General features: G+C 47.5%; 8 protein-coding genes across 13 annotated transcripts; 7 read left to right on the plus strand and 1 right to left on the minus strand.

The window, feature by feature from the left end:
• Positions 1–3900: 3900 nt before the first annotated feature.
• Nemp1 (nuclear envelope integral membrane protein 1) lies at positions 3901–28689 on the plus strand. 4 transcript variants are annotated; one of them, XR_004389143.1, is made up of 10 exons: positions 3901–4055; positions 13549–13670; positions 14550–14769; positions 15916–15988; positions 19395–19488; positions 19919–20033; positions 22111–22336; positions 23044–23217; positions 23863–24700; positions 27454–28689. XR_004389143.1 is itself a non-coding variant. In XM_032914091.1 (9 exons), the coding sequence occupies exons 1-9, from the start codon at positions 3929–3931 to the stop codon at positions 24026–24028; spliced, it is 1317 nt and encodes a 438-aa protein (XP_032769982.1). In that variant the 5' UTR covers positions 3901–3928; the 3' UTR covers positions 24029–26790. The 4 variants fall into 4 exon arrangements, 3 of the variants coding, with proteins under 3 accessions (XP_032769982.1, XP_032769995.1, XP_032770001.1); XM_032914091.1 differs by lacking the exon at positions 27454–28689 and having other exon boundaries at positions 23863–26790; XM_032914104.1 differs by lacking the exons at positions 3901–4055; positions 27454–28689 and adding an exon at positions 8843–8995 and having other exon boundaries at positions 23863–26790.
• Positions 28690–31402: 2713 nt separating this feature from the next.
• Positions 31403–48045, plus strand: Myo1a (myosin IA). Its single transcript, XM_032914122.1, has 28 exons — positions 31403–31583; positions 33138–33270; positions 33361–33476; positions 33692–33786; positions 34336–34440; positions 34661–34707; positions 34882–34945; positions 35116–35214; positions 37286–37389; positions 37506–37653; positions 38006–38124; positions 38204–38290; positions 39945–40010; positions 40117–40221; positions 41014–41076; positions 41271–41471; positions 41626–41852; positions 42156–42356; positions 42496–42589; positions 42872–43021; positions 43134–43202; positions 43649–43723; positions 45674–45808; positions 46364–46470; positions 46723–46855; positions 46954–47106; positions 47272–47399; positions 47710–48045. The coding sequence occupies exons 2-28, from the start codon at positions 33157–33159 to the stop codon at positions 47834–47836; spliced, it is 3132 nt and encodes a 1043-aa protein (XP_032770013.1). The 5' UTR covers positions 31403–31583; positions 33138–33156; the 3' UTR covers positions 47837–48045.
• Positions 48046–52432: 4387 nt separating this feature from the next.
• Tac3 (tachykinin precursor 3) lies at positions 52433–58877 on the plus strand. The gene is made up of 7 exons (XM_032890817.1): positions 52433–52570; positions 53139–53248; positions 55271–55376; positions 55560–55589; positions 56170–56223; positions 56547–56620; positions 58633–58877. The coding sequence occupies exons 2-6, from the start codon at positions 53144–53146 to the stop codon at positions 56600–56602; spliced, it is 351 nt and encodes a 116-aa protein (XP_032746708.1). The 5' UTR covers positions 52433–52570; positions 53139–53143; the 3' UTR covers positions 56603–56620; positions 58633–58877.
• Positions 58878–66786: 7909 nt separating this feature from the next.
• On the plus strand, positions 66787–74408 carry Zbtb39 (zinc finger and BTB domain containing 39). Of its 2 annotated transcripts, none has more exons than XM_032914130.1 (2): positions 66787–66828; positions 68629–74408. In XM_032914130.1, the coding sequence occupies exon 2, from the start codon at positions 68673–68675 to the stop codon at positions 70812–70814; it is 2142 nt and encodes a 713-aa protein (XP_032770021.1). In that variant the 5' UTR covers positions 66787–66828; positions 68629–68672; the 3' UTR covers positions 70815–74408. The 2 variants fall into 2 exon arrangements, with proteins under 2 accessions (XP_032770021.1, XP_032770029.1); XM_032914138.1 differs by lacking the exon at positions 66787–66828 and adding an exon at positions 68077–68128.
• Positions 74409–75879: 1471 nt separating this feature from the next.
• Positions 75880–78730, minus strand: Gpr182 (G protein-coupled receptor 182). 2 transcript variants are annotated; one of them, XM_032914143.1, is made up of 3 exons: positions 78592–78730; positions 76874–78087; positions 75880–76423 (listed from the first exon to the last, which is right to left on the minus strand). In XM_032914143.1, the coding sequence occupies exon 2, from the start codon at positions 78069–78071 to the stop codon at positions 76875–76877; it is 1197 nt and encodes a 398-aa protein (XP_032770034.1). In that variant the 5' UTR covers positions 78072–78087; positions 78592–78730; the 3' UTR covers positions 75880–76423; position 76874. The 2 variants fall into 2 exon arrangements, with proteins under 2 accessions (XP_032770034.1, XP_032770040.1); XM_032914149.1 differs by lacking the exon at positions 75880–76423 and having other exon boundaries at positions 76609–78090; positions 78592–78728.
• Positions 78731–87100: 8370 nt separating this feature from the next.
• LOC116910272 (retinol dehydrogenase 7-like) lies at positions 87101–90038 on the plus strand. The gene is made up of 3 exons (XM_032914153.1): positions 87101–87527; positions 87701–87707; positions 89705–90038. Exons 1-3 carry the CDS (start codon positions 87215–87217, stop codon positions 89967–89969), a joined length of 585 nt encoding a protein of 194 aa, XP_032770044.1. The 5' UTR covers positions 87101–87214; the 3' UTR covers positions 89970–90038.
• Positions 90039–94427: 4389 nt separating this feature from the next.
• On the plus strand, positions 94428–101753 carry LOC116910283 (retinol dehydrogenase 16). Its single transcript, XM_032914158.1, has 4 exons — positions 94428–94740; positions 98580–98838; positions 100362–100525; positions 100987–101753. Exons 1-4 carry the CDS (start codon positions 94428–94430, stop codon positions 101202–101204), a joined length of 954 nt encoding a protein of 317 aa, XP_032770049.1. The 3' UTR covers positions 101205–101753.
• A 4534-nt stretch (positions 101754–106287) lies between these two features.
• LOC116910293 (retinol dehydrogenase 16-like) lies at positions 106288–117803 on the plus strand. Its single transcript, XM_032914166.1, is given in 5 exon segments — positions 106288–106646; positions 114629–114887; positions 116427–116590; positions 117052–117110; positions 117112–117803. Coding segments are annotated over 5 exon segments (954 nt in total). The 5' UTR covers positions 106288–106333; the 3' UTR covers positions 117271–117803.
• The last annotated feature ends 22310 nt before the right edge of the window (positions 117804–140113 follow it).

Below are 140113 nucleotides of genomic sequence, written 5' to 3' on the forward strand. Positions count from 1 at the left end.
AAACAAAAGAAACAAAATCCACCAAACCAGGCCCATCTAATCTGACCAGAGTCATCATCTTCCATTCATCCCCTCTCGGGCTTGCCAACACCTATTACAGGAATACTTCTTTTTTTTTTTTTTTTTTTTTTCTTTTTTTTTTCCGAGCTGGGGACCGAACCCAGGGCCTTGCACTTCCTAGGCAAGCGCTCTACCACTGAGCTAAATCCCCAACCCCTACAGGAATACTTCTTTTGTAATTCCGTGCCACCTTAGATGGCCATGTGGTTGCTCTCCCTTTTCTTTGGAATTTTTTCAAGACCCGGTTTTCCTGTGTGGCCCTGACTGTCCTGGAACTTATTATGTAGGCCAGACTGGTCTTGAACTCAGAGATCTGCCTGCCTCTGCCCCCTGAGTGCTGGGATGAGAGCTGTGTGCTGCCACTGCCTCGGGTTGCTCTTTTATATAGTGAATGTGTGACATGTTATCCTAAATTAAAAAAAAAAAAATCCTGGAACATATTCACCACCACACTTCTCACGAGTTACTCACCAGCCGTGGCCTGAGTTCTTTTGATTATTTGCATAAATCAGATCCACCTGCAGATAATGAATATTCACTGTGGCCTGTGCTGTACAAAACACTGAAGGTTTCTTGAGATGTTTTGAACAGTATCCTCAGTCTTAAAAGAGAGACATGGACTTCTTTACTTGCTCTCCTGAGATGACAGCACTCTTCGGGATGATGAAAGTGTGCTGTGTTTAGAGATACCTAGTCTCATCATAGCAGTGGCGAGTGGTCAGTGATCTGCTGTAGTTAGTTCCCAAGCCCAAAATAGTTCACCTGTTTTTGACTTTGGTGAGAACAAAAGAGAAAGCCTAGCTGGTGGTGAGAATGGAAAGGCCTGGCCTAGTATGGTGGCCTGCAATACCAGGACATATAAAATAAAACAGCAGAATCAGGATGAAGAGATGGCAGGGTTGGGAATTTGGCTCAGTGGTAGAGCGCTTGCCTAGCAAGCGCAAGGTTCTGGGTTCGGTCCCCAGCTCCGAAAAAAAGAATAGGAAAAAAAAAAAAAAAAAGAAAAAAAGAAAAGAAAGAAAGAGATGGCTTGGTGGTTGGGAGGATTTGTTGCTATTGCAAAGAGCCTAGGTTTGGTTTTGTGTGCCATACGGCAGTTAATGTCTCTGACTTCAGTTCCAGCATATCCACAGACCTTTTCTGACCTTTATAGGCATCACACGCATGTGGTACACAAACATACATGCAGGCAGAACATCCAAACATGTTAAATAGAAATAAATCTAAAAACCAACCAACCAACCAACCAACAAACAACCACGGCAAAAACAGAGAGAAACAGGAAGAATGGGAGGGAGGGAGGGCCTGAAAGGAATGTGAGGTGTGCCACGGTGGCCACACATGCCTGCCTTCCCAGCATTTGTCAGGCAGAGTCAGAAGGGTCACGGAAACTCTGATGCCAGCTATGTCTGTTCAAGCTCCAGGATAGCCAGGGTGATATAGCCAGACCCTATCTAAAAGCATGCACATCTATGTATATCACATGCATTTACACATATTTATGAACACAAGAGCATCGCTAGAATTTAGTTTCTTTTAAAAAAGACTTATTTAATGTATATGAGTACACTATAGCTGTCTTCAGACACACCAGAAGAGGGCATCAGATCCCATTACTGATGGTTGTGAACCACCATGTGGTTGCTGGGAATTGAACTGGAAGAGCAGTCAGTGCTCTTAACCACTGAGCCATCTCTCCAGCCCTAGAATTTAGCTTTGACTTCCTGGAACACTGAAAAGATGGTAGGACTTTCCATATATCTGCATCATCTCCTATTCTCTTCTACTGATATGTAGGGCTCACTTGCCAACCTTCGCATGTATTACTCATACGTTAGGAAGAAAAGCTTACGGTTTTATTCTACTTTATTTTTTTAATTTTCAGTTGTGTCCTGACACGTGTGCCTATGAATGTAATACTCTTGGAGGCTACAGGATGTTGGAATCCCTGGAGTTACAGCAGGTAGTGAGCCACCAGAAGTGGGTGCTGGGAAGAAACTCTGTCCTGTGCTAGAGCAGCACCCACTCTTCTCTGGGGCCAGCTCTGCAGCCTGTATTTACAGTTTCTGTCCAGTTAGTGAGCTCAGATCTAAAGTTTTCCAGTGCAAGAGGCTCCTCTCCACTATATGACTTGACATTTGCAGGTCAGGCAGAGAATGTGCACAGTACTTGTAGAGACGGAAGCAGGATCCGAAGATGGGCAGGGGGGAAGTGACTCATGCTTGTAATCTCAGTTGTTCTTTCGGGCTTTCCTTTTTCTTCCTGTTCCAAGATCCATAATGTTGTATTACATGTGGTTCATGTCTACATATGCTCTCTCGTCTGGGGTAGTCTGTCAGTCCTCCCTTGTTTCACATTAACACGAGGTTTTGTTTTGAGGTCAGCTCTCCATGTGTAGTGCAAGTTAATCTTGTGATCCTCTGACCTGAGCGTTCTGAATGCTGGGGTGAACAGATATGGACCACCATGCCTCCTGTTAACTTTGACATTAAGGTTTTTACATTAATTGATCCATTGTTTCTGGGGTACTGTGTGCCACAGAATCAGTTTGGAGGTCCTGTGGGAGCCAAAGATTTTTTCCTACCCTGTAGGTTCTCGAGAATGGAGCTCAAGGCTCGAGTGATAAGCTTCTTTACACACTGAGTCATCTCAGTAGGTCATCTATATGTGTGTTGTGTATGTATAAATGAGTATATATATGTACACATGTGTCTACACACAAGTGTGTGTGTATGTGAACACACACAGGTTCTCAGGATTCAAACTCTGTAATCCTGGCTACACTTCAATTCTCAGGAAGCTTTCAGCCTCAACTTCCCAAGTGATGGGATTATAAGCACAGTCACCTCTTCCCTGCCCACTTTCAGATCCTCTTTTTCGAGGTGCTTCAATTTCTGCAAGTGCTATACACACAGGGCCTGGACCGCAAATGTTATGTCACATACTGGGAAGCACCTAAGCCTCATAAAGAACTTAGATTTGAGCTCAGAACCCCTTCTGCGTTTCCTTTGTCTCTTTTAGCCTGGGCTTCTTTTCAAATGAGAGGATAAACTGTCTTATCACTTGTTTCGTTTTAAAATCAAAAGTCCCCGTGACTTGTGCTTTATTCCTGTGGTGTTGGGGATTGAAACCAGGGACTTGTGTTTACTTCAGCTAAAAACCCAAACAAAAAAAAAAAAAAAAAAAAAAAAAAAAAAAGGGGAAACTAAAACCAAATATATATATTGGTGTCTTGTTTTCTGTTTGTTTTGCTTTGTAGTGCCGGGAATCGAAGTCGGAGCCTCACACATGCTTAACGTGTTCTACTACTGAGGTACAATCTGAGCTCTACATTTTCAAACGTTGTTTATGTCTACAAAACCTTGACAACGTTCAATATTCCTGTACTTACGCTGAAACCTTTCAGAACTTTGGAGACAGGCTGTCAATCATTTTACCTTTAAAAACGGTCCCGAGAGAACCTTATTCGTGAAGAAAGAGTTGCCACTGGCTTGCATGTAATAAAAAAACCGAGGGAGAAAGGAAAGAAAAAACTAGAAGAAACTCGACGATGGATGGAAACACGCAGTCCAGGAGGCCTCGCCCATTCTGATTTCCTATTGGGTAAGCGTTCCATCAATCTCACTTGTAAATAAACCGCGGACGGAAGCAGGTTGGGTAAAGGGCGGGCTCTTCCTGTCCTCACTGTCAGGGTTGCGGTTGTTAGGAGGTGTGGCTCCTGGGGGCGCGGGAGGGCGGAGCGCGCGAGGCCCCGCCTGCTCCACTGGGGTGTGGGGGCGGGTCTCGCAGCTGATTGGCTGCTGACCCTGCCTGTTCGGAGACAGTTGCTGAGGAGGGGCACGCGAGGAGGAGGCGGTGTGAGGCAACCATGGCGGGAGGAATCAAAGTGGCGGTGTGGTCGGCGGTTGGTCCGGGGCCCCGGTGCTGCGGGGCCGGGGGCGGCGGAGCCGCGTGGCTGCTCTTGTTCGTCGCCGGCTGCGTGGTCGGCTGCTCAGGTACCACTGGGGCAGCGGCTGCCCAGGGGCCGGGCGCGAGGGCGTTAAATTTGGAAAAGTGGGTTCATCCCGAGGGTGCGGTCCGTTACTCGGAGCATCGCGGGACGCTGAGGGAGACGCTCCAGGGGAGTGACGGTCCATACTAACGGGTCCGGGGCTGCGCTCTGGAGAGCCCAGGTCCGGCGGAGGCCTGAACCTTCCCAGGAAGGGAGGCCTGGACTCGGGGGAAAACCATTTCGGGACTGCGTGGTGCTGCTAGGGCACTTAAATTTCTGGGTTAAAACGGATTACTGGGTTTCACCCTGAAACATGACATGAGAAAGTAAACGCCCCACTCATTCAGTTTACTAAAAACACCTCACGAATAGATCTGTCTTGATACAGTGGAGTAGAGTTCATCTGAATGTTTTCCAAGACAGGGTTTTCTCTGTGTAGCCTTGGCTATTCTGGGGCTCACACTGTAGACCAGGCCGGCCTCGAATTAAGAGATCCGCCTGCCCCTGCCTCCTGAGTGCTGGGATTAAAGGAGTGTGCCACCACCGGCCTCTTGTTAAGACCCTTCTCCCAATGAGCTCTGGAGAACACACCGGGAATCATTCTAGTAGAGAGACCATCAGCTTTGAGCAGGACATCCTTCCTAAGTTTATTCATTCTTCCAAGCACATTCATGTTGTACCTCCTGCTGGACAAACAACTCCCGACTGGGTACAAAACTTACTTTGTGTTCCCGTCCAGGAAAAATAAAAAGTTTATAAGAAATATGTTTTTTCCCCCTTGTTAAATTAGTGGACAGGAAAATAAGTGATATTTGCAAACTTCCACTGGAGGGAGTAGCAACTCCAGAGAATAAAGACAGCCAGGGTTTAGATTCGAAGACATCCACAATCACACTGCCCCCTTCTGTTCTTGCCGGCCTGTCACTTGCTCTCACTGTGGCTTTAAGAAAGCCTAACACTCATAGATATATTGTTCAAAAGGGACTGAAAACTTCCTTTTGGGAAGAGAGTGTACGTTCAGGAAAGATTTCTTTTCCAGATCCAGGGCCTAGCATCCTGGAACAGGATTTGGAATTAATCCTATTACCTGAACAAACTTTTAAAATGGAGCCTTGGGTTGGGAAGAAATAAACTATTAAGCACAATCAGCAGTTTCTTTCTTTGAGATTTCTTTTACGGGCTACTGGGGATTGAAATGTAAAGCAAAAAGCCAGGCATAGTGGCACAGGACTCTACTCCCAGCACTTGGGAGACCAAGGGAGATGGATCTCTCTAGTTTGAGGACAGCCTGGTCTACATAGTGAGTTCCAGGGCAACTGGAGCTTCATGGTTCCAGAAACAAACAAATAATAAGTAAAAAAGCAACCTGAGGCACACTTTTCTGCTTCCCTCCCTCCTCTTATTGAGACAGGGTCTTGCCATGTTGTTCAGGCTGCTATGAAATTCACTGTGTAACTCTGGCCCACCTGTAACTCAAGAGCCTCCTGCCTCGTCCTCCAGACTGCTGGGACAAGCATCACCAAAGGTTCCAAAGTTCCTTTTAGGAGGAGAGGCTCAGGGTCTTCCTAATTTGAAGACGAGTCATCTCCAGGGACAAGTTAGAATGCTGACCTGGTTACATGTGTCAGCTGTGAAGAGCGATCTTGTAGCACTCTAAAAGCCAGGTTCTCAGGTAGTGGGATTTTATTCAAAGGTTGCTTACTTGTCACTGGAAGTTTTAGAAACATTAATTCTAAAAATAATGTGTGTTTTAGACTATTTAGCAATTATTAATAGTTAAGTATAACTAATTAAGTATTAATAGTTAAGTAGGTGAGCTGGTGAGATGAGTCAGTGGTTAAGAGCACACTGAGTCTCTTTCAGAGGTCCTGAGTTCAATTCCCAGCAACCATGTGGTGGCTCACAATCATCTGTAATGGGATCTGATGCCCTCTTCTGGTGTGTCTGAAGACAGTGACAGTGTACTCATATATAATAAGTAAATAAGTCTTTAGGAAAAAAGTAGGCAAAACCCTTGCAGTTTGTGTGTGTGTGTGTGTGTGTACATTTAGGAGGGGTTATGTGCACATGTGTGCAAATAAAGGCCAAAGATTGATATCTGATGTCTGTTTCAGTCCCTATCTACCCTATTTTTGAGACAGGCTCCTCTAGTGGACCTAGAACTTAAGAGATTTGACTAGATTGCTGGCCAGCAGTCTCCTTGACTCCTGTCTCTTCCCCCAGGGTTGGGGTTGTAGGTCAGCGACACTCTGCCTCAGTTTTATGTGAGTGCTAGGCTTCTGAACTCAGGCCCTTTTGTTTGCAAAGCAGATACTTGACATACTAGAGGCATCGTTCCAGCCCCAACTTTAAATTTCGAGAGTGTGTGTGTCATTTGTTCATGGCTTACTGTATTATTTAATTTATTGAGCTGCTGGGCTTTTTTTTTTTTTTTTTTTTTTTTTTTTCCGGGCTGGGGACCAACCCAGGGGCCTTGCGCTTGCTAGGGCAAGCGCTCTACCACTGAGCTAAATCCCAACCCTGGCGAGCTGCTGGGCTTTTATAGCCCATGTTAGCCCTTTGTATCGGAGAATGTCTTAATTCTTGATCCTCTTGTCTGTACCTCCCATGTGCTGGGATTATAAGCATTTACATCCATATGCCACCATCTAGGACTTGACACACATGAGCTCCACCAAGCTACATCCACAGCACTATAATTGTTATGAGGGTGTTTATATAATTTTGAAATAAAATTTTGAGCTTATTTTCCCCCCTTTAATTTTTTATTGGCTTTATTTTGTGTGTGTTTTGCCTGTGTATAGGTACTTGTGCCACATGCGTGCTTTGGTGTCAGATCCCTGGAACCGGAGTTACAGGTGGACAGATGGTGCTGGGAATGAACCTGATTCTTTTAGCAAGAGCTGCAAGTGCTCTTAACCACTGAGCCATGTCTCTAGCCCCTGCTCCCTTTTATATTTTATATGTGGTCATTTGGTTTCATTATTTGGATTTATACTTAAGAGATTTCCAGGCCAGTGAGATGGTTCTGTGGGTAAAGAAGACTTGCCACGGGGTTGGGGATTTAGCTCAGCCGGTGGTAGAGCGCTTGCCTAGGAAGCGCAAGGCCCTGGGTTGGTCCCAACTCCAAAAAAAAAAAAAAAAAAAAAAAAAAAAAAAAAAAAGACTTGCCACACAAATCTGATGACCTGAGTTGGATCCATGAAACTATAATTGGAGATTGGCTCCCCAGAGTTGCCAGGGTGGGCAGACAGACACATGAACACATAACACACATACATACATACACATATATGTACACATATGTACATATATACACACATATATAATAAAGTAAATAAGACAAAGAGATCTGTAAGAATTGATTTTTTTATTTTGTAGGATAAGTTTTAAATATATTTTTTATTTTACTAATTATTATTATTAGCTGAGCTGAGAATTGAACTTAGGGCCTCAAACACTCAGTGTAATCTTTAAGTTTAGAGGCTTCTTGAGTAACTGGATTGCTCTTGACAGAAATGAGTTGAGGGTATTTAAGAGTTAGAAGGGCTGGGGTTGGGGTCCTGGGTTCGGTCCCCAGCTCCGGAAAAATAAATAAATAAATAAAAAAGAGTTAGAAGGGCCTGGAGAGTGTGGGTCTGAGCATGCATTGCTCCTGGAGAGGACCTGAGTTTTGATTCCCAGCACCCACATCAGGTGGCTCACAGACACACAGTCCACCTCCTCTGAAGGCTAGAGTATCCACACACTGATGGACAGACACATAGATACACAATCAAAAGCAAATCTTTCCACAGATCACCCTCCCTAGGCTGAACCAGCAGTGTGTTTGGCATCAGTGCATTGCCAGCCATGTGGCTGGCCAAGGTGCTGATTTCAGTTGGAGGTTACTACCTGAAAAAGTTTGAAATTCTTTTCCATGAATGGTATAGAATTAAGGAAAAGAAAACTAGGTTGGTTGCTTTGTTTTTTGTTTTTTTGAGACCTTTTTTTTTTTTTGTCTCATTCTGGCTGCCCTAGAACTAGCTTTGTAGACCAGGCTGCCCTCGAATTTAAAGATCTGCCTGCCTCTGCCTCCACCTCCTTAGTGCTAAGATTAAAGGCACGTGCCAACACTGCCTGACTCAGAAAACTAGACTTTAAATAATGTTAATAGTGGAGCTATTTCTTTAAAAACGTATATTTTAAAAAATTAATTTTGAACTTCCACTTTATTGGGAGTAAGAATACAGCTTTTCAGTGGTTCCCGCCGCTGCTTCCTGAGTGAATGTCAGTTACCATGCCATCCATCCTCAGTGAATCACACAGTGTTTTCAAGTTTCGCATAAACTTAATTCCATCTGTTTTTATCTTGTAAGGTAGGATTTGCTGTATAACTCAAGCTGGTTTCACATTCATTGTGCAAGCCTTGGGACTTACTTTGATGATTTTTCTTAGTTTCTCAAGAACTAGGATGACAACCATGCACCACCTTGCTCAACATAATGGTGTGTGTGTGTGTGTGTGTGTGTGTGTGTGTGTGTGTGTGTGTGTGTGTGTGTGTGTGTGGGTGTCCTTAGAGGATGGTGGATCCCCTGGGGCTGGGTTAAAAGTAACTGAGCTGCTCCACATGGATGCTAGGAATTGAACTCAAATCCTCTGGAGGAGCAGTGAGCAGTCTTAACCACTGTCATCTCTTTAGCTGCTCAACAGGAATTCAAAAAAAAAGATTCTTTTTTTCTTTTAGAAGGAATCTTTTAGAGGAAATTCTGATTGCTGTAGGGTTGAACCCTGCAGTGAGAAACAGGCACCCTAATCTGACCTAACGCTGTTTTTATTAGCCCACAGGGTTAGGTCTCACTGTGGCATTCACTCCAGTGAGAGGAGTTGTTCGTTCTCCTCTTCCACCTGCCCCTGCTCTTTGCACTGTGTGTGGACCTTAGCCTCTCCATTTTGATGGCATATGTAAGACCTGCTTTTTTAAAATTGAGATTTACTGTGCAAATGCTATTTGGTGGATTTTAGTATTTTCACAGTACTGGGCCAGTATTGTGACTGCTAGTCTTCTGTTCCTGCCTTCTCTCCATCCCGTCCCTGGCACTCGCTCCATCCATTTCTTGTCATGGCATTCACTCCTTCCAGACATTGTATGTAAATTGATCTGTCATTTTCTTCTTGTGGCCTTTTTTCTTTTGTGTGGCTTCTTTCACACAATGTAACATTTTTAAGGTTCATCCATTTTTATAGCAGGTGTCAATATTTCATTTTTTTAATTTAAAAACTTTTATTATATTTTATTCGTATGAATATTCTGTTACTGTGTATTGTGCACCCTGTGCATGCCAAGTGCCTGTAGATGCCAGAAGAGGGTCTTTGATTCCCTGGGACTGGAGTTAGATGATACTTAGAGAATTGAACCTGGGTCCTCTAACAGCAGCCAATGCTTGTAACTGCTGAGCCATCTCTCCCGCTCTACTGCTGCTGTTCCTTTCGAGCTGCGTAGTCCATTGTGGGAATGTAGCACATTTTGTTTACCTGCTCATTAGTTGAGCAGCACTGGGTCTTTTCATTCTTTGGTGGTTATGCAGGAAACTGTATGACAGGTTTTTATACACATTCATGTGCATATTTTTGTGTGAACACATTCTCAATTGTCTGGAACCGTACAAGGAACTATTAAACTATAATATTTTCCAGAAAACAGTTCTATCATTTTACGTACCTGCCAACAGTGCATGGAATGGGTGGGGGTGGTTCCTAATTTCTCCATATTCCCAACCAACATTTGTTACTGAGTTTCTTTCTTTTTCTTTTTCTTTTTTTAAAGATTTATGTATTTATTTTATGTGAGTACACTGTTGCTCTTTTCAGACACACCAGAAGAGGGCATCAGATCCCATTACAGATGGTTGTGAGCCACCATGTGGTTGCTGGAATTAAACTCAGGACCTCTGGAAGAGCAGTCAGTGCTTTTTGATCGCTGAGCCATCTCTCCAGTCCCATTACTGAATTTCTTAAAAAGAATCTAAAATTTATTTATATTGTGTATGTGTTGTGTGTATACACCAAAGATGTATGGAGAGGACAGTTTGCGGTTGGCTTTCATCTTCCATCACATGGGTCCTGAAGATCAAGTGCAGCTCGTCCCATACTCTTGTCTGCTGACCCACCTCTGGCCCTAAGCTTTTTTATTTATTTTTTAGACAGGGACTCACTCTGCAGTCCTGGCTAGCCTGAAACTGACTGTGTAGTACAGTCTAGCCTCCAACTCACAGGGATCTACTTTCTCCCTTCTGTGTGCTGTGATTAACTGCGTCAGCCACTATGCCCAGCTGCAAGCATTTGTTTGACAGTAGCCATTCTAGTAGGTGTGAAGTAGTATTTTATTTGTGGCTTTGATTTCTATTTCTTTAGTGATTTGAGCCCCCCATTGTCATGAACATTTATTTATGTTTGTATTTTTCTTTTTTTTTTTTTAAAGATTTATTCATTTATTATATATAAGTACACTGTAACTGTCTTCAGACACACCAGAAGAGGGCATCGGATCTCTTTACAGATGGTTGTGAGCCACCATGTGGTTGCTGGGAATTGAACTCAGGACCTCTGGAAGAGCAGTCGGTGCTCTTAACCACTGAGCCATCTCTCCAGCCCATGTTTGTATTTTCTTTGGAGAAATATTTATTCACATCTTTTGTTTGTTTGAAAGAACTGGGTTAGGCCTGGGTATGGTGGCATATAATTTTAATCCATGGGACACAGAGGCAGGAGATTCTGGGATTCAAGGTCATCTTCAGCTGTATAGGCAGTTTGAGGCCAGTGTGATGAGACTGGATCGAAGGGGGGTGAGGAGAAGGAAGAATTATTGTTGTCATAGTTGTGTACCTGTACCAGCCACTGGAAAACATTTCCTCCTGTCTCCTGAGGTAGTCTTTTTATGTTCTTTGTGTTATTTGCATTATTGGTCTCTCTGTAAGTTTTATGTATGTGTGGGCACAAATACATGTGTGGGCACATGTATGTGTGTGAGTCTGTGGAGAATAGAGGGCAACCTCAAGTGTCATCCTTAGGAACATTGTCCCTCTCCTTGAGTCAGGGTCTCTCATTGGCCTGAACTCATCAGCTAGGCTAAAGTGACTGGCTAGGGAGCCTCTTCCTAAGTACCAAAGGGTACTTCCTGTTGTCTCTCTCCCCTGAGCTGAGATTATGATGCACAACACTAATATTTTTCCATGGGTTCTAGGATCTAATTCAGATCCGTGAGCTTGCAAGGCAAGAAGTGCTTGCTTTACTGACTCAGCCTTGTCTCCCATGCCATCTCCTTCCTTTCCTCTGTTCTGACGCTGGTAGCAATGGTTTCACATTTCCTGAAGTCTGCTTTAGGGATTTCTTCTTGACTTCTGTATATTTTAGGATCCAACCTAAGAAACCATTGTCTAACCCAAGGCCATGGAGAGTTATACCCATGTGTTTTATATTTTGCTCAGACTTATGCTTACGGTTAAATATAAATTTATAAAGTTAGTCTTAGTCTGATGATGGGGATGTCTCTCAGTGATAGAGTGCTTGCCTGGCATGTACAAAGAAAGCCCTGAGTTGGATCCTTACCACAAAAACCAACCAACCAAACAATACCAAACAGCAACAACAAAAAGGTCTTAGTTTCACTTTAAAATCATTTTAGCTGGCAAGGTGGCTCAGTGGTTCGAGTGCTTGCTCATCCAGTCTCACAACCTGAATTGAATACCTGAGACTCATGTGGTGGAAGAAAAGAACGGACTCCTGGAAGTTGTCCTCAGGCCTCCACAGTCATACTGTGCAGGCTCCCCACCAAAGTAAATTAAAAGTAAGATGGGCATTGATGCTTTCAGGTTTGGTTTGGTTTTGGTTTTTTTGAGATAGGGTTTCTCTGTGTAGCCTTGGCTGACCTGAAACTCACTCTGTAGACCAGACTGGCCTCAAGCTTACAGAAATGGGCCTGCTTCTCCCTCGTGAGTGCTGGGATTAAAGGTGTGTACCACTGTGCCCAGCTCAGTAATGTTTTTTGTGTGGATAACTTTGACTTGGATTTAGTTGAGGATGTTTTTCCTTTCTATTTTTTTGGGGAGGGAAGGGGGAGGAGACAGGATTTCTTTGTGTAACAGCCCTGGCTGTCCTGGGACTCGAACTCAATCTGTAGATCAGGCTAGCTCAGACAGATCTGCCTGTCTTTGCCTCCCAATTGTTGAGATTAAAGGTGTGTGCCACCACGCCTGCCCGAGGACTAAGGATTTCTTATTTAAATCTATCTCCCTTACACTAAAAACCACACTGATAATTAAATTTGTGCTTACTATTATTCAGAAGTTCTGCATGGGGTTTTGAAGATGGCTTAGACGGTAAGGGTGCCTGCTGTCAAGTCTGATGGTCAGAGGTAGACAACGGAAGGAGAGTCAAGGTGCCTCTGATCTGCACATGTGCACACCCACACCTCACTCGTCCCAACAAAAAATAGATGTAAAAATCTCTGCCTAATATAGAAATTCAATGAAGAAATAGAAGTTTTGGGTTTAATCTCTCTCTTTTTTTTTTAAGGATTTATTTATTTAACGTATATGACACTGTCACTATCTTCGGACAACCAGAAGAGAGGATCAGATCTTATTACAGATGGCTATGAGCCACCATGTGGTTGCTGGGAATTGAACTCAGGACCTCTGGAAGAGCAGTCAGTGCTCTTAACCACTGAGCCATTTCTCCAGCCCCGGGTTTAATCTCTTAATACCACAAAGAAAAACATTATTCAAATGTTTGTGTCAAAGAAAGTAGGTTGGGTGGGAAGATATAGGGAGTGATTTCTTGTAAAACCTTTTTTTTTTTTTAAAGATTTATTTATTTATTTATTTATTTATTTTTTTGTTCTTTTTTTCCGGAGCTAGGGACCGAACCCAGGGCCTTGCGCTTCCTAGGCAAGCGCTCTACCACTGAGCTAAATCCCCAACCCCAAGATTTATTTATTTTATGTATTTGAGTACACTGTTGCTGTCTTCAAACACACCAGAAGGGGGCATCAGATCTCATTACAGATGGTTGTGAGCCACCATGTGGTTGCTGAGGTTTGAACTCAGAACCTCTGGAAGAGCAGTCAGTGCTCTTAACCACTGAGCCATTTCACCAGCCCCTAAGAAGTAGCTTTTACTACTTATTTTGTGTTAATGTAATGTTAACTATTTGTAATAGTTAAATAATTAAAGGTTGAGACTGTAACCCAGTGACAAAGTGTATGTTTAGCATGTTTGATATCCTGTAGTCCTAAGCAAGCACACATGTGAGCAAGTGTGTGCACACATGCAAATTAGAGATAAAACTGCCACCTTCTCTCATTTCAGTTTTTCTGTTTGTTTTGTTTTTTGTTTGGTTCATATTTTTAAGCATAAGTTTAGCAAAGTAGTCAGTTTAATTCTTTTAATAAAATGAGTTCTACTTATGACTTGTTCTGTTCTGTTATACTTAATTCTTGTTTCCCTTTTTGCCTAAAGCTGGAATTGATGTAAATGTGGTCATGCTTCAGGAATCCCAAGTTGATATGAATTCCAGTCAACAGTTCTGTTATAAAAATGTGCTTATCCCAAAGTGGCATGATATATGGACGCGGATACAGGTAATTAGAAGCCCCACCCCGGGCACCTCAGCTCCCTTTACCAGCTTAGAGTACTATGATCCTGAGGTAAACGTTCTTCCTTCTTGCTTGTGTTTGCTTCCTCCCCTGTGGAGTCTGCACACTCATGCCTCTTCTGAAATGTCTTGTCCTACTTTGGCTGGAATCTGGGGTGCCTGTCTGAACTCTTGTCCTGCGGTTCCCATTCTATTCTGATTGTGTGAGAGAAGTTTCCTCTGGGTAGAATGACTTTGGGCTCTTTTATTTCATAACACAGTTCAGTTGCCCAGCAAGCACGAGACTCTGGCTGTGACAGTGATTGAACAGAATAAGCCTTTGAAGATGGTGCTGTAAATACAGACACTGATGAGGGTGTGTGCTGTTCACACTAACAACACGGGAGCTGGGCTTCTAGGGTTTTGTAAAGTCTTTTATTTTCTGATACAAAATACTGTATCTGGGGCACATGATAACTAACATTTATCCATAATCAGTGTTGCGACAGTGCGTTGAACTCTCAGCCTGTCATTATGGGAAACATCTCCAGTTTTCTGGGGCTGTTTATGACTGGCAATTTTCTTAATATTCTTGATCCTTTGTATGGTCTCAGAAATAGCTGTATTGATAACTATTTCTGCTCGGGGGCTTCCCCTCCCTCTCTTTCTGGCTTATTAGTAGATTCGGACCATGGTAACAAGAAATTGTAGCAGCTGCCTCTATCAGAGCAGCATCATTTACCAAATTATGTTTCTGGTACTGCATCTGTACATTGCTGCTAAGCTTTGTGTGAAGTAGCACATTGCTCATTAGGTGTTAAAGGAATTTCTAAATTATGTTTATGAAAATTCCCTCCTTTTCATCCCAATGTCTCTTATGTTACAGGTTCGGGTAAATAGCTCCAAATTGGTCCGTGTTACCCAGGTGGACAGTGAGGAGAGACTGAAGGAGCTGGAACAGTTTAGTGTCTGGAACTCTCTCTCTTCTTTTTTAAAAGAGAAACTGAATGATACCTATGTTAATGTGGGTCTGTACAGCACAAAAACCTGCCTCAAAGTTGAGATTATAGAGAAGGACACCAAATACAGTGTCATTGTGACACGGAGTAAGTCTCACCTCTGTTTTTCTGTGGATTCTGTAGTGAGAGGGGACAGCTTTGAAGGGTATAATAAATAGACACAGTCTGTTGGGACAGTTCCCTTTTGTTTGTGATTATAATCTTGACTGTATCATGACCTTTAACAGCTTATGGAGACTGCACTCTACATAAGAGCCTTTAGGCCTAGTCTTAAAGCGTCTCCTTTAGTAACCAGGCAGGTCCTGAGTTGATATGGCGAGTACCTGGAGTCAATCTGAAAGTCCTACTCATGCTTTCTGGAGACTTCTTGACAAAGGCAGTTGTACTACTCTATGCAGGCAGGAAAGCTAAACAGTATAAAATTCATAACTCATAAAATAGTGCTTGTAGAATCATAAAGATTAAGGCCACCATAAGGCTTAGTTACTGGATCTGGGGAAGTTTTTTCTCCTCTGAGGGCATCTGAGAAAGTTTATAGGAGGTGGATTCCATCAAATCCTTACTCAGTTTCCCCTCAGGGCTCATGCTCGTAGGTCTTGCTACAGAAAGAGTATGTACACTCTTCCAGTAAGTTGTGCCACACTGGTTCTGTGGTTACGGAAGGTCGGCCTGTCTTTGGGTGTTCCTTCTTTATCTAATAATCCTGCTACCTCCTGTCCGTTTCTAGGCCTGCCTTGCACTCAGATTTTGAATGCGAAAGCCCTGGGATCCTGAGTGGGTTATGTTCAGCAGGTAGACTTTTTCAGTACAGTGCTATATAGTGAAGCAAAGTAGGAGGTATGGTTGAGCTAGTAAAAGGCTAGGTAGAGGACACAAGGCCCATCTCTCAGATTCCCTGCTTGTAAGTGACATAAGGCTTTGAAACGAGTGGCAGGGACCCTTTGGAGCAACAGTATGAAGTGATGATGGCGTAGTATGTTGTTCTGTTCAGCTCTCTTTTAAAGATCCTTAGTAGAGGAAGCCAAAGTAGGGATAAGATCTCCAGGGAAGTATAGATTAGACAGAAACCTAACTATGCTTTTTTCTGTGGAAGGGAACCAGGGTTTGTATGGTATATCTGCACTGCCGTGTAGTTGAGCTATTTGCTTTACTTTAGTTGACCAGTAATAACAGTGTCACTTTTTATAATACCTTAACGATTCTCCTATCAAGCAAATGTTTTATGTGTTTCAGGATTTGACCCCAAGCTCTTCCTTGTTTTCCTCCTTGGACTGACACTGTTTTTTTGTGGAGACTTGTTGAGCAGGTAGGTGTGGACTGGACAAACTCTTCTGACAGGAATTATGAGTGTTGCTATTCCCTCACTCAGGGTCCATGTGGCTTACATGTCGCCTTCTTGGGTATTTCTAAGATCTTTGTTTATTTTGGCAATATAAATACTTGCCATTTATTTTGTTTGTTTGTTTGTTTGAGACAGGCTCTCACTATACTGTATATAGGCCAGGCTAGCTACAAACTCCATCTGCCTCTCAAGTGATGGCATTAAAGGTGTGTGTCATCATATCCAGCTATTTTTTTAAATGTATGTTCATCTGTGTGTTTCGGTCCATGTTCATGTGCTGCCTGCAGAGGCCAGAAGAGGACATTGGATCCCCTGGGCTGGGAGTTATAGGCTATTGTGAATTGTCCAACATGGGTGCTTGGGATAGAACTCAGGTCCTCTGGAAGGGCAACAAGCACTCAAAACAGCTCAGCCATCTCTCTGACTCTGCCTGGGTATTTTTAAAATAGAATGGTTTTTCCCCTCTGATTTGAATATGATTGTTGGTTAATGCACTTTCTCATTAGATAGCTCCACCATTGTGTTAACGAGTTACCGAGGATTATTCAGGTGAATATCAAGTTAGAAGTAATATCATTGTAGAGATTTATGAAATGGAATTGCTGCCAAACTGCACTTGATGAGTTTCATGCTGTTCAGAAGGAGTCTGACAAGGAGTCAAACATCAATTCTTGGCCATTTCCTCCTTCTAGAGGTTTGCTAGCAATGATCTGTAAAACTGACATGCACTGACATAAAGACCACTCCTGAGAGGAGACACTGACACTGCTGTGGCAGTCAAGAACCTGAGACTAGTGAGGTCATAGGTCCTATGGGGAAACCTACTTCAACTCTGCTAAAAAAACATAGCAGTAAAATGACTCCTAATGAGAGTCAACAACAACAACCACCAACACCCCCCACCCCAACACACACGAGTCCGTTTTGTATTGGCCAGCTATTCCTGGGCATGAGCCTGCCCTGGAGTGTGGTTCATTTGTCCAACAGAGAAGCACATGGTAGTTCACACAGAGACTTCAGAGCACTCATTCCTGGTTGGCTGTCTGTATCTAGGCTCTCCCTCCCCTCCTGCAAGGCTCAGGGATCTGTGTAGAGAAGGAGGTAAGAGCCACAGGTGGTGGATGGCTTTGAGCTACTCCAAGGGCAATGATACACGTGTGGACTGGAGACTGTAGCAGTATAACATCCCGAGCAAGTCCAAACCAGTCAAAATCCCAGCATCGAGATAGGGAAGACACTGCCCTAACCAAGAAGCTGTTTGCAGTTGATGCCTGCTGGGGAAGGGAAATCCATTTTCTCCAGTTGAGAGTCACTGCATCATCCCAGCACATTCCAGGGTGCACTCATACCCAGCAGTAGCTGGCCGACATAAAATTGTCTCTGGGGGATTTTTATTATTGTTTGTTGTTTTTTTTGGGGGTTGGGGGCAGTGTGCATGCACACGCAGAGGTACTTTTTGTTTTGGTATTTTTTGTATTAAAAAATTTTTAGGGCTGGAGAAATGGCTTAGCAGTTAAGAGCACTGGTTGCTCTTCTGGAGGTCCTGAGTTCAATTCCCAGCAACCACATGGTGGCTCCCAACCATCTATAATGAGATCTGATGCCCTTTTCTGGTGTGTCTGAAGATGGCTTCAGGGTGTTTATATAGAATAAATAAGTAAATCTTTAAAAAATTTTTTAAAAATACACAAATATTGGGTAAAGGTAAAAATGAAATTAAGGCCATGAGTGGAAGGTGAGCAGCTGGACTGTGAGGTCAAGCTTGGTTGGACTTGAGAAGTTCTTATCTATTTGGGGCTCCTGAGAGAGGCTCACAGTCAGGGAAAAGTGCTAAAGGCTGGAATGGGACTAGGATCTGTCTGTCTGTCCTGGGAATCAGTCCCATTCACTTTTTAGTCTCTACTTGGACTTGCTGCTATCACTTCTCTCCCCAGACAAGCTGTGTTTCTTCTTTAAAGTGTTTTTATTAGCATATATTAATTATATGTAGGGATAGATTACATTATTGATATGCTCATGCATTTACATAATTAATTTTTATCATATTTACCCTAGTACCCAACTTGTGCATGTATGTGGGTGTGCGTGCATTCGTGCGTGTGTACGTGCATGATATGTATTGAGTTTCCTTAGGGTTTTTTCACAAGCACAGGTGAAGATTTATTTACAGCTGCAGCTGCACTACTGAAAACCATGTGTCCCATCTCCCAGTAACTGTTCAAGTTGTTGGTGGGGTGTGGTGCATGGTGGCTTATAAGAGACAGGGTAATCTCTGAAGTTTGAGACCATCCAGGTGTATGTGAACCGAAGTATAAAAAATAAGTGCAACATGTATGCCATGCCTGGCTTGGGTTCACACCATGCTTCCCATGTATGCCATGCCTGGCTTGGGTTCACACCATGCTTCCCATGTATGCCATGCCTGGCTTGGGTTCACACCATGCTTCCATGTATGCCATACCTGGCTTGGGTTCACACCATGCTTCCTTTCTCCTTTCAGTTCTTCATTCTTTGAGCCCCTTCTTCCATGGTATTCTCTGAGCCTTGGAGGGGATGATACATATACCCCATTCAGAAGACATTCAAAAGTCATTTATTCTTGGTACTTTGACCAGCTGTGGATCTCTGCAGTTGTCACTGCACAAGAATCCCAGAGAAGGTGATTTGATGGTACATTGTATCCATTTAGCAAAAGAGCAGCATAGCTCTCCTACTTAGGTCCAGAAACTCCCAGCCATGGGCTTTTGACAGTCTTTTTTTTTTTTTTTTTTTTTTTTTTTTTTTTTGGGGCGGGGGACCGAACCCCGGGCCTTGCAATTCCTAGGCAAGCGCTCTACCACTGAGCTAAATCCCCAACCTGGCTTTTGACAGTCTTACAGCTGCAGATTTGAATTCAGATTTGAATGGGCATCAGATCCAGCCCTAAAGTGGCTGTCTACTCCTAAAACAGCCTTTAGTGCACTACCACAGTGTGCTTGGCTGTGGCCGGTCAGTGTTCCTGCACACGGGGTCCATGGCCGAGTGAGCGAGATGTGCTAAGAGCTCTCATTTGGTATCCTGCAGAACCCATTCTGGCTCTGGGAAGGCTGCCCAGCAAAAAGGAAGTCCAGTCCAGTTTCAACTTGATTTTTCTGTGCCCCGTGTCTATAGCATACAGTGGATTTGCACAGAGGGATATAGGAGTGAAATTTAAGAGGACCCCATTAACACTAACCTTCATAATCTATCAACTGTGATATCGGTCTACATTTCTATATTACCAGGCAGCATCTCCTCTAATCTTGAAATTTTAGCTAGGGCACTTGTGATTTCACCAGTGTGTTGTGTAGCCTATGGCATTACATGGTCAAGTAAAATATTTTCTCTGCAGGAGTCAAATTTTCTACTATTCCACTGGGATGAGCGTGGGAATCGTGGCTTCTCTCTTAATCGTCATTTTTATGATCTCTAAATTGATGCCCAAGGTAAGTAGTCAGTTCCCTCCTAAGTGTTTGGGATGACCTTGCATAGCTGGAGGGTTGAATTGTCTTCTGGGGGAGTCTTGGAGCCCTGGACATTTGCCTTGATGGCTGATGAGTCAGGGACCATCCTGTCCTTGGATTCGGAAAAGCACTTGCATGGTGGACCTGAGGCCTGATCACGTACAAACGATGGAGTCACCGCTCAGTGGGAACTGAGCCACTTCCTGTTCCTAATGCAGCGCCAGGCTTTTCATTGTTTAGTGTCTCATTATCCTGGCGTTCTTGCAGACTGTACCTTTTTAGGTATAAAACACATCTTTTTAAAAGATAAGTTTTTATGCATTTTGAGTAGGTTGAGTTGTAAGAAAAAATTGTCCCATTTGCTTCTTATATAAAAGCCTGGTAACTTTTGCTTTCATTTCACTTTGTCTAGAGAAGTCCCATTTACGTCATCCTGGTAGGAGGCTGGTCCTTTTCTCTGTACCTCATTCAGCTAGTTTTTAAGAATTTGCAAGAGATATGGAGGTGTTATTGGCATTATCTTCTAAGTAAGTATTGCTGGCGTACCTTTCCTTTGTGTGTGTTTATAGGTTGTTTGGTTAATTTGATTGTGAGAAGATGCTGCCTTCTAACAAGGAGTCAGTAGCTAAGAGCATTTGATTAACTTGTAGAAATTATCATTTTCTAGTTTTTTTCTTTCTCTCTCTCTCTCTCTTTTTTTTTTTTTTTTTTTTTTTTTTTTTTTTTTTTTTTTTGAGAACTCCTCTATGTAGGGTTTCTCTGCATAGAGCTAGCTGTCCTGGAACTCTGTAGACCAGGCTGGCCTCAAACTCACAGCAATCCACCTGTCTCGGCCTCCAGAGTGCTGGGACTAAAGGCAAGTGCCACCACTGGCCGATTTTCTACTTATTCCTAATAGCACTGCCATCCTAACTTGAGCTGAACTCACTGTTGATAAGGTCAAAATGTGAATTTGCTGCTGTTTATTTTGTATAAGCAAAATTTAAAAACCTTTAAATTGGCTTTATTAATATTAATTTTTTTCTTTTCTTTTCTTTTTTTTCCCGGAGCTGAGGACCGAACCCAGGGCCTTGTGCTTGCTAGGCAAGCGCTCTACCACTGAGCTAAATCCCCAACCCCTATTAATATTAATTTGAATATGCTTGAGAACTTTAAGAAGTAAAAGTGCACGGTGGCTCACAACCATCTGTAAAGAGATCTGATGCCCTCTTCTGGGTGTGTCTGAAGACAGCTACAATGTAGTCATATACATAAACTAATGAAATAAATATTTAAAAAAAAAAAAAAAAAAAAAGGGGGTGGGGGATTGAGCCCAGGGGTAGAGCACTTGCCTAGCAAGCTCAAGGCCTTGGGTTCGGTCCCCAGCTCCGGAAAAAAAAGAAGAAAAAAAAGGGTCTTAAGAAGTAAAAGTGCAGGGCTGGAGAGATGGCTCAGCAGTTAAGAGCACTGACTGCTCTTCCAGAGGTTCTGAGTTCAATTCCCAGCAACCACATGGTGGCTCACAACCATCTGTAATGAGATCTGATGCCCTCTTCTGGTGTGTCTGTAGACAGCTACAGTGTACTCATATAAATAAATAATTAATAAAAAAATAATAAAAGGAAGTAAAAGTGCAGTGAGTCTTGTATACAGTAAAAATCCTTTGGTCACACGGATAAACCTTTTTCTCTTGATAGGAATTTTATTATTTGAGGACATTAATATATATATATTTCTATTTGGGGATTAAAATAGACGATTTTACAAATGTTCAACATGTAGACTTTTAGAAAGATTTAGTTTTGACAGGCAGTGGTGGTGCATACTGTTAATTCCAGCACTTGGGAGACAAGGACAGGTGAATCTGAGAGTTTGAGGCCAGCCTGATCTACAGAGAGAGTTCAAGGATAGCCATGGCTACGCAAAGAAACACTGTCTTAAAAAATGAAAAATGCCAACCACCCACTACCACCTACAACAAGGATTTAGTTTAATTATATGTGTGGGGGGTGTGCACTTGAGTGCTGGTGCCTGTAGAGTCATCCACTGGAGCTGGAGTTACAGGTAGTCATGAGCTGCCTAGTGCATGCTGGGAACCGAACATGGGTCCTCTCAAGAGCATTGAGCACTCTTAACCTATGAGCCATCTCTTCCACCACTTTGTTATTTAGTAAATAAATTTGTGACAAAAAGGATAAGAGTGATACATGTATGTACGTGAAGAACAGTGAGTGATACATGTATGTATGTGAAGAACAGTGAGTGATACATGTATGTATGTGAAGAACAGTGAGTGATACATGTAGGTACATGAAGAACAGTGAGTGATACATATATGTATATGAAGAACAGTGAGTGATACATGTATGTATGTGAAAAACAGTGAGTGATACATGTATGTACATGAACAGTGAGTGATACATGTAGGTATGTGAAGAACAATGAGTAATATATGTATGTATGTGAAGAATTGTGAGGAAAATGTATCTTCTGACAGTTCTAAACAGGTGACTGATAAGGGCAGATGCATCGAATTTCCTGGTTTAGTGATGTATCGAGTGAACTTAACCACTGCTCTCCACCCAGTGGTTGAAAAGCACTGTCTTGTGATGCCTCTTCTCCTAGGCTACATCCTCACAGTTGGATTCATGAGTTTTGCAGTGTGCTATAAGTATGGGCCTCTGGAGAATGAACGCAGCATCAACCTACTGACCTGGACGCTGCAGCTGCTGGGCCTGGGTTTCATGTATTCCGGCATTCAGATCCCGCACGTTGCCTTTGCTCTCATCGTCATTGCACTGTGTACTAAGAACCTGGAGTACCCTATCTACTGGCTGTACAGCACCTACAGGTGACTAGCAGGCAGGGTGACTGTTGACATGGGAGGTGTGGGTGTACTTTGCAGCGAGCGGATGTCGAGCTTTTCCTTGGGAACCTCTAAGTGGGACGTCATCATGCTTCCACCCTCGTCCCTTTCTCTGTTGAGACATTACTTTTTTTTTTATAAAATAAAAGCATCCAGTAAAGTGTCATGTGTTGCTGTTGCCACTAGGTGGTGCAAATTATATTGGTGTTTTGTTTATCCGTAGGCCTCAGGTTCAGGTTTCAGATCATATCATACTGACTGTCAGGCTGCTCTAAAAACCTCAATCTTATTTAAGATGTAATCCATAGTATGTTATTCTTGCAAAAGTAAATATGGAATGGTTCTGGATTCTGGAATGATTAGAGGTTATTACATTGCAGATAATTAAAATGGTACCTTCAGTTTGGGGAGCTGTGGTCATGAACTACAACATTATAACATCATTTTGTTGCTTTTCCACTTATTGGAAAATAAATTGTCATTTATTTGAAAATAAGTGAGTTTGAGTACTCTGGCTTTTCACTCATGTTTGGCATGATAGGAGTGCACTCTAATGAAAGATGTGTGGAAGAAAGGCGGGGTGATGGCTGTCACTGCTGAGTCTGTCTATGTGCTTGTCTCCTGAGACAAGTGGACGGAAGGATAGTGTGGATACTGATTAATGACTCATGGTGTTATTTTGGTGAGCACAGAAGGATGTGTAAGGCATCAGAAAAGCCTGTCCCCCCTCGCCTCCTGACAGAAGAAGAGTATCGGATACAAGGAGAGGTGGAGACCCAAAAGGCTTTACAGGAACTCCGAGAATTCTGTAACAGTCCGGAGTGCTCTGCCTGGAAGACAATATCTCGAATTCAGTCTCCAAAAAGGTAAACTCTGATAAGCCAAGTATTTATGGGTAGTTAATGAACTTGAGTCTGACAGATCATACTTCTAGATAACCGTGTTATATTTTGCCCTTTGATTATTGCTCACCCAGGAGTAGTCAAGAGAAAGTAGTAGTCTGTTTCCTGTTTCCCCAAGGTAACTACCTCATTGTTCTGATTATAGCATTAACTTGTGAAGACTTGAGTACCACATCTAAATGTGGCCTTTGTAAGTTTGACATGAATGTCTAAGTCCCCACTTCCTTTGGTTGGGAGTAGTTGTACCAAAGAGTATGTGAAGTTTCAATTTGGAATCATAATAGCATCAAGTTTATAGGGCCATAAGTGCAAAGAGCTGTAATGCTCAATCTTATCAGGAATATGTCGACTCAAGGAACCTTAGTACTTCGTAACTACAAAGGACAGTGTAGTGAGTGTCAGCAGGATGAGAGTTGACTTGTGATTCCAGCCTTGTCTCCTGCCTGTTTCTTGCTTCCATCTAGGTATCTGCCAAAGCAAGGGCAGGGATTTGTTAACTTAGTATACTCTGAGCTACAGGCATGCTGAGCCTTTCAGTCTGTACTTACTTGCAAGCCACTCAGGAAAGAGGGACATGCACTTCCTAATAAACATCCCTCTCTTTTGCAGATTCGCCGACTTTGTAGAAGGTTCTTTTCACCTTACGCCAAATGAAGTTTCTGTTCATGAGCAGGAGTATGGACTAGGGAGCATCCTTGCCCAGGATGAGGAGCTGTCCTCAGAGGAGGAGGGCTCAGAGGACCTTCCTCTGACACAGAACAGTTTCCTGACTTAAATGGCAGTCATTTGTTTTCATGTAGACTGGCACGATGCCTTGATGACCCATGTTGAAAGCGCTGTGCGATTCTCCCAGGCTTTGATGACAGCCTGGAGCAGGTGCAGGAGGTCTCGTACTGAAATGAAGGGGCTTCGTGGGTTGCCCTCTGGCAGTACTTTTGGTGTGTACCTCAGGATGGTCCTCTTCGAGGAGAGATTGACAGAGGCAGTGAGGGCTGTGACCACTTGCTTCTGACAATTGAGCGCTTGACCCACTTTGCTGTTCTTGAAGTAATTGTTTGCCCACAGCCAGCAGGACATCCTAGCTCCTGTTTGAAAGTTTACTGAATTCTGGCAACTCTGTCACTGTGACAAACCCTTAGAAATGAGTATTAAGTGCAGTAATGCATTCAAATGGAGGCTGCATCTTTTAAAGAGAATCTATGAGTGAGAGCCATTTTTTTTTACTTCTGTCTGCTTTTATTTCAGTGGATCCTTATAATAATCCTTGATTTAAATATTGAAGAAGAAATAGATTATTACCTATCTTGTTTTTTAAACAAATGTATTTTTTTAAGTGCAACAAATTCATGTTCCAGAACCAATAAGTGCTCCAGAGTACAAACCCTACTGATCCCAGATATTTATTGGTATGGGTACTCCGTGGAAACCCCTGGAGCTGCTGCTGCTGGTGAGCTTGAACTCTCACGAGTCTGATTTTAGTTTGCTTGCATTTAGGAGAACGTCTGCTGCCCTTCTGTAGGTTCGGTTTCCTAAGCTTTTTATTTAACACTGGCATTTTTCTCTTGCCGTTTCTCACCACTGACTTTTCCCACTCAGGAACTCCCTTTCCTGTGGAGTGTGCACAGTTGAGAATCTGTCTCATTTTCCGATTTGCCTCCACCTCCTTTCTAACGTATCTCCTGCTGTGTACCTCAGGCTGGTCGAGGTTCCCTCTGCATCCAGCAGTTCTGTTTTGACTTTCCTTCCCTGTCAGGAGCTGCTATGTACCTGAGGCTGGTCCTTTCACCTTAGCTTTTAGCTGCTGGAATTTTAAGCCTGTGCTGCTGTACCAAGTTTCTTTTTTTTCTTCTTTTTTGGTTTTCGAGACACAGTTTCTCTGCAGTTGCTCTATAGACCAGACAGGCCTGGAACTTACAGAGATCCACCTGCCTCCGCCTCCCAAGTGTGCTACCACCGGCTGGCATGTCAAACTTCTAGTCTTGTTTCTTACATATAAATACTCCTTTACCTTGGTTCCTTATTTGTACTCCTCTTCCCCCCAGTCAGATCACAGATTTTCTGAGTTGCTACACAATCAGGAAACTGTCCCAGGTCTGGGGATGTAGCTCAGTGGTAGAGTGCTTACTGGTTCAGCATGCAAGGCCCTGATTGGATCACTCCCACCACAACAACAAAATGAGCCTTTTCTCCTTGTCCTTGTCTCTCTTTTATGTATCCATTCTACCCATTCAGCCTTCCTTCCCACCAGCATGCTCCCAGGTCTTGGAATTTGTAAGTCCTGAGCAGCCATCTACTGAGTGTCTTTCCATACAGTTTTAGTTTTGTAGCTGGCAGAGAGCAGACCTTCAGGTGTGCTTCCTGCCTCTGCTGCCCATTCAGCTGTTAGATCTGACACATTCCTGAGTGTACTACACTTATAGGTCCATTTCGGTAGAGATGCTGCCCCTTCAGCATGAGTGATGTCAGCTTCAGAACCTCTTGCCTTTGCAGAACCCTTAGAAGCTAGCAGGATTGTTTATGAGGGACAGACCCTCAAGTTTCTGCCGTTTGCTTGGTTCTTTCATTGTGATCTTCACCATACACTGGAGGAAGTGTGTAATGTTTGTAATTCCTTCAGCCAGGGAGGTCGGTGCTCACTCAGGAATACAGCATCAGACTCATTGTCTTAGGATCATCAAGGAGGAAGATGGTATTTTCAGGAAGCTCTTAGGGCTTCTTCAGATCCGCTTTCAACATGTAATTTTGGAAGACCCTGGGCTCTACTGCTAGCATCCAAAATGTCAGCTGAGACACCTCTCCAGGTGGCCAGTTAGTTATTTCAACCAATGTTCCCCATAGCCTTAAATTGTCCTAAAGTGACAACTACCTCACTTGGTAGAAGGTGACAGGAGAAATGAAAAGGAGCATATCTGAGCAGACGCTGTGGTTAGAGCTGAGGGTACGAGAAACTTTGTGATGGAGCCTTTTTGTCTCTGTGAATTATGAACGTGGTAAAAATTTGTCCCCTTTCAAAGAACTTAAAGCTCCTGAAGGGGCGGGAATGAACTTCAGAGGCAGTGAGTGCTTGTCCCGCAGGTACAGGCTGTGGTTCAGTTTCTGGCATCCCAAAAACAGAGCCCACCACTAACGAGAGCCTCCAGAATACACTGTTTTGGAGGCTTCTCTACAGAAATTTATACCTAGTGTATTTTAGTGTAAACTCAGTTGTACACCTGGTGTAGGTCTTGGCAGACCTTAGTGCCTCCCCCCTCACTCCTTATGGATGGTAGCTTGCTAAGGCTTTGGACTTCTATTAATTTTAATGAGAAGTCACTGTAAGTGACTTTGATCTTCTGTGGGTTGACTCCCTGTGAAATACAGATTTCTTTTCAAGGCCATTTTTAATTTAACTGTATTTGAATTTGGGGCCAGCAAACCAAGCTCATTTTCTTACCCCTGCTTGGTAGTTGAAGAACAGAGTGCTGTGAGAGCTGCTCTCAGACAGTGAAGGACAGATGGCGCCTACTCTGTATGCTGTGTATCCTTGCCCCGCCCGCCCGCCCCTTCTGCTGTGCTGGGTATAGAGCCCAGCCTCTGCCTGTCCAGACACTGCCTGAGTGAGCTCAGTCTCATCCCTCAGAATGATCTGATCAAGGACTGAAGGGAGAACTGGAGTGAGCTGGAGCCATGTGTGCTGCCATGTCAGCAATCAGCAACCCAGAAATTGGTTCCAGGACTCAGGATCTTGATGGTATTGGAAATCTATTGCTTCTAATGGGTCTGACCTAACTGAATTCATAGAACATGACTCCCATTAATGGGAACACAAGAGGCAGCCGGCATAAAACTTTACAGTTTTCCTTTCCTCATGAGAACATAGTGATCAAAGCCAGGAAAAGTTTAGCGACTTTGATAACTTGGTTACCTTGAAATAAGAAAGAACTTAGTTCCCCACCCACATTCTTGTTCTGTCAGCAGTGGTGGCTTTGCCTGGGATGGCTCTTTAGGTCCCACTGTTCCATTTTGCCGTATTATCTCCCAGTCAAGGGCATAGCCCTCAGCTCATCATTTATGTTCTCTTTAGCCTACCCTACTTGTCATGGGTGATTCAGGTTTGGTGAATGAAAGGACACACATAGGCCAGAGAATCCCCCTAGGCCTTGATACCCATGAAGGGTTTGGGAATGGGTTACGTAATTGTTCTCAACCTTTTTGTTCCAGAAAGAAACGTGTGCTGAAATGGATACCAGAGTTAAAATGGTCCTTAGCTGTGCCCACAACTCTTCTGAACTGAGTGGTACAAGTCGAAGTATGCACACAGAAAATTATTTCTTCTAGTATTCCTTTGAACTCGGGTTCAAGATGATTGCCTGTATTTGAATGCTGAGAGTTTGTCTGAACACAGGATAGGACAGGGGCAGGTTTGCTGAGCTCTTACCTTAGGTAGACACTGAAACTAAGGGATAAGCGCACAAAGTAGCCATTGCACTTTAAAGTATGTCCAAACCTTTTTGCTTGTATTCTTGTAGCAGACATTATTTCTTTGGGGGAACTTAAGCAGTTGTGGTAACCCAGTGGCATCTTTGTGACTTGATTACGGATTCTGTTGCTGTTGGAGACCAGATGGTAACTACCTTGAAAAGGAGGTTTGGAAGTCAGACATGGTAGTTAGTGTTTGGCTGAACGTGGAAGGCTGAGATGAGGGAATCACTTGAGTTGGACATTAGCAACGATGGGGACCCCATTTAAAAATAGGAAGGAAAAGAAACAAGAAGAGAGTGGAGTGCCTTACATGGCAGGACCTGGAACCCACTGGGAATAAGCAAAGCATGTGGATACCCTCTAACCCCAGCAGGGAAAGAAGTGGTCATATAGACTCAGATGCAGGGCTTTGGGCCACATGTGTCTTCCCTGTGTCATTTTTCTTTGACACCCTCTTATCACTCCCCACCCCCACCCCCACCCCCACCCCAGGCAGGTATTGTTTAGACAGGACACCCCTCTAGCCCAGGGGCCTGGAATAATTCAGTATGTTTATTATCCAGTCTTGCCTACAACTCTTGGTAGCCCTGCCTCCTGAGTGCTGGGATTACAGGCTTGAGCACCAAGCCCAGCTTCCTCCACACTCTTGGTGTTACCTTGAAAATGGTGAATTCATTTGCTTTGCACTTGTAGGCAGCATGAGCCTCACGGTCATGACAGATGGTCCCTGACATGAACCTTGAAGCCTGCTACAACCTGCTGTGGCCATAGTTTCCATGTCTACAGAACTATTTCTGAAATAACAGGGCTAAGAAACTACTAGACAAGTGGTAGCTTGTGGGTAATGCCTTAGTGCTATTTAGATAAAATATTTGTCATTTATACTTAATACATGTTAAGGAATGTTTAGGAAGAACAACGTTTTCAGGGATGGCTGTTTGCTGTGAGTCTTCCACATTTATGTAAGAAAAACTGGTGCCAGGGGTTGGGGATTTAGCTCAGTGGTAGAGCTTGCCTAGTGCGCAAAGGCCCTGGGTTGGGTCCCCAGCTCGAAAAAAAAAAAAAAAAAAAAAAAAAAAAAAAAAGAAAACTGGTGCCATGTTTTTTATTTCTATTGTGACTTGTAAATAATCCCGACTTTAATAAAGTATTTTAATATCTTTCTCTCTCTCTGTCTCTCCTCTCTCTCTCTCTCTCTCTCTCTCTCTCTCTGTGTGTGTGTGTGTGTGTGTGTGTGTGTGTGTGTGTGTGTGTACATGCGTAAGTGTATTCATGGTGTGGACAACTTGCGTGAGTCTGTTCTCACCATATGGATTCTATGGATCAAACTCAGGTCATCAGGCTTGGCAACAAATGTTCTTACCCACTGAGTAACTCCCTGTCCCAAATATATTTTGGTTTAGTATTCTGGAGCCTGGGATGTTGAGAGTCATGTAGCCCAGGTTGGCTTGGTCTTATTTTCCTATCCCAGCTCTGGTTCTGGGATCACAGGCATGAATCACCACACCCAGCATATTGAAGAATAACATCTTTTTTAAGTTGCTGTGTCTGGGAGGCTTGTTGAGTGAATTGGTGGGATCAGGTGGCTGCCCTCAACTATTGGAAGTCAGTACCAAAGAACAGGAATTGTCTGTCTTTCTGTCTTCTGCTTCAGAGTGTAAGTTACATAAACAATGAAGTTCCTATGTTTAAGTGTATAGGTGCTGGGCTGGGTTTTGGCAGAATCACTTCCAATAAACCCACCACCACTGCCACCTTGTCATGATGAGTCATGCCTGCATCTCATCAAGTTGTTTTTTATGTCCATTGTAAGCATCCATTGAGTTAAGGTGTGGGGATCATATTCAGGGACTCTGTGCTAACAGCATGCTACCAACTGAGCCATACCTCCTATCCCTGAAGTAGGTCCAAGACAAAGGAAGGTGATTTTAGGTCACCTAGTAGAGGAGTAAACCAGAAGCTGGATTTCCACCTTAGTTTGGAAAGTAGTTCACAGTGCTGTACCTGCCTGTAGCGCCCCAGTGTGGCTGGCTTTGAAATCCTAGGGGACTAGGATGTGTGTTTGATACATTGTAAACCCAGATCTACCCACTTTTTAGGTTTTTTGGCAGGTCATCTAGTTTTTGTTTTGTAGGATGAGGGGCAGAGTTTTACTTTGGCAGCACTGGCTGGCCTGGAGCTCCCTATGCAAAACAGACCGATTTCAAACTCAGAGGGATCCACCTGTCTCTCTGCCTCTCCAGTACCAAGATTAAAAGTGCACCACCACACTCCTAGATTCACACCTCCAGGTATATAGGAGCCCATCGTGGGTCCCAGGCAGATCAGCACAGTTGGTAGCTGGAGATGTGATATACATTGTTTTAAACCTAATTTAAAGCATGCAGTAGGCACTCAACATGAGTCAATGGGCAGAGAAAGACAAACTCCAAGTGGCTGCAGACTCCTAGCCATGAGAGCATAAGACCCAGGTTCTAGTGCCAGTTGTGGAGGTTTCTGTGGGTGTGGTCCTGGGAAAGTATTTCTTACTCTGGGCCTGTTTCTTCCACAGGACAGTGGAATCAGTAGTCACCCTGGCTCTGCCACCATTACACTGCCCCACCCATGCAATAGGGGATTATTATATTTTGATACCACTTCATTTAGCTTTCTCTCTTCCTTCAAATAGATACAGTAAATCAATAAATTATGTAAGGGCAGGTTGAAAATGGAACTGCTGATGGGCCAGGCTTATGCAGAGTGCTTCTGCAAGAGCAATAGAGCCCCGGACCTTGAACCAAGCAGCAGAAGCTGAAAGTCGGACTATCAAGTCTCCATGTTAGTTAAGTGATACAATATCTAATTTTCTCTTTGTGCATGCTTCAGAGGCAGAGGGGCATGCTGTTTAGAAATTTTCCTGGGTGGATGAAGGTATGTTTGGGAGATTGGGTTTTTGTAAGCTTTTATCTGGCAGAGCCATTTTTTGCTAGTCTAAACTCAGGAAACGTCTCAGGGTCTTCATTTGGTGTCCTATTGCTGAGAAATTATTAAGATTATAAACCTCAGAATTTAGGCTGCAATCTAAGGCGATCGGGAAGTGTGTCTTGTTCATGGTCCCCGGAGTCCAGCTGTGGAAGTAGAGAACAGTTGTCACAGGAGCATGGTATTTGCTTCTGTCCTCCCACTGAATAGAGCTTCTGTGTGGCCTAACTCACAGGGTGGGGCTACTAATTTGGGGTGGGGGGGCAGTGAAACGGATGTCACAGCTCTGACTTCAGTCTGTGGGTCTGTATGGTGATGTGTCACTCAAGGGTGGGAAGTGGACAGGATTTGTCAGCCCTCCAGGTGATCTGAGTACACACACACACACACACACACACACACACACACACCTGCATAAACCTGTATTCCATCCATGGCAATATTTCCAACTCTTCTTGGAAAAATATTTTCCTTGGATACAAATTCTGTTCCTTCTGCTCTTATTTCCAAATTCTTGGGACAGTGGGGCATGGGTTCTTCTCTATTGGAGCCCTAAGTAAAAGCCAGGCAGGTAGGCTTTCCCTAAATGTAGGGAGTCTATGCCTCACGAGCTTGTGAAGGGTTAAGGGAGCCACACCCTCAGCAGGAACAGCCCTGGACTTTGTGCTGAGCAGCCATCTCTCTGGCCTCTTCTGAGTGGCACTGGGAGCTGGGGTGAGAGGGGCCAGCACAGAAGAAGGTCGGACAGAGGACGCCTGGCTTCTGACACCATGGACAGCTCCTGTTAACTCAGACACTGCTTCTTCCTTGGTATCAGTGGCTCAGACCCTTCCCATCAGACTGGGACTTGGTCCCCTGCCCCCCATTCACCAAGGGGCACCGAAGTACTCCCTCATTTCTACTGTTGGGTAAGTCCTGCTCTGACCTGTCAACTTTGGGGTTCCTCTTCTGGGATCTGTTTCTTTTTTCCCTTTCTTACCTCTAAATAATCGTATTTTCACTCTTCTCAATTCGAACTCAAAGATGTGTCCTCATGCCCTACCTTTGCTTCACACCATTCCCTGCTTCAAAGACTCTGTGTGTGTGTGTGTGTGTGTGTGTGTGTGTGTGTGTGTGTGTGTATTTGCATGCTCGTGGGTGTGTACGCATGAGCAGGTGGGAGAGAGAGAGACACAGACAGAGACTGGATCTTACTTTGAACTTCAGGCTGGTCTGCGGTTAATTGTGCAGCTCAGGTTGGCCTCAGACTCAAGGTAATCCTCCTGTCTTGGCGTCCTGGACACTGTGACTACAGGCACAAGCCAGCATGCATGGCTACTTACCCTTGATCTGAGAAATCTGAGAAACATGGGGTAATAGTCTCTACTTCACAGGCTATTCTAACCGTCAGGTTGCAGTGTTGAGAACTCTGCCTGGCTTGTGATGGGTGTTTCCTAGAGACTACCACCATCAGTATCCATGCAATGTTCCAGGTATTTAGGAAGTGACTGGAGCTTGGGGCAAGCAGAGTGAAGGAGAGAGAAGGCTGGGTGGCATCCTTGCCCTCTACGCTACTCCTGTTCTTCCCTTAGGTTCAGAGAAGCTGGAGAGTGAGGGAATGTGTCGTACTCCTGCTTGGGAGTGGCATTGACCATTGAACTAATTCTGCCACCCCGCCCACTCGGTCTGCTTGAGGAGGGCTTTTTATTTCCTGCAGAAACACCTGCCGCATGCCTGCTGCATGCAGCCCAGCCCAGCCCTCCCCTGCCCCCAGAGTCCTCCCTGGAGCACTCCTCCTTGCACACTCCCACTGGCTACTAAAAAATGGGGTGTGTCTCTTGGGCAAAGTCCATGCCAGAAGATGATAGGTACGGGTATAAAATGTGAAGATTTCACAATTAAAGACAGAAGTGGAAGGGGCAACCAGAGACCCAACCATTGAGAAAGTATACCTACTCCCTCTTCTATGGGCAGTTTCAATCTTTTGTTTATATCTCTGAACTTGTCACCCTATCCAACGCCACCTAAAACTGAAGTCACTGTGGTAACAAGTGACAAGAAAGAGAGACCTCTGGAGGCAGTCATCATAGGGGGATTAGGTGACTGAAATGGAGGTTGGGATTGAATACAGGCTCTGACTTGGGCAAGGAGCCAGAGAGCACCCCCTCAGGAGGGAGGAGGGAGAGCAGAACAAAGCTTGGTTCACGCTTCCTTCAGCCTTCTCCTTTAAGCACAAATGTGCTCCCCTTTCCCCAGGTGGGCAGACAAAGGTAGTCCTATCTAATTCCCATCCCACCCTCTGCCCAGAGTTCCTCCACCTCCTGGTCAGCCCCCAGGTTGGTCCAGAGACCCTTCTGGCTAGAGGGCTCTCTTGTAGAGAGGGAGAGAAGGACTCTTGTGGGCCCTTATGCCTTCTTCCCCTCCCACCATGACTTAACTCTTAAGCTGAACGGTCAGCAGCAATTTACCATACTTACTCCTAGGACCCTCTAGCCTCTTGACATGCCTCTCCTGGAAGGTTCCGTGGGGGTGGAGGATCTCATCCTCCTGGAGCCTCTGGATGAGGAGTCTCTGATCAAGAACCTCCAACTTCGTTATGAGAAAAAAGAGATTTATGTGAGTTTGCCATGGGAGCCAGGGTTGGGGGCACCGAGGGGGTTTCAGCATTCTTCCTGCCAGGCTCATCTGTCTCACCTTCCTCCCCAGACGTACATTGGGAATGTGGTGATCTCCATGAACCCCTACCAGCAGCTTCCTATCTATGGCCCAGAGTTTATTGCCAAATATCGGGACTATACCTTCTATGAGCTGAAGCCCCACATGTGAGTAAAGGGACCAGAGGAAGGCTGACCTCCCCCAGCCTTTCCCCAAAGGAGGTTCTCCAGCATCCCTCTTCCCCTGAGAATCCTTCCTTAGACTGTCAGTCCTGGTCTAATCTGGTTCACCTGAGGAGGGTGGATGAACCCAGTGGTAAGGATTGGAGGATGCTGTCCTGGGCTAGCCTCCCATCAGTCACTGTCCACTTCCTTCCCACAAGCTATGCTTTGGCAAACGTGGCCTACCAGTCGCTGAAGGATCGGGACCGGGACCAGTGTATACTGATCACTGGCGAGAGTGGAGCTGGCAAGACTGGTGAGGAGACTCCAGGCTTGGGGGAAACCAGGAATCATGTCTGGAATCATCTCCTTGTCTCTCCAAGCAGGCCTGTCCCTGTCCCTCAATCCCCATTACTTCCTCTCTAGGTTTTCTGTTCTTTTTTTTTTTTTTTTTCCCTTTTTTAGGGCTTTTACTTTTTTGTGTCTATATGAATGTGCCTGAATGTGTGCATAGAGTTGCACCACAGACATGCAGGTGCCTGTAGAAGCCAGAAGAGGCTATCAGATCCTCTGAGCCACCTAATGTGGGTGCTGGGAACCAAACTAGGTCTTCTACAAGGGTAGCAAGTGACGCAGGGTGGTGGTGGTGCAAGCCTTAGCACTCAGGAGGCAGAGGCAGGTGGATCTCTGAGTTTCTACCCAGAAAAACTTTGCCTCCAAAAACCAAAATCCAAGCACACATCTGCGTGGATCTAAGTGGGATGGGAGCCCTGGCTAGGGGCTCTGATAGTTAAGGGGGTGGAAGCAGTTGTGTCCTGTGGGGGAGTGGGCGTGTCCTGACTCACTCAGAGCTTCTCTTGCACAGAGGCGAGTAAGCTAGTGATGTCCTATGTGGCTGCTGTCTGTGGGAAAGGGGAGCAGGTGAACTCCGTGAAGGAGCAGCTGCTTCAGTCAAACCCAGTGCTGGAAGGTGAGCCACCAGTCTCAACTCTCCTCATCCCTACAGTCCCTCAGCCTTAGTTAGACACTCTTCCAAAATCATGGTTTCCCTTCAGTATAAAAGCCACGATTGGTCAGCAGACCAGAAGGAGCTGCAGACCGGAAGGAGCTGTCCTCACCAGGCTTCCCTCCTCTAGGCTCTAACTCTTGGGAACTTTGGCCTCTCACTTTCTCTTTCTTTGTTTCCACAGCATTTGGCAATGCCAAGACCATCCGCAATGACAACTCCTCTCGATTTGTGAGTGACCACATCTGCCCAGGAGCTGTGTGTGTGTGTGTGTGTGTGTGTGTGTGTGTGTGTGTGTGTTGGGGGGGTTGGGGGGCTGAAAGCAAGGAGGGCAGCACAGAGCCCTCCCACAGGTGTGGTGGGGAGAAAAAGACAGCCAAGGCTTTCTCTGGTCTCTCCATTCAGGGAAAATACATGGACATCGAGTTTGACTTCAAAGGGTCCCCCCTTGGAGGTGTCATTACCAACTGTATGTGTCCCCCTCCCATAAGCCTCACCAACACTCCCCACCCCTGTCCCTTTATGCCCATCTGCTTCTGCAGACAAGAGGTTGTTAGGTTCTTAGGAACACTGGGACTCAGAGCAGAATGGGAGGGGCCTGCTGGACCCTCAGATGGATGTGTCCTCCCTCCCTCCCAGATCTGCTTGAGAAGTCCAGAGTGGTGAAGCAACTCAAAGGGGAGAGGAACTTCCATATCTTCTATCAGCTGCTCGCTGGAGCAGACACACAGCTGCTAAGTATGTGATCTTCCCGGCACTCCTAACCCTGTCCTGTCGCCAGAGCCCCAGGTCCTTCTTTCTCCCTTCTCTCAAGCCCCATCACGATGTCTCCTCCCTGCATTCCCCACTCCCTGCATTCCCCACCCACTGCCTTATGGCTTAGGATTGAGAACATGTCCCCTGGTGGCTCTGCTCTCTTCTTTGCTGGCACAAGGCCAGAGATCGCCTTCCTGTGTCCTTGTTGCCCTTGTCCCTATGCCCTGCCTGCTTCTTCTCTCCCCACACTGATGTCAGGCCTGGGACACTCATTCTCAGCTACCTTCCTTCCTCCTTCAACCCTAGAGGTTCTGTTGACAGTTACAGAGTAGCAGGCAGGAGAGGTGAGCTTTCGAGAACTTCTAAGATCTTCAGTGACTGTGCCTGGGCTTTTGTATGCTTACCTCACCTACGATCTTCTCTGGTTTTCTTCTTTTCTCTTTATTCTTTTGTTTGCTGTTTTCTCTATGTATCCCTGGATGTCCTGGAACTAGCTCTGTAGACCAGGCTAGCCTCGAACTCACAGAGGTCTGACTGCCTCTGCCTCTAGAGTGCTGGAATTAAAGGCACATGCTACCACTGCCCAGCAGTATTCCTGGTTTTCTTTCCTTAGATAGCTCTATTGAGGTTTTATCCATCCATCCATCCATCCATCCATCCATCCATCCATCCATCCATCCAGCCAGCCAGCCAGCCAGCATCTCCTGATCATACATTACATTAGGGCTGAATGAGAGAGCTGAGTATGACATGGATTAAAGAACTCAGCTCTGTAGTGATGGCAGGCGTGAGAGCATACGTTACAGGGCCTTGTGGCTGGTTTGGATAAGCTTGTGCAGACAGCCATGGGAGCGGATAGCAGGAATCTTGACTGTTCTGGGGAAGAGTTCCCAGCAGCCTGAGAACTGGACTGGCCAGAGTGGCTCTGGGTGAGCATTACTGATGGGGGCGGGGGGAGGGAGGGAGGCTTGACTCTTGACAGAGTTTGCCTCTCAAAATCCTCCCTTCTAGCTGGGGGAACTGTGTGGATTTCCTAAGGAGCTGTCTCTTTGATTCCTTGTTATTCTGTGCTTGACTTTGCACAATCCCCACCCCCCCATCCCACCCCATCCTGCCGCTCCGTGAAATCTTTATGGTTCAGGAGACTGCTGCATAGGTCTTATTCTCCCTTCTTGGCATAATGGGCTTAATGCTGTTCAATTTGTCTGACTCACAGGCACTAGGGTTTTATTCTGGCTGGGTCCATACCTGTTAGTTTAAGTTGTGTCTGGGTGAAGCTCCCCGGTTTCATTATACCTGAGTTTTCTGACTCATCCTCTCTCCAGCTCCCCTTCCTTAGTAAGTACTGATTTCAGAATGTGTGCTGGAGGGGGCTGCCATTGAAATCGAGACTGAGGTTCTCAGATCATTTGTACAGAATATAATTGACATGGATCTATGATCAGCCCAACTCTTCCTATCTTAGGAAGCAGCTTGGGACATTTCCTTGGTTCATTTATTAAAATGAAAATAAAAATCCTGTTTGCCAGCCAGGGAACATGTAAGTGAGAAGCAATTTGGACACACAAAACATTCATTTTGGGGGAAGAAAGAAAAAAATATCAAAACCCAGCTCTTCCGAGGTGGGCTGGGAGAATCTCGTTTGCCACGGGGGACACAAGAAAGCCATTTAGCTCATCAGCCAGCATGGGTGAAAACCTTCCCAGGGAGGGGGGCAGCGTTACGGTTGGGGAGCAGATGCTGCTGTGTTGCAGGGGTTACTGAGGCTGGGGCACATGTATGTTTCTTTCCTTCCCTCACCTTCTTGCCAGAGCAGGAGAGAGGATCTGCTTGGAGGTAAAAATCAGTGAGACGCTTGTGGAATTCTCTAACAGATACAAATACCCAACCCTAACAAACACTTTAAAAATTCATTTATCATCATTTATCCCCAACCAGAGGAGGCAAGGGATGAACCTAAATCATGACCCAGTGCAAGGGTCCTGAGGTGTCAGGCTGGTGTACTCTAGAGAGCAGGTGATAACATTTCCCACCACTCTCTCTGTACACTCAGAGGCCCTAAAGCTTGAGGAGGATGCACGTGGCTATGCCTACCTTAATGGGGACGTGTCCAGGGTGAACGGTATGGACGATGCCTCCAACTTCAGGGCTGTGCAGGTGAGTGCCCAGTGTGGGCAGGCTTGCCCTCAGGCCATCCTCTGAGACCAGGACTTGTGAATGGAGGCACCGGGCTGGCCCCATTAGCTCAGCTTGATTTCTGCTTCCTTCCCAAGAATGCAATGGCAGTGATTGGATTCTCAGAGGAGGAGATTAGACAAGTGCTGGAGGTGACAGCCCTGGTACTGAAGCTGGGCAATGTGAAGCTGGCAGATGAATTCCAGGCCAACGGGCTTCCAGCCAGCGGTGTCTGTGATGGGAAAGGTGGGTACCACCTTCCTGGAGCCTGCCAGGAGCCTCCTACCCTCAGTCTGCCCACTCCTGCGGTCTCCTCCCATGAGACTCACTGATCACTCTACTGAAGCACTTCAGAATGAGCTTCTGAAAACAAAGTAGGCTCTGGTCTGAGACATTCAGGACCTCAGTCAAATCTCCTGAGATATGGGGGCAATCTGACCTGCAATGTGTCCCTCTCCTCCTGGGTCAGCTGCAGTGACTTCCCCAGCCATCGCTGGTCATTAATTATCCAGGCAGCTTTGATGGTCAGCCCCCTAACCCTCCCCCCAGAGAGATGGGGCCCCGTCTCCAGCCACATTGTACTTCTCTATTCCTCTAGGTATTCAGGAGATTGGGGAGATGATGGGTTTGAACTCTGCAGAACTAGAGAAAGCTTTGTGCTCAAGAACCATGGAGACAGGCAAAGAGAAGGTGGTCACGGTGCTGAATGTCATCCAGGTAAGAGCCTTCCTGAAGGAGCTGACTTTGAGACTGTTCTGTGGCTGTCACAGTAATGAGGCTGTGTCCCCCGCCCCAGGCTCAGTATGCTCGGGATGCCCTGGCCAAGAATATTTACAGCCGCCTCTTCGACTGGATAGTGAATCGCATCAACGAGAGCATCAAGGTGAGGTTGCTCTTTTCTAAAGCCTGCCTCACCTTCTCCCCCTTTCCCAAAGCCTCTCTCTCTCTCCCTTTCCCAAAGCCTGCCTCTCCTCTCCCTTTCCCAAAGCCTGCCTCACCTTCTCCCCCTTTCCCAACGCCTGCCTCTCCTTCTCCCCCTTTCCCAAAGCCTGCCTCTCCTCTCCCTTTCCCAAAGCCTGCCTCTCCTCTCCCTTTCCCAAAGCCTGCCTCACCTTCTCCCCCCCCCTTTCCCAAAGCCTGCCTCACCTTCTCCCCCCTTTCCCAAAGCCTGCCTCACCTTCTCCCCCTTTCCCAAAGCCTGCCTCTCCTCTCCCTTTCTCAAAGCCTGCCTCACCTTCTCGCTCTTTCCCAAAGCCTGCCTCACCTTCTCGCTCTGGCTGCTAACTCGTTCTTGTTTTCTGGGATGCACAGTAGGACAGCCGTGAGGAAGGCACAGCTCCTTCTAGGAGTCTGAGTCCCTCCGTCGGATCCATTTATTTGCTGCTCTTTCACCGCCTCAGAGACGCTGGGCCTCAGCTTCCTGATTTGGCACAGCTGCTCACACCTGTGGATGTCTGTCTGCTTCACAGCGTTTGTCTGTGGACCAGAATGTACGCGGTTGCTATATGATTCAGCAGTTCCATACCTTGGCATATATCTGAGAGAATGTTGCATACAAACATTTGTAGAAATATTATACATGATAAACCAAAAAAAAAAAATAGTGATTCTAAGGCCGTCCTGGGCTATGTGAGATCCTGTCTCTACAAACTAATCCATAAGTGAGTGAATACATAACTAAATTATTAATAGTCAAAAAATGGAAGCAACCCATGTCCACCAGATTACGACCAGATAAACAGTGTGTTTTATCCTTGTAGCTGTATTATTCAGCCATCCAAAGGAATGGAAGGGCTGGAGGGGTGGCTCAGGCAGTTAATAAGTGACTATTTGTTTATGACTTTGGTGTGGGGGTACAACACAGGGTCTCACCCATGCTAAGTGTGGCTTCACTACTGAGCTACAGTAAAGCTGTTGGTGCTCAGCCATTTACAGGACAGTGCCATCTGCAGGAAGGCACATCGAAAGGCCCCAGGGTTAGCTGAGATTTGCATCTTGGCTGGGGCAAATGTTTTTTCTCTTAAGATTTGATTTTTTTTCCCCCTCTCCAAACTGGAGCTAATCAGATCAGGTAATAAATGGCATGGAATAGTCTTTTATAAAAAAAATGTAAGGGATGGTTGAATCCCTGGTGGAGGCAACAACCCATTCACAGGGGTCTCCTAAGACCATCAGAAAACACAGATTTTTACATTAGAATCTGTAACAGTTGCAAAATTACACTTAGGAAGTAGCAATGAACGTAACTGTGTGATTGGAGGCCAACACAGCACAAGGAGCCATGTTAAAGAGTCACAGTGTTAGGAAGGTGGAGAAGTGCTGCCCCAAGAGCATCTTGATGTGGACCATGATGGGATCTGTATCTTCCCTCCTCTCCTTGGCTTGTCCTGCTATGAGCGCAGGGGAAGGAGGCAGACACCACAGCTCCTCTCCAGCTTGGTCGAGCATGCTATAATGTTGTTTGTTCCCACTCTACTCCTAGCTACCTGGTTCATGCAGGGAGCCATTCCTCAGACTTAACCCTCCCTCTTCTTCAGGTGGGCACTGGGGAGAAGAGGAAGGTTATGGGAGTCCTGGATATCTACGGCTTTGAGATACTGGAGGTGAGAGAGCGTCAGGCAACCTCAGTGTCCTGCATTGCATCCCTGGGGGGGGCTCACGGTGGGTGAGGGAGGAGGACCTGAAGTGAGCCACTCTCCTTACATGCAGGATAACAGCTTTGAGCAGTTCGTGATCAACTACTGCAATGAAAAACTACAGCAGGTGTTTATAGAACTGACCTTGAAGGAAGAACAGGAGGAATATAAGAGAGAAGTGAGTGGAGCTCCTGCTTGCCCTGCTGATGACTTCCAGATGCATGCCTTTCTCCTTGATCACAATTTCCCTCTAATTGTCCCCAGATGGGAACACAAGGACAGAATGTCCCCTGTCACAGCTGAGCACTCAGCAGCACTAAGTCGCCCCAGCACTCTGCTTCCCTCCAATCTCCCGTGTCCCCGGTCTTGCGCTCTAGGCTAGCCCAGACGGGACAGAGAGACGGGAAGGGCGTTTGTGCCCTGACAAGAGCCAAGTGACAGACAGAGACAGGTTGAAAAGGGACATTTCTCCTTGGCTTGGCGCCCTAGACAGTTCCCGTCTCTAACACGTCAGAATCTGTTGCCGCTCCCGGCGCTGGGTGACGCTGTTGTCCTCAGTTAGAGCAGCGGCATCCAGACTTGCTCATCAGCAGTGCCCTGGGCTCCCGATCTTCACACCCCTTGTCTGACTCAGTGTAAACCCCTGCATCCCATGGGTAGGTGTTAGAAAAGCTGTCCGTAAGTGTGAGCAGCCGAGCCGCTCGCAAACCTGGGGACAGTCCCTGTGAGTTCGAGAGCTTAACCTCTGCAGCAGGGCTCCCGGCAACTCTGCTGCAAACGCAGGGGAGGGTTTTAAAAAGTTCTGTCCTGTTGTTTTTTGCCCCCTTTACCAACCTGGGAGGGATGAGTTGAACTGAATGACTCCAAGACCTCTCTGAGTGATAAGCCTTTCTAAGGTTCCTCTGTAGGCTGGGCTAAAGGGAGTCTGGATCTGGGATTTGCTTCTGTAACTGATGTCTCTCTTGGCCAGGGCATACCGTGGACAAAGGTGGAGTACTTTGACAATGGCATCATCTGTGACCTCATTGAACATGTGAGCAGCTGTCCTCTCACTCCGGGGACCTCCCTTTCCAGTCTGCCTGAGAATCCCACCTCCCCCCCAATTCTCAATCTCCTTTCTTACCTTTCAAGAGGGAAAGGGACTCGGGTGGGTTGGGGGGGGGCATCAGTGATACTGTGGACATCTTGAAAGACCTTGGTTACACTAACTCTGTTCCCTTGGCCTAGAGTCAGCGAGGCATCCTGGCCATGCTGGATGAGGAGTGCCTGAGACCTGGGGTGGTCAGTGACTCCACTTTCCTAGCAAAGCTGAACCAGCTCTTCTCCAAGCACAGTCACTACGAGAGTAAAGTCACCCAGAATGCTCAGCGCCAATACGACCGCACCATGGGCCTCAGCTGCTTCCGCATCTGCCACTATGCGGGCAAGGTGATGTAGCAGGGCTGCATGAGAGCCCGGGGCAGAGGCCAGTAAGGAAATGAGAACTGAGGGTACTTCTCAGTGAAACTGGGGGTGGGGTGGGGGTCCAAGTGCCTGAAGGAAGGTAGCCATGGGGGCTGAACCCACATCCACTCTTCTGCAGGTGACATACAACGTGACCAGTTTCATCGACAAGAATAACGACCTACTCTTCCGAGACCTATCCCAGACAATGTGGAAGGCCCAGCATCCCCTCCTCCATTCCTTGTTCCCAGAGGGGAATCCCAAGGAAGCGTCTCTCAAACGGCCCCCGACTGCTGGGACCCAGTTTAAGAATTCGGTGGCCATACTCATGAAGAACCTGTATTCTAAGAACCCCAACTACATCAGGTGAAAATCCATATGGGATTGGGTCCATGCACGGTGGAGCGTGTCCGTGTCTGGGAGTCTTTGGAACAGGGTTTTAGAGGCTCTGTCCTACGGGAAGACAGGACCAGTTAAGGAACTGAGTATCCAGGGGCCAACAGAGTGGCATCAGAGAGTGGGACCGGAGGGCTAGAGGGTCTCCTTTCACTTCTGTAGAGATTTCCACCTCTGGAAGTTGTAGGAAGTAGGCACGTGGAGACCAGAGCCATTTCACTGGCAAGGTGCCTGCCCTCTCCTGAGCCCGTGTCTTCCCGACTTCCTGAGCAGGTGCATAAAGCCCAATGACCAGCAGCAGCAAGGCAGGTTCACCTCAGAACTGGTTATGGTCCAGGCTCGATACCTGGGGCTGCTGGAGAATGTTCGGGTGCGCAGGGCTGGCTACGCCTTCCGCCAGGCCTATAAGCCTTTCCTGGAGAGGTACCGATTGCTGAGCCGGAGCACGTGGCCACGCTGGAATGGGGAAGACCGGTAAGACCCAGCAGGGAAAAGGGGCTGAGCTGAAGCAGGTGACATTTCTCTTCAGCAGGGCTGCAGAGGGATAAGGGATGTACGGAGGGGACTATGCCCTGCCCCACCTCTCTGCAGCTCTCCCCATCCGCCCCTGCAGGGAAGGTGTGGAGAAAGTCCTGGGGTCTCTGATTTTGTCATCAGAGGAGCTGGCCTATGGGAGGACAAAGATCTTCATCAGAAGCCCCAAGACTGTGAGTCAGGAAGTGCTGCCCCATTTGGTGGCGGTGGAATGTGGAGCTCTGAGAAAGAGGAAGGCAGCATTCAGTACAGGACTGGATGGTGCCTGAGGAAGGCGCCACCCTGGGAACTGAGTGCTGGACATTCTGCCCTAAGCTAGGTGCTCATTGTGGGGCCTGACTGGCTGTAGTGGACGCTGAAAGACAGGATGGTGTAAGGCGCTAGGCCATAGTATAGTGCAGTCAGTGTAGTGCAAAGGAGAACAAGCCCCTCTTTGCCCTCCATCCCCGCCCCAGCTTTTCTACCTGGAAGAACAAAGGCGTCTGAGGCTTCAGCAGCTGGCCACCCTCATCCAGAAGGTTTACCGGGGCTGGCGCTGTCGGACCCACTACCAGCAGATGCGGAAGAGTCAGATCCTCATCTCGGCTTGGTTTCGAGGCAACAAGGTGCTGTCACTTCCTAAGCACCACATCACCACTCCTGCTGCTGGGGTTAGGGGGTGGGGAACTGTGGGGGGGTATGTGTGGCTTTTCCTAACCATGCCCACATTTCCTACAGCAAAAGAAGCACTATGGGAAGATCCGGTCATCAGTACTGCTGATCCAGGCTTTCGTGAGGGGGTGGAAGGTAAGGATGGCAGAGGGGTCCCTGCCCACACGTGGTTTCTGCTGGGTTATCCCCGATGCCGTGAGAAAGGCCTCCTAGGGCCACTCTGTAACACTGGGACCCTCCTCCTGCTCTGGCCAGGGGGTGTGCATCCAGGAGACCAGGGTGTAGGTCTGGGGGTGTTTCTGCCCTTAGCTCTAGTGACTTCATATCATTTTCCAGTTATAATCTCAGCCCTCCACTTGTTATTTAGTTTTCTGACTCTGTCCTTTGGTTGAAAACAAAACAGGGTTGGGGATTTAGCTCAGTGGTAGAGCGCTTGCCTAGCAAGCACAAGGCCCTGGGTTCGGTCCCCAGCTCTGGAAAAAAGAAAAAAAGAAAAAAAAAAAAGAAAGAAAACAAAACAGCAGACCCTCTGCTAGACTGTCTTCACATTGACTTCTTCCTCACACATCTGTCCCCACCAGGCCCGCAAGAACTATCGAAAATACTTCCGGTCAGGCGCCGCCATCACCTTGGCAAATTTTATCTACCAGAGCATAGTAAGTGGCGCTGAGGTGGGAATGGGGTGAGGAGTTGGGGCAGTCTTGGGGGAGCATGGGAGAGTGGTTCTGAGCTTCCCCTTAGAGCTTCTTCCCTCCACGGAATGGGGCAGTCATACACTGGGGGCAAGTTCTGGTGTCTGTGGCTGGACTCACATCAGACAGCGCTTAGCTCAGGTAGAAGTCCTCTGCCTCCTGTGCTGAGGGGTACAACCTGGGCCACAGTCACAGGCTTGGGGTGAGACTGGCCGGACCTAGCCTTCTGATGAAGTGGACCGAGGACACTCAAGATTAACTAGCCTGGCCTCTAAGATCCACTTGGAGGTGGAAGGAATCACACCTTCCCCCTCTCTCCTCTGAAGCCCATGCTCGTGAGGAGAGGCAACTGACCAAAGGAGGCCTCCAGCTGTGGGTGGCTTCCCACAGGACATGTGCCAGGTAGTGGTGGTGAAGCTCTGGGAAAGGCCAGACAGGGGACATGGGGGCATTAGCCCTGAGGGCTTCAGGAAGACGTAACTGACCTCGGGCGACTGGATTTGTTAGTTCTTGGGTTTGCTGCATGGTCAGCGAGGAGTGGAAGCTCTGACGCTGAGGCCTTGTGGCTCCCTCTGCCTCTGCTTCCCCTTTTCCCTGGCCCCATGCCACCCTGGCCTGTTGAGCTGGCTCCACTGCATCATCCTGTTTCTCCCCACAGTACGTGCGCTCTCACTAGGCACCTGAGGCCTGCATCTGGCTTTGCTCTTCTCTCCCTTTCAACATTCCTTTTACCTGCACTTTGTCAGACAGCTGCTGAGCGGCACCCCAGAAGCTGTGTGGTTCCATAAGTCACACTCCGAGAATCCCGGTCCCGGATCCTGCCAGCGCTTCTGATGTGTTGCTATGGCCTTAGCCTAGCGGTGTTCCCTCTGAACACTGACAACCTGCCATGCTCTTTCTACGCTTTTACCTCCAAGGCTTCCAACAACCCTGTTCTGTAGGCTCTCTGCTTTCTGCAGTCTGACAGACTAAAAACCAAGACTAGCTTGGTCTACATGGCAAGTGCCAGAGATGTATAGTGAGAGCCTATCTCAGCAAACAAACAGAGACCTAGGGAGGCTGAGTAATTTGTCCCAGGCCCTAGTGCTTGCTGGTAAATGGTCGGGCTGGGATGTAAAGCACTTGATTTCTGAGTTTCTAGACTCTGCCCAAGTCGTCCTAACAGAAGTTTGGACAGCCCGTGGCTCTAGGCAGGCTCGAACACTGACGATCAGAAAAGGCAAGCACTCAGCAGCTCCACACTGGCTGGAAGGATATCATCTGAACATCTGGGTTCAGGCTAGGGCTCACAGGTTGGACAGAATCTCCATGGGCAGAACTGAGCTATCAGATAGGCAAGGGGTAGGCCCAGGGCCATTATCCTTGAGGGTGCAAAGAAGTGGGCACTGTGGCAAGGAATTCCAACCTTTCTGGTCGGAAATGCTGGGAGTCCAGGGGGTTCTGGCACATGACCCTGGGCTCCAAGTAAAGGGCTTTGAACGGTAGGCTGAGGTACCAGGCACCACTGATTAGAGGACAGATTTTGTCTATTCAATAACCAACACACACACACACACACACACACACACACACACACACACACACACACACACACACAGTGGCCCCAACTGTAGGTCACTGTGACCTCAGAGAAGAGAAAGCCAGAAGAGAAGACAATATATAGAGACTGGCTTTGGCATTGGAGCGCCCACCTCACTCCCTAGGCGTCAGCCCTCCTACCATCCCACTGCTTCCCGTGTTCCTAACTCCCATCTGCGGAGCACAGTGCACACCGACAGAGACCGATGAGGCAAGCCTGTCCCACCTCCTCTGCCCGGCTCCCACCTCTTACAAGGGGCCCACCGGGTGTGAGTCTGCCTGCCCGAGAGCAGATCTTCTCAGGTTTCCATCCCTAACGCTTTGCTTTCAACCCAGACCCAGAAATTCCTCTTGAATCTGAAGAAGAATTTGCCATCCACCAAAGTGTTGGACAACACGTGGCCAGCCGCCCCTTACAGGTGCTTCAACACAGCCAATCAGGAACTGCAGCACCTCTTCTACCAGTGGAAGGTGGAGTTTTTGAGGCCCCGCCCTTCTCTCCCATGACCCCTCCCTCCCTTATTTTCTTCCTGATTGCTTTTTTCCTCACTGTGGTAAAATATACATAAACTATGTTCCTGTTGCTAAGTGTCGAAACGTTGGCAACAAGCGTATCCGGGTTGATGCAAGGTCACTCCACCACCCAGACCTTTGCTCTTTGGTCCTTGGTCCTGGCCTCCTCCTCCATAACCTATAATCTACTTTCTGTTTCAATGACTCTCACCACTGTGAGAAACTCCTGCAGGTGGGAACCACACAACATTGTGACTAAGTTCACTTCACATCTTAATTCAGGAAATATGTGGGATGCCCACCTAGGCTAAGCCTGGTCCTGTGCGCTGGCCATGTGCTTTAGTGGCGCTTTTATTCGCTGGTGTCTATTCTCTTTTCAACACTGACCCTTCCTGTGCCCCTGTCACTTCCCCTCCAGCTCTCTCCTCCCCTCCTGTCCTTGAGTCTCCTTTCCTCACTCTCTTCCTACAGAGTAAGATCACCACCGTGATCTGAGGTTTCTCCTCCTCACAGTGCAAGAAGTACCGAGATCAGCTGTCCCCGAAGCAGGTGCAGACACTGAGGGAAAAGCTCTGTGCCAGCGAACTGTTTAAGGGCAAGAAGGCTTCCTACCCCCAGAGGTGAGGGCCTCCAAATGCCAAAGCCGTTCCTGCCGCATGGCACCTCTTAAGCTTGAACCCATAGCAGAGTTGCCTGGGTGGACTGGAGACACTGAGCTGTGTGGTCCTTGAAGTCTCTGTGTGCGTGCGTGCTGTACTGATGATGGTGTTGATGCTGGACCATGTCTCTGGATCTCTCACACAAGATGTGGTAGCAGGGCAGGTCCCTCAGGAAGGCTTTGTTCACATGGCGCATCTCTCACGTGTCCTCAGCGTGCCTGTCCCTTTCCGTGGTGATTACGTCGGCCTGCAGGGGAACCCCAAGCTGCAGAGACTGAAGGGCAGGGAGGAAGGGCCTGTCCTGGTGGCAGACGCCGTGAAGAAGGTCAACCGTGGCAATGGCAAGGTGAAGAGCTACAGCCGCCCACGGAGGGCCTTCTGCCTCTGCTGTGCCCGGGGGTGGGCTGGGCGACACGCCTGTCCTCACTCTCTGTCTCCCTCTAGACGTCTTCACGGATTCTCCTCCTGACCAAGGGGCATGTGATTCTCACAGATGCCAAGAAGTCCCAGGCCCAAATTGTCATTAAGCTGGAGGATGTGGCTGGGGTGTCAGTCACCAGCCTCGAGGACGGGCTCTTTAGCTTGCATCTGAGTGAGGTATTTGAGCCTCATAGGTGGGCTCTCTGGAGTCGATGTGCTGGGGCTGAGGTGGGCTGGATGTGCCAGAACTAAATTTCTCACTATGGGTTTTTGATGTCCCTCATGCGCTCAGGGGCGAGGTGGGGGGATTAATCTCTACTAAATTTTTTCCCTTTTCCTAAGATGTCGTCGGCAGCCTCCAAGGGGGACATCCTGCTAATCAGCGACCACCTGGTTGAACTGCTGACAAAAATGTACCAAGCAGTGCTGGATGCCACACAGAGGCAGCTTCCTGTCACTGTGACTGAGAAGTAAGGCCACGGGCTAGCAATGAGAGACAGCTCAGGACAGGCGACCGGAATACTGGTCATTGTGACCGGGAAATTCATGCACTCAGAAAGCTAGGCAGACCGTGTCAGGGCAGGGCTCGTGGGTTTGTCTCAGTGTTTTCCGGGCCTCCCTCCCCTGACAGCTGGACTCGATGCACCCAGTTCTCTCAGGTCTTGAGTCCTCAGATCGCTGGGGGTATAGTGTATGTTTGCACCAGGGAGAGGAGGCAGGAGTCAGGCAGAGAGGACGCAGGTACTAGCTTGGATTTCTCTGTCTCTTCTCCCTCTCCAGGTTCTCAGTGAGGTTCAAGGAGGGCAGTGTGGCTGTCAAGGTTACCCAGGGCCCCCAGGGGAGTGGGAACAGAAAGCTGACTTGCAAGAAGAAGGGGAGTAGTTCTATGGAGGTGACTGTGCGGTGAGGAGATTGGGACCTCCTGGAGACACAGCTTCTTCCTCTGGAGCAAAACTTGGAGTCTTGCTCTTCTGACCATGAGGTGTGGGGCTTAGAGATGAAGAACCCTCGAAGATGCCCCTCTGTTCCCGGGACCTTTCTAGAATTCTTACCCAAATGTAGCATCCTCCCAGCTTCAGCCCATTAATAAATGAAGTGGTTCACGAGGTCTGGGTAGGGCTGGTGGCCCCCGTTTCCTTCTTTCTCTGCTCAGATGCAGATGCTCATTTATTTCCTTCATTTCTTGATTTTTACCCAGTTATGCTCGGATCCTCCACCCCCATTCCCCATGCCACACGTTCCTTGTGCTCCGGGAGCCAGATAGTACAGACAATAAGGGAAGAAGGAGAATTGTCTCTGGCCTCCTTGACCGGCTGAGCTCTGGCGGAGTTTAGAGACACTGGGGTTGGGGGTGTAGAAGGCTGGGATAGGCTCAGGTCGCAGGTGGCCAACAAGCTGATTCATTAAATGTGTCCCTGGAGGGGAGACCTGAGGATGCCTTTCTTGGAGACTAGGCTTCTTAGAGCTAGGGCTTGAAAAGAAGCCTAAAGCTGCAGGGTTCATACAAGCTGAGGCAAGCTGGGGTACATGGGGATGCTGCTTCCAGGATCTCCATCAGCCTCTGCCCCAGAGATGGGCTGCAGCACCCCCAGAAACCCTCTTCTTCTCTGTGCCTCTGAAGACTAGGTGGCCCCACAGCTGGGACCCACAGCTGGCAGCTCCTGACTCAGACGTGCTCATCTCTAGGACAGACTCCTTCCCCTCTTGTCTTTCCGTTAGCACTCTCAGACAGTGTCACGCCAGCCACCTCACCGTCTCTGCTTGTGTGGCTTTGACAATGTTAGTAGGCAATATTTTGTAGAAGGCTATTGCTTTATATGTTTTCCCACTGTCCTTTATTCCTCCTTCCTGATAGACTGTCTTGTCTCACCACCCTGTTCTGTCTTGGGGGAACACGCTGCACACCGCAGTAAAATGTAGATGTGCACCCAGGGAGAGGCAGGAAGGGCTGCTGCTCCTCTCCCCGCCTCCCCCTTGCCTCCTCCATTGAGCACTGAGCTCACTGAGTGCTGAGGCCGGGGTCCCTTGCAGCCTCTATCAGCAGGCAGCTCATGGGCCCAAGTAATCCTGCTGGCGGGGAGACCTGATTAACTATCCTTCTGGCCTGCAGATTAATCTCTCCATCCCTGAGCCCAGCACTGAGCTTTGGCATACCCTGCTCTGAGCTGCAAAGGGCTCTGGGCAGCACGAGGGAGGCCAGAGCCTGTCCTGAGGGGCCGGGTTGGAGGAGGGGTAGCTCAGGCTCTGTCTGTCTAGCCTCCCACTCCCCAGATGACAACGCCAACCTTGACTTCTCAGAATCAGAAGATCTTGTCTGGCTGGGAGCGGGTGGTGACCCACGCCCGATCGCCCCCGCTCTCCGCCTCGGCTCCGGCTCCCAGGGCCCAAATTGTCGTCACTCTCCCAGTGAAGTGTCTGGTCATTTTCAGAAGCAATTTCAGGAGAAAATGCAGCTGCTGCTCCCCATCCTGCTTTTCTTTTCCCAGAGCTGACGGAGCTGCCAGCTCCCTGGGCGGGGGCAGGGATGGGGAGGGCTAAGTAGGTTTTGAGCCTCCATTCTTCCTCCATGTTGATGGATGATGCTAGTTCAAGAATGGGGAGGGCTCAGCACCCTGTCCTGTCTCCCCTGTCTCCCCTGCCTCCCTCTCTTTTTTCCTGGAGCCCAGGGTCCATTTTTCCCTATGGAAAGGGCTGGAGTTGACGTTTCCGCTGTGTGGATCAGGATTCACAACTCGCCCCACCTCTGCACACCTGTCCATCCTGCCCTCTCGAAGTGTAGGTTGCTTCAACCTCAGAGGGCCACAAGCATCCTAGACCACCCTGACTGAGGAGCCATTCAAGGGCCTTGCAGCTCCGACACAGTCCAGACTCAGTTTCCTCTTCCGGTCCCCAGGGCCTTTTCCTAGTTCTTGATGGAGGTGCTCGTTGGTCAGAGAACTGTTGCCTTTCTCTGTCACACATAGCTCAGCACCACTCTCAACTCAGTCTCTCCAGATACAAGGGAGTCCACAGCAGAGCACATGGCAGACAGGCACAGGTCAGCCTGTACACACGAGCTTGTGCCTAGCCTGCCTCAGCTCTGGACAACTGGACACACCCACAGCATGGTCAGGGATGGGGGCGCCAGCTGCTGCGGACCCCAACTTTATGCCAGCATCTGAGATGTTCAGAGAAAGAACTCCTTGGTGCTCTGTAGCTGCCACAGGCACTTGTGTCGTTTGCATCTGAGTCGTGGGCAAAGCGAAGCTGCCTGCTGCAGCTCTCTGCAGTCTTTCTCCTCCACCACTGCCGGCTCGGGTGGCATCATCCACTCTTTCAAGTCCTCACTAATCCCAGAGATCAAGGGGTGATCAGCTACCCCCTAGCCTCGACTCCTGCCTTCCTCCGTGAGCTCCAGTATCATCAAAGGACATTATTCATGGCGGACCTTTGCTGAAGTCCTGCTTCCCTGATGTCGGGGCTCAGGGATAGGGATGGCCGTGTTGCGGGGTGTGTGTGTGTGTGTGTGTGTGTGTGTGTGTGTGTGTGTGTGTGTAACATGAGGTTCAATTAGAAACAGTTCTCTGAGGAACGTGTTCTGCAATTGAAATGTAAACAGTCCCCCATTTTTATTCTCCTCAGCAAATATTCACAACTCTGGGTGCTGGCCCCTGTTCTTTGCCCACACAGTCCTGCAATTAACTGGGTAATGAGAAACTTTTAATGAGGCCCCATTAGTCTTTCATATCATAAAGAGACCTTGGTACCCAGCTGCTGCCCACATTCTGGGGTGAACATGGGGCCCTGTGTAGCCAGCGTGACTTTATCACTATGACCCAAGTCCCAGGGTGTGGAGTGGAGAAAGGACTTCAGGACTCAATAAGCAATTTAGATGCTCATGTTTGGGGTGGAAATTAGAAAAAAGTCAAAGCCAAAAACAAAATCCAAATACCTTGGCTCTGGCTTCTTTTTTCATAAGTTTTTATCGAGCATCTGTGATAATGCCGAACACTACCGAGAAGGGGTATACTCACAGACAAGATTCTTGTTCTTGCAATGCTTGGTAGAGTTGATGCGTTTGACAGAGACAATGAGTAAAATATCAGTAGGGGAATATGGGGTAGTAGCAATTTTAAATGGGGTGATTAGAGGAGCCTAGAGCACACACTACATTCTCCTCATCCCGATGTAAAAGTGTGACTTTTCCAAATCTCCGAGACTCAGAAAGATGGCCCTCTGTGCTCTCTGAAAGAGCAGATACATGGCTCCCTCAAAGGTCAACATGTCATGCTGTAAAAACAGTGACGGATTTAGAGTAAGAAGAGCCCAGATCATGACTCTTTACTAGCTAATAGCTCTGTATACTGGAGTGTGTCACTGAAACTCCTGGCCTCAGTTTCCTAATCAGAAAAATGGGTATTTTTTTTAAAAAAAATCTGGGGTTGGGGATTTAGCTCAGTGGTAGAGCGCTTGCCTAGCAAGTGCAAGGCCCTGGGTTCGGTCCCCAGCTCCGAAAAAAAAAAAGAAAAGAAAAAAAGAAAAAAATCTCTATCATGGAAGTGAGGGGAGTCAAATGCCCGCTGCATATCTAAGCTCCTGGTGAGTATCTAAACCCTGTGGCCAGGTCCTAGTTGCAGGTTTTCAAGAACACGGCTGACCCTGAGTTCTCCGGGTGTCTCTCCTGGGCTAAGAAACCTACAGAAAAATGCTTTCATCTGAGTGGGATTTAAAGGAGGGCTGGAAGGGTCAGAAAAGATGTCTGGGCTTTGAGGCAGTTAAAGAGATGAGGTTGGAAAATGGAGCCAGGTGGGTGTTTGGGGGACAGGATGGGCAGGGTTTGTTCCTTCTCTCAGACGACTGCAGGAGGGGTGGCAGGCAGAACTGTAGCCCAAGGCAGCTGAGGCAGCTCAGTCAGGAAGGAGAGGGGTGGGGGAGAGGGCAGGCCGCAGCACTGGGGGGTGGGGGGAGGTAGGGTGGTCTCAGTGCAAGAAGACTGCACCTCCCTCAGGGTGAGGAGCAGGAGACAGAGGAGCTCCCACTGGGAGGAGAGAGAGGGAGCGATCTTCACCCTCATCTTCAAGTGGGCTTGTCTTGGTGGTGGCAGGAATGGAGACACGCGTCTGAGCTATTCCAGGCGGACAGTCACCCCTGGAGGCGTACAGGGCAAGAGGCCGATGAGTTCTTGGAAAGGGGTCCAGGAGGCACAGCTACTGAGCTAGACTGACCTGGCGTGTGACTTTTTGAGAAACCACACACTACGGCATTCCTTAGAGCGTCTGCCTTGGCTGCCTCTGGGAAGTGGGCTGCTGGACAACTGTAGCACACTGCTGGGCCTGGTGTGTGTGTGTGTGTGTGTGTGTGTGTGTGTGTGTGTGTGTGTGTGTGTGTGTGTGTGTGTGTGTGTGTACATGCACGTTCGTGTCTGGGTATGTGACTGCAGCCTGCATTTTCTCCCCTACCAGCCTTCCTCCTCCCCTCCAGCCACCCTGGGATTGGTGACTCTCAGCCCCTCCCCTCGACTCCCCCAAACCCTCCCAGAACCTTTATCAGGGAGCTGGGACTGGTTCCTGCCACCTCCCCGAGCCCCTGCACTCTTGCCTCTCTCTGTCTCCACAGCAGCGTCACCCGGCTCCCGGATCCTGCCAGCCGTCCAGCTCTACAGGTAGGTCCAGGGAAGACAGTGTGGCAGACTGAAGCTGGCACCAAGGACGAGGGGTGCCAGTCAGGAGGGGACAAAGGAGAGGAGATGGCAGAGGATGGTAGCCTCTGATGGGTAAACAAGGGCACCGGGAAGGAGACGAGAAAGTGCCCACCAGGATGGAGAGCTGTTAAGGCTTAGCATCTGGGGCCGGAATCAGGACAGGTCAGAAAGTTTCTAAGTCTCGGGTTGTGTAGTGCTGTAGAACAGTATCCAGGGCTCTTCCAAAGCTAACTAAAGGAACAGACAGCGTAGACCCTGTAAGCCTACCATCCTCGGGACCCGGAGAGTCCAGCACCGCACCATCGCTCATTGTTGGGGCAGATCCTAGGGAGATGTTTGGGGACCTGGGAAGGGGAGCCAAAATGATGTAGCCCCTTCTCAGAGAGGCAGCCAAGGCTCTTCAGATCAGGGCTTGGATAGAGGAGCCAGGGGCTAGAATAACATGGTGGAAGCCAGCTGCTGGTCAGTCGGGAAGGCCTCCTGTGTCTCCACCAAGCTGTCTTCCCTTCATCTTAGCTTTGTCCTTCAGGCACCATGAGGAGCGCCATGCTGTTCGCGGCTGTCCTCGCCCTCAGCTTGGCTTGGACCTTCGGGGCTGCGTGTGAGGGGCCTCAGGAGCAGGGTGGGAGGCTCAGTAAGGTAAGATGTCCCCTGACAGAGTCAAGGACCTCAGGGGGACTCGGGGTTCTGTCTGTCTGCATAGCTGGAGGGAAGAAGGTGGGCTGGTGGGGTTGGGCATTTTGTCTGTAGCTTTCTCTGTATCTCTGGTCCTCTCCTGTGTCCATTGTCTCTATGGTACCCCTCTGCGTCTTGGGTATCTGGTAGATGAAGTGTACCCTAAAGAATGTTCAGCATTGTATGGACTGAGCAGTTCACATGTATGTATATGTATGTTTACATATATGTATATACACACATAATATATATGCATGTATATATATAATCTATCAGTTACACATGTTAATTTTCAAGATGCAGACCCCCGCCCCACCCACCTCTTGCAGACTCAGGTATCCAAGGTCCCAACCCTTCTCCTTCTCCCCTCCCGCCTGCCTAATTCTAAGCCTCTGCTTAGTCAGCCTGTGAAACAGAAAGCCAGGGTGAGCTTGGATTTCTAAAGTTCCTCTAAGAAAAAGAATAGACCTTGTCAGGTCGGCGGCGTAGGGGAGTGCAGGGAGGAAGTCTTCTCGGGGTTTTGAGTCGACAGCAGTTACATCGGTACAAACGCTTTTAAGATGATTACAGGTGGGACTTATTACACATTCAGTGTGTGAAGCCGCACTGCCTCTCCAGCTCCGATCTGTTTAGCATCTCATTACAGGAGGTGGGCTGAGTATTTGAACAATTTGGAAAAAAGTGGCTTCTGGGAAGCTGTGTGCTGGGCAGAGAGAGAGGGGGGGAGGGAGAGAACACACACACACACACACACACACACACACACACACACACACACACACACACACACACAGGTGGCAATCAGATGCAAATAAAACCCAGTGCTCGGGAAGTATCAGATACAGGCTGGACCCTGTGCAGTCAGGGTGGGGTAGGACTGCCTGGGTTCTTCAGAAACAAGCTTGCTTCAGTGCCTCAGGCAACAAGAACACCCCTCTGCCTCTCTTGGTCAGCACAAGAGACTCTCACTCCCCCCAAGGTCTGTGAGGATGAGGCTACTGGGTGGCATACATGTGTATGTGAGTACCTGCGAGGCTTGTCTGGGGTGTACTCTGGTGTACACAGCAGCCCGAGGATGCTAGGACTCCAGAGAGGGGCACAGCTGAGGTCCAGACAACATCCCCTAATACAGTCCGCAGCAGCACTTCTCTGGGCTCTAGCTAATGGTGCACATGTCATGTATTCATCGACCCTGCTGTGCCCGAGTTCTTAGAAAAAAAAATCACGAGGAAAATGCAGTTTTCTTATGGGGCAGCAGCTCTGGAATCTGAAATTCTAGGTCCAGGGTGGAAAGGGGAGAGAAAACAAGCAAGAAGCAGAAAGCTGTGGTGAAGAGCAAGGGAGACAGTGAGAAGCCAGGGAGAGCACTGTTCACAGACACTGCGCACAGTAGGGAGTCTTGTGTCTGCACATGTGCCCTGGCTGTCCGCCACCACCTGACCAAGTCACAGAGCACAGGTTAGAGGACACACGCTCAGTGGGATTTCTTGGGTGAGGCGAGTTCATGGCTCACTCAGTGGACTAACTGTGTCTGTGAGCAAGCTGTTTTTGAACTTGTGACTTTGTCACGGAGAGGTGGCAGAGCTGAGCAGGGATTTCAGGAGACAGTCACCCTTGACCTTGGGAGACAGCGTGATCAGCATCCCAGGAAGTCAGTTCTTAGGCAATCAGGTCAACAGGCCAGCCACCCGGAAACCTCCACATGGCTCCAAACTTCACCATGCACATCGGCACCATGGGGTCACATTCAGATTCAGGTCCTGTCCAAGAGGTCTCAGGTAAGACTGGGTTCTAACATGGTCCCGCTGCTGCTGCTGCTGCTGCCACTGCTGCTGCTGCTGTGCCGCCCCACACGCCACACTTTATGCACCCATTTCTCTTCCAGGGAGGAAGAGGGTTTGGGGTAAGGCTATTTTGTGCAGGAAGAGAGCAAGTGGGTGGGGTGTGGACCCCATCCCTCAGCTCTCTGCTTCTCTCCCTTGCAAGGACTCTGATCTCTCTCAGCTACCTCCATCCCTGCTTCGGAGACTCTACGACAGCCGCCCCATCTCTCTGGAAGGATTGCTGAAAGTGCTGAGCAAGGCTAGCGTGGGTAGGAGGAGGCTCTGGAGAGGGAAGGCTGGGGGGAGGGGCAAGGGGCCAGCGTTCTGAAGATTACACTGGCCTGGGAAACCCGTTCCTGGGGAGGGAGAAGGGGGTGTCCTACTTAGTTAATGAGGACAGTGATTTGAATTCCTCTCTGTTTCCATCTACACACGTGTGCCTGCCTTCACAGGACCGAAGGAGACATCACTTCCACAGAAACGTGAGTAGCTTCTTCCCCATCTGTGCTGACCATTTGTCCAAAGTCCCATGGGCATGGGTGGGGCCGATGGGCCGTTTTGGCCAGCTTCATCTCAGCTGGTGCAGACAATATGCCAGCCACAGTTGCTTAGCCAGCCTTTCTGAGTGGGAGACAGCGGGGGGAACAAGGAAAAAACAGGTGTGGGGGCATGGGAGCTCGTTCCTCACTGGCTGGTCACTGGGCACTCAGAGGCTCTCCTGGTGGTAAAGATGCTAAGCCAGCACCTGCTGTGGTAGGGAAGGAACACAGTATGTGTGTGTTGAGTGCATGTGTGGAGGGAGGGGTAGAAAGAGAAGATGGGCAGAGAGAAGAGACCTGCTAGCTGTGGAGTTCAGGTTCCAATGAAATAAAGACTAGTCAGATATCTTGGCCCGTTTGTAATTCTGGAAGTCAGGGGGTTAGGGAGGAATGGAGAATGCAAGGCTAGCCTGGGCTACATGGCAAGTTCTAGGGCAGCCTAGCCTACATAGACCTGGTTTGGATTGGGGGCAGGCTTAGAAGTCTTGACATGTATGTTGACAACACTGGCCTTTTCTTTTAGGTGACATGCACGACTTCTTTGTGGGACTTATGGGCAAGAGGAACAGCCAACCAGGTAGGGTACACCCAGGGGAGGGTCTGGGTACTGCTAAGGATAGGTCAGAAGTGCCTTCCAGTTTGTCACCAGAGAGGAAGATGAGTTTTCTCAGTTGCCCTGAATGTCTATGGCCCTTTCTTTCTCAGTCAGCTCAGATCTACAGTCATCAGGATCAGCCCTTTCCCTGAGCACAGAGTAGGACAGCCTGGCTTGGCTGAGAGAGAGGGACAGAAGGCTCTGTCTCCCCTGCATTCTCCCAGCTCTGTCTCTCAGAGCTGTCTGTCATAGCCAGCCCTGATTCAGAAGAATCCTTCCTAACCACACTGCTTACTTCACCCCAGACACTCCCGCTGATGTGGTTGAAGAGAACACCCCCAGCTTTGGCGTCCTCAAATAGGCCAGCAGTGCAGAAAAGGCAAGTACTATTGGCTGGAGTGGGAGGGGGCAGGGGAGGGAGCTGCCCAATGTGGTTCTCAGAGATGCTACCGATGCACACACCTTTGCCCTAAAACACAAATAACATGGACAGTGCCCAGCACACCAAGCGTCAGGCACAATGACTCTTAGACATAGCGTGCCGTCTCCAGTGTGCTCTTTTATCTCTTTCTCTGGTGTCAGGGACTCCGATGATCACTGAGCAGACAGAGTGAGATGTAGGAAGCAGGGTAAAGAATCCCGTGGGGCTTCTCCAGTGCTCAACTGCTGTGCTGGATACGGTCTTCTTGTGACCTATACAAAAGATGGTTGAGATCACCTTTCATTCGTTATAGGTCTGGTTCACAGCCCAAGTGTTTGCCTCCCAAGGAGGTTGAACTGTGGTGAGATACAGACTGCTCAGGATGCAGTCAGGTACACTTGTGACTTACAGGACTCGGGCATGCTGAAAGTCTGTGGCAGGAGCCAGAAACCACATCTCGGCCCCCTGGAGCAGCAGGATGCATCAGGACCTAATCTAAACTCAGTCCTGGACCTGCTTTTCTCGAGCTGTCTCTCTTTGGCCAAGCGACTTAATGCTGTGGCTTAGTTTCCCCGTCTGGAATATAAGTGCAGTGATAAAATCTCCCAGGGCTGTGGTTTGATAGACAGAGCTTTTATAATGGTTCCCGGCACACCGAGAGCCACCTGTATTATGGCTCTTCTGGTCTGGGAGCTGGTGTTGGGGAGGGAGGGAGGGAGGGTGGAGGATGTCCTTATGTGTCCCCTGGCTGGCTTTTATCTGACTGCTGAAAGCCATCTAGGTCAGACCTCAGGACTGCGTGGGCTGAGATATTCCTCACTTTCCACTGGTGTGAAAGTTCCTCGGGGAAGTCTAGTCAAAACACAGAGCTTCTGTCTTGACACCATCTACCCACACACGGCAACGGCAGCTCAGTTGATGCCTTCCATTTTGCTGGTTTCTAAAGAGAAGGAAGGCAGGAATGAGGAAGGATCTGGGAGCCTCTGCCATTCTGCACAGCCTCCTGCCTCTCTCTCTTCACTCTGGGAATTCAGTCACAGCCGCAGGGTAGCCAGTCGGAGACCCAAGAAGCTGAGTCTTGGTACCACCTGTTCACGACTCCCTAGGACCAGGGTCTGGTCCCCTTTGCTGTTGGGTGAGAGGGCATAGGGGCTGTAATAACTGTAACTGGCTGATTACACGGTGCACACCATATCATTTTGCTCTCATTAGATGGCTATTTCAGTCCTGCCGATGGCCAGATAATTACGCATGTAGCTATATCTGGATGATATACTCTCCTCTGGCGTTATGCACTAGCTGTAAAGATAATTACAGTGCGATTTTGCCATAGTATTTCATACAAATGGTAAAGGCAAGTGCATTGTGAAGTCTCCTTTTAATATTTGCCGGCGAATCCAAGCTCTTTCAGAGGGAGTGCAGTAATTGTAGCCTTCCTAATCTCACCAACAACGGTGTTCTAAGCCTGTTAGGTGCCGCACTGTCAGGGTGTAGAATCAGTCCCCAAGGGATAGCATTTAAAGGTGATTAGAAGTGGATCAACACAGGTGACTGCATCATTTTATTTCATTCACGTGAAGCTGCTGAAAACAGAAGCCATTCAGAACCTGCCTTCAAAGACCAAGAGCTGGGTTAAGCAGGGGAGGACTGGTCGCTCTGGGTGGGCTGTCTGTGCCAGCCTCCTGGGAGTGCTGGGTGATATGAACTGGTCACTTCACCTTTCCGTGTGTGCTCCACAGACGGACAGACAGGCAGACACAGTGTTTAGCACACTGGGAAAGGGGCAAGCACCTGCAGCCAGCAGTTAGTTCTCCAGCCCCACAAGGCTGCAGGGACAACTGAGAGTTAAGCTTTTTTTTTCCAGGAAGCTGGCCGGCCCTCGTTCCCTCAGTGGGTGGGACAGAGGGCAGTGTCATTTTGTAGGACAAAGATGTGATTTTAAAGTCTTATCTATTTGTTTTTGTCTTTAGCACTCCACTCTCAGACCCTGGACTGCATCATAAAGACAGGGTCCCTGTGGCGGTCCCAGTGCCTGCGCTCCTGCTTCCCTGCCTGCAAGGTCCTCCTGTCGGCTCCCTTCCCTACTCTGCACAGATGCTGCATATGAACAGCCTCTACCCCCATACCAATTATGGTTTCTGTAGTGTCCTGCATTAAAAATACCATGTCTCCTCCTCAACAATAAAGGGTTTTTACAATGGAGTGACTGATGCAACGGATGAACTGAGTGGGCTTTTCCATAAATCCATATATGCAAAAAAGACGACACCGGGCCTGCAAGGTGGGTCATGGAGTAAAGGGGCTTGCCACACAGGCCTGATGACCTCAGTTCGATCCCTGGATCCACCACAGAAGGAGAGGTTGTTCTCTGGCCTCCACATGTGTGTCATTGCATAAGCCACTTTGGTTACACACACACACACACACACTCACACACACACACACACACTCGCGTGCACACACATACATACATGCACACAAATGTAAAGAAAGCCCTATTTAAGTAGATACACCTTCATTTTGGATGCATAATAGCTGTTCTACTAGAATAATTATTCTTCAGACAATTCACAACAGATTTGGTGATAAAAAGAACAGGTATATACCAGTGTGATGGACACCTAACCCCAGCACTCAGACAGACAGACACCAGTATGGTGGTGCACACCTGTAACCCCAGTACTCAGACAGACACCGGTGGGATGCACACCTGTAACCCTCAGCAAGTTGAGGCAGGGGGATCTTGAGTTTGAAGTCAGTCTTGGCCACAAAGTGAGAGTCTGTTTCAAGAAAACAAAAACAACCAATCCTCAGATTTGGATCATTACTAACAAGAACCTTCCTAGGTTCCAGTTCAGATAGGTTCTGAAAGGCTTACCTGTTTGTCTAGGCAGAGCCTGGGAAAATTCAGTCAGCAACTCCAGCACTTCCTAATTAGGGGGCTGTGCACGGATTATTTTCTCTCTCCAAATGATGATCCTGGGGAAGATGGCAACCATTGTCACTGGTTGCTTTCCCTGGGTTACATCGGATTATTGCTGTCGCCAGTCAGAATAGCTGTAACCTCCCACATGAGGCCCTCCTGAGGCTGGCTTACCAACATTCCCATGTGAAGGGCAGGAAGGCTAAGGAACTCCTGCTCCTCCCCAAGGATGTGAAATAGTAAACTATGGCAGGAGACCCCTCGAGGCCCATTTTAGTGTAGCTGCTAGGAAGCTCCGGGGATGAGGTTTTCATGAGTGTTGCCCACGCTGGGGTGGGGTGGGGGGCTTTTCCACAGCAGAGCTACCCACATAGCCTGCTCTTGACTGTCAACTTCAAACTTGGACACAGGTGTGTCTGCTGTTGCCCTCTCTATCTGGGACCAAGAGAAATAGACCCCCCCCCAAACCCACACATGGATTTTGTAGTATGGCAGGGTTATGGACAAGCAGATCCAGCTTGATCCAGTTGGGGTGGAGGTAAGACAGGGAGGTTACTACAGAAGCCAAAAGAGGCAAATGTCCTCAGTATTAACTGGCTGCTGTAGCCATGAAAGGGCAAAGCATTTCTCTCATGTTCTTCCTCTGTAGTGTATCAATTACCTTCCAACACTGGCACAGTAGAGCCCAGAACGTGGCCTGACAAGCCATGGGTGTGCATGTCTTTTATCAATCTGATGTGCTAATGATCCCTGCCCATTTTAACGGGCTTTGTACCCCAATAAAACATGGGAAATCCCTCCAAGCTCCTAGTCTTAGTCAGACGCAGGAGAAATGCGAAGGTGACACTTGGCCTCCCCCAGGCAACTCCAGGGCAGGACTTTTGGAGCAGGTGCTGTTTCTTGCAGTTCTTCTGCCTCAGGGAAAGTTCTAGTTTCCCACTGGGTGCCCCTTTGACTGACAGCTACGTGGTGGGGAAGGGAGAGAAAGCCATCCACGCAGAGCCAGGTCACCCGACCACACTTGGTGGTATCTAGGACTACGATGATGGAGAATGAGATGTTGGCAACCTCTCCCTCACCCACAAGGAAAGGGGGAGGGGTCTAGACAGGAAGCTGTTGGGGAGGGTCCTTAAGGATTGTGATGGATGCCAAGAGATGTAGCTCTTCACAGCTGTTGGTTTCCCGGAGTAGGGGGCGGGGTGGGAAGGACTCTGTTACCTTTGATGGACTGGCTGCTGGGAGTTTGACCATGCTCCAACAAGGCAGCACAGATTGAACTTACACACACACACACACACACACACACACACACACACACACACACACACATCTTTGGTGGGGGTACAAGGATGGGAGGATGAACCTTGGAGGAATGGGTCGTGTGATTAGGATACATTATATGAAATTCCCAAATAATCAATAAAAACATTATGCTGGTAAAAGAAAAGTGACCCCACCCTAGATTATAGAGCCGTTCCCCACAAATCATCTCTCTGACCTTTCTAAAGTAGCTGTCTGCAGGGTATTTGAGACGCTGTCGCAGGGTCTGGGAGAATTTCTTCAGGCTGTGAGAGCCTCAAGAGTTGGTTCTGCTCAGATCCGGAGTCTGGCATAGATGCTGAGCTGCTGTGGGTGACAACTGCCTGCCAAGTAGGACATAAGTGCAGAAAGGCTGCTCTCTGGTGGGGCTGACAAATATTACAGTGCCAGGGATTTCAGAGGAAAACCTCTCTCTCTCTCTCTCTCTCTCTCTCTCTCTCTCTCTCTCTCCCTCCCTCCTCCCTCCCTCTCTCCTTTCCTCCTCTCCTCTCTCCTTCCACCCCCCTCCCCCTTTCCTCCCTCTTCCTCTCCCTTCCCCCCTTTCTCCCCCTTCTGTCCCTTCCTCCCTACCTGTCTCTTCCCTTTCTTTCCCATCCCTCTACCACCCACCCACCATGTAACCCAGCCCAGGCTGACTTTCAATTTACTATGTAGCCCAAGCTGGTCTCAATTCCCCCAAATCCTCCTGCCTTCTAAACTCTGGGTTAACAGGCGTTTGATACCTCACCCATCTTCTTAAATTCCTATTTACTGTACTTAGAGCAGTGAGACCCTCCCCCCCAACTAAATTTCCAGCCTGTTCTTCCCCATTTAGCTTTGCGCATATGCATCACTGAGACTGTCATCTACCTTAACATCTCTAGATAATAAATAGTAGGCACCTTGGTTTGCACCTTCCAGGTGGTTTGTTAGCTGGTGAAGTTGACTGGGCTCCATACTCCAAAGGCAGCTGGTGAGAGAGGCTGAACAGATCTTGTGAGTCCTATGCCTTATCGTGTCTGAGCTGTGGGGGCTGTGGGCTTAGATTTTTTTTTTTAAATCTACTTTATAATAAGGTTTTTCTCAGTATAGAGTTTATTCAGGGTATGGGGAGGGGAGTTAAGAGAGTAGTAGGGGCAGAGAAAGGAAGAAAGAGAGAGAGACAGAGAGACAGAGAGACAGAGACAGAGACAGAGAGAGACAGAGAGAAGAAGGGGAGGAGAAGGAAGAGGAGGAGGAGGAAGAAGAGGAAGAAGAGGAGGAGGAAGAGAAGGAGGAAGAGGAGGAGGAGGAGGAGGAGGAGGAGGAGAAGTCAGCCATGAGCATGAGCACATGGAATTGGGGAGGGGAGGGAATGAGGGGAGAGTCGGGGCAGAAAGGCAAGAGCAAGAGAGGAGCAAGAGAAAACAAGAGCATAATAAGAGTTTTTAAATGGTTCGACATCCCTTCTAGCCCACTGTCCAAAGGTAGGGGAGAAAAGACGGTAAACAGGACAAGAGATGTGGACCTGTTCAGAAGTTCTTTGGGGCGATTCCAATCTCCATTTATCAGGATACCAGCAGCTCAGTTCAGTAGTGTCAGGATACCAACATGAATCAACAATGGTGGCACGATCCAGCAGAAACAGCCAGGCCTCTGCTAGGCTGAGTCAGTGGGCGTGGCCAGGACTGGCCAGGACACCGGGAGCAGTTCTCTGCCACTGTGCCTCTCTCAACGAAGTAAAGATCATCAAAGATGGAAGGCCAACGAAGTGTTGCGAGGCAAGCTATGCAAGCCTCTGTCCCTGTCCATGGAGTTCTATTTATACCATCTCCAAACATCACGTGTACTTTCATGGGTCTTGCCTCAGCAAAAGACCATGTGAGTCTGCCTCACATGACACAACCAGAAACTTCCACTTCAGGGGGCTGCCTTACCCAGTTGTGGGAACTGGTCCTGCCATTGGAACATAGCACCAACCAGAAAGAAACTCTTCCATTGCAGAGCAAAGTGAAACTCCCCACCCCAAACCATAAGAATGGGTCCCACCGCTGTTGTGTGTCCTTCTGTGGGAGACAAATGTCTGTTCATTCCAGAAAAGTCGCCAATGGGAGACCAAAGAAATAACTCCTTTTCTAGTCTAACCTGGTGAACCAGTGTGTCTAATTAGGCTTGTAGCTTACAGGAGCACGAGGGAAGGGTTATTTACAAAATATGGGTAGCTTACGGTGGCTAAATCACCAAAGAAAATAATCTCAGCAAGCATGAACTACTTATACACCTTCAGGGAGGGGGTTGCCCTTCATCCTGGCAACCAGTAACTTCCTGTCCTGGCTAGTTTCTTGTTAGTTTGTCACAAGCTTGAGTCACCTGAGAGAAAGGAACCCCAACTGAGAAAATGCCTCCATGAGACCTGGTTGTGGGTAAGCCTGTAGGACATATTCGGGACAGCCCAGTGTGGATAGTGCCACCCCTAGGCAGGAGGCCCTGAAGTAGAAGCAAGCCAGTAAGCAATGTCCCTCCATGGCCTCTGCTTCAGTTTCTGCCTCCAGGTTCCCGCCTTGGCTTCCCTTCATGAACCCTTTCCTCTACGAGTTACTTCGGTCATGGTGCTTTATCACAGCAATCCATACCCTAAAAGACACTGTCTATATATCCTGGAAAGGGGCGGGACCTCATGAGAGCCCCTCCCTCCCCATGACGGCAATTAATGGGCCGAGTCTTATGCAGATTTAGTCAGTCAAAACTACAGAATAATTCAAGAGGACAAATGCCTTGTCATGCTCTGTGGATGGTGATCTACAGCGTCCCCTCTTTCCCTGACCCTTGTATACTTTCCGTCCCGCCTCTGTTGTATTTTTTTTAAATCCAAGATTCAGGAGGAGAAAAGACCAAGTCCACGATTGTCCGATTAAAGCAGTCTGTATTTTCGGGTGCACCCAGGACAGGCTAGCTGGCTGCCAGTCAGCTAAGTTGGGATTTGAGTAAGCAGCCCCTGTCGGCCTTTCGAAGGCTCCCTTATAGGAGAGAATAAGGTGTTCACAGGAGCAAGAGGGTTGGTTGTTACGCATCGTGAGAATGGAAGAAACAAAGGATGGGTATTGTGTGCATGAGGTTGCACGCACGTTACCCAGGCCTAAGAGACAGGAACTGACTTACATTTTTGGTTGTGAGCTTAGCCTTTAACAGCTGAGCCATCTCTTCGGAACTGATTCTTAATGGCAAATAGGAGTCTCATTTTGCAAGGGCTTAACACAGGACAAACAGGAACTTCCTTTTGACTATCTTAAGTGCACACAGAACTCTTAACCTCAAGGTACATTTTTCCTGTTTTGGTCTTAGATTCCTTGAGCCCTGGAGCGGGTACTACAGACATTTCACTCAGGACTGAGTACTTAGTAAGCACTTAGTCTCTGCAGTTGCCAGGTGTGAGTCTGCAGGTAACCACTGCCCACTGCAGAGAGCAGCTCCCCTGACCACGGACGACCACAGTGATAAAACAGAGGTGTAAATGCAAATGTTTAAACAGGCGGTTTCAGAAAAAGGAGTGGTGATGGGGGTGGGGGTCGTCACGGTGCTCAGTCAGAAGCACACAGTGTCTAGGAGGCCAGGAGTTCGTAAGAAGGCACTCAAGAAGGGGGAGGGGGTCAAGGCAGGGGCTGGAGAGATGGCTCAGCAGTTAAGAGCACTGACTGCTCTTCCAGAGGTGCTGAGTTCAATTCCCAGCAACCACATGGTGGCTCACAACCATGTGCAGTGGGATCCAATGCCCTCTTCTGGTGTCTCTGAAGACAGCAACAGTGTACTCACATACATAAATAAACAATAAATGTTTAAAGAAAAGAAGGGGTCAAAATCAAAAGGCACCATGTAAACTCAAACCTAGAGACTGAACTCATCTGACCCAGAGAGGAAAAGTCCTGATACAAGCATTTCAGAGAGAGAGAGAGAGAGAGAGAGAGAGAGAGAGAGAGAGAGAGAGAGAGAGAGAGAGAGAATTCTCTGACTATCACAGTTTTGTGTGCTAGACCCTCTCTGAATGCTATTCCACAGAGCGTTAAATGTCAGACCTGAGAGGTATCTCCTGTCACTCTTCACCCTCTTTTCACGGTCCAATTCCTTTCACATTTTAGGAACCCAGGAGGGGGTATTAACACAGACGTTGCTTTTTGAGACAGGCTTTTATGGAGCCTAGACTATGTTCTAACTTGCTATGTAGCTGAGCGTGACCTTGGCCTTCTGATCCTTTCGTGTGGACTGACAACATTAGTCGTTCTGTGGTACGGTTGAAAGGAAGGTTTCTGTTTTAAAAGATTTACTTATATAATACATTTATTATATATACAGCATTGTGCCTGCATGTAGGCCTGCAGGCCAGAAGAGGGCATCAGATCCCTTTATCCATGGTTGTGAGCCACCCTGTGGTTGCTGAAAATTAAACTCAGGACCTCTGGAGGAGCAGTCAGTGCTCTTGACCCGGCAACCAGCTCCCAGCCACCGTGGAAAGGTTTTATTACAGGTATAGAGAGAGAGAGAGAGAGAGAGAGAGAGAGAGAGAGAGAGAGAGAGAGAGAGAGAGAGAGAGAGAGAGAGAGAGAGAGAGAGAGAGAGAGAGAGAGAGAGAGAACATATAGAAAGAAGTAGTCTGAACACAGCCAGCTAGCTAGCTGGACTTGGCCACGGGAAGGCCTGTGCTAGAGTTGTGCCTAGCTGCTCACTCTCCTCAGGCTGGGGAGACAGGAAGGGAAGGCGGTGGAGGAGCCAGACTGGCCTGTCTAGGCTGTCTAGGCTGTGTAAGGATGTGGGCAGGGGAGTTTTGGTTTTATGGTTAGTCCTGAGCAGGATCATTTGACGAGCGGATTCAGAAGAAGAGGGGAGGCCAACGATTGCATTCTAGACAGGGGCAGACCAGTTTTGGAACCGACCTGGGTTGCCAAGGTCCAGGGAATCCTGGGATTCCATCCATATCTACGAGGAAGGGGAGTCGGTTTTGGACCATCAGAAGAACTTCCCAGGGATCTAACCTGAAATACTCAATTCGTTAATCATTGGTCTCTAGGCATTTGTCATTTGTCACTGGGCTCGGACAAGGAAGTAGGCTCAGATAAGAACGTTAGAAACAGTGACCGTGGGGATTTGTTTACTACTTAGTCTAATTATTACCTTGTTTGATTTTTAGGTTTACTATTTTGCTTTATTACTATCTCGTGTGATCTCCTTGTTTACTACTTCGCTCGATTACTTTGTCTTTGATCTAAGAACTGACCCTGTTTTTTGGATGTACCTAGAATGATATAAAAGCAGACAGGGAAAAAAATAAAGCTTCTTCAACCTCAGCACTGGCTGGGGTCATCTTACAGTTTTGTCTAATTGTTTCCCTTTTTCTTTTTCAATCCTCTCTCTCTTCTTCCCTCCCTTGAGACCCTTGTTGACTGACTGAGCTGGCTTGGTCAGGTCCCCAATCCACACACCCGCACCTGCACACAGGTTTTAGAAGGTGCCTATATCGGCTGTGTAAGGCAAGGTGACAAGCAAAAGACAAAACGGGCTCCGGCAAAACCACAGGTCCCTGTCCTCAGAAAGCTCGCCCAAGTCGTAAATTAACCGAACAGGCTAACTTTTTGCGTGGCTGTTGGGGGACAGGTTTGAACCGGCTTTTCACTCCCCAGGTGCCACAGCGAGGGGCTGGTGGGCTCGTGGCTTGCCTGGCCGTCGGGGGCGCTGCCTCCTCCGGGACGGCGGGGGCGCTGCGGCCGTGCGGCGGGGGGCGCTGCCTCCTCCGGGACGGCGGGGGGGCGCTGCGGGCCGGGCGGCGGGGGGGCCTGGCCGGCGCGGCGAGCGGCTCGGCGGATGGAGAGTCTGGCCGCAGCCGGCGGCGCCGCCTCCTTGTCGGGCCGGGCACGGCGGGCCGGGGCCTTTGTGTGGAGGCGGCGGCGGCGATGGTGCTCGGGCCCCGCGGAGCCGGGTAAGCGCGGTCGGGTCCCGCCGGACTCCCCGCTCGGCCTTCTGTCGCCCTGGCTGGGCGCGCCCCGCCGGTGTCCCCGGCCAACCCCTGTCCTCCCTCCCGCGGCCCGGGCCGCGTCTCCCGGCCTCCGCTCGGCCGGCTCCCGCGGCGCGGGGCCTGGGTCGCACAGGGGCAACCCGCGCTGTCCGCGGCCACCGAGGTGCGCCCTCCCTGCGGTGCTGCGCCCCAGCCTGGTGCTGCCCCTGCCCTGGCGGATCGCGGGGAGACCGCGGCTCCCACAGACCGTTGGTTGGGGCGCACTCCTTGCAAGTTGCAGATCCACAGGGTGCCCGGAGCCTCCCACGGTGAATGAGTGACCGCCAGGGCCTGGGAGACGCATGCTTGGTACCCAACAATACTCAGACGAGTGCTGGGCCCCGGGAAAAGTTGGGAATTGTTGGTAGAACCTGGTGCGATGGAGAAAGGGGCTGTGGTGCTCGGGGCGAGTTGTGCTACGCACGGGCATGTGACTAACTGTTCCTCCGAGGTGTGCAAGACCCGAAAGGGGAAAAAGTGATGCTAAAAACGCTTGAAGGAATCTCCCTCTTGCTTAAAGCACCCAGTTATTACTATACAGTTGGTAAAGACAGATACAGGGTACCTACGTGATGTAAAATACCACAGTTGTGTTCGCTTTGCTTTCTTCTGTAGTTATGAGTTTAGCTTTATCCACAGAATACAGTAACATCGAGAAATCAGCACCCAGAATGGGTCTGGGAGAAGGGCCTGAGAGTAGGCATGTAGCCCACGAAGGGGGAGATGGGGATTCAAGGGTGTGAGGTTTCTGAGCTGCCTCTGGTGGCTCCTGTCTGTAATCTAGCATTTGGGAGATGGAGGCAGGAGGGTCATAATGAGATCAAGATCGTCCTTAGTAACAGAGCGATTTCAAAGTCAGCGAGGGCTACCTAAGAGCTCAAAAAGAAAAGAAGGGTTGAGAGGTTTGTATATGGACTTGAAAGGACAGCTATGGTAGGTGACTAAAGGTGCAACTGTTACCTCTTCCTCCGCATCTAACGGAGCGTTGATAATGGTATATTTGTGGCATTTGGCATTGTGAGGTAAGAGAGTAGACTTAATGACAGAGAAAACTTCATTTAGGAGACCCGAGCCTGTTGTTTGGTAGGACAGAGGATTGTGCTTCCACTCAGGTGGAAGACTCCTAGCTAGACCTGTATAGCTCACTCCGTACAGTCTGGCTTTATACTCCAGGCTACCCTAAACTGATGTTGCTGCCCCAGGCTTCCAAGTGCTAGAATTACAGGTATATACTATTGTACCTGGCCTCTTCAGGTTTTTTTTTTTTTTTTAATTATTAAATGAATTTATTTGTTTTTTGTTTTGTGTGGATGAATGTTTGCCTCCGTGCATGTAAGTGTACCGTGTGTGTCTGTGGCCTGCAGAAATGGGAAGAAGGTGTCAGACCCCCTGGAACTAGAGCTGTAGACGTGGGTGCCGGGGATGGAACCTGGGTCCTCTGCATGAACAGCAGATGCTCTTAGCTGCTGAGCTGTCTTTCCAATCCCAGCTCCTTAGACTTTCAAGATCAAGCTAATTGACTTTTTTTTCCCTCATCCCTTTTGGGTTCCTCATGATGATTCTGCAGTTGGGTATGTGCAGGGTGAAGATTCCCCACCCCCACCCCACCCATTATCTTCGGCTCCAGTTTTCCCTGTTCATTCAGCTAGGACACATTGAGAATGGTTGTATTTTTCTCCTGCACAGAGCCCTTTTTTTAGGGATGTTTCGCTGTCTTGCCCACAGATTGACCTTGCTGATACAGAGGCAACTTCCCAGGAGCTGCTAAGATGGGCATGAGGATCAAACTGCAAAGCAGCAACCACCCCAACAACCTGCTGAAGGAACTCAACAAGTGCCGGCTGTCAGAGACCATGTGCGATGTCACCATTGTGGTGGGGAGCCGCTCCTTCCCTGCCCACAAAGCCGTGCTGGCTTGTGCCGCTGGTTACTTCCAGAACCTCTTCTTAAACACCGGGCTAGATGCTGCCCGCACCTATGTGGTGGACTTCATTACTCCCGCCAACTTTGAGAAGATCCTGAGCTTTGTGTACACATCGGAGCTCTTCACAGACCTGATCAACGTTGGGGTCATCTATGAGGTCGCTGAGCGTCTGGGTATGGAGGACCTCCTCCGAGCCTGCCATTCCACTTTCCCTGACCTAGAGAGCACCACGATCGCTAAGTCCTTGACCAGCACCAGTGACAGCCCGTGTGTCACTCTGAGTTGTCCTTCAGTTGATCCCACCCACCCCCTGGGAGAGCTCCGGGGGAGTGGGGAACACTTTGGTCCCGATAGAAACTACGCACTGCCTACTGATGCAGGAGGAAGCTATAAAGAGGAAGAGCGGGCTATCGCGGGCGACACTAATCATAGCTTGCCTCTGCCACAACTACCACTGCCACCAAAGTCAGAAGACCACGACGCCCCTGTTCCCTTCACTTCTGTTCCTAGTATGGTGACCCCACCACCAGTCCTAGGCACGGTCAGCACAGGCATCCAGACCAGCACCACGAGTTCTTGCCAGCCATACAAAGTTCAAAGCAATGGAGACTTCGGAAAAAGCAACTTCTTCACCTCGGATAATGCTGTAGACATTACACCCCAGACCAATCCCTGTTTGAGCAATAACGACCAGGCCAGAGACCCAGGCTTTGGGCAGATGGATGAGCTCCAGCTGGAGGACTTGGGGGACGAGGATCTGCAGTTTGAGGACCCAGCTGAAGACCTCGGGACCACCGAGGAGGTGATTGAGTTGAGCGATGACAGCGAGGATGACCTGGCTTTCGGTGACAGTGACAACCGGGAGAATAAGGCCATGCCTTGCCAGGTATGCAAGAAAGTCCTAGAGCCCAACATCCAGCTGATAAGGCAGCATGCTCGGGACCACGTAGACTTGCTCACGGGCAACTGCAAGGTGTGCGAGACCCACTTCCAGGACCGAAACTCCCGGGTGACCCATGTCCTGTCTCACATTGGCATTTTCCTGTTTTCCTGCGACATGTGTGAGACAAAGTTCTTCACCCAGTGGCAGCTGACCCTGCACCGGCGGGATGGAATATTTGAGAACAATGTTATTGTCCACCCTAACGAACCCCTGTCTGGGAAGCTGGGTCTCTTCCCAGGGGCAGCCTCCCCAGAGTTGAAATGCGCTGCCTGTGGGAAAGCGTTGGCCAAAGATTTCCATGTGGTCCGTGGCCACATCCTGGAGCATGTGAGTTTGAAGGGCCAGGCCTGTAGTGTCTGCGATCAGCGCCACCTCAACCTATGCAGCCTCATGTGGCACACGCTCTCCCATCTGGGCATTTCCGTCTTCTCCTGTTCTGTCTGTGCCAGTAGTTTTGTAGACTGGCACCTTCTAGAGAAGCACATGGCTGTGCACCAGAGCCTGGAGGACGTCCTGTTCCGCTGCCACTTATGCAGCCAGAGCTTCAGGTCTGAGGCAGCCTACCGCTACCACGTCAGCCAGCACAAGTGTAGCAGTGGCCTTGACCCACGGCCCGCTGTGGGGCTACCACACCTAGCCCTCCAGAAGCGGAAGCTGCCCGCTGAGGAATTTCTGAGTGAGGAGCTGGCTCTGCAGGGCCAACCAGGGAATAGTAAGTACAGCTGCAAGGTCTGTGGCAAAAGGTTCGCCCACACAAGCGAGTTCAACTACCACCGACGGATCCACACAGGCGAGAAACCTTACCAGTGCAAGGTTTGCCACAAATTCTTCCGAGGTCGCTCGACCATCAAGTGCCACCTCAAGACGCACTCAGGGGCACTCATGTACCGCTGCACCGTCTGTGGCCACTACAGTTCCACCCTTAACCTTATGAGTAAACATGTCGGTGTGCACAAAGGCAGCCTCCCACCTGACTTCACCATCGAGCAGACCTTCATGTACATTATACATTCCAAAGAGGCTGAAAAGAACCCGGACAGCTGACTGGGAACCCGCAGAGCCCGAGGGAGCTCCCAGGTGGCCGCCGGGATAGTGATTTTCTAAAGGCTGTCGGTCCTTCCCCAGCTGATGCTACAGTTTGCCTTGTTTGTGTTGTGTTGAGAGAAGAAATAGCACATAAGCTGTTACTGCTTTTTAAAGGCAACAGCCCTGTTACATTTACCTCCTTACCTGTTCTCGCCCACAGAGGGCTGCCTTTGATGATTTTTTGAGGCTGGCTTTTAGGATCTAGTCAAGCAGCCGGGTTAAACTAGGTCCCCTTCGCCGGTTTCTCTAGTTTTAGTTTACTGATAGGTTTTATGCTGCTAAGAGTCTGACCAACAGCCTCACTCGATGGGGTTTTCACTGTGGCTGTGACTGCCAGTCTTTGGCCAGACCACAGCTGTGAGGAGGTTTGGGGATTGTGGTTGTTCAGAAGGGACTAGCAGCAGGGCAGTTCATGTCGGGTACCCACGCCTCCTCAGCAGGGGCAAGGTGTCAGGAGCGGAGGGCACTACTTGCTCCACACCTCGGCTCTCCTGATTGGACGATTGAACGGTGGAAGTCTCTTGGCAGCTAGATCCAAACTGGGGACCAGGCTTTCTGTTTAGGTTGGAAAGCTTTGGGGTACCCCATGGTGCCACCAGACGGGGCAGCCTCCATGGATGGAAGAAGGGCTCTTCCTTTCTCCTCATTTCCAAAGAAGTGCGGTTTTGTAGAGCGATAACCCTGGACGTCAAACCTTCTGTCAAGAGCAGGGAGGACAGAGAGCCGCCTCAGTGTAGTCGTCTGCCATCTGGCTACCTCCGTAACCTTCCGTCTCCTGGGCATGGAGGAGAGGTCTCAGACAGCAGCAGTCTTGCCTTAATTTACATCGAGTCTCCCACTCAGGACGGTTTAACCTACAGTGTAGATAAGAAGACCATGTGAGTTTGTGGTGGAGCATGAGCCCTTCTGGATTAAAGAAACCTGCATCACCGGTGACTGCATGGCAGGGTGTGCATTCCGACTGTCCCAGTTGGGTAACTTGTTTACTTGGTGGTAACAGTGTGGGAGCTTGGCAGTTCACCTTTGACCTGCTGGAATTATCCTGATCTGTCATTGCATCACCCCCAGGGGGCGCTCTTGGATGGTAGCTGGCTTAGGCCTTCTGCGCAGCTGTTTGGCTCCATTCTTAGTCTATGAAGGGGTCTTGCCCAAAAGAGGCTGGAGAGGACCCTTGATCTTGCATACTTATAAGTAGCTCATACTACCTCACCCTGCTCAGGTGAGCTCTAAGTCCCGAATTTTGGGCCCAGCCACCGACACTGCCCCCCGGTGGGACTCAGCCACACTCTGGGCTGTTTCATAAACAAGTGGTTTTAATTAACTCACAAAGCCTTTCTAGACATTAATATTTATTTTATTATTATTATTATTTTGTTTTGTATACGTACTACCCAGCATCTCTTTTCGATAAATGACTTTAGGAAAATGAGTTTCTCAAGCAAGGAGCCACATTCCAGCAGAGGGTTATGGCTGCAGAGGGGAGAACAGGGGTGTAACTAGGAGAGAGAGTGCCAGGCCTTTTAAGCAGCACAGTTTCTCCAAGCATAGTCTCTAGCGGAGCAAACTCAGATCAGTCACAGGAAGAAGGTGTTTGCACAGTTTTTTATCCTTCCGACATAGGGAGCATCCTATCCCTATATATTAAGACACAGAGGCAAACCAAAGCAGTATACAGTTGGGCTGGCCGGCTGCCTCTTTCCCAGGGCTTTGAACTGAGAAAGCCGGTGAGTTGGTGCCAAGACCTTCCTGAGCCGAATGATGCAGCTCAAACATCCCTCCCCATCTGAACGTGGTGTTTTCACAGGGAAGAGGTTGCTGTCGCTTTTAGTTTCTGACTTACAGTTTACACTGGGGATGTGTATCACACTACAACGACAGATCTGCTGGAATTTCTAAGCTTCCCTTCCCTAGATTGCTGCCGAGGAGTGAGTACCGAATGGTTGCTGAGATCGGAGAAACCCTTTTCCTTAGCATAAGGCATTGTGGATGCTGGGTGGTCCGTGTACTTAACTTGAAACTGTGAAGTTTTCCCTTTTTGCCATAAACCAAAAAGCAGATCCTTTGAAGTTTTGCCCTTGGAACACTAAAACACAAACTGTATCTTCTGATCCCTTCAGGTTAATTGATCAGGGAGGTCCAGTTGGTCCCGTTAGACAGGCAGCCATTGGGACCAGTAGCTCAGGAGGCTCATTGCCCAAACCATGCCTCTTTGGGTAGCCCCCTTCGGACCAGTCTCCCCTTCTGTGTGAAGTTGTATTTGCTTTCCCTGCAGCTAGTTCTTCCTTCTCTTGATGAGATTTACTCAAAACATTACTTGGTAGTGAAGGGTGCTCCAGGACCCCTGATGGGAGGTGTTAACTTCATTTTGCATTTTTAACTTAGCACCCATTTGATTTCATGCCCCCTTCATCCCTGGATTCCCACTAGTACTATTTCCTGCTGTATCACAGTAGAATTCTCTCTGACCTTTGAATGCTCTGTCTTTGTTTGTTCCCCGTCCCCTGCCTTTTATTTTATTTTTTGGTCTGCACTCAGAACCAGCTGTACAGTGTTCAGAACTGTCGTTCAACAATTATTAGGAGTATCTAGTTGGCTATTTGAAGGACATTAAGCCGGACTTGGGGACATCCCTGGCTCATTTCTAAGGGGAAATTACAATGTTGATGTGGCACACTGGCATTAACAGCATGTGCTGCTTGTGGCCAGAGGATGTGTCCACACAGCTGGTGTCCCCTGACAGCTCCATGATGCCAGGGCATCAGAAAGCCCTACTGAACGAACCCTGGTATTTGGTTCTAAATTTTAAGATTCTGTGGAGTTCCTACACTTCGTGGCCAGTTGGGAAGAAAAGAGGTGTTGGTGGGGTCAGGTGACCCTAAGAACAGGAAAGACATAGGCGAGAATTACTTTTGACTTTATTGTGACCTATCCCCAGCCCCTTGTCTACAGGGCAAACCTGTAAGCCTCAGAACTTTTCACCCAGGCAGGACTTTGCTACTGATTATCTTCCTTTTCTGGCTTCCTGCTGTGCTCTCTCCACCAAACCCTAGACTACTCAACCTTGAAAGTGAATTCAGATCCCTTTATACATGGACTCTGAATTCGTTGGCATGGGAGTGGGCCCTATGAAGTGGTCTCTGCCTGGCTGGGAGTGTGTACACGTCCCAGTCATATCAGATGAGACCGAAAGTGGGTGCACGTATACATCTCCGGTGATGGTACGTCATGATCAGTGTCTAAGAAGATGCCCCCTGTGGCAGTGACCCTGACATTTCCCCTCTGCCAGTCCCCCCCACCCCAGCTGGAGTAGCTCAAGTCTCCTGTGAAACAGAGAAGCCGTTGCTGTCTAACTCCTTCCATTAAATTAAGTACTGACCTCCTAATATTTAAGTGTTTACTATCTGCTGTAAAGTTTTGTATATTTTGTAAACCTTTCCCTCCCCAAAACAGTAGACGTCTAAAATCGTACATCTGATTCTTTTCTATTCCATTGTTCAGCACAAAGTGTGGTTTTTATTTAGAATAAAAAAAGAGAGATGGAGGGGAAAGAAAGGAATGTGAAGTGAGAGTTCCTTTTCTGTGTCTGCACACATTTACACAGACCTCTGGTTCTGGCACACTTTATGAGCTTCACCAGCCCGACAGATGCCAGGGCTCTCAGGTGACACATTGTGTTTCCTGGAGCTGGGATTCCCCAGCATGGGCTTGTTGACTGTTTCAGTGAGAAATGAGGTCGAAGACTCAGTGTTTCAGGGAGAAACCTCTGAGGAGACCTGTCAGCCTGTAGAGAACTGCAGATCCCTGCAGGGGTCTTGGCCCAGAGCTAGGGAGCAAGGGTTCTTGGTGAAGTGGTGCTTCTGAGTGGGAGGCAGATGGAGAGGGGAAACATGCCTCAAGCAGGAGGCAGAGGCTTGGCGTCATCATTGTGTCCCTCAGAGAACACAGGGCTATGGTTCATTTGGTCTCAGAGCTTGACTGAGGCCCAAAGCCTGGCCAGTCATCTGTTGACGTGGGTAAATGTCTGCAAGGCAGAACAGGCTTGTAGTCGGTATGTCTGTCTATCCCTTCCATGGGTACACAGGTCCTCAGGAGATCCATTTGGTAATACCTGGTCTCAGGGACGAGGTTTCTGTGGTCACCTATGAATAAGGTGTATACCAGGGCTCACCTCAGACAAATGGGCATCAAGGCTTAGCTTGCACTTTAAGTGGGGACAAGCGAAGAAGGTCTTTCTAATGCATTTCTGCATCATTTGGTTAATTTTTTTTTTAAATGTACCTCAAGCAGCAACTAAGACTTCTGGGTCAATGAGCCTTCAGCTGTGCCACTGAGTGGCAGTCCAGGACTCAAGACCCTCTTAGCTTTACCAGTGAGCAGTCAATATTGGTTTCCCTCTTCATGTTTGATAGACCCAGGGTGCACCCACCATGGAACATGTGAGGGATTTGTCTGGTAAGCACAGGGTGAGGTTTCTAAAAGCAAAGGTGGTTTCTAGTTGAGTAGTTGTTCAGCCTTCCAGGGAGTTAGGGAGGCAGCTCAGTAAAGTGTCTGCCACACGCGTGTGCGCACCCACGGTGGGCATGGTGGTGATGTGCATTTGTAACCCTAGTGATTGAGGGCATGGGTAACAGGTCAGGTTGTGGAACTTGCTGGCCAGCCAGCTGGTGAGCTAGGTTCAGTGAGACCCTCTCTCAGAGTAGAAGTTGGAAGGCCATTGAGGAAGAGCTGCTGTTGGCTTTTTTGGTCTGCATGTTTGCATACACGCACATGTCTCTACACACACAACCATCCCAGGTACACTGCTGGTAGGAGAGCCAGGGAGACAGAGATCAGAGGAAAGTATGGGACGGGTCTGCAAGTCCATCGCCCTCCAGGTGGTTTACAGAGGCCACGGACAGCAGAAGGCAGAAGCTACAGTCTAAACCTTTTGTGTGTTTGCGAGCCCTTCCTGTTCACAGCCCTAGTTCCCCAAGTCTGGTAAATGAGCCTTTGCCAGGGACCCACTTGTTTTCAAGAGGATGTCTTTTTTTTTTTTTTCCATAGTTTTAATAGACAGTTTGTTGGGTAGGGGGACTCGGGAAAGACTCGACTAGAGAGAACTCAACTGTAGTGTTCCGGAAATCAGTCTTTGGCCTCCCCTCTCCCTGCATGGGAGGAGGAGTACCTACAGCAGCTCCCCAGGTGTCCTCTGAAGAATGGCTGTTCCTGACATTTGCCAAGATCTGGAGAAATAAGATGGGCGTGGAATCACTAGTGGCTGTATCTCCCTTGGAGAGGGAGGTCATTTGTGAGGAGGCCTCTGCTTTAGGGGAGGAGGGGGCAGGATAAGTTGGGGGAGGGGAGGATGCCACAGGGAAATGGAGCCACATTTCCTGGATGACTGGGTGGAGGAGCCATCCTGCTGAGCCAGCTGCTGGGTGCCTGCCCAAGACCCAGCTGGCTGTAGTCCCCACCCCCTTGATTTATCGAACTCAGGGCCAGGGATGAGGCACAGCTACGGAACGTCCTGCCGGAGCCTCCTGGGTCCTTGGCCTCTGGCCTCTTGTCCGCACAACTTGCATAGTGAGCTGGAATATCAACGAGCAGACAAACACAAAGGGAAAGTTTTGCAAGGTTCCGGTGGGGCTCGTTTTTTCCGGCCAGGGTGATTTATGAAACAAGGGCAGCACGTTCCCTCTGTGGAGCATCCCTTAGCCTCTCTGCCTTCCTCAACCCAGCTGGAAGTACACAGTTCTGAGATTCCCAGCGCAGGTGTCTGTCTCTATGATTTATTTATTTCGCTTCTCTGCCCCACCCCCACCTGTGTGGCTCTCTTAGACATCAGCACCCAAACAAATAGTAAACTATCAAGGAAAGACTCATTCTCCGCCCGTCCCGAACCTTCTCCCTCTCCCTACAGCAACATTTTGATATACTTAACATTGACCCTGAACAAGCCAGTCCTTCCCACCCCCTCCCACAGACCTCTTGCATCCCCCCTCTCAACTTTGTTATTGGTGGAAGAAGCTAGAATCTACCTTAGCTGGCTATGGAATTGCAGAGTGTAGGTGAGGTGTTCGGAGGCAGAGAGGACGCCTGCACGTTTCTGATGGCATGGGTGTGGAGATCCGCTGCAGCCGGCAGGCTGCCCTCTTTGGTAATGATGATGGAGTGCTGGGTGGAAGATGAAGAGGAGGCTCGACCGCCTGCTGCCCTGGCCTGCTCCTTGGGAAGGTAACGGACCACAAGGCTCAGCAGTCGGCCCCGGAAGCTCGGGCTGAGAAAGTTGTAGAGGATGGGGTTGGCGACACAGTGTAGCATGGAGAAGCAGTCAATGATTTCGTAGAAGAAGTAGAGGAAGTTAACCAGGTTGCAGTGGAGGAAGATGTGGGTTGTGTGCAGAGTGAGCAGCAGCATAGTCACGTGGTAGGGCAGCCAGCAGATGACAAAGACAACTATGTAAGCCCACATCAACAGGCAGTGGCGCCTGCTCTCTGTCTGCCCTTGCCTCCGAAGCCGGCAGGCTGACAGGATATTAAACACTGCGATGAGAGGAAAAGGCAGTAGGAAGCCCAGGATGGTAGCCGACAGGGCCACTGCCAGGGCCCAGGCGCTATACGTTTCAAAAGGTGCTAGGAAGAGGCACATGGGCTCGGAGCCATCCAGCAGCTGGATATGTACCACCTCAGGCAGTGGGATGATGGCGGAGAGGACCCAGACGCCTGCGCACACGGCCCTCCGTATTCGGTGCTGGTGGCGCTGCCAGGAGGGAGAGGTATTGGTGAGGGTGACGTAGCGGTCAATGCTGAGGCAGGTGAGGAAGAAGATGCTACTGTACATGTTGGCAAGGTAGAAATAATGAATGAAGCGACAGGAGAAGCTGCCCCAGAGCCAGGTGTACTCCAGCATGACCTCCAGCATCCAAACAGGCAGAGACAGGATGATGCCCAGGTCCGCGACGGCCATGTTGAGGATGTATAAGTTCAGCATCCCTACCCGGCCTGAGCGGCGGCAGTTGACACATATCACCAGGACGTTCTCCACTAACCCTACCACAAAGATGGCCAGGTAGAAGACAAAGAGGACCACTTGTTTGGTGTTCTCATTGAGTTCCATGTGGCAATCAGAAAAGGTTTGGTTGAAGAGATGGAGCAGCTCTGTCCAGTTGTGGATCTCTCTAAAATCATTGTCAGGTGCCAAGGTGGAGACCGGCCTGGAGCTGGGTATGACTGACATGAGGGCCAGCTAGTGTCTGCTGGAAAGAAGAGAGGGTCGGAAAAGAAAAGAGAGGGTCCCCGAGAAGTCAGCCCCTGTCCCCACAACTAAAAGCCCCAGGAGCCGAGGGGAACTGAGGCTGACGAGAAAAGCGAGTTTAGGACTCAGACTGACTGTGTAAGTTTGACTCAAGGGAGACATTTTGTAGGAAAATCGGTGTTATTTGTACCCAACAAGGTTTCTTCCCAGCACTGGTAATCCCAGCTTACCAGAAGCCCCAGTAGTCTCTTAACTCCTACTCCCTCTTGAGAATTTACTAATTTACTTCAATTTTCATGAGGGGCTCCTGCTCTGCCTTGTTATTTGGTCATAGGTTTGGGATACACAGACACACAGACAGACACCCTCCCACCCCTCAAACCTCTGAACTCACTCCCCCACGCCCCAACCCCACCCCTGGGAAAAATCTTTGGATCTCTTGGGAAAGCCATTTGTCTCCAGTCCCTGCCTGCCATCTTCTGAGGGAGAAGACAGCACTCACCTGGATTTCTCTGGGGAGCACCTGTCCAGGAGAGCCTATGGATGGGGCTGTGAGCCACCAGGAGGCTGCAGAGGCAGCTTTGTGGAGCAGGCTCTGCTGCTGGCTTCAGGCAGCTCTGCTTGCCTGCGGGAAGTAGCTGTCACTGGCTGAGGCTCTGTGGGAGACGGCTGGGCTTTTTCCTGTATTCTTCCAATCCAGTCAAAGGGGACGGACATCCGAGTGTGTGTAGTGTGTCAGGGATGGGAGTGGGGAGGTGGTCAGGCTGCAAGCTTTGAAACCCAGACTCAGTAGCTGTATGGATTAGCCCTCTCTGCCCCCCAGCCTCAGTTCTCACTTCTGCAAAGTGGGGCAACCTCAGTATCTAGTAAAAGGGATGTTGTGAGACCTCAAGGCAAACAAAACAAAACAAAACAAAACAAAACAAAAAAAAAACCCCAAAAAACAAAAAACAAAACCAAAAGAACAACGAAAAATAAAACAAAACCTCATGGCAAATTTCTTTCTTCTTTAATAAAAGAAAAATAAGGTTTATTTTCTGAGTGTGAGTTTATTTTGCCCGCATGTACATACAAGCACCACATTTGTGCCTGATCACTGAGGAAGCCAGAGAAGGTCGGATCTCCTGCAACCGGAATTGTGGATGGTTGTGGGTGCTGGGAACCAAGCCCCAGTCCTCTGCAAGAGCACCAAGTGCTCTTAGCTGTCAAGCCGTCTCTCTACCCCCAGGGCAAATTTCTTATATGAATACAGAAATGCGTACTTTCATCTCTCAGGATGGATGGTGTAGAGTCTCACTCCCCCGTGTGTCAAACACCAGGCATGTGGCACACGGCAGACCATCTGGACCTGGGTCTGCGTTTTGTAGGATGTACAGACAAGGGTGTGCTGACTGCACGGGATATATTTGTGGGACTGAAATCCTCACAACAAAATTAGCCATTTTAAAGATTTTATTTATTTGTGTGTGTGTGTGTGTGTGTGTGTGTGTGTGTGTGTGTGTGTGTGTGTGTGTGTATGACACATGTGTGCTGGTGCCTAAGAGTCCAGAAGAGGGTGTTAGATCCCTGGAGCCAGAGTTACAGGCAGTTGGGAGTCACTCCGTGTGGGTATTGGGAACCAAATTCAGGTCCTCTGTAAAAGCAGCAGCAAGTGTTCTCAGCTGCTTAGCCACCTCTCCAGCCCCCAAACTAACCATTTTAAACGGTACAGTTCAATGACGTTTCAGCACATGCTGTGCTGACTAGCTGTGTGCCAACCTGACACAAGCTCGTGTCGCCTGAAAGGAAGGAGCCTTGGTGAGCCCAAGCCTCCGTAAGATCTGTGCAAGCCTGTAGAGCATTTCCTTACTTGATGGACGGGGAAGGACCCAGCCATGGTTGGTGGGGCCATCCCTGGGCTGGTGGCCCTGGGTTCTAGAAGAAGGCAGGCTGAGCAAGCCAGTAAGCAGCACTCCTCCATGGCCTCTGCCCCAGCTCCTGCCTCCAGGTAACAGCTGTGCTTGAGTTCCCGGCCTGACTTCCTTCAGTGATGGACTAAGATGTAGAAGCTTAAACCAAAAAACCCTTTCCTCCCTAAGTTGCTTTCGGTCATGATGTTTCAGCAAAAGAAGAATAGACATCTTTGTTTATTTGTCTATTTACAAATAAATAGAATGACTTGGGAAAACAGAAAACAAAGAATAGACATCTTTGTTTTCTTCTCTCCCCCATTTCTCTCTCTCTCTCTCTCTCTCTCTCTCTCTCTCTCTCCCTCCCTCCCCTCCCCCCCTGTACATGCAGGCCTATCTGCAGAGGCCAGAGATCAGTGTCAACTGTCCTTCCCTATTGTTCTTCATTTTATTTTCTTACATTTTTTAAAGATTTATTTATTTATCATATATATAAGCACATTGTAGCTGTCTTCAGACACACCAGAAGAGGGCACCAGATCCCATTACACATGGTTGTGAGCCACCATGTGGTTGCTGGGATTGAACTCAGGACCTCTGGAAGAGCAGTCAGTGCTCTTAACCTCTGAGCCATCTCTCCAGTCCCTTACGTATCTTAAATGGCTTTATTTTTAACTGTAGGTGTTTGTGTGTCTGTGCATGTATGTGCCACATGTTTGTGAGTGCCCTCGATGGCCAGAAGAGGGTGGCAGATCCCCTGGAGCTGGAGTCATATGTGGTTGTGAGCCACTCCACCTGGAACCTTCCAACCCATCTGAGGCCCAGGAATAGCAATGAGCCCTCCTAACTCATGGGCCGTCGCGCCAACCTCACCCTATTTCTATTTATTTTTGACAGTGTAGTTCATTGGACTTGAAACTCCCCTCTCAGATGATCAGCAAGCCCCTGAATCCTCCTGTCTCTGCTTTCCCCCTGCGTTTGGTTACAGGTAAACTCAGGCCCTCGTGGCTTCTTACACACAGGCCGCCTGGCCTTCCCCTGCTGCTCTTTTCCTTGTCTGAGGTAGTGTCTCCTTGTAGCTTAGGCTAGTCTGGAAAGCAGTATGTAGCACCGATGGGTCTTGAACTTGTGATTCTCTGCTTCCCTAGTGCTGGGATTATCACTGTGTGCCACCGTGGCCAGCCCTGAGTTTTCTGTTTTCCCAAGTCATTCTATTTATTTGTAAAAAGAACTCTGTCATGAGCTATGAGAATGTCAACTGTGGTTTAACTTTTCAAACAGTCCTGTATCTCTTTGCTCTTGTACACACAGGACCTTCATTTCTCTTGTATAGCGTCCCCTGACCAGTGAGGACTTTGTGAGAATTTTCACACACAGCTGGACCATGCCTCCTTCCAAGGAAGGCCCTTTCTCTGGTCTTTTCCTATGGACCACACACCACACACCTTGGCTATTCTGTGGTATTTTAGTGGTGCTCTGAGTTTCCCCTCACGGGCGAAGACATCACCCCCCTCAGGAGCCTTGCCTCTCTGTGAGCTGGCCCTTTCTTCCTTCCTTCCTTTCTTAATCTTTGCATTTGCAGCAAGAGGGAGACAGACTCTCGGGGGGGGGGGGGGCTGCTCTTTTATCGGGGAATTCTGAAGCTTTCAGGTTAGACTTATTTTCTCTCCCATGTGTGTGTGTGCGTGTGTGTGTGTGTGTGTGTGTGTGCGTGTGTGTGTGCACGTGTGTGCGTGTGTGTGTGTGTGTACGTGTGTGTGTGTGTGTACGTGTGTGCGTGCGTGCATCTAGGCTTCTTGCCAGCCTCAGGAGCAGCCACCTTGAAACAATTCCTGAAATTTACTTTTCCCTCCTGCCTAACTGCACTTTTTTTTTTTTTTTTTAAAGTATAAACAAGACACTATAATCAACACTGCAGAGGAAGGAAGGCAGGAGAGGAGAGATATTGAGAAGCACAGATAAAGGTTGGCAGCTTCTCAGAGTTGGCCTTGGCCCTGCAGAATGGCTGAGACAGGCTGTTCCAGGATCTCCCTGACTTGCCTGGCCTGTGTGGCAGAGCCAGTTGTACAGTGGAAAGGTCAAGGCTGGAGAGTTTGGCAACAAACGGTTACACTACCCAGCGTGAGCTTCCGCAAGTTCCCTCATTGAGAAGCTAAGGGTGACCTCAGAGGCTATTTTGTCCTCAGGCTCCCCGCAAAAATGCTACCTGCCTCCCGTATCCTTGTTCTTTGTGCTGAGCTCTCAGACCAGCTTGGGGCTCAGACTTGATCATTTCAGTATGACAGTCCCCTGTGCAAATCAGACACGTCAGCTACGTGTTCAGAGTATCCATTCGTTTTGTTTGGTAGGAGAAGAGGCTTTCCTCCCAGAAATAGAGGAGTCAGTAGATAGAAATTGGCATGAGCCCGGAAGCCAGCCATTCTGGCCTTCTCCGAGCAGCCATCCCTTCCCTAAATTGGTTTGATACCGACTTCCTCCTCTAATTAGTTGTCTGAGTCCAGCACTCATGTGGAAGGGGGAGAACATTCCCAGAGGTTACAACATCACCACAGGACAGGACAGATGTGACAGAAGCAGCCAACATTGACTAATTAGTGGCCATTTTTTTTTCCGACACAGCGGTAAAGAACATTATCTCATGAAAACTCAGAGCTTATAAGATGAATATTATCACAGGTGAGACGCCACACAGTGGGGCCCAGGTCACACTGCCAGCAGTTCAATAATCCTTTATGGGTTATTAGTCACATAGTGGCTTCAGACATGAGTCCCACAAAGCACTATTTGCATACACAGATTTTGTCTGCTGGGTACATTTTTATCAGGACTTCCTTAGATTCTCAAAGAGGCCCAAGATGTCCAAATGTTAAAAAAAAAAAAAAAGCTGTCCAAGGACACCAGCTAAGGTGAAAAGACAGAGTTGGATAAGTTACTTCTGGAGTTGACTCTGCTCTGGAAATCTTGGGAAATCTCCTCCATGACACACACCTGTGGGTTTGAGGTGTCTGAGAAAGGTGAAGTGCTTTTTGTCCTTTCCATCTCCTTCGACAAGGTGGAGAACATCTGTTTACTTTCTCTCTCTGCTTCCTGAACGGGAAAGGGAAGGTGCAACTCCAGGCGAAGGAAAAGGAAGCTTACGATGATAAGAGACCCAAAAGGCGCCAGATACCAGCTTCCCCCTCTTGATGATACCACCCAGAAATTTCCCAGCATGCCCCACTCCGCCTTTGCACCCTCCTTCCGTTCCCATCCCATATCCTCCCCCACCCCAACCCCCAACTTCCTCCTCCTGCAGCTGTTCCGTGGATATGTAGCCAGTCCCTTGCTGACTCCAGAGCTTTTCAGATCCTGGGAACAGAAGTTTTTCCTGAATTCTCCAGTGCTTCCTGTGGCTTTCGATTTCTGTTTCCACCATTTTGCAAAGAACACAGTCTTAGTGTTAGCTTACTGGTGATCTCACTAGGCTGCCCTCGGGGACCTAGCAATTGCTTACTTCATCACTTTCCTCCCCCGCCAGGTACAACAGGTTCTCTCTCCCCCTCCCCCTTTCTCTCTCGTACACACACACACACCTGGTCCACCAGGTACCCCCTGGCTGAATTATATTTCATAACACTTTGACTCCCCAAAAGTTAGAGTTGGGAGGAATTGCTGAAGTCATCTAGATTCCTCTTTGTTATAAAGATGAAGAAAATGGAGGCTGTAAGTAATCTCCTATCATCAGACAAAGTATGAAACACAGGTAGGAGTGGAACGTCATCGGCTTCATGTGGGCAGGCTCTTCAAACACAGGAGATGGTTGGTAGATCTCATCCCTCGGGGTCTCTAAGTCCATCAAAGCTCTAGTATCCGGTGCACTCAGAACGCCCATGTGCCTTTAGTCAAATGAAACCTCGCTCCAGGTCTAGCTCCAAGGAGATGCTCCAGAGCTGTCCCCTCTCCTGCCCCCCCATGAGGTCTTTCTGATGGACACAGACTGGATAGTGTGCAAGGTTCCTCTTGAGGCTGCAAATAAGGGCCTCCCCCAAAGAAAGCCACACAGATACAGAAATCTAAAGCATCCAGGCCTGCAAGGCTCTCCAGACCCTCACCCTATTCCCAGACCACTTTTCCTAGGGAAAAAAACCAGATATGGTCCAGTAGATCTAAGCAGGGACTGGGGCACAGTCCAGTCATAGTGTGTAGGTGCCATGAGATAAATGCCTCACGCCCCTGTTTTTCTGTCTTGGCTGTACCGAAATGAGTCCTCACCAGATAATTTAGGAGGCTTGCCTCAAACTCGAAGTCATCCTGCCTCTGCCTGCCAAGTGCTGGAATGATACACCTGTACTGCCATATTTAGCTTAGTTCTAGATCTTTGACTCAGGAAGAAGTACGTCAGGTGAGATGTGGGTTCCCGTCCCTGGCTTAGATGGATAATGTAGCTCTTGAGGGATAGAAACTGATTTGAACTGCTATGTGTAGCCCAGACCTTTGCCAGTCTTGGAGAATGAGGAATCCCGGCCATGGGGAAGCATACCCCCATAACTGAGAGAATGGACATCTCGGGGAGGGCCTCGAGTCCAGGTGACAGATTCCAAGCTAAGACCTGTGTCAAGACAGAAGAGCTTGAGACAATCAGTTGAGGGGCATGGCTCTTCCCAGACACTGGTTTCTTGTCTTAGACAAACAAGATTTAGTTTTCTCTATGTGTATGTGTGTATACCGTGTGGGTTCCCAAACAGGCTAGAAGAAGGTATTGCAGGGGCTACAAGCCACCCAAGATGGGCACTGTCAACTGAATTGATGTCCTCTGAAAGAGCAGCAAGTGCTCTTAATGACCGAGTCATCCCTCTAGCCCCAGACATTGGTTTCCCGCCCCTCAGCAAAATCCTCATCTTCCCCTAATTAAAGGACGCAACGTTTGGTAAACATGAGCAGTAGAGATGACAGAGTCATGAACTCCTGGCTTCTGTCTCTGCCCTGGCCCCTCTTTGTTCTGTCTCCTGTGCGATGTGGCATTCTGTTCCCCGTCCCAGAACTCTCCATGGACAATCCTATGGGATACAAACTCTGACCCTGTCTCACGTCTCCTGAGGGGAAATGCCTTCCTAAGTGTCCTGCCAGGATATACACGCCAACTTTCCAGTTCCTGGCGCGTGGCTGAAGCTCTCTTCAACTGCGGCTTTCCATTTTTAGAGTGTCTGAGGAATCTAGGTATGAGCGCAAGAAAGTCCCAGAGCAGTAAGGAAGAGGACAATGATGGCTCCCAAACAGAGGCTGTGGAACAACCAAGCCTTAGTCCATGAGGACCAGCTCCCAGGTGCTACGAAGGCTAAGAAGGAAAGGCAGATGAGTCGGGTGTGTATTAGCTCCTTCTGTGATACTGTGATGAGGGTTTATCTTGGAGCTCAGTTGGTGTGGGAAGCCACAGCAGAACCACCGTCCCTGTCCTTGTGGGATACCCGGAAGCAGAGGGACTAGGTCCAGAATCAAGGGTGGGGGTTATAACCTACAAATGCCACCAACCTAGTGACCATCTTTCCCCTGCCAGGTAAACCTCTCCTAAAGGTTCCTCAGATTCCTCAGCCAGTACCAATGACCGAGGGAGCAGTATTTAAAACAAGAGCCCGGATGGAGACATCGCAGATTCAAACCATAAGAGTGAGTTTTAGGGTAGGAGATTGTGCTAGTTAAACTCTATCGATAGCACGGCAGGCCTTAGATTCGCTGATAGGATAAACTTCACAGTGTCCGTGAGGTCATTTCAAGAGAGTGGCAGCACCACCCTGTAAGTGGAGTCCAACCAAATACAAAATGAGCGTTCATTCCTCTCTGCTCCCTGCAGAAGTGACATGCCCAGCCATATCCTGCTCTTGCTGTCATGTTGGACGGTATCCTCAGAGTGTAAGCTTAAATAAGCCATCCTTAAAACTACAAGAACAGTTGGATCCCTGCAGATTTTGTGTCAGAAAGAGGGTTGGTACGGAAGTGTCTTCATTCTACCTGAGAGGCACCTGAAACCAGAACCAGCACCAGACAGGTTCCTGGTGCAGCAATCTATGGCAAAACTGAACTTAGTGCTTCAGGGGTTTCCTCTGGGAAACCACATGGGATAATTGGCTCATGTTAATCTGAAGTAATAATGGTTCTTAGATCTCAATATGGCTCAGTCATGTCAAGCTAAACCCACACAGACAGGGGAGGGCTCATACAAGTCATTCTCTCCTTGGCTAGTAGTTCTGGGAGTTTCATCCATGGGCATTTCCAGACCCCATCTCCTTCCCTTCCTGTTTTATGTCCCGTGTAGTTCTTTGCCAACTTGACACAAGCTAGAGTTATCTGGGTGGAGGAACCACACCTGAGAAAATGCTACCGTCAGATTGTCTGTAGGGCACTTTCTTGACTAGTGATTGAAATGGGAGGGCCCTGCCCTCTGCAGGTGGTACCACCCATGGCTGGGCACCCACAGTGAGGAAGGCTGTGCAAGCTACGGGAAGCAAGCCTCGGCCTCTGCTTCAGTGTCTGCCTCCAGGTTCCTTCATGGCAGACCGTAAACTGTGACTTTAATAACCCCTTTCCTCCACAGGTTGCTTGGCCATAGTGTTCATCAAAGCAATGGGAAGCAAAGTGGGACGGTTTGTCTTTGAGGTCAGATGTCACATTCAGTGACCTTCACTCCCCAACCCCAGAGAAGTATTACTCCAGGGAGACAACTGGTACCTTCTCCTGAGGCCTTTCCTGTGCTCCTGTAAGGGATGACAGAGATTTAGTCTGCTGAGGAAATGAGGATTGAAAAAAAGGATTTCGTTGTAAATTTGTCTAGAGTCCAAGGCTGCATTTGCAATAGTGTTCTACCCATGCTCAAATGAGTACACAGAGAGGCTGAGCCTGAACCTTGACTGACGTGGGCCATGAGTCATTAGGCTTAGATGGATCTTCTGTGCATAAGAGGGCAGAGAGGAGTGGACCAATTAGGGAGGTGCTTTTTAAGTAGGAGGTGCCCAAGGGCGTTTGCTTATCAGCACGGAAAATCAACCTGAGACTGCAGAAGTGGAGCAGGATTAAAAGACAAAAAAGAAAGGAAGAAAAGAAAGTTCTAGAGAAAGACAGTCATAGAGGAGCGACAGTCATACTTGCCAGAAGCCTGTAGGCTACGCTGCCTACCCATCTTTTGCATTCCTATTTCTTCCCTCTGAAGACAGGGCAGGCTCATTTTGACTCAGAGTCTGTCCCTCTGCTTGTCTTCTACAAGCCATGTGGCTCTACCTGCTGGCACTGGTGGGCCTGTGGAACCTCCTGCGCTTGTTGAGGGAGAGGAAGGTGGTGAGCCATCTCCAAGACAAGTATGTCTTCATCACGGGCTGTGACTCGGGCTTTGGGAACCTGCTGGCCAGACAGCTGGACAGGAGAGGCATGAGGGTGCTGGCTGCATGTCTGACTGAGAAGGGAGCCGAGCAGCTGAGGAGCAAGACATCGGACAGGCTGGAGACAGTGATCCTTGATGTCACCAAGACAGAGAGTATTGTGGCAGCCACTCAGTGGGTGAAGGAGCAAGTTGGGAACAGAGGTACCATTGAGATTCCTGTCTGTGTTGTTGGTTTGTCTCCCTGTTTGAAGGGCGTTTCCCCATCGTACTCCTTGCCCGGATCCCTAATGGGGTCTGGGGGGCCTGAAGTAGTAACCCAGCACATCACCTGAGCACGCTCTCTTGTCCCCAGCCCCTACCTCCTGTCTCCCAAGTGCTCTGGTCTCGGTAGGAAGGTGCCCTGATGAGGACTCACCCTCTCACATCCCTGTCTGCGCCCTGTTATCTTTTCTATGCAGAAAATCTAGATTGCTGGATGCTGAGTGCCAGGTTAGGGCAGGGTACCTTCTGAAGCAGAGGATGGGACTCAGCTGTGGACTGTGTGTGCAGGATACCTGGAGCCAGCCTGGGGTGGTTCTCCTGAGTCAACAGCATACCTGCTCTTACCAGTCAGCTCGTCCTCTGTGAAGGAGACATGATTGTTCTGGGTACACAGCAGGTCAGACCAGCTTAAAGACTGACTTGGGAGACTAAATTCTAGGAAGGGGGTTGCTCTTCTCTGAATAGTCTAGTAGTGGGGGAAGAAAGCGTGGTTTAAAGAAATCTAAGAATAAATTGAAAACATGGTCATTATTCCAAACACTGGGGAACAAACAGCAGTTAACCTGTAATTCACCACCCAGTGACAAAAACTAGTGACAGTTTAACCTGTATGCATTAAAAATGAATACATTCTTTTCACTCTAGAAAGATGAGGTGAGGAATTTTTACCACATCAATAAGATTTCTTTGAATGATGATATTCAATGACATAGAAAATCCTAACTTTTAGCAAATCTCCACTAATTTAACCGTGGAGTCAGAAGCCTTGATTGTTTATGTTTATTTTTGCTTGTTGTTGTTGTGGCTGTTGTTGTTTTTGTAAGATAGAGTTTCTCTGTATAGCCCAGGCTGTCCTGGAACTCACTATGTAGACCAGGCTGACCTCGAACTCCAATGTCTACCTGTCTCCGCCTGTGGAGTGCTGAAGGTATGTGCCACTACTGCTGGGCTTGAGACAGAATGTCGATACAGAGCTGGCCTTGGCCTCACGATCTTTCTGCCTCAGCCTCCCTGGTATGGGGATTGCAGGTATATGCCACCACCCCCAACTTGTTCCCTACATTTATGCTCATAAGCACTATTCTTGTAAGCAGTTTTACTAAGCCCATTTTAGGATACTAAGAGTAAAGCGTCTTGGTTAAACAGTTTGCATCTCTAGAAGGGTAAGGTATGATTTGGGCTGACAGGGCACGTGGCTTTTGGGCCAAGTTTTCAAAATTAGCAAACACCACAATTGCCTCAAGTCACCAAGTCCCCGGCTGATGCTGCACGGTGGTTAAAAGTGAGGAGGTGCTGTTGAGGACCACGGCACTTACAAGGTGAGGGTCTGTAGCTTTGTGACTAAACAGACACATGTCTGTGCCCCGTGGGTGACGAGGAAGGTGGGGCTGTGCTGTGCCCGCTCCTTCAGGTTAGCCTCATACTTTTAAACACCTCACAAAAGTTTCTCAGTGATGATGCAGGATGTGTCGAGGTGTGTGGGCCTGAAGAGGGGGCTGTCTATTTTTGTCTTGTGCCATTTTTTTAAACTTTTTTTTTTTTTTAAAGAAAAGATCTGCATCCTGTGGTTCACAGGTTTATCTAGGCTACTAGGCTCCTCGCTAGACCTCCCCGGTTCTGGGATTGAAAGCATCCCACCCTCTCATCTCTTAAGGTGGTTTGCAGGCTCAAGCTAGGTCCTTAGGCTCGGGAGGCAAGCATTATGCCCACTGATATAGCTTCAGACCCCTTCTCCTCAAGGCAGGCATGTGTGAAACTGCTCAGAGAACTCTGAAGATAAACGGAACGAATAAATCCCTGCACGAATGCGTCAATGTGCAAACCACACATGGTCTCCAGATGAGCAGGGGTGGCCATGTCTTCAACACCTGCTCTTAAACTTAGCAAGAAGGGGCTGCTTGTTGCTTTCCAGGTTCACAAAGTCTTAAAGCGTGGAGGTATCCATGCTGTGAGCCAGCAGTCCCTGGCATGAGTTCCCAGCCCTGTTGATTCCATGCTCTTATCACGGCGTCCGATTCTCCAGTAGACACTCATCACAGTGGTCTTACCTTGTCTCATGTGTATTTCATCCATAATTAAACCTGTGTTGTGTGACTCTCTTTTCCCACCGTCCCCAGGACTCTGGGCCTGGTCACCAATGCTGGCATCTCCATCCCCAGGGGTCCCAGTGAGTGGCTGAACAAACAGGACTTTGCAAGTGTGCTGGATGTGAACTTGTTGGGGGTGATCGAGGTGACTGTGAGCACGGTGCCCTCAGTGAGGAAGGCGAGGGGCCGTGTGGTCAACGTTGCCAGTGTCATGGACCAAGTCTCTTCCTTTGGTGGTGGTTACTGCATCTCCAAGTGTGGTGTAGAGGCCTTCTCAGACTCCCTCAGGTACTAGATAGGGAAGGGGTCCGTGAGGGGAGCTTTGATAGGGTTCTTGTTTAATCATAGTCTTTAAGTCCCCATCAGGGGGATGGAGAGATGGCTCACAGGTAAAGAGAATTGGCTGCTCTTCCAGAGGTCCTGAGTCCAAGTTCCAGGGGCCACATAGTGGCTCACAACCACTTATGATGAAATTTATCTTTAAAAATGAATGAATGAATGAATGAATGAGTGAATGAATAAATAAAAGAGCCTATCCCAGTTTGTGAACTCTCTTACCTTCCCCTTGTTGGAGGCAAGCGACCTGGGAAACACCTTCTCCTGTCTATGGTTGGGCCAGGACTGAGACAGGAGTTCAGTTATTCTTTTTGTTTATTTGTTTGTTTGTAAGACACACTCTCACTATGTAATTTTCCTGTGATGTTCCTCAACACTGATGATGATCCAAGAAATAGCTAAAGAATTCTGCCCAGGGGTTCAGAGACAAAAGTGCTGGCTGTTGTCTAGGCTCTGGGCACCGTGACCTACCATGAGGAGCCACACAAATGACGTTGGGACCAGCTTGTGCCAAGCACTGCCCTGTGTCCTCCTGTGCAGGAAATGTGCATGCTGTGGCTAGTTTGCACCCCTGTGCAGCATGGACGTGTCCCTGCTCTGAAATCACCTGCAACTGTGCTGTGGAGTTTGAGAGGAATCCCTAATAATGCTAGCACTCATGCCGTGAGGCCAGGTCGGTGGGCCCTGGGTGGGAGGTTCAATTCCTGGTGGGTAGAATCTACTACAGAATGGAGACACAAATTTTTTATTTATTTTGCAATCATGGTTTTTTTTGGGACTCTTTATTTTTAGAGCAAACTATGAGGTGATTTAAACTACACTTTGCTGATTAGTGAGATTTGGATCACAGGGGTGACGGGATGTCCTGAGAAGGATTGGTAAAGATCAGCAGGCTTGTCCTTGGCTGTCTCAACCCTTCCAGCCACGGAGGTGGGAACAAGTGCTGTCCATTCAAACCTTAACAACAACAAATAAGGCAGAAACTGTTCATGCAAGTCCATGAACAGAATTTACCTGTAGGCCTCAGTTTCACCACTCCCTTCCCTGCAGACCCACTACATGACCATCCCTTCCTGCAGATTCACTAAGTGACCACCCCTTTCTGCAGAACCACTACATGATCATAAGTTCCCTGTATACCCACTAAATGACCATCCCTTTCCTGCAGACTCACTAAGTGACAATGTCTTCCCTGAAGACCCACTAAAGACTATTCCTTCATATCATACACAGGAAGTGACAATCACAACAATGTCCTTTGACTGTCTGTCTGCCCTTGTCCCATGCCACTTCTCATGTCCCCTCCTTCTGTCCCACTGCCACACTCCTCCATCAGCATGTAGAGAGTGTCTTTTTCAATTCTGGTCTTTCCTTTTACGGACAACATTTTTGCAAAAGAGCAAGGGTCTGGAACTTGCTGTGGTCTCTGACATCTGGATGTGTCTGCTGCTAGGTCGATGAATCTCAAGAGTAGGCTGAGCAGAGAAAGCTTGTGTGGAAGAGACAGAGAGCCCTGGGCTCAGGACAGACTCGCCCCTGGGACAGACTTCCATAGAAGCCTGACCATTCCTCTCTCAGTAAAAAATGGAGGCTGAGGAGCCACAGGAAAACCTTATAAATAAACAATAATTTTTAGTTTAATGAAAATAGAAATTCCTCTACCCTATCATGTGCCTGGTCATTTATTTTTCCTATGTTATTAGAAGGTTTGTTTTAGGACCTTTGAGCACATTTGTGTGTTCTTGTATGCCACAGTGTGGGAGTACCCTCAGAGGTGAGAAGAAGAATGAGGGCCACTGGTACTGCGGTTAAAGAAGTGGGCAGCCGTACAATATGGGTGTCGGGAAATGAATTTGGGTTTTCCATAAGAGCAGGAAGTACTCTTAATGGATGACATGTTTCTCCAAAACCTGTATTTATATTTTAGTATTTATTTATTTATTTATTTATTTATTTATTTACTTATTTATTTATTTAGTGAGATGGCTCACTACATAACAAACTTACTGTGACCTCATCATCTCTAGCCCTACTAACTTCATCACTATACAAATCACACTGGAGTAAGCCAACAGCATCTCTGCATGTTGTAGCCTGTGAGGACGCTGCTCAGGAGGTTGGGCCCATCTCAGTCTTCTCTGAGCATCACAGGGGAAGGGGCAGCACCCAGGCCCGATCTACAGTCTAAGCAGGGCTCAAGAGCATCATGGTGAGACTGAACAACACGTACGCAGCAGGAAGTGCCCTGTAAAGTGGTCCAAGGCTGCATGACACATCCCCGGAGGAGCCTCCTTTGTTCCTCACCCAGCTTTCTTCACTGAGAGAAGCTACAGTGTACTCAGAGGGGACACAGAGGGACTCTGGCTGCCACAAGAGACAAGCTCACTCATACATGCATGAGAACTGCACTGCACACAGCCAAATTCCATGTCTCCAATCCTAGATCCTCAGCCATTAGAACCCAATAGTCTTTCATTTCCTCTTACCAGTTAAAACTGAGTAGGGGCTGTAGGTGGTCAAATCTAGAAACAGGCTTGACAGTGGGCCTGTTTCCAACCTTTGCAGCACTGACTCTAGGCTCTAACTATCTCATATTGCATGGGTTGGGTGGGGTGGACTATAATTTGGGAGGAAGTGCTTCCCACTGGGCTGAACTAGGCCCCTGATCCCAGTAGACGGCTCAGTTCCCATCTACCTCAGCAGATCAGAGCAGCCCAGAGATTAGAAGAGCTGCAGTGATGGACACTCACAGGGTCAAGCCTGGAATGGGACCAACCCACCCTCCCCAGTACAGGGAAGAGGAGCAGCTGGACACTGTCGTTTGGCTCCTGCTAGAATCTCAGGAGAGAAGGATGGACTGAGGGAAACTTCATGAATCAGGGAGGTGTCTCTGAGGCTTTCTCTGCAGCCCTGTGGCTCCTGTGACATCCACTTCCCTGTTCTGCCTGATTTTATCCAGAAATTGCCTGACCAGATAAATATCCTGTTGTGTTCAGAAGACCTTGATCCAACAAGAGTGCCCCATACAGTCAGGGTTGATATAGAAACAACTGTAGGAGAGAGGATTGGGAAATGACCACAGAACAATGGCTGTAGAGAACTCACTGTTGAAGGGATACAAGATCCAAGAGCAGCAATTTCTGCACATACTTTGGTCAAGAGAAGCCAGCCCTACATTTTGCAAGATGCAAGTCAGAGGTAGGATTTGGAGGCCCCGTTGGGTGCTAACGACCACATGAAGAATGTCCTAGTAGTTTCTGGAGCAGCAGGAGGAGTAGAGGCAGGAGGACAAGGAAGAGCAGCAGTAGACCCTAGAGGATCAGGCACAGCTGAGGAGAAAGAGCAGCACAAATGCAGAGCGGAGCCAGGGGTAAGCTACCTGCATGGAGGGAGAGTGGCCCAGCTCCAGACTCACAGGTCACTCCCCACTGACAACCAAGGCCCAGGCCTTAAGGCAGAGCTGTAACCTGTGCTGTATTGTGGCCCTTCCTGATAGAAACAGGGTTCCTGAGAGCACAACACAGTCTGATTCCCTACAGGTTGGGATAGAAAGCAGTGGAAGCGTCAGGTAAGGGAAATGTGACATCATTCCTGAAGGAAAGCACCAGGTTTATCCTGAGCAGACATTTCCCAGAGCTAGGAGGCAGATGCGAAGCTCCGCATAGTACTCTGGAAGTTCTGAGCAAGGCTTGTTGGGAAATTATGCAAGAATCCTGGCCCAGGTGAGTCAGGGGCAGTCATGGAAGACACAACTCAATAAATCTATGCTCTTGTTTGCTGGAATCCAGGCGGCTGAGAGAAGAGGTACTTGAGAGGATGAAGTCATTTCCTTCTACAAATCAACTCTGCCAGTCATGGTGTGTCTGGGGTCCCAGCCCCATCACGTTGTGTTCCTTTGAGGGCAGCCTTTCATGTTTGGGACTGGCCCTTCTATATACCGGGAGCTGCTATATTCAGAGGGTACAAGTTGTCCCTGTCCTGACATGTAAGTTGTCCCGAGTCCAAGTGCAGGCCACCAATAGTTTCTCATTATGTTCACAACGTCCTGGTTTGTGGCTTCAGAGCGGAAGATGCAGAGACACCAGGTGAGCCTTGGACTGCACCATGGGGCATGTGTAACGGAACATAGATTCCTACATGGGCACAGGAAGTAAAGAATATGAGATAGTAGATTTGTGTTATTGAACAGTGAGTGGTGCTTTCTTTGGCAGTGATATAGGGAGAGCGATAGGGCATGTTATTTCTGCAATTCAAACGCAGGTCAAAGACCAGAGAAGTGAGGCATTAGTAATTATTAGGATAGCACAGGAATGCACATCAGAAGGCTGGAGTCCCTGAAGCCTACACCATCCTGCGTGAGCAGATGCCTGTCTCATTTTGACTCAGAGTCTGTCCCTCTGCTTGTCTTCTACAAGCCATGTGGCTCTACCTGGTGGCACTGGTAGGCCTGTGGAACCTCCTGCGCTTGTTGAGGGAGAGGAAGGTGGTGAGCCATCTCCAAGACAAGTATGTCTTCATCACGGGCTGTGACTCGGGCTTTGGGAACCTTCTGGCCAGACAGCTGGACAGGAGAGGCATGAGGGTGCTGGCTGCATGTCTGACTGAGAAGGGAGCCGAGCAGCTGAGGAGCAAGACATCGGACAGGCTGGAGACAGTGATCCTTGATGTCACCAAGACAGAGAGTATTGTGGCAGCCACTCAGTGGGTGAAGGAGCGAGTTGGGAACAGAGGTACCATAGAGATTCCTGTTTGCGTTGTTGGTTTTCTGTGTGTGTGTGTGTGTGTGTGTGAAGGGAAGGCCTGTGTAGTCCTGAAAAGATCCTGATGGGGGTCTGGGTGGAGTTGGAGTAACTGCAGACTGTGCCCGTCTCCAGCATGTCATTTTGTCCTCTTACTTCTACACTGGATTCTCCAAGCTCTGCATTCCTGGTCTGCTGATGCCTCGGGAAGATGTCATGAGCAACTCTTCCCTGTCCTCTTTGTCTTCCTATGCAGAAAGACTGGGCTGTTGGCTGCTGAGTCCTAGGTTAGAGACAGTGAGGAGGAAGGAGAGCCCTGGGGTCCTGGAGTCTACCCTCTGTGTGAAGGTCATGTGCCAGAGTGCATCTGCTTTCTCAGTCCTGGAACATGTTCTTATGTATGACCTGTGCACCTTTACAGGGACAGCCACCACCATTGCCCTGCCTAAACCAATGTCACGGAATGCCTCAGGACAGTAAAAGCTAGGCATTGTCTCTCTCTCTCTCTCTCTCTCTCTCTCTCTCTCTCTCTCTCTCACACACACACACACACACACACACACACACACACACACACACACACACATACACACACACACAGCCATCCCTTTCTCCCTGTCTCTCCCTCTCCTGCATTTGTTTTATTATTTAAAAATAAATGTATGTAAATATAAAACAAAACCAGTTATCCTTCTAAACTCTAGACTATCAAACTTCAATTAACATACCATTTAGTATACAGTGGATAGAACTAGTAATCCCTTGTCCTGTGTGTTTAATGTGCCTTTTTTCCACTTTGAAAAGGTGAGCAATGTTACCACTAAAAGTACTTTTATTACAGCAATAGTATTGAATGAATTAAAATTAACTTGACCCTCAACCAAGCCCCACCAATGTTAGCATGCTTTGGCATTGGGTATTGTTTGGTCTCTTTGTGTTCTTTTGGCCTGTGCTTTTGAGGCAGGGTCTTGATCTGGAGCTGATCACCATCTGATGACCAACTACTCCCCATGTCACAATCACCCAAGTTCATATCTCTCTCTCTCTCTCTCTCTCTCTCTCTCTCTCTCTCTCTCTCTCTCAAGAATAAAACCCCCCAAGGAAAAACTACTCACAGAAATAAACAATAAAGGAAACAAACAAACAAACAAACAAACAACAAACAAGCAAAGAAGTTAGCACAAAACAAGGTGAAAAAATATGTAGGCTCCTTTTTCTGCCAAAATTTCTGAGAGTTTATTTTGTGGAGATATAACCAATCTTGGGTGTAAGGTTCTGTGTGTGCCCTTTTAATAAGTAAATGACAGTTTGCTTCTTACCCAGCTGGTTCTCAAATAACTCAGACTGGACTATGTTACTTATTTAACCTGCTTAAAGGGCAGAATTACTGAGCAATATTACTCTATTTCAATCCTCTAAACTAATCTGCCACTTCCCAGCCTAATTCGGGAAGATGATTGTGGTTTCAGGATTTCTCTGTCCAGGTGTTTTCTTGTGGTGTCTCCTAGACTCTCTGTAGGACACTAATCCACTTTTCCTCTTCCCCAGCTCCTTTCCCTGGCTGGGAGAAGTCCAGCAATGTGCTCTCCCTGCTCAGTCATTGGTTGTTAAGGTCTCTATTGACTCTTCAGGGAACAATTGGAAAGGTGGTGTTTACACAAGACTGCACCCAGATATTCTATGACTAAGGATTGCAACCAAGTTAGTGAACAGAGAAACCAGCATTTGAATCTTCACACAGTACACAATAAAAAGTCTACAAGGCACCATTGACCCTACAGTACAGAAGCCTGTTCTTCCCTTAGACAGCAGGTATCAATTACAAATAGCTCCTTGCTTAGAGGTTAGACCATGTGTCCCCCTTCCCTCGTCAGTGCTGGTCACTGTCTCCTTGAGCCTGTGCAGGTCTTCCATGAGCTGCCACAGTGTCTGTGAGTTCATATGAGCCGCAGTCCTGTGTGTCTGGAAGTCTCCTTGGAGTCACCCATCACGTGTGGCTCTTAATGTTTCTGCCTCCTCATCCTCATAGGTCTCTGAGCCTCTAGGGGAGGGCCGTGATGAAGACATCCCTTTTAGGACTGAGTGTGCCAGAGTCTTTCACTCTCTGCTCATTGGGCACTTGTGTGTCTCTGTGTCAGTTCTTGTCTATGGCAAGACACAGTTTTCCTGATGTAGGTTGACCAAGGCTCCAGACTTTAAGTGCAGTTAGTAATGTGCATCAAGAATCTTATTGCTGTGTGTTCCCTTTGCAGAATAATAATGTTCAGTTTTCTAATCTTCACACATGACATTTCTAGTCTCAGGTTCATGGAACACGTTAGTAGTGTCATTATGGGTTCCATCTCAAAGGGCAGACTTTAAATCTAATGAACAGTGTTTAGTTACCCCATAACATTGGTGCCTATATTGCACCGTATATCTTAAGGGCAGGTCAGTGTGGTAGATCTCAGGGATTCTGGTTGGGTAATAGTAATGACTGCCTTTGTCCTCTGGGAGTGTACAGAGTATCTGCTTGCTCCTGAAGGCTAATCAGTGGCAGTGAAGGTTTTAGTTGGGCAGCAGCTGCCTCCTCTCAGTTTGATGACATCAGACAGTATGGCCTCCAACTCTTGTCTTAGTTAGGGTTTGACTGATGTGAACAGACACCTCTTAGAAGAACAACATTCACTCAGGACTGGTTTACAGGTTCAGACGTTCATTCCTTTGTCAAGGTGGCAGCATCCAAGCAGGTATGATATAGGAGGAACTGAGAGTTTGACATGCTTTTCAAAGGAAAAACCAAAGAAGACTGACTTCTAGGGAGCTAGCATAAGGTCTTAAACCCTATATACACAGTGACACACTTTCTCCAAAAAGTTCACACCTAGGGCAGCAAGGCTGTACTTCCCAATCCTGCCACTTATGGGTAAAACATATTCAAAGGCATATTCCCCGGCCTCCATAGGCTTGTTCAAACACATGCGTCTATCGTGCCCATATCTAAACATAGCATAATGCAAAATACTTTTAATCCAACTTCAACAGTCCCCATAGTCTGTAACGGTCTCCATACTGTTAAAAGTCTCTTGTGAGATTCAGGCTGTCTCTTAAGTGTAGTCCTCCAAGCTGTATAGGAAAACAGTTGGGCACCTCCAAAGTCTGTATCTCCACGTCTGATATCAAAGCCACTGTCAGATCTCCAATTCTTCATCTTGGTGACTGCAACAGACTTCTTTCTCAGGGCTGGTTACACTCTATGTTAGGAGCATTCCTCAGCAGATATCCTATGCCTCTGGCATCTCGAACATCTTGCGGTCCCCAAGGCAACTTCAACATTATAGCATTTTATTCCAATGTGTTTGATCTGCACATGATCATCTTGGTTCTTGTGAAGGATTTGGGCTACATCTGAAGATCTGTTCTCTGTAGAATTCTAGGCTCTAGTTGAAAGCCTATGACTTCCATTTCCCTCAAACAATCATATGAAGTAAAAGAGTAAAATTTCCTGCAAGGGTGGCATAAACATGTAAAACACAATCACACCTTCATGGTTTCCAGATTAAGAAAAGGTCACCATGTTTCCACCATCTGTTCTTAAACATAGTAAGTAAGAAGGGACTGCTGGCTGATTCCCAGGTACAGGGGTGAGCTGAGAAGACTTGAAGCATGGAGGTATCCATGCTGTGAGCCAGCAGTCTCTGGCATGAGTTCCCTGCCCTGTTGATACCAAGCTCTTATCATGGAATCCTACTCTCCAGTGAACATGTGTCACAGTGGTCTTACCTTTTCAAATGTGCATTTCATCCATAATTAAAACTGTGTTGTGTGACTCTTTCTTTTATTGTTCCCAGGTCTCTGGGGCCTGGTCAACAATGCTGGCATCTCCGGCCACCTGGGTCCCAATGAGTGGCTGAACAAACAGAACATTGCAAGTGTGCTGGATGTGAACCTGTTGGGCATGATCGAGGTGACTCTGAGCACGGTGCCCTTAGTGAGGAAGGCGAGGGGCCGTGTGGTCAACGTTGCCAGCATCGCAGGCCGACTGTCTTTTTTTGGTGGTGGTTACTGCATCTCCAAGTATGGTGTAGAGGCCTTCTCAGAATCCCTCAGGTACTGGAAGGAGAGGGGTTCTTGAGGGGGTCTTTGGGAGGGTTTTTATTTAATCACATTCTTTAAGTCCCCATCAGGGCGATGAAACTCAGACTTTGATCTCTTCCCCCTTCCCCTCACTGAATCACTCACTGAGCAGCACATATCCAAGTCTCTAGAAGAGGGCATGACTGAGACGTTAGTTGAGTTTGTTATTTCCTGTTACAGAGTCGTGCAGGCACTGGTGGACTTTACTGGGCTAGGACTGGAACTGTGATTCTTTTGGGTGAAGAATCCAGACCCATGACTGTTATATGCTAAGGATGTTTGTGAATTGGGGTGAATATCTCTTTCAATTTCACAGATAGCTTTCAGGCCCCTGTAGGATCCATAATAAATACATTCTGGCATAACTTATGTGATTCTATCATGACTCAAAGAGTATGGGAAATGAGAGCTTGAGAGAGGAGACCGTGAGGAACTGTGACCTCCCTGTGGGAATGCCATGGGAAGTCAGCAGTTGTCAGGATTTCCAAAGGATTCCGCAACAGAATTAGACTGCATCGGAGTTAGGAGGAGATCCTCAAACCTGGAAACTGGATGTATAGGTGGATTCTCCTTGGATAATGACAGGACAGATGTGGAAGGAGGGTGGTCACTAGGTGGGAATGAGACTTATGGAAACTTGGAGAGCGCTCGATGCCATTTATTTTGTGCTGTTGGGAATGCAACAGTTTTCTCTTTGTTAAGGTTATACTGCTGTGAACAGTCACCATGCCCAAGGCAACTCTTATACTGACAACATTTAATTGGGGCTGGCTCACAGGTTCAGAGATTCAGTCCATTATCTTCAAGGTGGGAGCATGGCAGTGTCCAGATAGGCATGGTATAGGAAACATGGGAGTCTACATCTTCATCTGAAGGCTGCTGGGAGAATACTGGCTTCCAGGCAGCTAGGAAGAGGGTTTCCCACTCCATACTCACAGTGAAACACCTACTACAATAGGGCCACACCTAATAATGGCACTCCCTGGGCCAGCATATACAAACCATCACACCTTTCAAGAGTTGGAACCATTGGAAGGACTTGGGCCAGGGAAGTGGCAACTTCTGAATGTGAGGGAGTTGGATGCAGGGGGTTGCAATATGGAGACACCTGCAGGAAGAAGAAAGTATGGGGCGTGTCCTGAGAACTTTCTAGGACAGATATGGGGTCGATGGAGATACAAGTGAGGTGGAGGTGGCTTGGACAGGGACTAGGTCCTTTGTCTCTGCATTACATTGAGAAAGGCCTTATGCAATGCCATAGAGCAAAATGTTCAGTGCTAGAGCAGTGAGCTACACACACCAAACCCTTAGTGTGACATCCAACAGCACAGAGGTGATGCCTTAATCACGAGATTCTTCCCCATTTCCTGCAGATCCCAGACCCAATGGGAATGACCTTTCCTCATCACAGGTTCCTGTTGTCATGCTACTGTACTCTTGTTAAAGTGTTTTCTCTGAAAGACCCCTGAATTCCTTGACATCTGTCTGTCTTGCAGGAGAGAGCTCTCCTATTTTGGGATCAAGGTGGCTATTGTAGAGCCTGGCTTCTTCAGGACTGAGGTGACCAATGGTGTCACATTATCATCAAACTTCCAGATGCTGTGGGACCAGACCAGCTCAGAAGTCAGGGAAGTCTACGGCGAGAACTACCTGGCATCTTGTAAGTGAGCTGAGGACCAAAGTCAAGTCCAGTCCTGAACCCTTAACCTCTGCTCACTTAGCAGTTCCAATGTCATGCTGGTTTGGCCTCAGAGAACACATACTAAGACCAATTTCCTGGTGGCGGTGATCAATTTGTGTATGGGGTCAGGAAAGGTATTATTGGCTTTCAGAACATGCTGCTCTATCCTTGTGATCCTCTTATGACCATAGGTCTGTAAGTGAAGTCAGGGATGGGAGGAGGTATAAGACCAGCACTTTCGTGAGCTGAGATGTAGGTGACTGTGCACAATTCTTCCTTGGAGACTGTTTACAGTCCTTAGGCGGAACTGGGACAGAAAAGGCTTGGGTTTCTGAGGCATGGATTCTCCCACATAGAGAATAGAAATTCTCCTCTATGCTAGTTTGAGACAAGAGTGATGGGAGCTGTGTGACACCTGAATCATTCCTCATTCTGAATAGATCTGAAAATACTAAATGGATTGGACCAGAGGTGCAACAAAGACCTGTCTCTGGTGACCGACTGCATGGAGCACGCCCTGACTTCCTGTCACCCTCGCACCCGGTACTCAGCTGGTTGGGATGCCAAGTTCTTCTACCTCCCCATGAGCTACCTGCCCACCTTTCTTGTGGATGCCTTTTTCTACTGGACTTCTCCAAAGCCTGAGAAATCTCTCTGAAGTCTTTACCTATGTACATAACTGAGGAGATGTTGGTACAGTGTGAGGGAGGGGATCCTGAGGAGGAGGTCGGAGTGCCGAGGAGGGAGGGAGGTCATTCCTCTGGGGTTTAGTCCACACTCTTCATCTTGTTAATTTCCTGTGCTACTACTCAAGGCTGATGATGACCCAAGAAGTAGCCAAAGAATTCTGCCAAGAAGTTCAAATACAAAAGCACTGGCAGTTGCCCAGGCTCTGAGCACCATGACCTACCATGGCGATCCACACAAATGAGGAGTTTGAGACCAGCTTGTGCCAAACACTGCCCTGAGTCCTCCTGTGCAGGAAATGCACATGCCTTGGCTAGTTTGTACCCTATGCAGCATAGAAGTGTCCCTGCTCTGAAGTCACCTGTGACCCTGGTGTCAGGTTTGAGAAGAATCACTGATAATTCTAACACTCATGCTTGAAGGCCAGGTCAACAGCCCTGGGTGGGAGATTCGGTTCCTTGTGGTGAGAATATAGTACAGGATAGAGATATCAATTTTTTTTTAATTTACTTTGAAGTCATGGCTCTTCTTTTCTTTTTCGGACTCTTCCTTTTTAGAGCATAGCATGAGGTGACCTCTTGTTCCCTGTGATTTAAACAATGGCATTTCTGGTTAGTGAGGTTTAGATTGCAGGAGTAAGGGGAATGTCCTGAGAAGGGTGTGCATAGGCCAGCAGGAATTTCCTTGCCTGTCTCAGCCCTTCCAGCCACTGAGGTGGGAACAACTGCTGTCCATTCAAAACTTAACAACAACCCCTAAGGCAGAACAGCATGCATGCAAGTCCATGAACAGAACTTACCTGTTGGCTTCAGCTCCACCACTCCCTCCCTGTGAACTCACTAAGTGGCCACATCTTTCCTGCAGACTCACCAAAGTGATCATCTCTTTCTTACAGACTCACTAAGTGACCATCCCTTCCTGCAGACCCACGAAATGACCATCCCTCTGTAGACACCCCCTAGGCAACCAACCCTTCCCTCAGACTCACTAAGGGAATTTTGCTTGCTGAACCTCACTAAGTGACCATTCCTTACTGCACACTCAGAGGTAAGCATCCCTTCCTGCAGACACACTAAGTGATCATCCCTTTCTGCAGACTCATTAACTGACCATACCTATCCTGCAGAATCAGGAAGTTACCATCTCTCCTTGCAGATCCATTAAATTCTCTTCAATTCCCTGTAGATTTACTAAGTGACGACCCATTTCCTGCGCTCACTAAGTGACAATGCCTTCCCTGCAGACCCACTAATACACCATTCCTTTATATTCTACTCAGGAAGTGACCATGTCAACTGAGCCCTTCCGACTGACTGTCTGACTGTCCTTGTCAATTGCCACTCTCATGTCCCCTGCCTCCCTCACTGCCACACTCCTCCATCAGCATGTAGAGAGTGTCTTTTTCAACTCTGGTCTTTGCTTTTGTGGACAACATTTCTGCAAAAGAGCAAGGGTCTGGAACTTGCCATGGCCTCTGAGCCCTGGATGTGTGTGCTGCTAGGTCGATGAATCTCAAGGGTAGGCTGATTAGTGAAAGCCTCTGTGGAAGAGACAGAGAACCCTGGGCTCAGGACAGACTCACTCCTGGGACAGACTTCCATAGAAGCCTGACTATTCTCTCAGTAAAATATGTGGACCAAGTAGCCACAGGAGTAACTTAAATAGACAACAATTTTTAGTTTAATGAAAATAGATTTTCCTCTCCTCTATCATGTGCTCTGTCATTCATTTTACCTATGTTATTTTGAAAGGTTTGTTTTAGGACCTCTGTGCGTATGTGGCCTCTCGTATGCAGCCTGTATGTGAGCACCCTCAGAGGTGAGAAGAGCAATGGGGGCCACCAGGTACAGGAACCTTTCAGCCGTACAATGTGGGTGTCAGGAATTGAATTCCATTTCTCCATAAGAGAGATCATCCATCAAGCAGGAAGTGCTCTTGATGGATGATGTGTTTCTGCAAATGGGTATTTAGGTTTTATTTTATTTCAAGACGTCTCACTACATAGCAATTTTTCCATGATCTTATAATCTCTAGCCCTACTGTCATCTTCATCATTACACAAGCTACACTGAAGTATTCCCACAGCATCTCTGCATGTTGTAGCCCCTGAGGACGCTGGTCAGGAGCGTGGACACATCTCAGTCCTCTCTGGAGCATCACAGGGGAAGGGGCAGCATCCAGGCCAGATGTCTAGACCTGACTTGGTAGAGGCTCAAGAGCATCCATGATGAGCCTGAACAGTGTGTACAGAGCAGGAAGTGCCCTGTAAAGTGGTCCAAGGCTGCAGGCTACATCCTTGGTGGAGGCCTCTGTGGCAGTCAATATTCAAAGCTAACAGCACCCACCCACACTCTTTCTGGCTCTGGCGGGCCGCATGGTATCTGGAAGGTACTTTTCATCTTAATCAGCAAAGGGTGTCAATTGGACTTGCTAAGTTCCCAGTTTCCATCCCAGGCTGTTGCTGGCTACTCTGTGGGCTGTGCAGCGATCTCGCCTCTAAGGCTGGCCCCACATTTCCGTGGGCTGCTCTCTAGCCTCAGCAGCAGCCCTCTTGTGACTCTGTGCTGTGAACTCTGTTCACAATTCCTCCATCCACCGCTATGGTGATAGTCACAGCTCCCAGTAAAGCAATAAAATGAAAACTCAAGTAGCTTGTAATTTGTCAATCAGATTTATATCAGTAAATTCTCACTGCACAAATCATGCACAATAAACTCTGATCCAGTTGATATCGATGTAAACTGCCCAAGTAGAGAAGACAAATTGTCGTATAAATATCCATCCTTCATCAAATCTTCATAGCTACCTGTGTCCCTTTAAGGCCACACAGATCTGGGTTGCCCTCCTCCTCCTCCAGAGTCAGTTTTCCTACTTTCCTTTGTCTAAAACTCTATGCCCACCTCACTTTCTCACTGCCCAATCACAGGGCTCTCCTGATCTCCTGCTGGCCTTCACCTGCATGAAGACAACAGCCCACATCTCTCGTATCCACCCAGGTATTTCAATGTGAGAAGCCAAAATCAACTCAGAGGAACACAGAAGGACTCTGGCTGCCAAAAGCAGTCACTCATCCATGCATGAGGACTGTGCTGTACACACCCTGATCCCGTGACTCCAACCCTACACCGTCAGCCATTAGCACCCAATAATCTCTCATTTCTGGTTCCCAGTTAAGACTGAGTAGAGTCTGCAGGTGGGCAAGTCTAGAAACAGGCTCCACAGTGGGCCTGTTTCTGACCTTTGCAGCACTGACTCTAGGCTACCCTCTCTGCTTTTCCATGAAGAAGAAGTGTAGGCTGGGTGAGGTGCTCTGCCTTTTGGGATAGAGTACTTCCCACTGGTCAGATTTGAACTCCTGACCCCAGTAGATGGCTCAGTTCCCATGTACCTCAACAGAGCTGCAGTGTTGGACACTCACAGGTCAGCCATGCAATGGGACTGGCCCACCCTTCCCAGGACAGGGAAGAGGAGCAGCTGGGCACTGTCGTTTGTCGTGTGCATGAATCTCAGGAGGGAGGGATGGAGTGAGGGAACCTCCATGAATCGGGGAAGTGTCTCTGAGGCTTTCTCTGAAGCCCTGTGGCTCCTACAACAGAGTCCCATCTATTTTCCTATTCTGTCTGACTTTATCCTGACAGTCCAGGGCCAGATAAAGATCCTGCTGTGTTCAGAAGACCTTGATCCAACAAGAGTGCCCCATACAGACAGGGTTATATAGAAACAGCTGTAGGAGAGAGGACTGGGAAGTGACCACAGAATGATGGCTGTAGAGAACTCACTGTTGAAGGGATACAAGATCCAAGAGCAGCAATTTCTGCACATACTTTGCTCAAGAAAAGCCAACCCTACATTTTGCCAGATGCGATTCAGAGCTCGGATTCAGCGGCCCTGTTGGATGCTAACAGCCACATGAAGAATATCCTAGCTTCTCAGGAGGTGGATGAGGGACAGGAGTGGCGGCAGGAGGACAAGGAAGAGCAGCAGTAGACCCTAGAGGATCAGGCACAGCTGAGGAGAAAGAGCAGCACAAATGCAGAGTGGAGCCAGGGGTAGCTACCTGCATGGAGGGAGAGTGGCCCAGCTCCAGACTCACAGGTCACTCCACACTGACAACCAAGGCCCAGGCCTTAAGGCAGAGCTGTAATCTATCTTGTATCGTGTCACTTCCTAATAGAAACAGGGTTCCAGAGAGCCAAAGGGCAGTCAATTCCTTAGTGGTTAGGACAGAAAGTAGTGGAAGTGCCAGGCAAGAGAAATGTGGTATCATTCATGAAGGAAGGCACAAGGTTTCTCTTGAGCTGGAATCAGAGTTTCAGTCAGGCATTCCCCAGAGGCAGGAACCAGATGAAAAGCTCTACACACTACTCTAGAGGTTCAAAGCATTTCTTGCTGGAAAATGAAGCAAGAAATCCTGGCTCAGGTAAGATGGGGGGCAGATATGGAGATCCCAACCTAGTAAATCTATGCTCATGTCTGCTGGATTCCAGGCAGCCAGCAGAAGGACCACTTGAGAGGGTAAAGTCATTTCTCTCCGCACATCAGCTCTGCATGTCATGGTGTGTCTGGGCTCCCAGCCCCAACACACTGTGTTCCTTTGAGGGCAGTCGTTTTGTGGCTGGCCTTCCTACCTTCCCTGGAGCTGTTGTATTAGGAGGGCACCAGCTTTCCATGTTCTCTCCTTTATGTTGTCGTTAGTTCAAGTGCAGGTCACCAATAGTTTCTCATTATGTTCACAATGTCCGGCTTTGTGGCTTCAGAGCGAAAGATGCAGTGACACCAGGTGAGCCTCGGACTGGACCACGGGCCTTCATAATAAAGCAAACATGTACTCTCACATGAGTCCATAGAGCAAAGATTATAAGATAATAGATTCATTTTACTGAACAGTCAGTGACATTTTCTTTGGCAATGACATGAGGAGGACATAGGGCATTTTATTTTTGCAATTCAAGAACAGGTCAAAGACCAGGGAACTGAGGTATTAATAATTATTAGGATAGCACAGGAATGCACATCAGAAGGCTGGAGTCCCTGAAGCCTACACCATCCTGTGTCTCATTTTGACTCAGAGTCTGTCCCTCTGCTTGTCTTCTATAAGTCATGTGGCTCTACCTGCTGGCACTGGTGGGCCTGTGGAACCTCCTGCGCTTGTTCAGGGAGAGGAAGGTGGTGAGCCATCTCCAAGACAAGTATGTCTTCATCACGAGCTGTGACTCGGGCTTTGGGAACCTGCTGGCCAGACAGCTGGACAGGAGAGGCATGAGGGTGCTGGCTGCATGTCTGACTGAGAAGGGAGCCGAGCAGCTGAGGAGCAAGACATCGGACAGGCTGGAGACAGTGATCCTTGATGTCACCAAGACAGAGAGTATTGTGGCAGCCACTCAGTGGGTGAAGGAGCGAGTTGGGAACAGAGGTACCATTGACATTCCTGTCTGTGTTGTTGGTTTTCTGTGTGTGTGTGTGTGTGTGTGTGTGTGTGTGTGTGTGTGTGTGTGTGAAGGGAAGGCCTGTGTAGTCCTGAAAAGATCCTGATGGGGGTCTGGGTGGAGTTGGAGTAACTGCAGACTGTGCCCGTCTCCAGCACATCATTTTGTCCCCTCACTTCTACACTGGATTCTCCAAGCTCTGCATTCCTGGTCTGCTGGTGCCTCGGGAAGATGTCATGAGCAACTCTTCCCTGTCCTCTTTGTCTTCCTATGCAGAAAGACTGGGCTGTTGGCTGCTGAGTCCTAGGTTAGAGACAGTGAGGAGGAAGGAGAGCCCTGGGGTCCTGGGGTCTACCCTCTGTGTGAAGGTCATGTGCCAGAGTGCATCTGCTTTCTCAGTCCTGGAACATGTTCTTATGTATGACCTGTGCACCTTTACAGGGACAGCCACCACCATTGCCCTGCCTAACTCAATGTCACGGAATGCCTCAGGACAGTAAAAGCTAGGCATCTCTCTCTCTCTCTCTCTCTCTCTCTCTCTCTCTCTCTCTCTCTCTCTCTCACACACACACACACACACACACACACACACAGCCATCCCTTTCTCCCTGTCTCTCCCTCTCCTGCATTTGTTTTATTATTTAAAAATAAATGTATATAGATATAAAACAAAACCAGTTATCCTTCTAAACTCTAGACTGTCAAACTTCAATTAACATACCATTTAGTATACAGTGAATAAAACTAGTAATCCCTTGTCCTGTGTGTTTAATGTGCCTTTTTTCCACTTTGAAAAGGTGAGCAATTTTACCACTTAAAGTACTTTTATTACAGCAATAGTATTCAATGAATTAAAATTAACTTGACCCTCAACCAAGCCCCACCAATATTAGCATGCTTTGGCATTGGGTCTTATTTGGTCTCTTTGTGTTCTTTTAGCCTATGCTTTTGAGGCAGGGTCTTGACCTGGAGCTGATCACCATCTGATGAACCAGTTCCTCAGCTCCTTCCTGTTGGCATCGCTGGCCTGGGCCAACATGCTCAGTGTGTTTTTGATACTCATATTCACAAGAACTGTATTGTGACACTTCTAGTCAAGCCTCAGTCTGCACGCATGTGTATTTTATGATCCTAGAATTAAAATATCCATTTTGCATATTTTCATGACATTTTCTCATGCAAACGTTTAGATCATGTTTTCTTTTCCCCCAACTCCTCTGTCCCAGTCACCCAAGTTCATATTCATTCTGTCTCTCTTTGTCTGAAAAAATAAAACCCCCCAAGGAAAAACTGCTCACATAAACAAACAAACAAACAAAGAAACAAACAAACAAAAAAGGGAAGGAAAGAAACAAATCAACAACAGCAAACAAGGAAGCCACCACAAAACAAGGTGAAAAAAATTGCAGCTCTCTTTACTCCCCAAATTTCTCAGAGTTTATTTTGTGGAGATATAACAAATCTTGGGTGTAAGGTTCTGTGTGTGCCCTTTTAATAAGTAAATGACAGTTTGCTTTTTACCCAGCTAGTTCTCAAATAACTCAGACTAGACTACGTTACTTATTTAACCCGCTTAAAGGGCAGAATTACTGCGCAATTTTACTCTATTTCAATCCTCTAAACTAATCTGCCACTTCCCAGCCTAACTCGGGAAGATGATTGTGGTTTTAGGATTTCTCTGTCCAGGTGTTTTCTTGTGGTGTCTCCTAGACTCTCTGTAGGACGCTAATCCACATTTCTTCTTCCCCAGCTCCCTTCCCTGGCTGGGAGAAGTCCAGCAATGTGCTCTCCTGCTCAGTCATTGGTTGTTAAGGTCTCTATTGACTCTTCAGGAACAATTGGAAAGGAGGTGTTTACACAAGAGTGCACCCCATATTTCTATGACTAAGGATTGCAAACAAGTTAGTGAACAAAGAAACCAGCATTTGAATCTTCACACAGTACACAGTAAAATGCCTACAAGGCACCATTGATTCTACAGTACAGAAGCCTGTTCTTCCCTTAGACAGCAGGTATCCATTACAAATAGCTCCTTGCTTAGAGGTTAGACCATGTGTCACCTTCCCTCGTCAGTGCTGGTCACTGTCTCCTTGAGCCTGTGCAGGTCTTCCATGAGCTGCCACAGTGTCTGTGAGTTCATATGAGCCGCAGTCCTGTGTGTCTGGAAGTCTCCTTGGAGTCACCCATCACGTGTGGCTCTTAATGTTTCTGCCTCCTCATCCTCATAGGTCTCTGAGCCTCTAGGGGAGGACCATGATGAAGACATCCCTTTTAGGACTGAGTGTGCCAGAGTCTTTCACTCTCTGCTCATTGGGCACTTGTGTGTCTCTGTGTCAGTTCTTGTCTATGGCAAGACACAGATTTCCTGATGTACTTGATTTAGTTAGTAATATGCATCAAGGGTCTTGTTACTGTGTGTTTCCTTCTCAGAATTATGATGTTCATTTTTCTGATCATCCCATATGACATTTCTATTCTCAGGTTCATGGCCACATTAGTAGTGTCATTATGGGTTCCATCTCAGAGAGCAGACTTTAAATCCAATGAACAGTGTTTAGTTACCCCATGACATTGGTGCCTATATTGCACCGTATATCTTAAGGGCAGGTCACTGTGGTAGATCGCAGGGCTTGTGGTTGGGTAATAGTAATGACTGCCTTTGTCCTCTGGGAGTGTACAGAGTATCTTCTGGCACCTGCAGGCTAATCAGTGGCAGTGAAGGTTTTAGTTGGGCACCAGATGCCTTCTCTCAGTTTGATGATTTCAGCCAGTATGCCCTTCAAGTATTGTCTTAGTTAGGGTTTGACTGATGTGAACAGACACCTCTTAGAAGAACAACATTCACTCAGGACTGGCTTACAGGTTTAGACGTTCATTCCTTTGTCAAGGTGCCAGCAGCATCCATGCAGGCATGATGTATGAGGACGTGAGAGTTCCACATGCTGTTGAAATGGAAAACAAAAGAAGACTGACTTCTAGGGAGCTAGCATAAGGGTCTTGAACCCTATATACACAGTGACACACTTTCTCCAAAAAGTTCACACCTAGGGCAGCAAGGCCGTACTTCCCAATCCTGCCACTTATGGGTAAAACATATTCAAAGCAGCATATTAACTCCCTGGCCTCCATAGGCTTGTTCAAACACATGAGTCTATCATGCCCACATCTAAACATAACATAATGTAAAATACTTTTAATCCAACTTTGGCAGTCCCCATAGTCTATAACGGTCTCCATACTGTTAAAAGTCTCTTCTGAGATTCAGGCTGTCTCTTAAGTGTAGTCCTCCAAGCTGTACAGGAAAACAGTTGGGCACCTCCAAACTCTGCATGTCCACATCTGATATCAAAGCCACCGTCAGATCTCCAATTCTTCATCTTGGTGACTGCAACAGACTTCTTTCTCAGGGCTGGTTACACTCTATGTTAGGAGCATTCCTCAGCAGATATCCTATGCCTCTGGCATCTCGAACATATTGGGGTCCCCAAGGCAACTTCAACATTATAGCATTTTATTCCAATGTGTTTGATCCGCACATGATCATCTTGATTCCTGTGAAGGACTTGGGTTGCATCTCAAGGTTTGTTCTCTGAATAGCTGCCTCCACTTCATTGCACGATTCCTTTATTCCTGGGTCATCAAAGGCAATTAAGGCTGTACTTTCACCCATAGCCTTCCATAGCCTTTCACAGTGCCAAGTCTCAGTTGCTCTCCATTACCCCTTTAGATCATCTAAAACCAGTAAAAAACTGGGTGATTCTTACCCACTACCAAGGCTAGGTGCAGCATGAGGTACAACCTTGACTATCTCTGGAACATAGCTTCTTTGTGCTCTCAGAAAACACGTCCCAAAAGTATTCACCCCAGTGATGCTTGTCTCTTCTTAATCACTGCTAACATCTTGGTTCAAGCTAACCAGCATCAATTGTCCCAGTAGTCTCTTCTATTCTTGACTCTAAAGCCAGAGCCAGATGGCCAAAGCTGTTGAGTTCTGCTGCTTGCTGGGCCTGAATCATGGACCCCTTATTCTATTACCAGCTTTCTCTTTTCCGACTACCTCACTTCCTAATTTTGGCTGTGCTGGATGCTGCAATTAAAGGCTTGTACCCCCTCACGTTTTCTTCAACCAGAAGTGCTCTGTCCTAGGGCGGCCTTGAACTCAGAGATCTACTTAACACAGTCTTCTGGGACCACTACCTTGCCTGGGCCTAAGGTTTTTATGACCACTGTTCCTCAAGATCTGGATCAAAATCCTGTGTCTATCATTTCTACATTGTAGTTCACTCCTGATTAAATATCCAAGTGAAAACACAATCAAGTAATGATAACACCTACTATGAGGTAACTCTTCCTTGTTCAATAGCAATCCCAGAAACAGTAAGCTTATCTGGGTGGGATCTTGCCACAAAGTCACCGCTTCCTTTTTTGTTTATCTCCTTGATAAACTCTCCTTATTTCACTTCTTCATGGACCTTTATTACTTAAACCATACGTTTTATAATTTTCCTTTCTAAGCTTGCTATTCTTATAAAAATGTTCATCATGAGATTTAAGCAGATACCAACGTCTCTGTTATGCTTTGTTGAGACTTCCTTTGTCAATGCAATAAATACAAAATCTCTTTAACTTAGCTTCAGGTAGACTCTTCAGGCAAGGGCAAAAAGCAGCCACATTGTACACCAAAATATCATAAGAGCAGTCTCTCAGTTACATATTAAGATTCTTCTCCTCTGAAACTCCTAGAGCTTGGCTTTCAAAGTTCAAACACCCTCAGCAACAAAGCCTTCCATATTCCTTCAAAGATAAGCCATTAATTGCTCCTCAAGGCATTTCACTGCTTTCTAAATGCAAAATCACAAAATCTACAGTCTTGCAAACAACAGCATGATCAGGCCTATCAGAGCAATACCACAGTCCTGGTACCAACTTATATCTTAATTAGGGTTATACTGCTATGAACAGACACAATGACCAATGCAACTCTAAGAAGGACAACATTTAATTGGGGCTGGCTTACAGGGTAAGATGTTCAGTCCATTATCAAGGCAGGAGCAAAACAGCATCTAGGCAGGCATGATATAGGAGGATCTGAGAGTTCTGCGTCTTATTCTGAAGGAAACAGGAGAAGACTGACATCCAGGGAACTAGGATGAGGCTCTTAAAGCCTAGGCCCACAGAGATGTACTTTCTCCAATATGGCCACACCTACTAATAATTCTTCCTAATAACACCTCCTAATAATACCACTCCCTAGTCCCAATATACTCCCAGCACCACAGCTAAATAGCCTTACCATCAGGTTGGGAGAGCAGCTAGTAACCTTGAGCTATGCATGTAATGGAGGTTTGGAGGGTATGGTGGGTTTAGTATGCCTAGTCTAAGCAGTGCCATTATTTGGAGGCCTTCTTGGAGTAGGGGTGCCACTGTAGTCTTGGGATTTAAAGCCCTCGTCCTAACTTTCTGGAAGCCTGTCTTCTCCTAGGTGCCGTCCGAACAAGAGGTGGGACTCTCAGCTACACCAGCCCTGTGTGAGCCTGGGTACAGCCATGCTACTACCCTGAGGATAATGGACTAAACATCTGTAGGCAGCCCCAAGTAAATGTTATCTAAGAGTTGGTTTGGTCATGGTGTCTCTTCACAGCTGTAAAACCCCAACTAAAAGAGAGGGCCTATTCTATGGGTTCCTTTTAGGAACAAAATATGGCCCATTCCTAGCAGTGAAGGTTTTAGTTGGTGGCATACAGTATCTACTTGGGGTGCCATGTCTACAATCATATGGTGACCCCAGTGAAGTTCCTTTCATATATGTATTTTAGGAAACTTCTATAGAAGTAGGTTTCCATATGTTTTTTCAAAATGGAACAAAAAATAATCTCAAACATATATTATATGCCTACAGAAGGACAAGATATACTGTTGAGACAAGGATGCAGATGACTTATTGAACCAACATTCGAACATCACCAAATAGTGATCTTAATCTCAATCAACTTGTCTCCCATTCACTCTGCCCAGATATTAATGATGAAGATACGGTGTTTAGTTGTAGGCCTTTCAGAATAGTCCCTTGACAATCCATGACTTAAAGACAAAAGGGATGAGTGAGGGCCACCTGTGGGTGGGTGAGTGGCAAAAAGAAGCCAGTGTGTTCAAGTTGATAGCGGGATCTATCCTGTTGGCTATCAGCAAGATTATCACCTCTTTTATCCTTTCCCTCTGTGTCTCTGTTAGGGTTTTACTGTTGCAACAACAAAAACAAAAACAAAAACAAAAACAAAAACAAAAACAAAAACAAAAACAAAAAACCATCATAACCAAAAAGCAAATTGTTCTAGGAAAGGGTTTATTTAGGTGCCACCTCCACATTACTGTTAATCACTAAAAGAAGACAGAGCAGGAACTCTAATTGGGAAGGAACCTGGAGGCAGGAGCTGATGCAGAGGCAATGGAGGGGTGCTGCTTCCTGACTTGCTCACCTGCTTTCTTATAGAACCCAGGACCAGCAAGTCAGGGGTTTTTGCACCCACAATGTATTGGACCATCCTTAGAAGATCAGTAATTTGGGTTGGGGATTTAGCTCAGTGGTAGAGCGCTTGCCTAGCAAGCGCAAGGCCCTGGGTTTGGTCCCCAGCTCCGAAAAAAAGAAAAGAAAAAAAAAAAAAAGAAGATCAGTAATTAAGAAAATGCCTTACAGCTGGACTTCTGGAGGCATTTCCTTCCTCTCTGATGACTCTAGCTTGTGTCATGGTAACAAAAATCCAGCCAATACACGGTGATTTGTAAGCACCTGAAGAGAGTTGACCAATATTGATTTTTGACCAGTATTGATGAAAATCAATATTGATGTTGGTCAGTATTGATAGTTGATCAATATTGATTTTCATCAATATAGATGTTGAATAACAATGAGAGTTAATTAATTCCAAGGCCGACCCCATCAGAGCCAAGAAGCACAGCTCTGTTTCCCAAATGCCCCATACTCAAGTTTTCAATTGTTTGTTTCCCAACCAAATTTCCTCTATGGATTAATTTTGTCATTTCTTTCTTTTCTCCTTTGTCTTTTCCTCTGTTCCCTCTCTCCTTCCTTATTATTCTTTCTTATTATGATAATAATGTATAATAAAAGAAACTAATTCTTCTTTATTAGTATCTTTCCGGGCCATTTGAAAGGCACAGGTGGCACTGTGTAAACTTCTCAGAGTAAAGCAAAGATACGAGAGTCTTGACAGAATTCTAGGTCTGTGAAGAGATGCCATGACCATGGTAACTCTTATAGACGCAACATTTAATTTGGGATTACAGACAATTACAGCTTTAGGCCATTATCATCATGAGAGAAAGGTGAGGTTTGTTTTAGGCAGCAATGGTGCTAGAGAAGGACCTGAGAGTCCTACATCTATATCCACAGATAGCAGAAACAACGGGACTCTGGAATAGTCTCTTCCCAGAGATTCACATAATCCAACAAGGCCAACCCAGTTCAATAGGGCCACACCTACTCCAACGAGATCACACCTCCTAATTCTTCTCAATCAGTGTTACTCTCCAAGGACCAAGCATTTAAAGAATGAGCCTATAACTTCCATTTCCATTCAAACCATCACACAAAGTTAAAGAATAAAATCTGTGCAAGGATGGCATAAACATGTAAAACACAATCACAGCTTCATGGTTTCCAGATTAACAAAAGGTCACCATGCATTGACCATCTGTAAACATAGTAAGTAAGAAGGGACTGCTGGCTGATTCCCAGGTACGGAGCTGAGCTGACAAGACTTAAAGCATGGAGGTATCCATGCTGTGAGCCAGCAGTCTCTGGCATGAGTTCCCTGCCCTGTTGATACCAAGCTCTTATCATGGAATCCTACTCTCCAGTGAACATGTGTCACAGTGGTCTTACCTTTTCAAATGTGCATTTCATCCATAATTAGAACTGTGCTGTGTGACACTCTCTTTCTATTGTCCCCAGGACTCTGGGGCCTGGTCAACAATGCTGGCATCTCCGGCCACCTGGGTCCCAATGAGTGGCTGAACAAACAGAACATTGCAAGTGTGCTGGATGTGAACCTGTTGGGCATGATCGAGGTGACTCTGAGCACGGTGCCCTTAGTGAGGAAGGCGAGGGGCCGTGTGGTCAACGTTGCCAGCATCGCAGGCCGAATGTCTCTCATTGGTGGTGGTTACTGCATCTCCAAGTATGGTGTAGAGGCCTTCTCAGACTCCCTCAGGTACTGGAAGGAGAGGGGTTCTTGAGGGGAGCTTTGGGAGGGTTTTTATTTAATCACATTCTTTAAGTCCCCATCAGGGCGATGAAACTCAGGCTTTGATCTCTGTCCCCTTCCCCTCACTGAATCAGTCACTGAGCAGCACATATCCAAGTCTCTAGAAGAGGGCATGACTGAGACGTTAGTTGAGTTTGTTATTTCCTGTTACAGAGTCGGGCAGGCACTGGTGGACTTTACTGGGCTAGGACTGGAACTGTGATTCTTTTGGGTGAAGAATCCAGACCCATGACTGTTATATGCTAAGGATGTTTGTGAATTGGGGTGAATATCTCTTTCAATTTCACAGATAGCTATCAGGCCCCTGTAGGATCCATAATAAATACATTCTGGCATAACTTATGTGATTCTATCATGACTCAAAGAGTATGGGAAATGAGAGCTTGAGAGAGGTGACAATGAAGAACTGTGACCTCCCTGTGGGAATGCCACAGCCAGTCAGCTGTGTTGATCATAATAGTCATCAGGATTTCCGGAGGGACCTGTAGCAGGATTAGAGTGCATAAGAGTTAGGAGGAGATCCTCAAACTTGGAAACTGGATGTATAGGTGGATTCTCCTTGGATAATGACAGGACAGATGTGGAAGGAGGGTGGTCACTAGGTGGGAATGAGACTTATGGAAACTTGGAGAGTGCTTGATGCCATTTATTTTGTGCTGTTGGGAATGCAACAGTTTTCTCTTTGTTAAGGTTATACTGCTGTGAACAGTCACCATGACCAAGGCAACTCTTATACTGACAACATTTAATTGGGGCTGGCTCACAGGGTCAGAGATTCAGTCCATTATCTTCAAGCTGGGAGCATGGCAGTGTCCAGATAGGCATGGTACAGGAAACATGGGAGTCTACATCTTCATCTGAAGGCTGCTGGGAGAATACTGGCTTCCAGGCAGCTAGGAAGAGGGTTTCCCACTCCATACTCACAGTGAAACACCTACTACAATAGGGCCACACCTAATAATGGCACTCCCTGGGCCAGCATATACAAACCATCACACCTTTCAAGAGTTGGAACCATTGGAAGGACTTGGGCCAGGGAAGGGGCAACTTCCGAATGTGAGGGAGTTGGATGCAGGGGGTTGCAATATGGAGACACCTGCAGGAAGAAGAAAGTATGGGGTGTGTCCTGAGAGCTTTCTAGGACAGATATGGGGTCGATGGAGATACAAGTGAGGTGGAGGTGGCTTGGACAGGGACTAGGGTCCTTTGTCTCTGCATTACATGGAGAAAGGCCTTATGCAATGCCATAGAGCAAAATGTTCAGTGCTAGAGCAGTGAGCTACACACACCAAACGCTTAGTGTGACATCCAACAGCACAGAGGCGATGCCCTAATCACAAGAGTCTTCCCCATTTCCTGCAGATCCCAGACCCAATGGGTGTGGCCTTTCCTCATCACTGGCTCCTGTTGCCATGCTACTGTACTCTTGTTAAAGTGTTTTCCCTGAAAGACCCCTGAATTCCTTGACATCTGTCTGTCTTGCAGGAGAGAGCTCTCCTATTTTGGGATCAAGGTGGCTATTGTAGAGCCTGGCTTCTTCAGGACTGAGGTGACCAATGGTGTCACATTATCATCAAACTTCCAGATGCTGTGGGACCAGACCAGTTCAGAACTCAGGGAAATCTATGGCGAGAACTACCTGGCACCCCGTAAGTGAGCTTAGGACCAAAGTCAAGTCCAGTCCTGAACCCTTAACCTCTGCTCACTTAGCAGTTCCAATGTCATGCTAGTTTGGCCTCAGAGAACACATACTGAGACCAATTTCCTGGTGGCGGTGATCAATTTGTGTATGGGGTCAGGAAAGGTATTATTGGCTTTCAGAACATGCTGCTCTATCTTTGTGATCCTCTTATGACCATAGGTCTGTAAGAGAAGTCAGGGATGGGAGGAGGTATAAGACCAGCACTTTTGTGAGCTGAGATGTAGGTGACTGTGCACAATTCTTCCTTGGAGACTGTTTACAGTCCTTAGGCGGAACTGGGACAGAATAGGCTTGGGTTTCTGAGGCATGGATTCTCCCACATAGAGAATAGAAATTCTCCTCTATGCTAGTTTGAGACAAGAGTGATGGGAGCTGTGTGACACCTGAATCATTCCTCATTCTGAATAGATCTGAAAATACTAAATGGATTGGACCAGAGGTGCAACAAAGATCTGTCTCTGGTGACCCGACTGCATGGAGCACGCCCCTGACTTCCTGTCACCCTCGCACCTGCACTCAGCTGGTTGGGATGCCAAGTTCTTCTACCTCCCCATGAGCTACCTGCCCACCTTTCTTGTGGATGCCTTTTTCTACTGGACTTCTCCAAAGCCTGAGAAATCTCTCTGAAGTCTTTACCTATGTACATAACTGAGGAGATGTTGGTACAGTGTGAGGGAGGGGATCCTGAGGAGGAGGTCGGAGTGCCGAGGAGGGAGGGAGGTCATTCCTCTGGGGTTTAGTCCACACTCTTCATCTTGTTATTTTCCTGTGCTACTACTCAAGGCTGATGATGACCCAAGAAATAGCCAAAGAATTCTGCCAAGAAGTTCAAATACAAAAGCACTGGCAGTTGCCCAGGCTCTGAGCACCATGACCTACCATGGCGATCCACACAAATGAGGAGTTTGAGACCAGCTTGTGCCAAACACTGCCCTGAGTCCTCCTGTGCAGGAAATGCACATGCCCTGGCTAGTTTGTACCCTATGCAGCATAGAAGTGTCCCTGCTCTGAAGTCACCTGTGACCCTGGTGTCAGGTTTGAGAAGAATCACTAATAATTCTAACACTCATGCTTGAAGGCCAGGTCCACAGCCCTGGGTGGGAGATTCGGTTCTTTGTGTTGAGAATATAGTACAGGAAAGAGACATCAATTTTTTTTAATTTACTTTGAAGTCATGGCTCTTCTTTTCTTTTTCGGAGTCTTTTCCTTTTTAGAGCATAGCATGAGGTGACCTCTTGTTCCCTGTGATTTAAACAATGGCATTGCTGGTTAGTGAGGTTTAGATTGCAGGAGTAAGGGGAATGACCTGAGAGGGGTGTGCATAGGCCAGCAGGAATTTCCTTGCCTGTCTCAGCCCTTCCAGCCACTGAGGTGGGAACAACTGCTGTCCATTCAAAACTTAACAACAACCCCTAAGGCAGAACAGCATGCGTGCAAGTCCATGAACAGAACTTACCTGTTGGCTTCAGCTCCCTCCCTGTGAACTCACTAAGTGGCCACATCTTTCCTGCAGACTCACCAAAGTGATCATCCCTTTCTTACAGACTCACTAAGTGACCATCCTTTCCTTCAGACCCACGAAATGACCATCTTTCTGTAGACACCCCTAGGCAACCAACCCTTCCCTCAGACTCACTAAGTGAATTTTGCTTGCTGAACCTCACTAAGTGACCATTCCTTTCTGCACACTCAGAGGTAAGCATCCCTTCCTGCAGACACACTAAGTGATCATCCCTTTCTGCAGACTCATTAATTGACCATACCTATCGTGCAGAATCAGGAAGTTACCATCCCTCCTTGCAGATCCATTAAATTCTCTTCAATTCCCTGTAGATTTACTAAGTGACCACCCATTTCCTGCCCTCACTAAGTGACAATGCCTTCCCTGCAGACCCACTAATACACCATTCCTTCATATCCTACTCAGGAAGTGAGTCAACTGAGCCCTTCTGACTGACTGTCTGACTGTCCTTGTCAATTGCCACTCTCATGTCCCCTGCCTTTCTCACTGCCACACTCCTCCATCAGCATGTAGAGAGTGTCTTTTTCAACTCTGGTCTTTGCTTTTGTGGACAACATTTCTGCAAAAGAGCAAGGGTCTGGAACTTGCCCTGGCCTCTGAGCCCTGGATGTGTGTGCTGCTAGGTCGATGAATCTCAAGGGTAGGCTGATTAGTGAAAGCCTCTGTGGAAGAGACAGAGAACCCTGGGCTCAGGACAGACTCACCCCTGGGACAGACTTCCACAGAAGCCTGACTATTCTCTCAGTAAAATATGTGGACCGAGTAGCCACAGGAGTAACTTAAATAGACAATAATTTTTAGTTTAATGAAAATAGATTTTCCTCTCCTCTATCATGTGCTCTGTCATTCATTTTACCTATGTTATTTTGAAAGGTTTGTTTTAGGACCTCTGTGCGTATGTGGCCTCTCGTATGCAGCCTGTATGTGAGCACCCTCAGAGGTGAGAAGAGGAATGGGGGCCACCAGGTACAAGAACCTTTCAGCCGTACAATGTGGTGGTCAGGAATTGAATTCCATTTCTCCATAAGAGAGAACATCCATCAAGCAGGAAGTGCTCTTGATGGATGATGTGTTTCTGCAAGTGGGTATTTAGGTTTTATTTTATGTCAAGATGTCTCACTACATAGCAGGTTTTCCATGATCTTATAATCTCTAGCCCTACTGTCATCTTCATCATTACACAAGTTACACTGAAGTATTCCCACAGCATCTCTGCATGTTGTAGCCCCTGAGGATGCTGGTCAGGAGCGTGGCCACATCTCAGTCCTCTCTGGAGCATCCCAGGGGAAGGGGCAGCATCCAGGCCAGATGTCCAGACCTGACTTGGTAGAGGCTCAAAAGCATCCATGATGAGCCTGAACAGTGTGTACAGAGCAGGAAGTGCCCTGTAAAGTGGTCCAAGGCTGCAGGCTACATCCTTGGTGGAGGCCTCTGTGGCAGTCAATATTCAAAGCTAACAGCACCCACCCACACTCTTCCTGGCTCTGACGGGCCACATGGTATCTGGAAGGTACTTTTCACCTTAATCAGCAAAGGGTGTCAATTGGTCTCGCTAAGTTCCCAGTTTCCATCCCATGCTGTTGCTGGCTACTCTGTGGGCTGTGCAGCGATCTCGCCTCCAAGGCTGGCCCCACATTTCCGTGGGCTGCTCTCTAGCCTCAGCAGCCGCCCTCTTGTGACTCTGTGCTGTGAACTCTGTTCACAATTCCTGCATCCACCCCTATGGTGATAGTCACAGCTCCCAGTAAAGCAATAAAATGAAAACTCAAGAAGCTTGTAATTTGTCAATCAGATTTATATCAGTAAATTCACACTGCACAAAACATCCGCAATAAACTCTGATCCAGTTGATATCGATGTAAACTGCCCAAGTAGAGAAGACAAATTGTCCTATAAATATCCATCCCTCATCAAATCTTCATAGCTACCTGTGTCCCTTTAAGGCCACACAGATCTGGGTTGCCCTCCCCCTCCTCCTCCTTCATCTCGGTTTTCCTACTCTCCTTTGTCTAAAACTCTATGCCTACCTCACTTTCTCACTGCCCAATCACAGGGCTCTCCTGATCTCCTGCCGGCCTTCACCTGCATGAAGACAACAGCCCACACCTCTCGTATCCACCCAGGTTCTTCAATGTGAGAAGCCAAAGTCAACTCAGAGGGACACAGAAGGACTCTGGCTGCCAAAAGCAGTCACTCATCCATGCATGAGGACTGCGCTGTACACACCCTGATCCCGTGACTCCAACCCTACACTGTCAGCCATTAGCACCCAATAATCTCTCATTTCTGGTTCCCAGTGAAGACTGAGTAGAGTCTGCAGGTGGGCAAGTCTAGAAACAGGCTCGACAGTGGGCCTGTTTCTGACCTTTGCAGCACTGACTCTAGGCTACACCTCTTTGCTTTTCCATGAAGAAGAAGTGTGGGCTGGGTGAGGTGCTCTGCCTTTTGGGATAGAGTACTTCCCACTGGTCAGATTTCAACTCCTGACCCCAGTAGAGGGCTCAGTTCCCATCTACCTCAACAGAGCTGCAGTGTTGGACACTCACAGGTCAGCCATGCAATGGGAGTGGCCCACCCTTCCCAGGACAGGGAAGAGGAGCAGCTGGGCACTGTCGTTTGTCGTGTGCATGAATCTCAGGAGGGAGGGATGGAGTGAGGGAACCTCCATGAATCGGGGAAGTGTCTCTGAGGCTTTCTCTGAAGCCCTGTGGCTCCTACAACAGAGTCCCATCTATTTTCCTATTCTGTCTGACTTTATCCTGACAGTCCAGGGCCAGATAAAGATCCTGCTGTGTTCAGAAGACCTTGATCCAACAAGAGTGCCCCATACAGACAGGGTTATATAGAAACAGCTGTAGGAGAGAGGACTGGGAAGTGACCACAGAATGATGGCTGTAGAGAACTCACTGTTGAAGGGATACAAGATCCAAGAGCAGCAATTTCTGCACATACTTTGCTCAAGAAAAGCCAACCCTACATTTTGCCAGATCCAATTCAGAGCTCGGATTCAGCGGCCCTGTTGGATGCTAACAGCCACATGAAGAATATCCTAGCTTCTCAGGAGGTGGATGAGGGGCAGGAGTGGCGGCAGGAGGACAAGGAAGAGCAGCAGTAGACCCTAGAGGATCAGGCACAGCTGAGGAGAAAGAGCAGCACAAATGCAGAGCGGAGCCAGGGGTAGCCACCTGCATGGAGGGAGAGTGGCTCAGCTCCAGACTCACAGGTCACTCCACACTGACAACCAAGGCCCAGGCCTTAAGGCAGAGCTGTAATCTATCCTGTATCGTGTCACTTCCTAATAGAAACAGGGTTCCAGAGAGCCAAAGGGCAATCGATTTCTTAGGACAGAAAGCAGTGGAAGTGCCAGGCAAGAGAAATGTGGCATCATTCATGAAGGAAGGCACAAGGTTTCTCTTGAGCTGGAATCAGAGATTCAGTCAGGCATTCCCTAGAGGCAGGAACCAGATAAAAAGCTCTACACACAACTCTAGAGGTTCAAAGCATTTCTTGCTGGAAAATGAAGCAAGAAATCCTGGCTCAGGCAAGATGGGGGGCAGATAGGGAGATCCCAACCTAGTAAATCTATGCTCATGTCTGCTGGATTCCAGGCAGCCAGCAGAAGGACCACTTGAGAGGGTAAAGTCATTTCTCTCCGCACATCAGCTCCGCATGTCATGGTTTGTCTGGGCTCCAAGCCCCAACACACTGTGTTCCTTTGAGGGCAGTCGTTTTGTGGCTGGCCTTCCTACCTTCCCTGGAGCTGTTGTATTAGGAGGGCACCAGCTTTCCATGTTCTCTCCTTTATGTTGTCGTTAGTCCAAGTGCAGGTCACCAATAGTTTCTCATTATGTTCACAATGTCCTGGTTTATGGCTCCAGAGTGCAAGATGCAGAGACAACAGGTGTACCTGGCATTGGACCATGGGACATGTATAATGGATCACAGATGTATTCCCACATGAGTCCAGGAAGCAAAGATCATGAGGTAACCGACAGGTGTTATGAACAGTCAGTGATGTTTTTCTTGGCAGTGAGATCGAGACATCCAAAGGGCATTAAATATCTCCTGATCAAAAGCTGATCAAAGATCAGAGAAGTGAGGTATTAATGATTATTAGGATAGCACAGGAGTGCATGCCAGACAGCTGGAGTCCTGATACCTTTACCTTCCTGTGTGAGCAGATGCCCGTCTCATTTTTACCCAGAATATCTCTCTCTCTCTCTCTCTCTCTCTTGTCTTCTACAAGCCATGTGGCTCTACCTGGTGGCACTGGTGGGCCTGTGGACCCTGCCTTGTTCAGGGAGAGGAAGGTGGTGAGCCATCTCCAAGACAAGTATGTCTTCATCACGGGCTGTGACTCGGGCTTTGGGAACCTGCTGGCCAGACAGCTGGACAGGAGAGGCATGAGGGTGCTGGCTGCATGTCTGACTGAGAAGGGAGCCGAGCAGCTGAGGAGCAAGACATCGGACAGGCTGGAGACAGTGATCCTTGATGTCACCAAGACAGAGAGTATTGTGGCAGCCACTCAGTGGGTGAAGGAGCGAGTTGGGAACACAAGTACCATTGAGATTCCTGTCTATATTATTGGTTCTCTCTCTCTCTCTCTCTCTCTCTCTCAGGAATTCTGAGTATTCCTGACAGGATTCCTTATGTGGTTCAGGCTGGAGTTGGAGTAACTGCAGACTGTGGCCCTTTCCAGCACATCATTTTGTCCTCTTACTTCTACACTGGATCCTCCAAGCTCTGTATTTTTGGACAGTTGCTACCTTGGAAAGATTTCATGAGCAACTCTTCCCTGTCCTCTTTGTCTTCCTATGGGTGCTTGGCTGCTGAGTCCTAGGTTAGAGACAGTGAGGAGGAAGGAGGGGGTCCTGGGGTCCTGGGGTCTACCCTCTGTGTGAAGGTCATGTGCCAGAGTGCATCTGCTTTCTCATGACCTGTGCACCTTTACAGGGACAGTCACAACCATTGCCCTGCCTAACCCAATGTCAAGGAATGCCTTAGGATGGTAAAACCTAGTAAGTGCTCTCCCTCTTTCCCTTGCTCCCTCTCACTTCTCTCTCTCTCTCTCTCTCTCTCTCTCTCTCTCTCTCTCTCTCTCTCTCTCTCTCACACACACACACACACAGCCTATCTGTTTCTTTCTCCATTTCTCTCCCTCTCCAATATTTGTTTTATTATTTAAAAATAAACATATATAAATATAAAACAAAACCAGTTTACTTCTAAACTCTAGACATGCCAAGCTGCAATTAACCTACCATTCAGTATACATTGGATACAAGCTAGTAACACTATGACCTGTGTGCTTAATGTATATGTATTTTTTCCGCTTTAAAAAGTTGAGCAATATTACCACTTAAAGCACATTTATTATAACAATAATATTCAATGAATTAAAACTAACTTGATCCTCAACCAAGCCCCACCAATGTTACATGCCTTGGCATTGGGTATTGTTTGGTTCCTTTGTGCTCTTCTGGCCTTTGCTTTTGAGACAGTTGGTCACCATCTGATGAACCAGTTCCTCAGCTCCTTTCCGTAGGCATCACCAGCAAGGGCCACTTGCTCACCTTGCTTTTAATACTCATTGTCATAAGAAATGTCTTGTCAAACTTCTAGTCAAGTCTCAGTCTGCAAGCGTGTGCATTTTGGTTCCTAGAATTAACATATCTGTTTTGCACATTTTTTTTCTCTTTTTTTTTCTTTTTTCTTTTTTTTGGAGCTGGGGACCGAACCCAGGGCCTTGCACTTGCTAGGCAAGCGCTCTACCACTGAGCTAAATCCCCAACCCCTGTTTTGCACATTTTTATGACATATTATCATGCAAATATTTAGATTCTGTTTTCCCTTTCCCCAACTCCTCCCAGATCCTCCCCTTGTCCCAGTCACCCAAGTTCATAATTTTTTCTGTCTATCTCACTTCTGTCTGAGAAACAACAAAATACAACACCCCAAAGAAAAGTAACAAAGGTAAATAAAAAAAAAAAAAACCTGATCACGCACGTAAAAACAAATAAACAAAAAAGCCAACATAAAACAAGATGAAAATAATGCAGGCTTACCTTTCTTCCCCAAATTTATGGAGTTTATTTTGTGGAGATACAACCCATCTTGGGTATGAGGCTATGTGAGTGCCTTTAAGTGTGTGACAGTTTGCTTCTTACCCAGCTAGTTCTCAAATAACTCAGACTGGACTATGTTAATTATTTAACATTCTTTAAGGGCAGAATTACTGAGCAATATTACTCTATTTCATCCTCTAAACTAATCTGCCAATTCCCAGCCTAAATTGGGGAGATGATTGTGGTTTTAGGATTTCTCTGTCCAGGTGTTTTCTTGTGGTGTCTCCTAGACTCTCTGTAGGACGCTAATCCTCATTTCCTCTTCCCTTCCCTTCCCTGGCTGGGAGAAGTCCAGCAATGTGCTCTCCCTGCTCAGTCATTGGTTGTTAAGGTTTCTTTATTGAAACTTCAGGGAACAATTGGAAAGGAGGTGTTTACACAAGATTGCACTGGGATATAATCTGAGTAAGGATTGTAACCACGTATAGTGAACACAGACATCGGCATTTGAATCTTCACACAGTGCACAATAAAAAGTCTATAAGGCATCATTGACCCTACAGTACAGAAGCCTGTTCTTCCCTTAGACAGCAGGTATCAATTACAAATAGCTCCTTGCTTAGAGGTTAGACCATGTGTCCACCTTCCCTTGTCAGTGCTGGTCACTGTCTCCTTGAGCCTGTGCAGGTCTTCCATGAGCTGCCACAGTGTCTGTGAGTTCATATGAGCCGCAGTCCTGTGTGTCTGGAAGTCTCCTTGGAGTCACCCATCACGTGTGGCTCTTAATGTTTCTGCCTCCTCATCCTCATAGGTCTCTGAGCCTCTAGGGGAGGGTCATGATGAAGACATCCCTTTTAGGACTGAGTGTGCCAGTTCTTGTCTATTGCAAGACAGAGTTTTCCTGATGTAGGTTGACCAAGGCTCCAGACTTTAAGTGCAGTTAGTAATATGCATCAAGAGTCTTGCTACTGTGTGTTCCCTTTGCAGAATAATAATGTTCACTTTTCTGATGGTCACATAGGACGTTTCTAGTGGCAGGTTCATGGCCACGTTAGTAGTGTCATTATGGGTTCCATCTCAGAGAGCAGACTTTAAATCCAATGAACAGTGTTTAGTTACCCCATGACATTGGTGCCTATACTGCACCATATATCTTAAGGGCAGGTCACTGTGGTAGACCACAGGGCTTGTGGTTGGGTAATAGTAATGACTGCCTTTCTCCTCTGGGAGTGTACAGAGTATCTGCTCACACCTTGAATGTTAAACTGTAGCAGTAAATCTTTTAGTTGGACATTAGCTGCGTTCTCTTAGTTGGATTACATTAGACACTATAGTCTTCAGCTATCGTCTTAGTTAGGGTTTGACTGCTATCAATAGACACCATGACCAAGGCAACTCTTAGACAGCATTTAATTGGGGCTGGCTTACAGGTTCAGACATCCAGTCCATTATCAATGTGGGCACATGAAAGTACCCAGGCAGGCATTATGTAGTCTGAGCAGGGGTTCTACATCTTGTTCTAAAGGTAAGCAAAAGAAGACTGGCTTCCAGGAAGCTAGGATGAGGATCTTAAGTCCTATGCCCACAGTGACACAGTTCCTCCAACAAGGCCACAGCCACTTTATCCAGGCCACACCTTCTGATACTGTGACACTCTGGGTCAATTATATCAAAGCAGCATATTCAACTCCATGGCCTCCATAGACTTGTGCATTCACATGAGTCTATGCAGACCATACCTAAACATAGCATGATGCAAAATACATTCAATGCAACTGAAAAAGTCCCCATAGTCTATAACAGTCTCAATACTGTTAAAAACCCAAAGTTCACAGTGTCTTCTGAGATTCATGCTGTCCCTTAATTCTAATCCTCAAAGCTACACAGGAAAACAGCTGGGTAAAATCCAATATCTGCATCTCCATGTTTGATATCAAAGCCATCTTTAGATCTCCAACTCCTTCTTCATTGTTTTTACTGCAACAAACTTCTTTCTCATGGGCTGGTTCCACTCACTCTTCGGAGCTTTTGTTCATGAGACATCCCATGATTCTGGTGTTTTGAACATCTGGGAGTCTTCAAGGCACCTTCAGTATCATAGCTTCCTGTTCCAACGTTTCTTATCCATGTATGAGCTTCTGGGCTCCTCTGAGGGGCTTGGTTCACATCTGCAGCTCTGCCCTCTGTAGAACTCTAGGCTTATGTTGGTTGACTCTATTCCACTGCTGCTGCTGTTGGTGGTATTCTTCCTATGATACTGACATTTCTACTACACTGAGATCTTCTGTTGTAACTAGGCTTCACCAATAGCCTCTGGTAGGCTCTCTTCATGATGCCAAACCTGGAATTCATTGCACGACCCCTTCAGTCCTGGGCCATCAACTGCAAATGAGACTTTATCTTTACCAATGGTCTTCCTTGGTCTCTCACAGTGCCAAGCCTCAGCTGCTCTTCATGGACTCTTCATGCCTTCAAAAGCAGTACCAACCACCTGGGTGATTCTTACACATTACCAAATCCAGCTACTGAGGGAGGTACAGCCTTGGCTATCTCTAGAACATACTTTCTTTGTGCTATCAGAAAATACTTCCCAGAAGATTTCACTTCAGTGATGCTGGTCTCTTCTTAATCACCATTAATTTCTTGGCTTAAGCTGACCAGTGTCAATTTTCCCAGTAGTTTCTTCTATTCTTGACTCTAAGCCCAGAGCCAGATGGCCAAAGCTGCTGAGTCCTGCTGCTTGCTGGGCCTGAAACATGGCCCTCTGATTCTCTTATCAGCTTTCTGTTTTCCAACTCCTTCATTGACTAACCTTGGCTGTTCTAGATGCTGGGATTAAAGGTTTGTACAGACTCACCTGGATTTAAGCTTTTCTTCACCTAGAACTTACTCAGTTCCAGGGTGGCCTTGAACTCAGAGATCTGCTTGACTCAGTCTTCTGGGACTAAAGGCATGTACTACTTTGACTAGGCCTAAGTTTTTCATTGACAACTGTTCCTCAATATCCAGATCAAAAGCCTGTGTCTTTCATTTCTGAATTGTAGTTCACTCCAGATCAAAATCCAAGATAAAGCATAACCAGGGTATGATAACACGTACTATGATATAACCCTTCCTTGTTCAATGGCAAAACCATAAACAGTAAGCTTAGCTGGGTGGGATCTTGCAAAAAAGTTCCCACTTCTGTGATGGTTTGCATATGCTATGCCCAGGGAGTGGTGCTATTAGAAGGTGTGAACTTGTTGGAGGTCAGCCTAAAACAGAGCAAGTTTTAGGTGAAGAAAACTTAAATACAGGTGTGGTGGTACACACCTTTAATCCCAGGAGACAAGCATACAGATTTCTAAATTCAAGATCAATCTACAGAGCAAGATCCAGGACAACAAAGCTTAAGCAGTGAAGGAGTTAGAAAGCTAGTGCTAAACTATAGAACTCTCAGCTCCTCCTGCACCAGGCCTGACTGAATGTTGCCATGCTTCAGCCTTGATGATAACGGACTGAACCTCTGAACCTGTACGCCAGCCCCAATTAAATGTTGTCCTCTATAAAACTTGCATTGGTCATGGTGTCTGTTCACAGCAGTAAAACCCTAACTAAGACAGAAGTGGAATGTGATTGTTTGTACTAAGTTGCCTGCAGCTAACTTAGCTGGGTGGGATCTTGCCTCAAGGTCATTACTCCTTTAATTCAATTTAATATCCTTGAACACAGGATTCAGCTCCATTTCACTTCCTGGTGTCCTTTGAATATTCGAACCATATACTTTGTATTTTAATTTTTCAACTTCCTTTTTTCCATTAAAACGCTCTTCATAAGAGTGAACTTTAGGAACCACACAACAGAATTTACACCAGGTTGTTTTGAGACTTCCTTTTTCAAAGCAATTAATCTAAATCTAAATCCTCAGGCACACTCTCTGGAAAATGGTAAAAAGCAGTCACGTTTCCCCCCAAAATACCACAAAAACAGTCTCTAGGCTACATTCTGAAATTCTTCTTCACTGAACCATCATGGGCCAGGTCCAAACAGTTCAAATTATTTTCAGTAACGAAGTCTTCACATTAATACTAAGATAGCCCATTCAACCCCATTTAAAGCATTCCACTGCTTTCCAAATCCAAAGTCCAAAATCCACAATCTTCCAAGCAAAAGCATGGTCAGACCTATCATAGTAATACCCCACTTCTGGTAACAATTTCTGTTGTAGTTAGGGTTTTACTGCTATGAACAGATACCATGACCAAGGCAACTCTTGTAAGGACAACATTTAACTGGGGCTGGCCTACAGCTTCAGAGATTCAGTCCATTATCTTCAAGGTGGGAGCATCCAGAAAGGCATGGTACAGGAGGAGCTAAGAGTTCTAAATCTCATCTGAAGGCTGCTAGCAGAATTCTGGCTTCCAGGTAGCTAGGATAAGAACCGAAACTTACAATCCACACACACTGTGACACACCTACTCTGATAGGGCCATACCTTTTAATAGTGCCACTCTTTGGGTCAGCATATATAAACCATCATACCTTCTAAGGGATGGAACAAGGGGAGGCATTTGGGGCAGGGAACAGGGAAGCTGCCAATGTGAGGGAGTTGGATGCAGGAGGTTGCTCTCTGAAGACACCTGCAGGAAGAAGAATGTGTGTGTGTGTGTGTGTGTGTGTGTGTGTGTGTGTGTGTGTGTGTTGTCCTGAGAGTTTCCTCAGACAGATGTGGGGTAGATGGAGATACAAGTGAGGTGGAGGTGGCTTGGACAGGGACTAGGATCTTTTGCATCTGCACTACATGGAGAAAGGTCTTATGCAATGCCATAGACCAAAGTGTTCAGTGTTAGAGCAGTGAGCTACACACACCAAATGCTTAGTGTGACATCCAACAGCACAGAGGTGATGCCCTAATCACAAGATTCTTCCCCATTTCCTGCAGATCCTAGACCCAGTGGTTGTGACCTTTCCTCATCACAGGCTCCTGTTTTCCTGCTACTGTACTCTTGTTAAAGTGTTTTCTCTGAAAGACCTCTGAAGTCCTTGACATCTGTCTGTCTTGCAGGAGAGAGCTCTCCTATTTTGGGGTAAAGGTGACTATTGTAGAGCCTGGCTTCTTCATGACTGCTATGAGCAAGAGGACCATATTATAATACAGATGCTGTGGAAACAGACCAGCTCACAAATCAGGGAGATCTGTGGCAAGAAATACCTAGCATCCTGTAAGTGAGCTTAGGACCAATGCCAGGTCCAGTCCTGAACCCATAACCCCTGCTCATTTTAGCAGTTCCAACATTATGCTTGTTAGCCTCAGAGAACACACATTGAAACCCATTTCCTGGAGGTGGTGGGCAGTTGTGTGTGTGGTTAGGAGTGTTTGGCTTTCAAAACATGCTGCTCTGTTCCTTCTAATACTTTCATGATCATGAGGCTGTAAGAGAAGTCAGAGATGAGGGACTGTATAAAACCAACACTTTCCATGAGCTGAAATACAGGTGACTGATTGTGCACAATTCTTTGAAGATGGTTTGCAGTCCTTCTGACAAACTGGGAGAGGATAGGCTTGGGTTTCAGAAACATAGATTCTCCCACATAGAGAATAGAATTTCTCCTCTATGGTTGTGTAAGATAAGAGAACGACACGTAAATCATTCCTCATTCTGCATAGATCTGACAAGGCTAAACAGATTGGACCAGAGGTGCAACAAGGACCTGTCTCTGGTGACCGACTGCATGGAGCATGCCCTGACTGCCTGTCACCCTCACACCCAGTCCTCAGCTGGTTGGGATGCCAAGCTCCTCTAGCTCCCCATAGCTTGTCTACTGGACGTCTCCAAAGCCTGAAAAAGTCCTGTGAAGGCTTGATCCATTTGTGTAGTTGGGTCAATAGGAGTACAGTGTGAGTACAGAGCTTCAGGAAGATAAACGATCCTAGGTTCAGCACATGTGCCATGCATAGCTGCCTGGCTTTTCTTTCCTCTGCATAAACATGGGGCCATGGGGCCACAGGAAACCGCTCTGCTTAAACGATCCTTACCATTGTTGGCAAATAGAAAATGATCTTTCCTGCCTCGGGTTTGTCCATTTTGCTGATTTTTTTTTTAAAGATTTGTAGGTTTTATTTACTGTGTAAATGTGTATCTTTAATCCATGGGTGTAGAGTCCCCATAGAGGCCAGATCATTGGGTCCCTTGGAATTGGAGTTACAGGTAGTTGTGAGCTTCATAAACTTGGAGTTGGCATAAATTTGGGTCATGTAGTAGATAAGCCAGTCCTGCCACGAGCTGCTTATGACCTAAACCCTACATTGTGTTTTAAGTTAATTAACAAGTTAGTTTGAAGCAGGATCTCCCTTGTCACACAGGTACCTCATGGCTTGGTCTTCTAACAGTTCATCTGGCTTAGGTCTGAAACCCTGACTAATGGAGGTGAGGGAGTGAGAAAGGACAGACACATAGACACATGTTCAGAAAACTGGCCTCTGATGGCTTGTGCGAGCACTGAAGGTCAGCTCCCTCCCCTGCAGCCTCAGCTCCTTCATCTTGAACAGCAAAGGGGAGGGGCTGGCTAGTCCTGTCTGAAGGCAGCTGTCTCAGCTGGAAACCTCCAGAAGGCAGAAGCTGCAGTTGCTAGTATTTACACACTGGTCAGTCATCCACAAACAGCTGAATTTGGGCCAGAGGAAGAAGGCTTTGCCAATTCTGAGCCTGACCCATGTAGAGAAAAGCTTTGCCAGTTCCCATGGGTCTGAGGCCTCCGTTCTTGTCATGGCGGTACCTGGTCAACAGTACACAGTCACCCAGACTACACTCATACATGGCTTCTGATTCCTCTTCAGTCCCCGTGTTCAGAGGTGGATTTAGCTGATAGGGTAGAGGAATTTCTCTTTTCATTAAACTAAAAATTATTGTTTATTTATAAGATTTTCCTGTGGCTCCTCAGCCTCCATTTTTTACTGAGAGAGGAATAGTCAGGCTTCTATGAAAGTCTGTCCCAGGGGCGAGTCTGTCCTGAGCCCAGGGCTCTTCCAGATAGACTTTCTCTGCTCAACCCACTCTTAAGATTCACCAACCTAGAAGCAGACACACCAGGGGTCAGAGACCACAGCAAGTTCCAGACCCTTGCTCTTTTGCAAAAATGTTGTCCATAAAAGGAAAGGCCAGAGTTGAAAAAAAACCACTCTCTACATGCTGTTGGAGAGAGTGTGGCAGTGAGAGAGGGAGGCCACATGAGAAGTGGCATGGGACAAGGGCGGGCAGACAGACAGTCAGAAAAAAGGGCACAGTTGTGATGGTCACTTCCTGAGTATATGAAGGAATGGTCTTTTAGTAAGTCTGCAGGGAAGGCATTGTCATTTAGTGAGTCTGCAGGGAATTCATGATCATGTAGTGATTCTGCAGAAAGGGGTGGTCACTTAGTGAGTCTGCAGGAAAGGCATGGTCACTTAGTGGGTCTGCAGGAAGAGATGGTAACTTAGTGTGTTAACAGGGAATTGATGAGCATGTAGCGGTTCTGCAGAAAGGTATGTTTGTGTTTCACAAGCTGATGTCATACTTGCAGAGATCTTATTCTCTGATTTGATGTGATGGTTTGAATAGAAGCCATAGGCTCATTATTTAAATGCCTGGTCCTGAGAGAGTGGCACTGCTTGAGAAGAATTTGGAGGTGTGGCTCTGTTGGAGTGTGTGTGGCCATGTTGGATTATGTGATTCGCTGTGAATGGGCTATCCCAGAGTCTTGCTGTTCCTGCTCCCTGTGAATATAGATGTAGTACTCTCAGCTCCTCTCTAGCACCATGATTGCCTACAACAAACCTCACTTCCTCTCATGAAGATAATGGCCTAAAACTTTAAATGTATGCAAGCCCAAATTCAACGTTTCATCGATATGAGTTACCATTGTCATGGCATTGCTTCCTTGAGATAGAATTCTGAAGAAGACAGTTGTATCACATTACTTCAAGCAGTTTAAGCTACCTGTGTCTTTGAAATTTGCCAAGAAAGATAGCTATAAGGAAGAATTACATTTCATTATTATTTCTTGTTATACTAATAAGGAAGGATAGCGATAAGGGGAAAGAAATGGAAGAGAGGAAAACACAAAGTAGAAAGGAAAAGTAGACAGAGTTAATCTGGGGGTAATTTGGATGGAAATCCTCCAAATGAAAATTTGATTGTGGAAGATTTGGAAAACAGAGCTGGGCTTTTAGGCTCTGACGAATCCTGCCTTGAAATGAATAATGATCAACTCTCATTGTTGATCAACATCTATACTGATGAAAATCAATATTGATCACCTCTCCTCCGATTCTTACAAAACCCAATATATCACCTGGGTTTATGACAACTGGACACAAGCTAGAATCATCAGAGAGTAAGGAGCCTCAGTTGAGGAGATGCTTATGAAAGATTCATCTGTAAGGCATTTTCTCACTTAGTGATCATCTAGGGATGCCACAGCCTGCTGTGAGTGGTATCATCCCTGGGCAGCTGATTTTCAGTGAGCAAAAAGCAGGTGAACAAGCCATGGGGAAAACAAAAACGGTAAGTAGTACTCCTCCGTGGCCTCTGCATCAGTTCCTGCCTCCAGGATCCTCCCAGTCTGAGTTCCTGCTCTGACTTCCTTTGGTGATGGATGTGGAAGTAGAACCTAAATAAACCCTTTCCTAGAACAACTTACTTTTGGGTAATGATGTTTTGTTGCAACAGTAAAATCCCCTACTTAAGACACCGAGGGACAGGATAAGGGGGGCGAAAATCTTTGATAATAACTAATAGGACAGATTTTCCACCATCCACCTGAACACACTGGCTTCTTACTGCCACTCACCCACAAGTAGCCCTCACTCATCCCCTTGGCCTTTAATTCATGAATCTTCAAGGAATCACTCTGAAATGCCTACAAGTAAGTGTCATATCTTCATAGATATGTCAATTTCTGGACAGAGTGAATGGGAGACTAATTGATTGAGATTTAGATAGGCATTTGTTGATTTTAAAATTTTGACTTACCAACAGACTCAGCTCAGAGGCCCTAGAGCAGGAGTTGGGAAAAGTACTAGAGGAGCTGAGGGTGAGGAAGAAGAACATCAGCTGGCCAGACCACCCAGTACTCCCAGGGAGTAGACCACCAACCAAGGAGTGTATAGGAAGGGATCCATGGCTCCCAGAGACATAGGTAGCAGAGGATATCATTGTCTGACATCAATGGGAGGGGAGGCCCTTGATCCTGTGGAGGTTTGATGCCCCAGCATAACCCCCTATGCTAGGGGGTGGGGCAATAGAGGGTGGGTGGGGGAACACCCTTATAGAGGCAAAGGGAATGGAGGAGAAGGACGTTGTGGGATGGGGGGACTTTTGGAGGGGTGGCCAGGAAGTGGAATATCATTTGAGATGTAAACAAATAGAAAGATTAATAAAAATTTAAAAATGGCTCAATAAGAAATCTGTATCCTTGTTTCAACAGCATATCTTGGGCTTCTATAGACACATAATTTGTAATTGAGATTGTTTTTATTCTGTTTTGAAAAACCATATGGAAACCTACTTCTGTAGAAGCTTCCTAAAATACATATGTGAATGCAATTTCAGGGGAGACACCATATTATGGTAGACATGAGACACCAAGTACACATCTTGTGCCACCATGTAAAACCTTCAGTGCCAGGAATGGGTTACATTTTGTTCCTAAAAGGGATCCATAGAACAACCCCTCTGTCTTAGTTAGGGTTTTAGTGCTGTCAACAGACACCATGACCAAGTCAACTCTTACACAACATTTAATTGGGGGCTATGTACAGGTTCAGAAGTTCAGTCCATTATCATCAAGGTGGGAGTATGGCTGTATACAGGAAGACCACCTCTTGTTGAGAAGGCACCTATGAGAAGACTGGCTTCCAGGAAGCCCAAGCCCACAGAGATATACCTACTGCAACAGAGCCATACATCAAAACAGTGCCACTACCTTGGCTAGGCATACCCAAACCACCACCCACCAATTCCCCATTCCAGGCGAGGCTCAAGGCTGCTAGCTGCTCTCTCAACCTGATGGTAAGGCTAAATGGCTGTTGTGGTTTGAATATGCTGGCCCAGGGACTGGCATTATTGAGAGGTATGGCCTTGTTGCAGTAGGTGTAGCCATGGTGCAGGAAGTGTATCAGTTGGGCATAGGCTTTAAGACCCTGATCCTAGCTCCCTGGAAGCCAGTCTTGTCCTGTTTATCTTTGGAACGAGATGTAGAACTCTCAAATCCTCCTATACCATGGCTGCCTAGGTGCTCCCATTCTCTTGCTTTGATGATGACATGAACATCTGACCCTGTAAGCCAGCCCCCCAAAATTGTTGTCCTTCTAAGACTTGCCTTGGACACGGTGTCTGTTCATAGCTGTAACCCTAACTAAGACAATAGTTGGTACCAGGATTGGGGTATTGCTGTGATAGGCCTGACCATGCCGTTGTTTGGAAGAATGTAGATTTGGGGACTTTGGATTTGGAAGGTGGTGGAATGCTTTGAGGAGGGCTTAATGGCTTATTTTTGCAGGAATATGGAAGGCTTTGTTGCTGAGGGTGTTTGAACTGTGAAAGCCTAGCTCTAGGAGTTTCAGAGAAGAACAATTTTAATATGTGACCAAGGAATTCTGCTCTTGTAATATTTTTGTGTACAATGTGACTGTTTTGTCCTTGTCTGAAGAGTCTACCTAAGGCAAAGGTAAAGGGATTTGCATTAATTGCATTGAGAAAGGAAGTCTCAACAAAATCAAACAGAGGCTTTGTTTAGTCTTATGATGAGTGTTTTGAACAAGCATAGCAAGCTTAGAAAGAAAAAAATGTAAAATATATGGTTCAAGTATTAAAAGCATGCCAAGAAGTGAAAAGAAGATGAATCCTGTATTCAAGGAAATAAACAGATTAAGGAAGTGGTAGCTCTGTGACAAGATCCCACCCAGCTAAGCTTACTGTTTATGGGTTTGCCATCGAACAAGGAGTTATATCATATTACATGTTATCATTACTTGGTTATTATTTCTACTTAGATTTTTAATCTGGAATGAACTACAATCCAGAAAAGAAGTACACAGGCTTTTGACCTGTGTACTTGAAGTATATGCCTTTGGTCCTAGAAGATTATGCCAAGCAGATCTCTGAGTTCAAGGCCGCCCTGGGACAAAGCAGTTCTAGGTGAAGAAAAGCTTAAATCCAGGTGAGTCTGTATAAACCTTTAATCCCAGCATCCAGAACAGCCAAGGTTAGTCAATGAAGGAGTTGGAAAACAGAAAGCTGATAAGAGAATAAGAGGGCCATGTTTTAGGCCCAGCAAGCAGCAGGACTCAGCAGCTTTGGCCATCTGGCTCTGGGCTTAGAGTCAAGAATAGAAGAGACTACTGGGAAAATTGATACTGGTTAGCTTAAGTCAAGAAATTAATGGTGATTAAGGAGAGACCAGCATCACTGAAGTGAAATCTTCTGGGAAGTATTTTCTGAGAGCACAAAGAAGATATGTTCTAGAGACAGCCAAGGTTGTACAACCTTGTACTAAGGGTTGTACCCTCAGTAGCTGGATTTGGTAATGTGTAAGAATCACCCAGGTGGTACTGGTTTTGAAGGTATAAAGGAGTCATGAAGAGCAACTGAGGCTTGGCACTGTGAGAGGGCAGGAAAGTCTCAATTGCAGTTGATGGCCCAGGACTGAAGGGGTCATGCAAAGGAATTGAGGCTTGGCACTAAAAAGAGAGCGTATGAGATGCTATTGGGGACGCCTAGTTGCATCAGGAGACCCCAGTGGAGATGCCAGTATCATAGGATGAACACCAAGAACAGCAGCAACAATGGAATAGAGTCAACCAGAGCCTATTGGTCTACAGAGGGCAGAGCTACAGATAGGACCCAAGCCATCCAGAGGAGTCCAGAAGATCATGTGTGGAACCAAGACAATGGAAAAAAAGCTATAATGTTCAAGTTCCTTGGAGACCCCAAGATGTTTGAGTTGCCAGAGTCATAGGATATCTGCTGAGGAAAGTTCCATGATATCAAAGATGGCTTTGATATCAGATATAGAGATGCAGAGTTTGGAGTTGCCCAGCTGTTTTCCTGTATATCTTCAAGGACTACCGTTAAGAGACAGCATGACTATCAGAAGATACTTTGAACTTTGGACTTTTAACAGTCTTGCAACGGTTATAGACTATGGGGACATTTGAAGTTAGATTAAATGTATTTTGCATTATGGTATGTTTTTATATGTGCCCCACAGACTCGTGTTTGAACAAGCTGTGGAGGTCAGGGAGTTGAATGTGGTGCTTTGAATAGACTTGATCCAGGCCGTGGCTTTATTAGGAGGTGTGGCCTGGCTAAAGTAGCTGTGGTCTTATTGGAGTAGGTGTGTCACTGTGGGCATAGGCTTTAAGACCCTAATGCTAGCTTCTTGCAAGCCAGTCTTCCTTTGTTTGCCATCAGAACAAGATGTAGAACTCTCAACTCCTCCTACATACCGCCTGCCTGGATGCTGCCATGTTCCTGCTTTGATAATGGACTGAATCTCTGAACCTGTAAACAAGCCCCAATTAAATGTTGTTTAAGACTTGCCTTGGTCATGGTGTCTGTTCATAGCAGTAAAACCATAACAAAATCAGTAGCTGAAGTCCATACTGTCTGATGTCACCAAACTGAGAGGAGGCAGCTGGTACCCAACTAAAAGCTTCACTGCCACTGATTAGCCTTCAGGTGCGAGCAGATACTCTGTACACTCCCAGAGGACAAAGGCAGTCATTACTATTACCCAACCACAAGCCCTGCGATCTACCACAGTGACCTGCCCTTAAGATATACGGTGCAATATAGGCACCAATGTCATGGGGTAACTAAACACTGTTCATTGGATTTAAAGTCTGCTCTCTGAGATGGAACCCATAATGACACTACTAATGTGTTCCATGAACCTGAGAATAGAAATGTCATATGTGAAGATTAGAAAACTGAACATTATTATTCTGCAAAGGGAACACACAGTAACAAGACTCTTGATGCATATTACTAACTACATCAAGTACATCAGGAAATCTGTGTCTTGCCATAGATAAGAACTGACACAGAGACACACAAGTGCCCAATGAGCAGAGAGTGAAAGACTCTGGCACACTCAGTCCTAAAAGGGATGTCTTCATCACGGCCCTCCCCTAGAGGCTCAGAGACCTATGAGGATGAGGAGGCAGAAACATTAAGAGCCACACGTGATGGGTGACTCCAAGGAGACTTCCAGACACACAGGACTGCGGCTCATATGAACTCACAGACACTGTGGCAGCTCATGGAAGACCTGCACAGGCTCAAGGAGACAGTGACCAGCACTGACAAGGGAAGGTGGACACATGGTCTAACCTCTAAGCAAGGAGCTATTTGTAATTGATACCTGCTGTCTAAGGAAGAACAGGCTTCTGTACTGTAGGGTCAATCGTGCCTTATAGACTTTTTATTGTGCACTGTGTGAAGATTCAAATGCCGATGTCTGTGTCTACTTCATGTGGTTATAATCCTTAGTCATAGAATATCCGGGTGCAGTCTTGTGTAAACACCTCCTTTCCAATTGTTCCCTGAAGAGTCAATAGAGACCTTAACAACCAATGACTGAGCAGGGAGAGCACATTGCTGGACTTCTCCCAGCCAGGGAAGGGAGCTGGGGAAGAGGAAATGAGGATTAGCGTCCTACAGAGAGTCTAGGAGACACCACAAGAAAACACCTGGACAGAGAAATCCTAAAACCACAATCATCTCAGCAGTTTTGGCAGGAGCTTGGCAGATTAGTTAAGAGGATTAAAATAGGTTAATTGCTCCAGTAATTCTGTCCTGTAAGCATGTTAAATAAACAACTTAGTCCTGTCTCAGTTATTTCAGAGCTATCTGGGTAAAAAGCAAACTGTCAAACATTTATTAAAAAGGCACTCACATAGCCTCTTACCTAAGAGGGGTCGGTTTGGTCTCCACAAAATGAATCCCACGAAATTTTGGCAGGAAAGAGAGCCTGAATTTTTTTTTACCTTGTTTTGTGCTGGCTTCTTTGCTTGTTTGTTGTTTGTTTGTTTGTTTGTTTATCTGAGTGGTTTTGCCTTAGGTTTTTTAATTTTTTTCAGACAAAGAGAGACAGAACGAATATGAACTTGGGTGACTGGGACATGGGGAGGATCTGGGAGGAGTTAGGGAAAGGGAAAACATGATCTAAATGTTTGCATGAGAAAATGTCATGAAAATATGCAAAACAGATTTTTTAATTCTAGGATCGTAAAATACACATGCGTGCAGACTGAGACTTGACTAGAAGTGTCACAATACAGTTCTTGTGAATATGAGTATCAAAAACACGCTGAGCATGTTGGCTCAGGCCAGCGAGGCCAACAGGAAAAACCTGAGGAACTGGTTCATCAGATGGTGACCAGCTCTGGATCAAGACCCTGCCTCAAAAGCAAAGGCCAGAAGAGCACAAAGAGACCAAACAATACCCAATGCCAAGGCATGCTAACATTGGTGGGGCTTGGTTGAGGGTCAAGCTAGTTTTAATTCATTGAATATTATTATTGTAATAAATGTTCTTTAAGTGGTAATATTCCTGACCTTTTTAAACTGGGAAGAAAGCATAGACATTAAACATACAGGTCAAAGGATTAATAATTTTTATACACTGGAGAGCAAATTGTAGTTTGGCATGTCTAAAGATTAGAACAATAACTGTTTTCAATTAATTTTTATATGAATTTATTTAATTTCACTTATATAAATTTTTTAAATAATAAAACAAATAGTAGAGAGAGAGAGAAAGGAAGAAAGAGATGGATAGGCAGTGTGTGTGTGTGTGTGTGTGTGTGTGTGTGAGAGAGAGAGAGAGAGAGAGAGAGAGAGAAAGAGAGAGAGCACACAATTCCTAGCTTTTACTGTCCTGAGGCATTCCTTGACATTGGGTTAGGCAGGGCAATGGTGGTGACTGTCCCTGTAAAGGTGCACAGGTCGTACATAAGAACATGTTCCAGGACTGAGAAAGCAGATGCACTCAGGCACATGACCTTCACACAGAGGGTAGACCCCAGGACCCCAGGGCTCTCCTTCCTCCTCACTGTCTCTAACCTAGGACTCAGCAGCCAACAATGTAGTCTTTCTGTATACAAAAAAAAAAAAAAAAAAAAGGATAGAGAAGAATTTGGACATGAAATCTTCCCAAGGGCCACTGCTTACAAGATGTTGGCAGCCATGCAATGTGGCTGTTAGGGATTGAATCTGGATTGTCCACAAGAGCAGGAAGCACTGTTAATGGCTGACTTCTTTCTCCAAAACGTTTATTTATTTAGTTATTATGTGAGATGGCTTACTACATAACAGGTGTACCGTGACCTCGTAAACTCTAGCCCTACTAATTCATCATTACACATATCACACTGGAGTAAGCCAACAGCATCTCTGCATGTTGTAGCCTGTGAGGAGGCTGCTCAGGAGGTCGGACCCACCTCAGTCCTCCCTGAGCATCTCACTGGCTCCACAGGGGGAGGGGCAGCAGCCAGGTCACATCTAAGCAGGGTTCAAGAGCATCATGGTGAGACTGAACAATGTGTAATTAGCAGGGAGTGGCCTGTAGAGTGGTCCAAGTCTGCATGACACATCCCTGGAGGAGCCCCCTTGCCTCCTCACTCAGGTTTCCCCATTGAGAGAAGCCACAGTGTACCCAGAGGGACACAGTGGGACCTCTGGCTGCTACTAGAGGCTGTCTCAGTCGTCCATGCATGAAGACTGCACTGTACACACCCAAATCCCATGTCTCCAATCCTAGATCCTTAATAGTTTTTCATTTCTGGCTCCCAAGTAAGACTGAGTAGAGTCTGCAGGTGGGCAAGTCTAGAAACAGGCTTGACAGTGGGCCTGTTTCCAAC

The sequence above is a fragment of the Rattus rattus genome, chromosome 1 (genome assembly GCF_011064425.1).
Source record: "Rattus rattus isolate New Zealand chromosome 1, Rrattus_CSIRO_v1, whole genome shotgun sequence".
Classification (NCBI taxonomy): Eukaryota; Metazoa; Chordata; class Mammalia; order Rodentia; family Muridae; genus Rattus; species Rattus rattus.

Excerpts from the sequence above, each read along its gene's own strand:
- LOC116910272 (XM_032914153.1), top strand. The coding sequence starts at position 87,215 with ATGTGGCTCTACCTGCTGGCACTGGTGGGCCTGTGGAACCTCCTGCGC.
- Gpr182 (XM_032914143.1), bottom strand. The coding sequence starts at position 78,071 with ATGTCAGTCATACCCAGCTCCAGGCCGGTCTCCACCTTGGCACCTGAC.
- Nemp1 (XM_032914091.1), top strand. The coding sequence starts at position 3,929 with ATGGCGGGAGGAATCAAAGTGGCGGTGTGGTCGGCGGTTGGTCCGGGG. Across the intron at positions 13,671-14,549 it reads ATATATGGACGCGGATACAG|GTTCGGGTAAATAGCTCCAA; the intron begins GTAATTAGAAGC and ends CTTATGTTACAG. Across the intron at positions 23,218-23,862 it reads CGAATTCAGTCTCCAAAAAG|ATTCGCCGACTTTGTAGAAG; the intron begins GTAAACTCTGAT and ends TCTCTTTTGCAG.
- Myo1a (XM_032914122.1), top strand. The coding sequence starts at position 33,157 with ATGCCTCTCCTGGAAGGTTCCGTGGGGGTGGAGGATCTCATCCTCCTG. Across the intron at positions 41,472-41,625 it reads TCTGCCACTATGCGGGCAAG|GTGACATACAACGTGACCAG; the intron begins GTGATGTAGCAG and ends ACTCTTCTGCAG. Across the intron at positions 46,856-46,953 it reads TCAACCGTGGCAATGGCAAG|ACGTCTTCACGGATTCTCCT; the intron begins GTGAAGAGCTAC and ends GTCTCCCTCTAG.
- Tac3 (XM_032890817.1), top strand. The coding sequence starts at position 53,144 with ATGAGGAGCGCCATGCTGTTCGCGGCTGTCCTCGCCCTCAGCTTGGCT. Across the intron at positions 55,590-56,169 it reads GACATCACTTCCACAGAAAC|GTGACATGCACGACTTCTTT; the intron begins GTGAGTAGCTTC and ends CTTTTCTTTTAG. Across the intron at positions 56,224-56,546 it reads CAAGAGGAACAGCCAACCAG|ACACTCCCGCTGATGTGGTT; the intron begins GTAGGGTACACC and ends ACTTCACCCCAG.
- Zbtb39 (XM_032914130.1), top strand. The coding sequence starts at position 68,673 with ATGGGCATGAGGATCAAACTGCAAAGCAGCAACCACCCCAACAACCTG.
- LOC116910283 (XM_032914158.1), top strand. The coding sequence starts at position 94,428 with ATGTGGCTCTACCTGGTGGCACTGGTAGGCCTGTGGAACCTCCTGCGC. Across the intron at positions 98,839-100,361 it reads GCCTTCTCAGAATCCCTCAG|GAGAGAGCTCTCCTATTTTG; the intron begins GTACTGGAAGGA and ends TCTGTCTTGCAG. Across the intron at positions 100,526-100,986 it reads CGAGAACTACCTGGCATCTT|ATCTGAAAATACTAAATGGA; the intron begins GTAAGTGAGCTG and ends CATTCTGAATAG.